This window comes from Bos indicus, chromosome 10 (genome assembly GCF_029378745.1).
Source record: "Bos indicus isolate NIAB-ARS_2022 breed Sahiwal x Tharparkar chromosome 10, NIAB-ARS_B.indTharparkar_mat_pri_1.0, whole genome shotgun sequence".
Classification (NCBI taxonomy): domain Eukaryota; kingdom Metazoa; phylum Chordata; class Mammalia; order Artiodactyla; family Bovidae; genus Bos; species Bos indicus.
Genome location: NC_091769.1, coordinates 26,691,784 through 26,799,939, shown reverse-complemented (window position 1 = coordinate 26,799,939; position 108,156 = coordinate 26,691,784). Strand labels below are relative to the sequence as shown.

General features: G+C 39.2%; 6 protein-coding genes, 1 non-coding gene and 1 pseudogene across 14 annotated transcripts; 3 read left to right on the top strand and 5 right to left on the bottom strand.

Annotated features, from left to right (window-relative positions):
- Window positions 1–4,426: 4,426 nt before the first annotated feature.
- On the bottom strand, window positions 4,427–5,678 carry LOC139185138 (polypeptide N-acetylgalactosaminyltransferase 1 pseudogene; annotated as a pseudogene).
- A 1,121-nt stretch (window positions 5,679–6,799) lies between these two features.
- LOC139185137 (olfactory receptor 11H6-like) lies at window positions 6,800–7,750 on the bottom strand. The gene has a single exon (XM_070796782.1). The coding sequence runs from the start codon at window positions 7,742–7,744 to the stop codon at window positions 6,800–6,802; it is 945 nt and encodes a 314-aa protein (XP_070652883.1). The 5' UTR covers window positions 7,745–7,750.
- Window positions 7,751–22,731: 14,981 nt separating this feature from the next.
- On the top strand, window positions 22,732–23,697 carry LOC109564486 (olfactory receptor 11H4). Its single transcript, XM_019967920.2, has one exon. The coding sequence runs from the start codon at window positions 22,753–22,755 to the stop codon at window positions 23,695–23,697; it is 945 nt and encodes a 314-aa protein (XP_019823479.2). The 5' UTR covers window positions 22,732–22,752.
- Window positions 23,698–43,113: 19,416 nt separating this feature from the next.
- On the bottom strand, window positions 43,114–62,128 carry TTC5 (tetratricopeptide repeat domain 5). Its single transcript, XM_019968455.2, has 10 exons — window positions 62,055–62,128; window positions 58,774–58,906; window positions 57,643–57,854; window positions 57,134–57,284; window positions 55,671–55,762; window positions 53,563–53,619; window positions 52,828–52,974; window positions 52,452–52,666; window positions 49,096–49,240; window positions 43,114–46,361 (listed from the first exon to the last, which is right to left on the bottom strand). The coding sequence occupies exons 1-10, from the start codon at window positions 62,103–62,105 to the stop codon at window positions 46,242–46,244; spliced, it is 1,323 nt and encodes a 440-aa protein (XP_019824014.2). The 5' UTR covers window positions 62,106–62,128; the 3' UTR covers window positions 43,114–46,241.
- Window positions 62,129–65,390: 3,262 nt separating this feature from the next.
- CCNB1IP1 (cyclin B1 interacting protein 1) lies at window positions 65,391–88,433 on the bottom strand. 8 transcript variants are annotated; one of them, XM_070797193.1, is made up of 8 exons: window positions 88,302–88,433; window positions 87,418–87,484; window positions 83,434–83,606; window positions 79,893–79,965; window positions 78,589–78,699; window positions 70,810–77,348; window positions 68,344–68,677; window positions 65,391–66,390 (listed from the first exon to the last, which is right to left on the bottom strand). In XM_070797193.1, the coding sequence occupies exons 6-8, from the start codon at window positions 71,104–71,106 to the stop codon at window positions 66,188–66,190; spliced, it is 834 nt and encodes a 277-aa protein (XP_070653294.1). In that variant the 5' UTR covers window positions 71,107–77,348; window positions 78,589–78,699; window positions 79,893–79,965; window positions 83,434–83,606; window positions 87,418–87,484; window positions 88,302–88,433; the 3' UTR covers window positions 65,391–66,187. The 8 variants fall into 8 exon arrangements, with proteins under 8 accessions (XP_070653294.1, XP_070653295.1, XP_019824013.1 ...); XM_070797194.1 differs by lacking the exon at window positions 87,418–87,484 and adding an exon at window positions 87,357–87,417 and having other exon boundaries at window positions 88,302–88,424; XM_019968454.2 differs by lacking the exons at window positions 87,418–87,484; window positions 88,302–88,433 and adding an exon at window positions 87,006–87,053 and having other exon boundaries at window positions 70,810–71,142; window positions 72,681–77,348.
- On the bottom strand, window positions 77,627–77,774 carry LOC139185513 (small nucleolar RNA SNORA79). Its single transcript, XR_011569093.1, has one exon. It is a non-coding gene; the product is annotated as a small nucleolar RNA SNORA79 (small nucleolar RNA).
- On the top strand, window positions 88,300–88,595 carry LOC109564885 (small ribosomal subunit protein uS14-like). Its single transcript, XM_070797201.1, has one exon. It carries the CDS (start codon window positions 88,325–88,327, stop codon window positions 88,493–88,495), a length of 171 nt encoding a protein of 56 aa, XP_070653302.1. The 5' UTR covers window positions 88,300–88,324; the 3' UTR covers window positions 88,496–88,595.
- A 671-nt stretch (window positions 88,596–89,266) lies between these two features.
- PARP2 (poly(ADP-ribose) polymerase 2) lies at window positions 89,267–103,619 on the top strand. Its single transcript, XM_019968453.2, has 16 exons — window positions 89,267–89,405; window positions 90,277–90,411; window positions 90,740–90,810; window positions 91,366–91,416; window positions 98,190–98,286; window positions 98,705–98,780; window positions 99,573–99,675; window positions 100,226–100,388; window positions 100,646–100,784; window positions 101,542–101,605; window positions 101,687–101,821; window positions 102,073–102,200; window positions 102,363–102,462; window positions 102,781–102,879; window positions 103,102–103,226; window positions 103,345–103,619. Exons 1-16 carry the CDS (start codon window positions 89,363–89,365, stop codon window positions 103,502–103,504), a joined length of 1,689 nt encoding a protein of 562 aa, XP_019824012.2. The 5' UTR covers window positions 89,267–89,362; the 3' UTR covers window positions 103,505–103,619.
- Window positions 103,620–108,156: the final 4,537 nt, after the last annotated feature.

The following is a 108,156-nucleotide window of genomic DNA, read 5'->3' as shown; positions in this document are numbered from 1 at the left end:
GGAATTACAGACACAAATGATAGGAATTGGAAGAGAGAGTAAAAGGTAACATAAGACATTGAAATATTAATGCATTTCATTTTTATTTTGGATCAGTGTTGCAACTGTAAGTGTTGACATCTTAACACAATCTGATAACCAAGACAAAAAAAAGTCAAATGTGCTATCCTTTCTTCAGTATTCATCATTGTTTGTAGTTCAAGAAAAGTTTGAAGTCCAGATACCTACATAAAGACTTCCATCTGGTCTCATCTTTTACCTATTGAATTAAAATATTACTTTAAAACTTTGGTCTAAGTTAAAACTCTATTTACAACTTTTTTTTTTTTTAACATGAGCAATGTATCTGGTATATCATTTAAGGATTTCTGAGGTTTTTGCCTGAGGTGTCAGAATTGCTAGAAATTCCCCTATTCTGGTTTAGGGACAGTTTCAGAAAATAACAAATACTTACAATGCTATTGTCAGTAATTTGGGCATATTCATTTGTTTTCTGAATCCCCTCTGTTAGTGAGGGTCAGTTATTATTTGCGCCAAAATGACCAGAAGTGACATGACTGAATCATGATGCTTATTCAGAAAAATATACAGACAGAATACAGACCCAGACACTTTTAATAAAAGTTTTCCAGCTAAGAATGTTTATTAATGTATTAGAAGGCAATGACACCCCACTCCAGTACTCTTGCCTGGAAAATCCTAGGGATGGAGGAGCCTGGTAGGCTGCAGTCCATGGGGTCGCTAAGAGTCGGACACGAGTGAGCGACTTCACTTTCACTTTTCACTTTCATGCATTGGAGAAGGAAATGGCAACCTACTCCAGTGTTCTTGCCTGGAGAATCCCAGGAACGGGGGAGCCTAGTGGGCTGCCGTCTATGGGGTCGCCCATAGTCAGACACGACTGAAGTGACTTAGCATTAGCATTAGCATTAGTTATAACATTGATTACTTTCCATATCACATAAAGTTAGAGCTTTAAGAATAATCTTGATGATTGCAATTAGTGACACAGTGCATCAGAGAAATTCAGAATTTTTCATATCACACCACAAGGCTCCTCTTCAGTCTGTGAATAGATCATATATGGCAGAGCAATGCTGTGAAGCAGGAATTGAGAGTTACCCAGAAGCCAAAGTAACCTTGAGAAAAGGGTGGAAATAGCAAGAAGTATTTGGTGCTAATGTGTAGGAGGATTCCAATGGCTTTAGAAACCATGTGGGAGTGAACTCACCAATCTGGGTTGCTCAATCATCGCCTTGCTCTTCCTCCTTGCAGCAGAGACCATAGGCTCTGTGGCAGAGCCAAACACAGCTAAAAACAGGGAGGGCTTCAGTACAGGGAGGGCTTCTCCTTACTGCTTTGCCAGTTATTTCCAGATGTCACTTTGCTAACAACTTTTTTCCCCTCAAAGGTTCTGACTGGGTACAACTCCTTGATTAATAAGGACAAAATTTACATATGGTTGAGGTCCCTTCCTCATCTTCAGCTCTCTCATTTCCCTTTTTCCCAGCCCTCTTAGTTGTAAGGATGAGTCTCTTTACATTAATTCATATATCTTGAGGTGTCACTATTTTTACGGTCACACAAAAGAAGGCAGAGCTAAAAAGCACACCTAGAATTGTCTTATACTTGTACCTCTTCTGAACCCATCTCCTCATAGAATTCATGAGTTTGACTTCTCGTCTTTGGTTTTTGCTGCAGCAAAAGGCAGGCAAGATGAAGGGCATGCCATGCTTGGGAGCAAACAGCCCAGAGAGGGAGTTAACCTTGCTGGACACTGATACTGGTTTGGAGAGAAATTGGCATATTTGCTGCACAAGAAAGACTTGTCTACGTTGCTCTGAAACCTACTATATTCCTCCAAAGGCTTATAGTCTTCTGTGAATTCCAAAAGTGATAATTTATGAGGAAAGATCGTCAATAATATTCCAAATACTCCCTTCCCTCAGGAGTCCGTTAACTGGGGCCTTTGAGACCCAGTTACTCCAGTGGTGAGGGATCATCTCATGCTATTTTTAGAGCAGATGTTTATTTTGTCCTAAGGACAGGTTACTCTCATCATGGTGCAAACACTGCAGCAACACTAGCTTAAACACAAGGTTTGTGTTTATCTTATTCCTTTACATTTCTTTATTTCATTTTGAAGCTGTTTGAAAGTTTGGAATTCTTATTTGCAATATCAGAGTTAAGTCATCCGAGTTCTTGTTCTCTTTCCTATTGACTTACTCAATAGTTTGAAAAGGATTATTCCCTTTTTTTTGGTAAAAGGTTTTCTCTCCTGGGCCACCTTTGCGCTTCTAGCATGATCAGATCAGATCAGTCACTCAGTCGTGTCCGACTCTTTGTGACCCCATGAAGTGCAGAACGCCAGGCCTCCCTGTCCATCACCAACTCCCAGAGTTCACCCAGACTCATGTCCGTCAAGTCAGTGATGCCATCCAGCCATCTCATCCTCTGTCCTCCCCTTCTCCTCTTGCCCCCAATCCCTCCCAGCATCAGAGTCTTTTCCAAGGAGTCAACTCTTCACATGAGGTGGCCAAAGTATTGGAGTTTCAGCTTTAGCATCATTCCTTCCAAAGAAATCCCAGGGCTGATCTCCTTCAGAATGGACTGGTTGGATCTCCTTGCAGTCCAACGGACTCTCAAGAGTCTTCTCCAACACCATAGTTCAAAAGCATAATTCTTAGGCACTCAGCCTTCTTTACAGTCCAACTCTCATATCCATACATGACCACTGGAAAAACCATAGCCTTGACTAGACGAACCTTTGTTGGCAAAGTAATGTCTCTGCTTTTGAATATACTGTCTAGGTTGGTCATAACTTTCCTTCCAAGGAGTAAGCGTCTTTTAATTTCATGGCTGCAGTCACCATCTGCAGTGATTTTGGAGCCCAGAAAAATAAAGTCTGACACTGTTTCCACTGTTTCCCCATCTATTTCCCATGAACTGATGGGAACAGATGCCATGATCTTCGTTTTCTGAATGTTGAGCTTTAAGCCAACTTTTTCACTCTCCACTTTCACTTTCATCAAGAGGCTTTTGAGTTCCTCTTCACTTTCTGCCATAAGGGTGGTGTCATCTGCATATCTGAGGTTATTGATATTTCTCCTGGCAATCTTGATTCCAGCTTGTGTTTCTTCCAGTCCAGCGTTTCTCATGATGTACTCTGCATAGAAGTTAAATAAGCAGGGTGACAATATACAGCCTTGAAGAACTCCTTTTCCTATTTGGAACCAGTGCACATAAGAAGGTAAATAATTGTCTTTAAATGAATGAATGAAATGTATCAACCCCAGATGCCAAGTGATTGGTTTTTTTTAATCTTTTCAGTCAGATTTTGTTGGGAAAAAAAAAAAAAAAAAGCAGCAGATCAGCATTACAATTCAAGAGCCTAATCTAAATATGCACTTGACAATGAAGCACATCTGCACATGGAGTGAAAAATGTTTTCTAAAAAACCATCAAACATACCATCTCCAAATACCCAAATTACAGATCACTTCTGCAGGCCTTTTGTTGAGTGGAATCATAAACAAAGAACAGAAGATTTATTGCTGTGAAAACAAATCTGTAATACAGTAGTATGAATCTTGGGTGTAAAGCATAATCAGTTGAATCAAGTCAGGAAGTTGAAACCCTAATAAGAAATTTGTGTGTGTGTGAGGAAAGCCTGTAAGCTGGTTGACCCAAGAACAGCTGAGATATCGAACTTGTTCAGTAAGATCAGTCACAACTTTAAATCTCCATTTTTTGAAGGCAATTAAAAACTACAATTCCAATGACAACAGAATGAATGTCGAGGGAATCTGTTATTTTTCCCCACTGAGATATGAAATCTATATAGAAATTTGATACTATACTATAACAAATTGTACTTCTCGTAGTTCTGTTTTAATTTCCTTTAAATCCTGTTTAATACAGTTTGTTTCTTAAATCTTAAAAATGTTTTCATGCTTCTGAATCTGGCTCCAGTTCTTTTTCATTTATTTTTATATCAGTATTTAATATACCGGCTACCAGTTCTAATCAGAAAAAAATTCTTAGACGTCTCTTCATTAGGACAGCACATTCAGCAGAGATCACTGATGTGCAAGCAAACCATAAAAGGTGCAGCTCTCTGGAAAGCACAGTGCATAGACTGTTTCAGTCTGAGTATTCTTTATGATGATTCTTGATGAACCACTCTTGCAATCTTGTAAACATCAGTGTGCACAGTCTCGCTACTATGTAGTTGCATGTCCTTGGACAGGAAGACCTTCAGAGTTAGGGAAGGTGAGGGCAGTCTAAAGTTTTAATGGCTGAAAAACCTTACATCCTGTAGGAGGAAAGCACTTCTCCTTTTTTTGCTACTTAAGAATGTGGCAGAAATGTATGCTGAGGTAGCCCAGTCAATCCTTATGTTTTCCTTTTTTTTGAAAATGTGGTCTCAGAATATTTCTGGAAGGGTGACATTTCAAAGAAGCCACTGCTGGAACCGGCTTCCATTGCAGTCTCTGATGCTGGGCACAAGGCTGTCCTCATCTGTGGCTTTATCCAGGCACTGGTTACTATTCAGATGCTACAAGGTCAATTTCACTGGGTCATACTCCCAAAGCTGGTTGCCTTTTAGGTGGTGGCATTTGAGCATTGTGACTGGGTCATTAAGTTTGGACACATCCAAGCAAAGGTCATCTGTTCTAATTTCTTTGTTGGCAGTGTAAGAGAAAACCTGATTACCTCCCATACCATGACACTTAAATCCCAGCTTTTTCAATCTCTTTTCTAGCCATGTTATCTAGGCTCTGATTTGTTTCCACATTTCGTATCTCTCCCAAAGAGAAATAGTGATGTGAAATCTGAGAATCAGGATAAATATTCTCTAGGTACAAAGTGAATGGTCTGCATTCGAGTTTGTGCCTTAGACCAAGTCTTGATGATATAGCTCCATAACCTACCTTTGTAACACCTGGGGAAATTATATAGAAGAAATTCTTGAATTCATCCATCCATACTTCTGCAAGTAGTCTCTTATTTTTATTGATACTCTGCCTCCTGGAAATGTGTAGGGTATAGCTTTCCAAAACACATGTCCAACACGTGAGCAAGTAACAATCGCCAAAGTTCTTCCACACTGCCAAATCCTAAAGGAAATTTCTAGGTTTCGTCCTCCCCAAATATCCGTTCCATCATTTTATGTTCCAATTTCCTGAAACTAATCTCTGTCTATAGAAAAAAGACTCCCTGCTATTGTACGTGTTCTCACAGGAAATCTGATCACCTTTCCTTCTGTCCATTTCTCTTTGGGGAATGGGATACCATCGAAAGTGGAGCTTCCAGCTGAATCCACCATAGGTCATGTCAGAACCTGCCATGTACTCAAAAGTATCATCACTGATCACATCTGTGATAGGACAGACCACTGTCTTCCTGTCATGTTTGATCCTGGCTAAGAGAGGCTCCAGCCACCCCACTGTGCACTCACAGTGCACATCTAAAAAGGTGATCACTTTGCCTTGAGACACAGTAGCACCTCTTAACTTAGCTCTGATCAATCCAGAACATTGCTCCATTCGAATGACGTTAACAGGTACTTTTAATTTTTTCACATAACTCTCTAGAGGTCTTTTCAAAAAGTCTCTTTCACGGGCATCATCTACTAGAACAATTTCTTCTAGCATGTGTCTGGGTAAGCGATTAATGATGCTACTCTCGGGCAGCTGTCCGCCGTACCGCCTTCTCAGCCACGCAAGTCATTTTTGACCAAATGGTCAGGTCAAATTACCTGGCCCTGTCATCAATTTCCTCCTCATCTGTCTTGTTTCAGCATCTTAAATATCACACTGTCTTTTGCTCTCTGTCTGCCTTTACCTTTTTTGGGTGGTGCACTCAGCATCTTCCTTCATGTGAAACTAACCCAATTTGTATAGCCACTAATCTTTTTTAAATGTAAGCCTATTTCCAGGTATATTAATTATCTTGCACAGTTAGAAAAGGTAAGAAAATGTACTCTATTTCTTATTTTTAAATGGAGGGTTTAAAAAGAGGCAGGAAAAGTAACTTCTACTGCTACTGTCATGAGTGTTTGAGTCATCTGTAATATGCACCATAAATTTTACACTTTTCCCAGCCAACATAAGATTTTTTTTTCCCCATTAGGTATTTATTTTAAATAGTGGCTCTATAAGATTAGTCTGTGAACTGGTGATGATTTAGGTGTACCAGAATTTCTTGAGTAACATTAAAATAAGGATTTCCAGGGTCCACTTTAAAGATTCTGATTTAAGAAATTTGGCAAAAGGTTTGCAAATCTATTCTTTTAAAAAGCTCCCAAATCTACTCTTTTATTAATCTTTTAGATGTCAATTAAGTAAAAATTTTGGCTCAGTTTTTCTATTTCCACCTTTCTGGATAAAAAGGTGTAAATGCGCTACCCTTCGTCAGGAGTAGAACAGAGAGAACAGACATCTTTAGGTCAGAAAAATCAAGTGTAAAAATGGATACACTTAACAGAGGTCAAAAGAGCATGAGGTCAGGAACCAGGTAGGTCGTCACCAATGAAAGCACAAGTGCTTCCTGGAGACCAGGTTAGAAGAGTCTAATGTCCAGACATCCAGGACATTTAATTCATATTACCATCCACTAAATCTGAGTTGGCAACAAGGTCTGATTTAGTTTAGTGTACTAATTTTATTACTGAATAGGCAGCAATAGATCATTTTAAGTCTGCATCTTTAGGTACAAATGAATAAAGACCTATTTTTAAATGGGGAATAGAAATGAGTAAAAATAAGCATTCTGATCTTGATCCACTCATGGTCTCTCACTCACTTTGACTAATTTTTGTGCACTTCTGAATTTTTCTCAATGCAGCCTTCATGTCCTTGTTCCGGAGACCGTAGATGAGTGGATTTACAAGTGGAGTCAAGGAGGAGTAGAACAAGGTTACAATCTTCTGTATCCCAGCTGGCTTTCCAGAGGTTGGGCTGATGTACATCATCATGATGGTTCCATAGAACAGAGATACCACAGCCAGGTGGGAACCACAGGTGGAGAAGGCCTTATGTCTGCCAGCAGCTGAAGGGACATGCAACACTGCTCTGAGAACCAGGGTGTAGGACCAAAGGATAAAGAAGAAGGTGATAAAAATAATAAGAGAGCTCAATATAGAACAGGAAAGCTCAATTCCAGGGGCAGGGATGCAGGATAGAGCCAGTAAAGGACCAGGATCACAGACAAAATGGTCAATGGTATTGGGGCCACAAAAGGGGAGTTGTGTGATGAAATAGATAGGGACTGGATAGCAGAGGAAGGCTGTTACCCAGCAGAGGCCCACCAAGTTCATGCAGAGATGGCTGCTCATGATGGTAGGATAGTGGAGAGGTCGGCAGATGGCCAAGTATCGATCAAAAGCCATGAGGGGTAGTAAGAAGGTCTCAGTGGTGCCCATGGAGAAGAAGAAGTAGAACTGGAGGAAGCAGGCAGTGAAAGAGATGGTTTTGGTCTCAGACAGAAAGTTCCTTAACATATTGGGGACAGTGGTATTGATGTAACACATCTCCAGGAATGAGAAGTTGGCGAACAGAGTGTACATGGGAGTGTGGAGTCTGTGATCCAGCTTCACTGCAAAGACAATGGCTCCATTCCCCATCAGTGTCAGGATGTAGGACACAGAGAAGAGCACAAACAGGAGGACTTGAACCTCTCTAGAGCAGGGAAAACTCAGGAGTATGAATTCAGTCACCGTGTTGACTCCTGACACATTCATGGCTTTCTAAAGGGTGAAGAGAAAAAAATTACAATCACAAAGATGACTTTATTCTTCAATCCTCAGGAATATTTCCTCTTAATAAGGTTCTAAAGCCCTCAAGATCCTATTATTTTATTATATAAATAATAACCTAACTATACTACTGAAGACTGTCAAACTTTAAGAATGCTTGATATGATCTGACTTTGAATTTTGGACTTTCTCATTCCCCTTTCAGTATTTTCTCAGATACAGCAATGACAGGATCTTATGCAATAAGCAGCTTTCAGGTTAGTGACAATACTTACAAATGTAATTAAGTATGGTAACCATGTATTTTTAACTATAGAATAAAATATGAACGTGAAGTTGCTCAGTCATGTCTGACTCTTTGCGACCCCATGGACTGTAGCCTACCAGGCTCCTCTGTTCATGGGATTTTCCAGGCAATAGTACTGGAGTGTATTGCCATTTCCTTCTCCAAGGAATCTTCCCAACCCAGGGATTGAACCCGGGTCTCCCGCATCGTAGACAGACGCTTTACCATCTGAGCCACCAGGGAAGTCCAGAATAAAATATAAAAGATTCTTAATATTAGACACAGAATTTCAATTACTCAGATCTTTGGAATTACAGACACAAATGATAGGAATTGGAAGAGAGAGTAAAAGGTAACATAAGACATTGAAATATTAATGCATTTCATTTTTATTTTGGATCAATGTTGCAACTGTAAGTGTTGACATCTTAACACAATCTGATAACCAAGACAAAAAAAAGTCAAATGTGCTATCCTTTCTTCAGTATTCATCATTGTTTGTAGTTCAAGAAAAGTTTGAAGTCCAGATACCTACATAAAGACTTCCATCTGGTCTCATCTTTTACCTATTGAATTAAAATATTACTTTAAAACTTTGGTCTAAGTTAAAACTCTTATTTACAACTTTTTTTTTTTTTAACATGAGCAATGTATCTGGTATATCACTTAAGGATTTTTGAGGTTTTTGCCTGAGGTGTCAGAATTCCTAGAAATTCCCCTATTCTGGTTTAGGGACTGTTTCAGAAAATAACAAACACTTACAATGCTATTGTCAGTAATTTGGGCATATTCATTTGTTTTCTGAATCCCCTCTGTTAGTGAGGGTCAGTTATTATTTGCGCCAAAATGACCAGAAGTGACATGACTGAATCATGATGCTTATTCAGAAAAATATACAGACAGAATACAGACCCAGACACTTTTAATAAAAGTTTTCCAGCTAAGAATGTTTATTAATGTATTAGAAGGCAATGGCACCCCACTCCAGTACTCTTGCCTGGAAAATCCCATGGATGGAGGAGCCTGGTAGGCTGCAGTCCATGGGGTCGATAAGAGTTGGACACGACTGAGCGACTTCACTTTCACTTTTCACTTTCATGCATTGGAGAAGGAAATGGCAACCCACTCCAGTGTTCTTGCCTGGAGAATCCCAGGAACGGGGGAGCCTAGTGGGCTGCCGTCTATGGGGTCGCCCATAGTCAGACACGACTGAAGTGACTTAGCATTAGCATTAGCATTAGTTATAACATTGATTACTTTCCATATCACATAAAGTTAGAGCTTTAAGAATAATCTTGATGACTGCAATTAGTGACACAGTGCATCAGAGAAATTCAGAATTTTTCATATCACACCACAAGGCTCCTCTTCAGTCTGTGAATAGATCATATATGGCAGAGCAATGCTGTGAAGCAGGAATTGAGAGTTACCCAGAAGCCAAAGTAACCTTGAGAAAAGGGTGGAAATAGCAAGAAGTATTTGGTGCTAATGTGTAGGAGGATTCCAATGGCTTTAGAAACCATGTGGGAGTGAACTCACCAATCTGGGTTGCTCAATCATCGCCTTGCTCTTCCTCCTTGCAGCAGAGACCATAGGCTCTGTGGCAGAGCCAAACACAGCTAAAAACAGGGAGGGCTTCAGTACAGGGAGGGCTTCTCCTTACTGCTTTGCCAGTTATTTCCAGATGTCACTTTGCTAACAACTTTTTTCCCCTCAAAGGTTCTGACTGGGTACAACTCCTTGATTAATAAGGACAAAATTTACATATGGTTGAGGTCCCTTCCTCATCTTCAGCTCTCTCATTTCCCTTTTTCCCAGCCCTCTTAGTTGTAAGGATGAGTCTCTTTACATTAATTCATATATCTTGAGGTGTCACTATTTTTACGGTCACACAAAAGAAGGCAGAGCTAAAAAGCACACCTAGAATTGTCTTATACTTGTACCTCTTCTGAACCCATCTCCTCATAGAATTCATGAGTTTGACTTCTCGTCTTTGGTTTTTGCTGCAGCAAAAGGCAGGCAAGATGAAGGGCATGCCATGCTTGGGAGCAAACAGCCCAGAGAGGGAGTTAACCTTGCTGGACACTGATACTGGTTTGGAGAGAAATTGGCATATTTGCTGCACAAGAAAGACTTGTCTACGTTGCTCTGAAACCTACTATATTCCTCCAAAGGCTTATAGTCTTCTATGAATTCCAAAAGTGATAATTTATGAGGAAAGATTGTCAATAATATTCCAAATACTCCCTTCCCTCAGGAGTCCGTTAATTGGGGCCTTTGAGACCCAGTTTCTCCAGTGCTGAGGGATCATCTCATGCTATTTTTAGAGCAGATGTTTATTTTATCCTAAGGACAGGTTACTCTCATGATGGTGCAAACACTGCAGCAACACTAGCTTAAACACAAGCTTTGTGTTTATCTTATTCCTTTACATTTCTTTATTTCATTTTGAAGCTGTTTGAAAGTTTGGAATTCTTATTTGTCAATATCAGTTATGTCATCTGAGTTCTTGTTCTCTTTCCCATTGACTTACTCAATAGTTTGAAAAGGATTATTCCCTTTTTTTGGTAAAAGGTTTTCTCTCCTGGGCACCTTTGTGCTTCTAGCATGATCAGATCAGATCAGATCAGATCAGTCACTCAGTCGTGTCCGACTCTTTGTGACCCCATGAAGTGCAGAACGCCAGGCCTCCCTGTCCATCACCAACTCCCGGAGTTCACCCAGACTCACGTCCATCGAGTCAGCGATGCCATCAAGTCATCTCATCCTCAGTCGTCCCCTTGTCCTCTTGCCCCCAATCCCTCCCAGCATCAGAGTCTTTTCCAAGGAGTCAACTCTTCACATGAGGTGGCCAAAGTACTGGAGTTTCAGCTTTAGCATCAGTCCTTCCAAAGAAATCCCAGGGCTGATCTCCTTCAGAATGGACTGGCTGGATCTCCTTGCAGTCCAAGGGACTCTCAAGAGTCTTCTCCAACACCACAGTTCAAAAGCATCAATTCTTCGGCACTCAGCCTTCTTCACAGTCCAACTCTCACATCCATACATGACCACAGGAAAAACCATAGCCTTGACTAGACGAACCTTTGTTGGCAAAGTAATGTCTCTGCTTTTGAATATGCTATCTAGGTTGGTCATAACTTTCCTTCCAAGGAGTAAGCGTCTTCTAATTTCATAGCTGCAGTCACCATCTGCAGTGATTTTGGAGCCCAGAAAAATAAAGTCTGACACTGTTTCCACTGTTTCCCCATCTATCTCCCATAAAGTGATGCAACCGGATGCCATGATCTTCATTTTCTGAATGTTGAGCTTTAAGTCAACTTTTTCACTCTCCACTTTCACTTTCATCAAGAGGCTTTTGAGTTCCTCTTCACTTTCTGCCATAAGGGTGGTGTCCTCTGCATATCTGAGGTTATTGATATTTCTCCTGGCAATCTTGATTCCAGCTTGTGTTTCTTCCAGTCCAGCATTTCTCATGATGTACTCTGCATATAAGTTAAATAAGTAGGGTGACAATATACAGCCTTGACGTACTCCTTTTCCTATTTGGAACCAGTTTGTTGTTCCATGTCCATTTCTAACTGTTGCTTCCTGACCTGCATACAGATTTCTCAAGAGGCAGGTCAGGTGGTCTGGTATTCCCATCTCTTTCAGAATTTTCCACAGTTTATTGTGATCCACACAGTCAAAGGCTTTGGCATAGTCAATAAAGCAGAAATAGATGTTTTTCTGGAACTCTCTTGCTTTTTCCATGATCCAGCGGATGTTGGCAATTTGATCTCTGGTTCCTCTGCCTTTTCTAAAACCAGCTTGAACATCTGGAAGTTCACGGTTCATGTATTGCTGAAGCCTGGCTTGGAGAATTTTGAGCATTATTTTACTAGCATGTGAGATGAGTGCAATTGTGCGGTAGTTTGAGCATTCTTTGGCATTGCCTTTCTTTGGGACTGGAATGAAAACTGACCTTTTCCAGTCCTGTGGCCACTGCTGAGTTTTCCAAATTTGCTGGCATATTGAGGGCAGCACTTTCACAGCATCATCTTTCCGGATTTGAAATAGCTCAACTGGAATTCCATCACTTCCACTAGCTTTGTTCGTAGTAATGCTTTCTAAGGCCCACTTGACTTCACACTCCAGGATGTCTGGCTCTAGATGAGTGATTACACCATTGTGATTATCTGGGTCGTGAAGATCTTTTTTGTACAGTTCTTCTGTGTATTCTTGCCACCTCTTCTTAATATCTTCTTGCTCAGTGCCTAAAAGAGATTTGCTCTCAAACCATGAAAAGACAGGTGGAATCTTAAATGCATATTCCTAAGTGAAATAAGCCCATCTAAAAAACCTAGAAACTATATGATTGCAACTCTGACATCCTGGAAAGAGCAAAACTATGGAGACAATCAACCATTCACTCAGGGAAAGGCTCAAAAATAGCCACACAGCGGCCTTTACACAGAGTTTCTCAAGATTCAAACCATTCCACTCAGGGTTTGTAACTTTCCCCTCAGGAAAACATGAGTGACAGCGAAAGGCGGAAACGTTAAAAGTGCTCAAACCGTAAGATTAAAAGTCAAAACACCGAAATGATGCGGATGTTCACGCCTCAGTACCTCGGGGTTGACCAGCTTCTCTCCACATATTCCCACAGGAAAATGTCAACTAGGTTCTGCTCTCCCGCCACAGACTCCCAGGCGCCCTCTGGCGGCGGAGACGCGTGTGCCTGGCAAGCGCGTGGAGGCCACCTTGCGTCACCGGTGCCCTGCTGTAGGGGCGTAGATTGCAGTACTGGACCCCAGCTGCCTGTTAGCATCTCCCTTCTGCGGTCAGGCTGATGCCTTGCATCCCTGTTTACTGCGCCAGCACCGCGGTTTATAGCCGAGAAGAATCTACTTTTCTTCCCCCTCTTCATTCTTTCCCTGTAGTAATAAATCCCACTATGGAGCCCCAAAAAAGAAAAAAAAATTGTTTGCCAGGACTGGATATGGTCTAAAAACCATAGAATGTACAATACCAAGAATGAGTCCAAAGGCAAACTATGTATTTTGGGGTGATTATGATGTGTCAGTGCAGCCCATTCTAGTGAGTGATATCAGTAATACAGCGGAAGGTTATGTACGTGTGTGGGTAGGAGGTATAAGGGAAATCTCTATGCCTTCCTCTCAATCTTGTAAACATAAAAGTGCTCTAAAAAATAGCCTTTGAAAAAAGGGCTTATGTCAGAAATATAGTAGATATGCATGAATTCCCCAATAAAGAACTAAAAAGCATAATAAAATATATACTACATCAGACCACTCATGATACCTAAGAAACAAGGTATTGAATGAGACAACATAAATAACAAACCGATGAGACCAAAAAAAAAAACCTTTCAGTTTCAGAATAAAACAGCTGGTGGCTCAGAAGGTAAAGAATCCACCTGCAATGTGGGAGACCTGGGTTTGATCCCTGGGTTGGGAAGATCCCTGGAGGAGGGCGTGGCAACCCACTCCAGTATTCCTGCTTGGAGAATCCCCATGGACAGAGGAGCCTGGCGGGCTACAGTCCATGGGGTCGCAAAGAGTCGGACACGACTGAGCGACGCAGTTCAGTTCAGTTCAGTTCAGTCCTCAGTCGTGTGTGACTCTGTGACCCCATGGACTGCAGCATGCCAGGCCTCCCTGTCCATCACCAACTTCCAGTGTTATATAATGAGAAAATATAAGGCAGAGAAGCAGAATTTTACATAGCATGATACTTCAAAAAGAACTTATTCAATTAAGTTCCCCATGGTTTTATCTAAAAAACTAATTTTTTTACAGTTTTCTTGTAAAATACAAGACAGAAAATACATAAAACATTTATGCTAAATACAATGAGTATAAAGAATAATTAAATGACAAATATCCCATAGCCACTACAGAAGTCAATAAAGAGGGCATTGTAAGAACTCTGGAAGTCTTATTATCATACTTTTTTCTCCCACTAATTTCTATTGTATATTTCTTTGCTTTATAATTTTTATTTATCTACTAAAAATAGTTTAGATATACTTGTTTTAAAATTTCATTTAAAAGGAATCTTTCACTTAACATAGGCTATTTTAAATGTTTTATATACAGTAAAATTCAGTCCTTAAATTGATTTCATTTTGACCAGTTTTTGCTGATGTATTTTGGAAATTTGTTGTCAGGTATGTCATACATTTGGGATTGTTATACCTTCCTGGAGAAGTGACCCCTTGTGAATCATGCTGTATCTTTAATCCCATAGACAGGAGACTGGTGGGCTAGTCCATAGGGTCGCACACAACTGAGCGACTGAGCAAGCACAGGTATCCTACTTTATTCTTGGTAATGTTCCTCATTCTGAAGTCTACTTTGATATTAATACAGCTACTCCACCTTTCTTTTGATTAATGTCCATTTGGTACACTTTTTCTAATATTTTACTTTTAATTTGTTTTTTTAATTTAAAATGGATTTCTTGTAGAAAACATATTATCTTGCTTTTTTCCCCCAATTTACATTATCACTCTTAACTGGTTTCTTAAGATCATTTGTATTTAGTCTAATGGGCTTCACTGGTGACTCAGTGGTAATGAATCCACCTGCAAAGAAAGAGACACAGTTTCAATTCCTGGGTCAGGAAGATCCTCTGGAGATGGAAATGGCAACATTCCAGTATTCTTGTTGAGAAATCCTATGGACAGAGAAATCTGACAGGCTACAGTCCGCAGGGTCACAAAAGAGTTGGACAGGACTTAGCAACTAAACAACAAGAACAACAATTTAATCTAATACCTGAAATGGTTAGATTAAAATCTACCATTTGGGGACATCCCTGGTGGTCCAGTGGTTAAGACTTTGCCTTCCAATGCAGGGGGTGTGGGTTCAGTCACTAGTTGAGGAGTTAAGATCCGACATACCTCGTGGCCAAAAAAACAAAACATGAAACAGAAGCAGTATTGTAAAAAAAAATTCAGTAAAGACTTTAAAAATGGTTCACATCAAAAACAAATAAATAAATAAAATCTACCATTTTGCTAACTGTATTCTATATTTAACTATTCGGTTCTTTTTTTCCTCTTTTTCTGCAGTCTTTGGCTTATTTTTTATGAATATGTTTAATTCCATTATGCCTTATGACTTGTTTCTCTTAAGTTTTTAAATGGTTGTCCTATGGTCTATAATATACATACTTCAAATAATATTATACTATTTCATATGTTGTATAAAGGATTTATATAACTTTCCCAATTCCTCACTCTCACCCTTTGGGCTATTTTTTTGTCATGGATTTTACTTTTATTCTATAAAAAACACACAAAATATTGGTATTATATGTATTTATTTTATTTCATATCCAGTAGTTTTCATTTCCTTGGTGAAACCATGTATCTGGTAACAAATTCCTTCTGCCTGAAAAAACTAAACATTATTCCTAGTACAGATGTACTGGCAATAAATTCTCCAGTTTGTATAAGAAAGTATAAACTTCTTCATTTTTTTTTAACAATAAAGTTAAAGAGTTATATAAAGAGTTAAGATGATAAATATAAATTGTACTTTGGGATATACAACATGGTGAGTTATTAATGATATATGCATATATTATGAAATGATTACCACCTCAAGTTAGTTAACACATTGATTGCCTCAGATAGTTACCTTTTTTTAGTGGTGAGAACTCTTAAGCTTTCTCTTAACAAATTTCAAGTATAATACAATATTTTAAGTATAGTCACCATGCTGTACTTTAGATCCCTGGAACTTATTTATTTTACAACTGACAGTTTATATCCTTTGACCAACATGACCAGCATCTCCTGAACTCTCCCACTCCCTAGCATTCACTATTCAGAGAGCTGGTTTGGTGAGTTCACTATTTTAGACTTCATATGTAAGTAAAATTATTCAGTATTTATCTTTCTGGGTTTCACTTAGCACAATGTCCTCCACATTCATCCATGTTGTTGGAACTGGCAGAATTTCCTTCTTTTTTTGTGGCTGAACAGTATTATGTAGCTTTGGATATTTGAGTCTTTTGTGGTTTCATAAAAAATTTAGGATTGTTTTCTCTCTGTGGAAAGTGTTCTTGGAATTTTGGTGGGGTTTGCAGTGAATCTGTAGATGCTTTGCAGCAGTATATACTTTTTAACAATATTAATTCTTTTAATCCATGGACACAGGCTAGATTTCCATTAATTTGTGTCTTCTTCAATTTCTTTCATCAGTATCTTATAGTTTTCAATGTACAGATCTTTCACTCCTTGGTTAAATTTATTTAACCTAAGTATTTTTACTTTTTGATGCCTGGTGGCAGGAGTATTTATCACCTATGGCTAAGAGAGGCTAGAGTTAAGTTAAAAGGGTGTTTCAGGATTTGTAGTTGGACCAAGGTTAGAGGGCCTGCCTCAGAGACAGTCTTTTCTGCTACTCAGTCCTTGGACAGGCACAACTGAAGGCTAAAAAGAGCTTGAACGGGGTCACAAATTACTTCAGGATTCACAGGCAAACAGCTTGGTGGGACTGTTACCTGGGCAGAGGTGAGCATGACTCCTGCTGGATTTCTTGGAGGAATGGCACTGGTGGAGACCAAGGACAAAAATGACTGAGCTGAGCCGACAGGAAGATGAGACTATTCCCAAATCTGCACCCAAGACCTAAGTCAGTGAGTCTGCATCTGTGTGTCAGCCTGCCTTCTTAAAATGGCATTTGTTGGTCATGGGCTTCCCTGAGGATTCATAATCTCTTACCTGGATCCCACAACTCCCACCGAGGCACTTTTGTACTTGTATTGCTGCCAAAGTATTGTTGCTGATGGGGGAATATAAGGCCAGCATTATCCTGATATGAAAGCCAGATAAGGATACCACAGGAAAAGAAAAGTACTGCCAGTATCCCTGATGGATATACATGGAAAAAGTCTCAGCAAAATATTAGCAAACCAAATTCAACAACACATTGAAAGGATCATACATCATGACCAAGCGGAATTTATTTCTGGGATACAAGGATGGGTGAACATAAGCAAATGTGATACACCACATTATCAAATAGAAGAACAAAAATCATATGATCATCTCAATAGATACAGAAAATGCACTTGACAAAATAAAACATCCTTTCATGATTAAAAAGGAAAAAACTGTTAACAAATTGAATATGGAAGGAATATACCTCAACACAATAAAGGCCATATTATGACGAGTAAACAGCTAACATCATACTCAAATGTAAAAGCTTAAAAGCTTTTCTTCTAAGCTCAAAAACAAAACAAAGGTGTCCACACTCACCATTTCTATTCAGCATGTACTGGAAGTCCTAGCCAGAGCAACCAGTCAAGAAAAAGAAATAAAAGTCTTCCAAATCAGAAAATAAGGTAAATTTTCTTTGTTTGCAGATGACATAATCTTATATATAGGAAATCCTAAAGACTCCAGCAAAAATAAAAAAAGAATTGTTAGAATTATTGATAAATTCAGCAAAGTTGCAGGATGCAAAATCTGCATACAGAAATCAGTTTCATTCATATACACCAACTATGAAATATCTAAAAAAAGAAATAAAACAATCCCATTCACAGTAACATCAAAAACAATGAACTAATAAGAATAAATTTAACCAAGAAGATGAAAGATCCATGCACTGAAAACAGAATGACATTGATGAAAGTAATTGACGAAGACCCAAATAAACAGAAAACTAGCCTTTCATGGATTGGGAAGAATTAATACTGTTAAAATAGCTTCTCTGGTGGCTCAAACAGTAAAGAATCTGCCTGCAATGCAGGAGACCCAGGCTCAATCCCTGGATTGGAAAGATCCCCTGAGAAGGACATGGCTACCCACTCCAGTATTCTTGCTGGTGAATTCCAGGGACAGAGGAGCCTGGTGGACTACGGTCCTTGGGGTCACAAAGAGTCAGGCACAACTGAGCAACTAACACACACACCCAAAGCATCAGGTAGATTCAATACAAGTCCTATCAAAACGTCAATGGATTGTTCACAGAAATAGAAAAAACAACCCTAGTATTTGTCTGGAACCACAGAAAACCCCAAATGGCCAAAGCAATCCTCAGAAAGAAGAACAAAGCTGGAGGCATCACACTTCTTGATTTCAAACTATACTGCAAAGCTATAGGAATCAAAACAGCATGGTATTGGTATAAAAATAGACACATAGACCAATGGGACAAAATTGAGAGCCCAAAAATAAACCCTCATATATATAAGTACAACTAATAATTTGACAAGGAAGTCAAGAATACTCAATGGAGAAATGTCATTGAGTGCCAACGAAGTGTCAAATTCACTTATAAGCTGTCCTGGTAACCATCAGTGAAGATTTTCTCACTGATTGTCATTCACCTTTCCCTAGGAGTAATATTTACAGAAGTGGTTTAAGGGGATCCTAGAAAGAAGCCCCAATTCTTTTAGAAGAAAAACAAAAGACCAATGATAAAAAATCTCATCACATTTACACTGGTTTCAAATTCCCCATTCATAGAAAGTGAAATCAGAGTAGAAATTGACAATTTAACTAGATAAGTAAATCACTTCTGCCATCTTGGATTTCCCTCCACAGCAAGTAAGGTCATTCCACATCATGATTAGGTCATTCAAGGCAGTTCCTACCTAGTACCAATCACCTGATTATTACAGTGAAAGACTCCAGGATATTTTAATGGATTTAATTATAAAGTGGCCAACAGACTACAGTTTCCTATATCTCTATGTTGTAGTGCTTCATTCAAGCTAGAGGGGAAATATTTGTTCACAAGCATGTCTCAGTTTCAGAATTAGAGTCATGGGAAAGAAAACTTCCATTTATTGCACTGACCCCCACAGAAGGTGATTCCTCAATGGAATTCAATCCCTGCAGTGAAAAGCCTCCTGAAATTTACTCAATATTTCCCTTGGATTCTCTGTTTTCTTGACTCTAGCCACCTCATAGGAGCTAATCTACTAAAACCTGGATGAGTCCCAAAAATTGAAAAGAGGAGGCACTCCAGGGGAAGCAAGGAAGCCACTGAGACCACTTGGTGAGAGACATAGATTTTTAGAGTAACCTCTGAGAGGAAACATGGATTAACACTGTTTCATATGTTAAATGTCTCCGCAAGCTTAGAAAATAAACCTCTGGAGGCTCCAGGAAGGAAGTAAGGCCAATCATCCACATAAAATGCTCTCACCTGGAGTTTTCCTCATCAGAGTCAATGAGGAGGACACGCTTTTATGTTTAGCTCTACCATACCCATGCTGCTGCTGCTGCTGCTAAGTCGCTTCAGTCGTGTCCGGCTCTATGAAACCCCAGAGATGGCAGCCCACCAGGCTCCCCCGTCCCTGGGATTCTCCAGGCAAGAACACTGGAGTGGGTTGCCATTTCCTTCTCCAAGGCATGAAAGTGAAAAGTGAAAGTGAAGTCGCTCAGTCATGTCCGACTCTTAGCGACCCCACGGACTGCAGCCTTCCAGGCTCCTCCATCCATGGGATTCTCCAAGCAAGAGTACTGCATTTGGGTGCCATTGCCTTCTCCAGACCATACCCATGTATCTCTTCAAACTGAGCCAGGAAATCCAACAGTGTATGTAAGAAAAAAAAGGACTAACTGTTCATGTTACAACCACTGATGTGATATACTATAGAGTGCCTTTTACTTTATAAATCTGGTTAGTCATTATTCCTCTGTATCAGTATAGTGTAAACGTTCTGTATGTGAACATAGAACATTTTTGTTCATTGGATAAACAGCCATGGACCCTTTATGAAGCCTATTTGTGAAATGAACAGTTAGCATAGATCATCTGCACCATTTTTTCCTATTGTATGATTTTTATGATTATTAGAGACTGTCTTTCTGAAAGCAATCTCACTTTCCAGGTAGTATACTCTTCCTTCAGACTACCTGAGAGGACAGAATACCAAGTGAAGAGCATACAGAAGGAGGCTGTTTAATCAAGCTACTGTTCTTGAAGTGGGTGGACTGGTGAGTTGACTGGTCGCCTGGCTGGTCGGTTTCTTGAATTGGAAAGAAGGGTATGAAAAAACTGGCCCCTAAGTTTGTCCTCATGTAATGATTTATGAATCCCCAAAGCATAAGAAACAGTGTGTGTACGGCATAAATTTGTGATAGTCCATTCTAATACTCTAACTATTCCCAGCAAGTAATTTTGGAGAATTTGGAGGGAGGAGTTATGAAGAACTTAATTGAGTCAGTTTATTCCATCAATGGTAAAAATAAAAATTGACAACTCTAGACTTTTTTATTAAACTTCCCACTTTTTGACCATCCCACTGCTTATCTACATTTTCATCAAAAGCTGCAGGAAAAATAATGTCGCTGCTAATAAATCTTATAGGGCACTGTGGCAGAAAAGACGAAGTGAGATGTGAAATTGTCAAACCTAGAGTGTTCCAAACTGTTGTTCACATTAAGCAGATGTATTTCGTTTTTTCATAAAGGAAAACAGGAAGCACAGATCTCATGATTCTGGTTTAAATCTGTGAACTTGGGTTTATTTCTTACCTATTACAGAGAAAGTGATTTATTTATGCTTTGTAAATAACAGTCTGGGAATCTTCTATCAAGCACCTTATTCAGTGAAGATGGTAAACAAATATCTTTTGAATTCAACACTGATTGGAAAACTGGACAGCTTTAGACTTGGATGCTCAAACTTCGTTTTTATACTTCCTTAAAAACCACTGATGGGAATATTCCAAATCTTGATTCATAAGTATCATACATGATCCTCCTTTCAATTTCTCTGTTCTTTTTTGCCTTTCAAATTTCTTTATTTCCTATTCCTAACAAAGTTAAGCCTGGTGACTTCTAATATACAAGGCAGGAGATCTGAATTTAATAAGAAAACTGAATGTTGAAACTATTATTTTTAGGTCTCTTGTTCACTTGCCAAGTTGTTGCTGTTGTTCAGCTGTTCAGTCACCAAGTCGTGTCAGACTCTTCACAGCCCCATGGTCTGCAGCACGCCAGGCTTTCTTGTCCCTCACCATCTCCCAGAGTTTGCCCAAGTTCATGTCCATTGCATTGGTGAGGCCATCCAACCATCTCATCCTCTGTCGCCCTTAGGCCTCTTGAAGTGTTTTCTTAATATTAATCAATTACAAGATTACTCTGTTGTTTGAAATATATAAAGATTTATACATTTTTGTACAATTTTTAAATGCTGCACAATTTTTAAATGTACAAATTCTAAATGCATGTACTGAAAAGTACATGTCTGTCCAAATATTTGAAAATGTCCTCACTTTCTTTTCAGAGAACAAAATTAATTCTACCAGATAAAATTGCAGATAAAACCCTGTTTGACTGTAGATTTCTTTAGTTGTTTTTATCATCCAAAAATACTAACTAAATGAACTAAACTTTTGTATTAAAAACACCATTTTCTTTATCTAGGTAGGATCTGAATATAAAAAGCAAGATGGTTTATTTTTTATAGTATGTGTAAAAATGTAAAATTAAACACACAAGAGGGATATTTTTTAAATAATAACAAATATTTATGATATACTAGATCTCTTGTACTTTTTTAGGCATCACTCAAGTGGTTAGAGTGATATTTTAAAGGAATTTAGGAATAGCCTCGAGTCTTGAGTGTCATGATATCTGTCACAAATAACTCAATTGATTAGGTTATTCTGAAAAGACAGTGTTCTGGAGTAATTTTTATCTCCATGTGTAAATCAGCTAATTCTGGTCTGTTGCCAAAGGCTTAGATCAACTTCACGCTGCTGCTGCTACTGCTGCTAAGTCACTTCAGTCGTGTCTGACTCTGTGCGACTCCACAGAAGGCAGCCCACCAGGCTCCCCCGTCCCTGGGAATCTCCAGGCAAGAACACTGGAGTGGGCTGCCATTTCCTTCTCCAAAGCATGAAAGTGAAAAGTGAAAGTGAAGTCGCTCAGTCATGTCCGACCCTTTGCGACCCCATGGACTGCAGCCTACCAGGCTCCTCCGTCCATAGGATTTTCCAGGCAAGAGTACTAGAGTGGGGTGCCATTGCCCTCTCCAAACTTCACACTAGCTGTCCTCAAAATATGACATTGTTGTTTTGTAACAAGGTACGCAGAATAAGGGAGAAGGCAATGGCACCCCACTCTAGTACTCTTGCCTGGAAAATCCCATGGACAGAGGAGCCTGGTGGGCTGCAGTCCATGGGGTCGCTAAGAGTAGGACACGACTGAGCGACTTCACTTTCACTTTTCACTTTCATGCCTTGAGAAGGAAATGGCAACCCACTCCAGTATTTTTGCCTGGAGAATCCCAGGGACGAGGGAGCCTGGTGGGCTGCCGTCTATAGGGTCGCACAGAGTCGGACACAACTGAAGCGACTTAGCAGCAGCAGCAGCATGCAAAATAAAAGAAAGTGGAAGAGTTTGTGCATGAAAATCTATAGTCAACTTCAGAAAAAGACCAAAATTAGAAAGCATCTTCTTAAGGATCAAAATTAAAAAGAAAGAAATTTTCACCCCTGGTTGTACAAGCTGATGTGGATCTTTCTGCATTGGATTCTAACAAAATAATACTGAGATTTAGATCCATAGTCAATTCAAATAAGGTGAGATTTATTCCCACTTCATTTCAAAATACCTCATTTATTTTAGGGTAGTGTTTAAGTTCCCTTCAATAAAATCCTTAGGATATGTAGGAAGCAAAGTAACTTGGGTTCTCTCACATCTTTCTTCTTTGTAGATTTAAAACCCATGAACAGGTCAGCAACACACATTGTGACGGAGTTTGTTCTCCTGGGATTCCCTGGTTGCTGGGAGGTACAGATTTTTCTCTTCTCACTATTTTTGGTGGTTTATGCCTTGACTTTGGTGGGGAATGGAGCCATTATCTGTGCAGTGAAATGGGACCCACGACTGTACACCCCCATGTACTTTCTGTTGGGAAACTTTGCCTTCCTTGAAATCTGGTATGTTTCCTCCAGTGTTCCTAACATGCTAGTCAACATTCTCTCCAAAACGAAGGCCATCTCATTTTCTGGCTGCTTCCTCCAGTTCTATTTCTTCTTTTCCCTGGGCACAGCTGAATGTCTCTTCTTAGCAGTAATGGCTTATGATCGGTACCAGGCCATCTGTCACCCACTGCACTACCCCATCATCATGACTTGGAGGCTCTGTGGAACACTGGTATCTCTCTGCTGGCTCATTGGATTCCTTGGCTACCCAAACCCCATTTTTTTCATCTCCCAACTTCCCTTCTGTGGACCCAATATCATTGATCACTTCCTGTGTGATATGGATTCACTGATGGCTCTGTCCTGTGCTCCAGCCCCCATTACTGAATTTATTTTCTATACTCAGAGCTCCCTTGTCCTCTTTTTCACTATTATGTATATTCTTCGATCCTACACCCTGCTGCTCAGAGCTGTTCTTCAGATCCCTTCTACAGCTGGCCGGAGAAAGGCCTTTTCAACCTGTGGTTCTCATTTAACTGTGGTGTCTCTTTTCTATGGGACAGTCATGGTAATGTATGTGAGTCCTACATATGGCATCTCAGCTTTGATGCAGAAAATCCTCACATTGGTATATTCAATAATGACTCCTTTCCTTAATCCCCTGATTTATAGTCTTCGCAATAAGGACATGAAACTTGCCCTGAGAAATGTCCTGTTTGGAAGGAGAATTAGTCAAAATTCATGAGCCAAAAATGTGTCATACTTCCAAGTTCTAATGAAGAATAAGGTGGAAATGTGTAAGTTCTTTCAGTGGTCTTATAGGCTTTACTCTGAGTAGTTCGAGGCCATTTTTTTTTTTCCTGGAAATGTGCCTAGCTTAAATAACTATGCTGCCTACTAAAACCTTATAATTCACTGGACTTCGATATGCAGTAAAAAATTTTTAAAGACTGTCCTTATTGGAATTGTTTAAATGGGATTGTTATACGAGGGAAAGTAGACTGCTGAAAGATTTATCATAAGTTTTAGGACAAGTCTAATGACCTTTACCAAATGGTTAAAGGTACAGTGACTTTTTTAACATTTTTATTTAGCTATAGTTGATATACAAAAAGACAGCACATACTTAATATATTTTAAAGGTTAATTTTTTTCCTTTTGGAAAGAGTATCCTTTTTTTAATTAATCCTTTTTTAATTTAATCCTTTTGAAATATAGTTGATTAACAATGTTGTGTTATTTTCTGGTGTACAGCACAGTGATTCAGTTTTCATATTCTTTTCCATATGGCTTATTACAGGATTGCTAGAGTTCCTGTACTATTCAGTAGGACTTTATTGTTTGTGTATTTTATATATAGTAGTTTGTATCAAGGGACAGTGAGTTTTAACAAAAAAATCTTTCTATAATCTTTAAGAGACACTTCTTTCTTATACCTAGTCTAACAATCTTATCTAAACACACTTTCTCTCTATTGAAAGAGAGAAAAAAAAATTCTCTCAGCCAGAAGAAACTCTTTCTTAGAGATATAGTTCCTTTGTGGTAAGTTTGAAATAAAATTTGAATATCTGCTAAATAATAATTTGCTGAATTTGCTTTTAACATTTCTGTTATTACACATACTACACTGTGGTGTAGTTTATTTGCACACACTTCCCCTTAGGGAGCTCCTTGAGGACAGGAACTGCCTTTTTCAAACACAGTGTCAGAGCCAAAAAAAGTCCCTGGAATCCGGGAGCTGGCCTGGCACCGTGAGCAGGTCTGGGTGCTGCTGGGAGCTGGCCTGGCTCTCTCAGCCAGGCCATAGTGTAATCCTGTTGAACACAAACAAGTTCCAGACCACTCTAGAATCATGTTGGAGCACAGACAAAATCAAGAATAGTCACAACCACAAAAAAATGGCCACATATCCTTTTCTTTAGGCTAACATGAATGGCTACTGTCTCTTTACCAGGTAAAGCTTTAGCCCAAGTGCCTTCTAGATAGCCCTTAAGATATTCAATCATAGAATGTTCTTCTACTTTCTGACAGAACCCAGAGAAAATCTCTGTTCCCTTCAGTTCTCCCCAAAGTCAATAACAAAACCCCAAATCATATAATAAATCCTTTCTAATGTCTTTCTACAGAGATGTTCCATGTTCCTCATGGCATGTGTTCTCTCTCTTTGCAAAAAAACAATAAACCCATCTTTGTTCAACTACAGTTGTGTTCATGAGGGCCATTGTTATTGGGAATCAACAGTAGTATAATACTTAGCATAGAAGAAGAGCTCAAATATTTATCTCATTCTATTTAACAGGAATATTGTGTCCCATTATACAAACATGTCACAATTTATTTACCCAACACTCAATTAAGATACTTTATTATAGCCAATATTTTACAACTTAAACAATGCTGCAATAAATGTCCTTGAATAAAAGTCTCTATATAATCACATAAGTATTCCATAAATTAGAAGAAGGATTTCTGGGATATAAATTATTTAATTTTTTAATTATATAAAATACTGTTAAACTCTGCTGCTAAGTCACTTCAGTCATGTCCAACTCTGTGCGACCCTGTACATGGCAGCCTACCAGGATCTCCCGTCCCTGGGATTCTCCAGGCAAGAACACTGGAGTGGGTTGCCATTTCCTTCTCCAATGCATGAAAGTGAGAAGTGAAAGTGAAGTCACTCAGTCATGTCCGACTCTTAGCAACCCCATGGACTGCAGCCTACCAGGTTCCTCCGCCCATGGGATTTTCCAGGCAAGAGTACTGGAGTAGGTTGCCATTGCCTTCCCCGTGTTAAACTCTAGATACTTCTAAATAGTGTATTACTTTTCAAAAAATGGTTCTGGGACAACTTGATATACACATGGAGAAGAATGAGGTTGGACACCTACCTCACACCACCAACAAAAATTAACTCAAAATGGATCAAAGATCTAAATGTAAAAGATAAAACTACAAAACTCTTAGAATAAAACATAGACTTAAACCTTAGTGTCCTTAGTTTATACAGAATTATATATTTTTAAGATATAATAAATACAAGCAATAAAATTAAAAATAGATAAATTGAACTTCATCAAAGTTTTAAAATTTTATGCTACAAGGATACTATCTATCAAGAGAGTAATGTCACAGAATGGGAAAAAAATACCTAACAAGAGTCCAGTATCCAGAATAGATATTTTTTTAAAAATACACTCGAGTTCAGTTCAGTCACTCAGTCGTGTCCAACTCTTTGTGACCCCATGAATCGCAGCATGCCAGGCCTCCCTGTCCATCACCAACTCCCGGAGTTCACTCAAACTCATGTCCATCGAGTTGGTGATGCCATCCAGCTATCTCATCTTCTGTCATCCCCTTCTCCTCCTGCCCCCAATCCCTCCCAGCATCAGAGTCTTTTCCAATGAGTCAACTCTTTGCATGAGGTGGCCAAAGTACTGGAGTTTCAGCTTTAGCATCAGTCCTTCCAATGAATATCCAGGACTGATCTCCTTTAGAATGGACTGGTTGGATTCCTTGCAGTCCAAGGGACTCTCAAGAGTCTTCTCCAACACCACAGTTCAAAAGCATCAATTCTTAAGCACTCAGCTTTCTTCACAGTCCAACTCTCACATCTATGCATGACCACTGGAAAAACCATAGCCTTGACTAGACAGACCTTTATTGGCAAAGTAGTATCTCTGCTTTTGAATATGATATCTAGGTTGGTCATAACTTTCCTTCCAAGGAGTAAGCGTCTTTTAATTTCATGGCTGAAGTCACAATCTGCAGTGATTTTGGAGCCCCCAAAAATAAAGTCTGACACTGTTTCCACTGTTTCCCCATCTATTTGCCATGAAGTGATGGGACCAGATGCCATGATCTTCATTTTCTGAATGTTGAGCTTTAAGCCAACTTTTTCACTCTCCTCTTTCACTTTCATCAAGAGGCTTTTGAGTTCCTCTTCACTTTCTGCCATAAGATGACTCTTACAACTCAACAATAAGAACACAAATAATTCAGTTTTTTAAATGTGCAAAATATTTGAGTAGGCATTTCTTAGAAAAGGATGCACAAATGGCTTGTAAGCAAATGAAAAGACACTCGGTTAATCTCTAGGCAAAAATATATTAAAATCACAATAAGGTACCTCTTCATACCCACTAGCATGGCTAAAATAAAATAGACAGACAATGCCAAGTGGATTTGAAAAAAATCCTGGCCAGGATTTGAAAAAATTTGAACACGCACATGTTGCTGGCAGAAATATAAAATGGTGCAGCTGCTCTAGAAAACCATTGGCAGTTTCTCAAATAGTTAAACACAGAGTAGCAACAAGTTCATTCATAAGTATAAACCCAAGAGAATTAAAAACATATTCATACAAAACATGTATATGAATGTTCATGGTAGTATTATTCATAATAGCCAAGAAGTAAAACAATCTAAACCTCCGTCATCTGATGAATGGACAACAAAATGTGGTATACACAAAATGGAATATTATTCACCCATTGTTACATGAACTTTGAAAATATTATACTAAGTAAAATAACCCAAACACAGAAGGCCATATATTATAGGATTTAATTTATATAAAATATCCAGAATGGGCAAATCTATAAAGACAGAAAGTAGATTAGTAGCTTCTAAAGACTAGGCAGAGGGAAGAATGGGAAATGACTGCTAACGGATACTCAGTTTCTTTGGGGCTGACGAAGATGTTCTATAATCAGTGGTGGTGGTTGCACAACATTGTGGATATACTAAAAATTACTTATACTTTAAAAGGATGATTTTTATGCTATGTGAATTGTGTCTTGCTAAAACATTTGTTTGAGAGTGCTCATTTTCCCACAGCCTCCCCAACACTGATTTTTATCATGGTTTCTCATTTGTTTGACAATATGAGAGGTGAAATTAGTATTGTGTTCATTTTCCTTCCTTGAATTTTACATTTAGTGCCCCAAGAGCTTAGGGAAATAAGTATATAAGTATCAGTATATGCTGTAGCCAGAAATTCAAAAAGAAGTTGCAGTTGACTGGTGGTTTGAAGATAGGAAGGAGAGGGGAACAAACATGTGCTGAGAATCTTATGAAGGGTGTTGAATACCAGACAGGAAAAATATGTGAACATGGAGGAGCAGAGAAAAGGGCTGATAGAAAGGAAGAGGAAATCAGAACCCTAGATATCCTTCATGACCTAGGTATCCATGCCATCCAAATCTGCCACCTCCTCTATTTCAACAAATCTCAACACCTCCATCTCCACACCACCTCTCAATTGTTCCCAAGAAAAGGAGTGACTGATGTAAAATTACTGTTGAAACTTTTGAAGGATGAATTTATGGAACATTAATATTTTTCACCCTTACTTTTGTGTTGTCTTGGAGATACTTCTTAGATGCTGGATGTACAATTTTTGAGGATGGAAAATTGTGGGAAAAGATAAAACCTGTCACAGTGAGAATTCTCGTTGACTTATTTCTCCTTTGTCATTTCTCCACTTTAGCTTTCTAAATTCTCTAAAACCTTAGCCCTACAAAATTTCCTTTTTCCATGGTCTTTTTGTGACTTCTTTTCCATAGCCATTTGTGTTTTGCTACCTTCTGGTGGTCATTGTACTTCCATTGTATGCCTAAGTATAAAACAAAAAACTTCAACCCACCCAAGCATTATATGTGAAGGAGGATAATGGTTAATTCAATCTTCTAGTTAATCAGACGGAGAAGGCAATGGCACCCCACTCCAGTACTCTTGCCTGGAAAATCCCATGGGCAGAGGAGCCTGGTGGGCTGCAGTCCATGGGGTCGCTTAGAGTCGGACACGACTGAGCGACTTCACTTTCACTGTTCATTTTCATGCATTGGAGGAGGAAATGGCAACCCACTCCAGTGTTCTTCCCTGGAGAATCCCAGGGACAGCGGGGCCTGGCAGGCTGCCATCTATGGGGTCGCACAGAGTCGAACACGACTGAAGCGACTTAGCAGCAGCAGCAGCAGTTGATCAGAAAAATCCTTTTGATACTGAGTATTAAAATCTTTCTAAAATGTGTTTGCCCATTCTTTTTTTTTTTATTGTTCAATCTTTAATTTTTTTTTAATCTTTGTTTTTTTAATATAAATTTATTTTAATTGGAGGTCAATTACTTTACAATATTGTATTGGTTTTGCCATACAACCACCTTGGTATGTTAAAAATTATTTAATCTTTCACCATACAAGAACACAGCAAGTGTAATAGGTTGGGACAGGCAGTGAACAGGCAGACCATAGGCAATCCAATCCCATTCTATCACCAACTAGCTATGTGTGCTTATGTAAATCAGTTCACCTCTCTGGCCTCAGCTCCTCTATCTATAAGAAAGCTAAGGTGAGTGAACCTAGGATGGCCTACACTGATTTTTCTCTCGATATATGACAAGTCTCATAGTACTTACTCTGTAGGAAGACACAGATACATGAACAGTTTGCTTTAATTTAGTGTGTGTGAAGCTCTATCCTGGAGTAAACACAGGGCGCTATCAGAGCATATGGGAGGAGCACTGAATCTAAGGGTATATGGGAGGTGGCAGGAAAATAAAAATTGAAGAGAGGGGACTGGTTATAAGGGTACTGTAATAATCTGTAGAAGATATGATGACCTGATCTAGGACAGTGCTTCTCAGAGTATGGTTCACAACAAGGAAACAACAGAAACTATCACAGATTATGTCCTTGTATCTGAGCAATTAGACATCCCTGGAGAAGACAATAGCACCCCACTCCAGTACTCTTGCCTAGAAAGTCCCATGGACAGAGGAGCCTGGTGGGCTGTAGTCTATGGGGTCACTAAGAGTCAGACTCAACTGGGCAACTTCACTTTCAATTTCATGCATTGGAGAGGGAAATGGCAACCCACTCCAGTGTTCTTGCCTGAAGCATCCCAGGGACGGGGGAGCCTGGTGGGAGACCATCTATGGGGTCGCACAGAGTCAGACACGACTGAAGTGACTTAGTAGCAGTAGCAGCTGCAGAAGTACTTTATTTGGATTAATGGATTAATACAGTTTTATCCTTAATTATAAATTTTTCGATAAAACAGGCAAGTACAAACATTAAGTATGTGAAAAACCACAATTAAAAATTAAATCTAAGTGCCTAAGGAGAACGGGCACTGTACAAACTAATCTTAACTATTAGAATTTTAGTCTTTCCTGCATTCTCTTCATGGGTTTAATTAAAAACACATAATTCCTTTCGCTTTCTTACTTTGATATAAGAACCCCACAAAACAGCCTGGTTTAGTGTCAAAAGCATCAGTGTGTACTCAGTCATGTCTGACTCTGTGGCCCCATTGACTGCAGCACACCAGACTCCTCTGTCCATGGAATTTTCCAGGCAAAATACTGGACTGGGTTGCCATTTCCTCCTGCAAGGGATCTTCCTGACCCAGGGATCGAACCTGTATCGCCTGCATTGGCGGGTGGACTCTTTACCACTAGTGCCACTTGGGAGTAGACCCAGATTAAGCTTGGATTTACCACCTATTATGTATGATTTATTATGTATTTTGTATGAATTATGTATGACCTTATTCATCTTAAATCTCTCATATTGCTATATCCAATGTGATATATATTCAACAGTTATGAATTTAATCAGGAACTGAGTCTAGGAGGAACCAATAAGGTAGTAAAAGAGATCTCCTCTTTGCTTGCCAACTTATGAATTGGGCTACAGCAGTAGGCAAGTAAATAAAAGAAAAATTATAGTCCTCCCTCCTAACTGTTCAACCACCTGGCAGAGCAAAGGAAATGGCCTGCACCAAGAAAGGAGCACAAACGAGACGCAGTGCTGGACAGGGTGAAAAGACTGGTAGGCTGACACCCTAAGATTCCTTATCTCTTGGGAAGCATGGTTTTCCTGACCACACTGGTAAACCATGTACTCTGCCATCTAGTGGGGCCTCAGATTCCAGCACTCTGGATCTCCTGCATTCACCTGATGGGATTCTGGTCAACACCCTCTATAGCCGTCAGGCCCTGACTGTGTAGCCATTTTATTTACTTTCTCTATCCACATAAACATGTAAATACATGAAAAAACATGTGACAAACTGATTTCTAAATATAAGCAAGAATAAAAGTGTTCAGAGAATTGTAATCAACAATGGAATAATGTTTGCTTATTCAACATTTATTGAATGTGTACTATAAATAAACACCATGGTAGGGTTAGGGACACATTCTAGAAAGACACTAGAAGAGATCTCTCTAGAAGATATCACAATCTCTTGGGAGATATATATATAATAATTTACACATCACATATATAGTGATATAATTATATACATATGTTTGCTTTATCTAGAATGCAGTTCTCAATGAACACTGATGAAACTATAGACAGATTTCTGTGTCTTTCTTGGTCTTGTCTTAAGATGTAGCCTTGTAAGCAAGTGTATCTGTAGGATAACAGCTACCCCTTCATTCAGTAAAAAAAAAGTCGCAATTCAGCCCTCAACGAAGTGTTTTCTATCCTGGATGATGACTGTGGCCTAGCCAAAGAATGTTGGCAATAAAGCATTCAAAGTCAAGTCTACTACTATTGCATTGCTTCTCCAGAGGTAAGTTGGTACAAGGACAGTTTCCTTTAGCAGTATCCATTTGTTCAAAAAGAAGTCACACAAATGTGCTTATGTTTGCACAGATATATGTATTCTCCATATCTTTAAAACCATACTAAAAATAATTTTTAGATGTCATTTAAAACCATAACGCATGAAGCCAACCTGAAAAGGCTACATATTCTTATGACTCCAAGTATATGACTTTCTAGAAAGGGCAAAACTATGGGGACAGTAAAAAAGATCAGTGGTCATCAGGGGCTAGGCAAGCAGGGAAGGATGAACAGGTGGAGCACACAGGATTTTTAGGGCAGTAAAACTATTCTGTATGATACTATAATGGTAGATACAAGTCACTACACATTTGTCAAAACCCATAGAATGTACAACATCAAAAGTGAACCCTAATGTAATCTGTGGACTTTGGGTGATAATGATATGTCAGAGTCCACAGACTGTAACAAATACACCCTTGTGATGCAGAATGTTGATGGTGGGGAAGCACGTGTGTGTGTGTGTGTGTGTGTGTCTGTGTGTCTGTGTCTGTGTCTGTGTGAGGGCAAAAGGTATATGGGAACTTTCTGTACTCTCCACTCAGTTTTGCTGAGAACCTAAACTGCTCTAAAAAAATAAAGTCTATTTGAAAATACTTATTAAAAATGTAACCCAATCATGATTATTGTCAAAAACTGTGCAACTACTGTTCGTTTAGGCAGTGACAAACAGAAGCAGACAAAGTTTCCCACAAGGCTTTTTGCTACAGAGAAGGAATCTGTGAACCAAAATGGACTCACACTCCTCAAATGATCAATTTTTTCATCGACTCCCATCACTCCCCAGACCTATTTTGGACACCTCAACTAGAAATCTTCTCCCTCTCTGCCAGCAAGAACAAAAAACTTGAAGTCAAACACAGTAGTTGGCAAAATCTAGAAGAGTTTGGCACTGTGTAAGCTGCTTTGGTGAAAGGACTCCCCCAAGGAACCCTATACCCCCAGGCCTAATCCAAAGTTATTTTAACAGATTAGAAAAGAAACTTGGAGAGTCATAACAGAAAAACCTAGAGTCCCCAAGGTCCTAGTTTTAGACTCTCTGCAGAAGCTATGCTTTGGTTGATTAAGCAGGAGCTGGAGGCCCCTGAGAGCCAATTAGAAAAGGAAGTTAGGATGAGGGAGGGAGAAATGATTCTAGCAACTACCAATTAAAAGTGAATGGATCCCACAGTACCAAGGGACCATGATTCAAACTGTTGCATCATCCAAGTTCTAGCACCAACTCCCTGAACATGAAGAGAGAGCAAAGAGGAGGGGTAAGGGAGGCAAGCAGGGGTGTCCTGCACTTTGGCAAGCTTCCACTTCTCATCTCAAGTGAATACACACCTGACAATTAAGGTGCAGGTAGAATCTCCTGATTAGCCATGCAGAAAACCCCAATACCATGCCATAAGAGGGACAGGACCCATAGGCAGGGAAACATGCCCAGAAAAGTTCAGCAGGATGCTGCTGATACAACAGACCTGCTACCAATTCAGAATTGCTCCTGTTAAATCAGATCACACATGATTCATCGTCCTTGTATAGACCAGTACCACTTCCATCACTACTCTCCCCTCCATCCTGTACTTGTAAAATACAAGATGATTTTCAAGTATGTTCACAAATATTTTCAAGTATGTTCATTACTTCATTGACGGTCACAAAATCCCTGTGGATTCTGTTGGCTATGTATTAGTATTTCCATCTAAGAATTTTTAAAAGTTGATGCTAAAATTCAAGAGGTCTGCCTAAAAGCATAAAGGCAGTATTATTTTTATACTTTTAAATGACATGCCACTAAGTTTATATACACATAGAATATCCCCAGGAAAAATGTAAGAAAATGGAGTGGTTACTACAGCAGAGGGAGTAAGGGGTCAGGAGTGGAAATGAAGCTTTCTTTTCTCTATTTTTTGGTAATTTTACACTATTGTATATACAATTTCCTAAAATTAAAAGAAAATAAAGTTACAATTAGGGAGCAGAAAACCACGATCCAATTCTCTTTCCCACTGTATAGTGCTGTCTCCCACATTGGGTAAAGAGAGAGGACAGTTCTCTTTCCTTTATATCTTCCCACTTATTCCCCATTCCATCATCACCATCCACATGTACATGTACATATACATAACACAACTTTCTAAGAAGAATTTTCCCATGATTGCCTGTTCTGTGCAAATCTGCCAGGAGCTGAGAGTATGCTGAAAACCAACCAAATGATAAAAAAATTGAATTCCAGCACACTTGAGTGATCTTGCTTAAAGTGATTCTAACCATATATTTTATTTGGGGGAAAAAATAGCATTTTTGTTCAAATAGTTTGAGAGAATAGAAAAATAAGCTAGCACTTCAGTATGAAGTATCAGTTTTAAAAAGAATGAAGGCCATAATATCTGCCAGTTTTGGGAATACAATTCCCTAATACTCAACAGCCTGGCAAGTCACTGACAAAAAGGAGGAAAACTTCCTTTCCTGAATATCAAGAGATATGACACAATGAGAAATGCAGCTACACACATTTAAAGATAATATATATATTGATAGAGTATTGGAAGAAATTGACTCTCGGGTCACTTTCAACAATGAAACACTGACTCTACAATTCACAGATTTATGTAGATCAGTAAATAGACAAGGAAAATGTTAGCAGAATCCTGGCACCAAGGGGCAGTCATTAACACAGACTAAAATAGGAGACCATCAAGGAAACAGCATAAACGCTCGCTTATTAATTGATTTCATGTAAATTTATCAAGCACTTGTGTCAGGTACTGAGCCAGGACTTACGACTGCTAAGATGACTACCTTCAGAAAGCTCACAGCCTGTAGGAAATGCAAATAATTAAAACACAAAAGTGCTCTGAGAGTATAGCAACAAACACATCAAAATTGAATATGCTCAGGAAGACTTTAGAAAAGAGGTAATGTTTGAACTGAATTTCAGAGGACAATTAGGAACTCTCCAGAAGAGATGACAGAAAGAATCACACGTGCAAAAGTACTGAGGTATGAAAGAGCATGGAAACAAACAGATACTAAACATATGCTGGGGTTGCCATGCAGTAGAATTATAAGTGGGCAGAAATGAGGTAATGTAGATAAGCACACTGAAACATGAAGGCTGTGGCCCATGCGAAGGGAGTATCGTATTGGAATTAAAGAATTGCTGAGGGCTTTCTTGAGTTTTTTTTGTGTGTGTGTGGACCATTTTTAAAGTCTTTATTGAATTTGTTACAATATTGCTTCTGTTTTATGTTTTTTGGTCACCAGGCATCTGGGATCTTAGATCCCCAGATTGAACATGCATTCCCTGCATTGGAGGGAGAAATCTTAACCACTGAACTGCCAGGAAAGTCCTTTGCTGAGTTTTTTAAAAAGGAAATTAAATAATCAGGTTTGTCTTGAGAAAGATGAAACTGTTGGCAACATTTCCCACTTCAGAAATAGCAGAAGAACATGTCAGCATAAGGGCAGAGTATAAATTTTACACTCGGGAGAACTGGGTTCAAATCCCAGCTCTAATACAGCTGGAATTGTAGCATAAATGAGCCCTGCTTGTCTCTGTACCTCTGTATGAGGATTAGTTCATTAATCCTCATAATAATCCTACAAGGTAGGTAGTAATATTACCTCCATTTTACAGATGGAGACACTGAATCTCAGAGAGCTAAGAAACTCTCCCACAGTCTTAGAGCAGAATAACAGTTAAAATTTCAAACAATAGCTCTGTTAATTACAAGCTTATAAACTTGGGACAATACTACTATTATGATCACTATCATTAAATTAATAATAGATAAGCAAAAATAACATCTATTCTTGACTCCAAGATGGCAGAGTAGAAGGACATGTGCTCACCTTCTCCTGCGAGAACTCCACAACTTGCTGCTGAACAACCACTGACAGGAGGATGTTGGATCCCACCAAAAAAAAGATACCCCACATCCAAGGGCGAAGGAGAAGCCCCAGAAAGAAGGTAAGAGGGGGAAAATTGCATTTAGAATCAAACCCCATACCTGCCAGAGATGCTCGGAGGGCTCAAACAAACCTTGTGCACACCAGGACCCAGAGACCCCACAGAGACTGAACCAGAACTGTGTTTGAGTGTCTCCTGTGGAGGTACAGGTCAGAAGTGGACTGCTGCAGGGGCAGGAGCTCTGAGTGCAGTAGATCTGGGTATGGCATAAGCCCTCTTGGAGGAGGTTGCCATTAACCCCCTCCATAGAGCTACCAGAACTTACACAGGACTGGGGAAACAGACTCTTGGAGGGCACAAACAAAAGCTTGTGCACATGAGGACCCAGGAGAAAGGAGTAGAGACCCCACAAGAGACTGACCCCAACTTGCCCATGAGTGTCCAGGAGTCTCCGGGGGAGGTGTGGGTTGGCAGCGGCCTGCTGCAGGGTTGGGGGCAGTGAATGCAGCAGTGCATGCATGGGGCCTCTTGAAGGAGGTCGCCAATATCATCATTACCTCCACCATAGTTTGGCAGAGGTCACACAACAGGGAGGGAACACAGCCTCCTCCATCAACAGAAAATTGGATTAAAGATTTACTGAGCATGCCCCGCCCATCAGAACAGACCTAGTTTCCTCCACAGTCAGTCTCTGCCATCAGGAAGCTTCCATAAGCCTCTTATCCTTCTCCACCAGAGGACAGACAGAACAAAAACGACAATCACAGAAAACTAACCAATCTGATCATATGGACCACAGCCTTGTCTAATTCAATGAAACTATGAGCCATGCTGTGTAGGGCCACCCAAGATGGATGGGTCATGGTGGAGAGTTCTGACAAAATGTGGTCCACAGGAGAAGGGAATGGCAAACCACTTCAGTATTCTTGCCTTGAGAACCCCATGAACGGCATGAAAAGGCAAAAAGATGGGACACTGAAAGATGAACTCCCCACGTCAATAGGTGCCCAATATGCTACTGGAGATCAGTGGAGAAATAACTCCAGAAAAAATGAAGAGACAGAGCCAAAGCAAAACAACACCCAGTTGTGGATGTGACTGGTTATGGAAGTAAACTCCAAAGCTGTAAAGAGCAATTGCATAGGAACCTGGAATGTTAGGTCCATGAATCAAGGCAAATTGGAAGTGGTCAAATAGGAGATGGCAAGAGTGAACATAGACATTTTAGGAATGAGTAAACAAAAATGGACTGGAATGGGTGAATTTAACTCAGATGACCATTATATCTACTACTGTGGGCAAGAATCCCTTAGAGAAATGGAGTAGCCATCATAGTCAACAAAAGAGTCCGAAATACAGTACTTGGATGCAATCTCAAAAATGACAGAATGATCTCCATTCATTTCCAAGGCAAACCATTCAATATCACAGTAATCCAAGTCTATGTTCCAATCAGTAATGCTAAAGAAGCTGAACATGAATGGTTCTATGAAGACCTACAAAACCTAGAACTAACACCCAAAGAGATATCCTTTTCATTATGGGGGACTGGAATGCAAAAGTGGGAAGTCAAGGAACAGGCAAATTTGGCCTTGAAGTACAAAACAAAACAGGGTAGAGGCTAATAGTTTTGCCAAGAGAACGCACTGGTCATAGCAAACACCCTCTTCCAACAACACAAGAGACAACTATACGTGGACATCACCAGATGGTCAATACTGAAATCAGGCTGATTATATTCTTTGCACCCAAAGATAGAGAAGCTCTATACAGTCAGCAAAAACAAGACCAGGAGCTGACTGTGGCTCAGATCCTGAACTCCTTATTGCTGAATTCAGATTAAAATTGAAAAATGTAGGGAAAACCACTAGACCATTCAGGTACGACCTAAATCAAATCCCTTATGATTATACAATAGAAGTGACAAATAGATTTAAGGGATTATATCTGACAGAATGCCTGAAGAACTATGGACGGAGGTTCATGACATTGTACAGGAGGCGGAGATCAAGACCATTCTCAAGACAAAGAAATGCAAAAAGGCAAAATGGTTGTCTTAGGAGGCCTTACAAATAGCTGAGAAAAGAAAAGATGCAAAAGGCGAAGGAGAAAAGGAAAGATATGCCCATTTGAATGTAGAGTCCAAAGAATAGCAAGGAGAGATAATAAAGCCTTCCTCAGTGATCAACGCAAAGAAATAGAAGGAAACAATAGAATGGGAAAGACTAGAGATCTCTTCAAGAAACTTAGAGATACCAAGGGAACATTTCATGCAAAGATGGGCTTGATAAAGGACAGAAATGGTATGGATCTAACAGAAGCAGAAAATATTAACAAGAGGTGGCAAGAATACACCAAAGAACTGTACAAAAAAAGATCTTCATGAGCCAGATAACCACGATGGTGTGATCATTAGAGCCAGACATCCAGAATGAGAAGTCAAGTGGGCTTTGGGAAGCATCACTATGAACAAAGGTAGTGGAGGTGATGGAATTCCAGTTGAGCTACTTCAAATCCTAAAAGATGATGCTATGAAAGTGCTGCACTAAAAATGAGAGCAAATTTGGAAGACTCAGCAGTGGCCATAGGACTGAAAAATGTCAGTTTTCATTGCAATCCCAAAGAATGCTCAAACTATTGCACAACTGCACTCATCTCACACACTAGCAAAGAAATGCTCAAAATTCTCCAAGCCAGGCTTCAACAGTACGTGAATTGTGAACTTCCAGATGTTCAAGCTGGATTTAGAAAAGGCAGAGGAACCAGAGATCAAATTGCCAACATCCGCTGGATCATCAAAAAAGCAAGAGAGTTACAGAAAAACATCTACTTCTGCTTTATTGACTACACCAAAGCCTTTGACTGTGTGGATCAAAACAAATTAGAAAAGTCTTAAAGAGATGGGAATACCATACCTGACCTGCCTCTTGAGAAATCTGTATGCAGGTCAAGAAGCAAGTTAGAACTGGATATGGGAAACTGGAGCCTATTATACAGAGTGAAGTAAGCCAGAAGGAAAAATACCAATACAGTATACTAACGCACATATATGGAATTTAGAAAGATGATAACAATAACCCTGTGTATGAGATAGCAAAAGAGACACTGATGTATGGAACAGTCTTATGGACTCTGTGGGAGAGGGAGAGGGTGAGAAGATTTGGGAGAATGGCATTGAAACATGTAAAATATCACGTATGAAATGAGATGCCAGTCCAGGTTCAATGCACGATACTGGATGGGGCTAGTGCACTGGGACGACCCAGAGGGAGGGTATGGGGAGGGAGGAGGGAGGAGGGTTCAGGATGGGGAGCACATGTATACCTGTGGCGGATTCATTTTGATATTTGGCAAAACTAATACAATTATGTAAAGTTTAAAAATAAAATAAAGTTTAAAAAAAAATTAAAAAAAAGAACTGGATATGGAACAACAGACTGGTTCCAAATCAGGAAAGGAGTACGTCAAGGCTGTATATTGTCACCCTGCTTATTTAACTTATATGCAGAGTGCATCATGCGAAATGCCAGGCTAGATGAAGCACAAGGTGGAATCAAGATTGCCAAGAGAAATATCAATAACCTCAGATACACAGATAACACCACCCTTACGGCAGACAGTGAAGAACTAAAGAGCCTCTTGATGAAAATGAAGAGGAGAGTGAAAAAGTTGGCTTAAAACTCAACATTCAGAAAACGAAGATCATGGCATCTGGTCCCATCACTTCATGGCAAATAGATGGGGAAACAGTGTAAACAGTGACAGACTTTATTTTGGGGGGCTCCAAAATCACTCCAGATGGGGACTGCAGCCTTGCAATTAAATGATGCTTGCTCCTTGGAAGAAAAGCTATGAGCTATCTAGACAGCATATTAAAAAGCAGAGACATTACTTTGCCAACAAAGGTCCATCTATTCAACGCTATGGTTTTTCCAGTAGTCATATATGGATGTGAGAGTTGGACTATAAAGAAAGCTGAGTGCTGAAGAATTGATGCTTTTGAACTGTGGTGTTGGAGAAGACTCTTGAGAGTCCCTTGGACTGCAAGGAGATCCAACCAGTCCATCCTAAAGAAAATCAGTCTTGAATATTCATTGGAAGGACTGACGTTGAAGCTGAAACTCCAATATTGGGCCACCTGACGCGAAGAACTGACTCTTTGGAAAAGACCCTGATGCTGGGAAAGACTGAAGGCAGAGAAGGGGGCAACAGAGGATGAGATGGTTAGATGGCATCACTGACTCGATGGACATGAGTTTGAGTAAGTTCTGGGAATTGATTATGGACAGGGAAGCCTGGTGTGCTGCAGTCCATGAGGTCGCAGAGTTGGAAACAACTGAGTGACTGAATTGATTTTTAAAATGTGAAAAAAATTAGAGAAAGCAACATTTCAACTATAGGAAAAAAAAACTACTGCCACAGTCAAGCAAGAAATGCAGAATTACTGAACTAAGACAATATGAATAGAAAGAAAATAAAGACATGTTAAAGAGATATGATCAACACAGTAGCCATATGACAGACTGGAAATTAGAAACAAAGAATCAGAAGTGACTTCCCAAGTTTCTGGCCTGGATAATTGAATACATGGCGATGTCAGCTGCTCACATAGAGACAACAGGTGGCTGCTAGAGACAATGAGTTCTACGTTAGATATGTTGGATTTTAAACGTCTGTGGCACATATTGCCTAGTAATCTGATGTAAATTGATCACTAGTTCTAAGGAAAGAGATCTGGAAATACAGATTTAGGAAAATTAGTAGTTTAGTAAGTGAACAACACATGGGTATGAGCGAAATGGTTCAGTGAAAATCTTTTGAGGGTGGTGAGCAGCAGGCCATTAAGTAGAACTCTTAAGGCCAGCATCATTTAAAGAGAAGATGAGAAGAAGTGTCCCTAGTAGGTCTCAGTAAGATTTTGACTTCACCAGGGCTATGCTCATCGTATCCACAGATAGAAACAGTTTGTGCTTTGGCACTTACCTGGATTCACCATGTTAACAGTTACCTTCTCAGATTCAACACTCTGGGTTTTTTTCCCTCCAGTTCTTCCCCTAATCACTGTAATTAGGCCTCTTTTCCTCCCCTGTAGAAACTAGTTATTCATCTTCAACTTCTGCTCTACTCTTGGAGTATCCTCCTCCAAGTCCTACATGCTGGTTTGTACTTTGCCAACCTGCTAAGCTGGAACCGCACAAGGTCTTTTTTATATAATAAACATATTATTACATTTGTTGTTCAGTTGCCCAGTAATGTCCAAATCTCTGCGACCCAGTGGACTGCAGCACTCCAGGCCTTCCTGTCCCTCACCATCTCCCGAAGTTTACCCAAGTTCATGTTCATTGCATCGGAGATGCCACCCAACCATCTCATTCTCTGACGCCCTCTTCTTCTACCCTCAATCTTTCCCAACATCAGAAATTTCTCGAGTCAGCTTTTCGCATCAGGTGACCAAAATACTGGCGCTTCAGTTTCAGCATCAGTCCTTCCAGTGAGTATTCAGGGTTTATTACTACATAAAACTTACATAAAATATTGTTACATAAGACTTTGCATAAGGTCTAATTTATATATTAAATCCTTTGTCCCATAACTCATAAAGGTTCTGCTCCCCTGACTGAACCATAACTGATACATTCCATCCTCCTATTTCCTAATTCTGACCTCCATACCCCTCATTTTCTGATAAAGAATAGCACAATTTCCACTATCTCTCTGAATGGCTAGAGACCTACTGGAACTACAAGAAGACAATTACCAGAACAGGAACCCTGTTTCAAAGGCTCTTCAAGCCAAAAGAATAGTTTCAAAATCATTATTATTCTGATACAAGGTGTTAACACCCTCTATATTAATCTTATTTGCCTAACCCACCATCTGTCCAGTCAGCCAGCCATTTGTTAATGAGTCAGGCAATGTCTAACACTCAGAGATGTATATAGTAATGTCTAGAACTTAAAGGTAAGTGTAAGTTAGTGGCTTTCCTTTTAAAAGTTCAAATCATATAATCAAGAAATCATAATACAATAAAACGTGCCATATAATTATAGACTGTACAAAGTGCTATATCGTTTCCTAAACATACCTCCCTAAAAATTTCTTAATACATTTTCTTCAGTCTTGGATGCTCTCTTTTACATTTTACATCAAATTTATAAGTAGCTAACAAGTATTTTATTAAAAGATGCTTAACATCACAAATAAAGGAATGCAAATTTAAAACAATGAAATGTCATGTTGCCTGCTGAATATAAAAACTATATCCCAGCTCATGAATAGGCACTCTTAGGAGAAAAAAGGATATTATGAAGATAAAAATAAAAACTAACAAAACAGAAAAAATATACAAAAAATGGCAATAAACAAAGTCAAGTTCTTTGAAGACCTGTAAGAGACAAAAGGCTGAAGGAGAAATAAGTTACAAATAAACAATACCAGTAGAGAAAAGGGAAACAAAATGACAGATACCATGGAGAATAAACAAATAGGGAACATATCATAAATATTTAGAAGAGTAGATTTGGAAACTTAAATAAAATAAACTACTAAAAAATATATCAAGACTAAATCAAGAGAAAGTTTGAATAATTCAAAAAACATTAAAAAATTTAAATAAGAAGTTAATCTTTCCATGAAGAAAATGCCAGGTGCTGTTGTCTTTACAGGCAAATTCTACAAAGAAAAAGACAAACTGATTTTATATAAACTTCTCACATACAGGAGAAATATACTCTTTACTCATTACATGAGGCTAGCGTAACTTTCATACCAAAACTAGACTAGAACAGATTAAGAAATAGTGTACTTATAAACTAATAGCACTTGAGACCCTAAATATTACCCATGTGAATCCAGCAATGTTAAAAAAAAAAAAAAAAAACATATCATTACCAACTAAGGTTTGTACCAAGAAGGCAAGTTTGGTTTGTTAATCAAAAGCAGAGAACGCTAATCCACCACACTAAGGGATTAAAAGAAAAAAAATCATCTGCTATCTCAATAAATGCAGAAAAAGCATTAGATAAAATATAATCTGGCATGCTGCAGTCCATGGGGTTGCAGTCAGACACAACTTAGCAACCAAACAACAGTAATAAAAATATAATACTTTTTCATGATAAAAACTCAAATAGGCTTGAAATCTCAGATCAAGTGTATGTAAAAACCATAAAACAAACATTTAACATTGAAATTCTGAAAATATTCCCGTTAAGTATAAGACTGCTTGTAATCATCACTTGTATTCAACATACTAGATCCTAACTACTGCAGAAAATGGAACAAAAGGTAAAGGGACTGAAAAGGAAGACACAAAACAGTTGTTATTTATAGGAAAACCAAAGGAATCAACAAATTATTAGAATGAGAGAGTTCAAAAAAAGTCACAGCCACAAATATATATATATATATAATATATATATAAAATAGTCAATTGTATATCTCAAGTACAGTTAGAAAATGTCATTTTACAAATTATACCATTTATAATAGCATAAAAAACTATGAAGTATCTAGGAAAAAAATTCTAATAAAAGATATACAGGGCTTTCCCAGAGAAAGTATACAATTATATTGAAAGACACTGAAGAAGACTTAAATAAATAAAGAAAATCATGGAAAAGCAGAGTCAGTGTTATAAACATGTTTATTCTTCCTAAATTGATCTATAAATTCAATGCAATCCAAGCAAAATGCCAGAGGAATTTTTCATGAAAATTTAGATACTAAAATATAAATGGGCTCACTGGTTACGGACAACATGGCTCACTGTTACTCTGATTGGATACTGACTTTTCATAAAACTTTAACACAATATGGTACTGGTATAGAAATAAAGAAATAGATCAGAAAAGATCAGAAAGAGAAAGCTCAGAAACAGACCTACATACTATATATGAAAATTTAAGACAGACTGGGCTTTAAAGATCAGTGGTAAAAGGTGCTGGACCAATCAATTACTCATTGGGAAAAAAATTATATATTTACATCACAACATAAGGAAAGGTCCTAATAAAAGAAAGAGACAAAATGTTAAAAATTCATAAAAACAATAGAGAGGAAATGTTTTGATGACTTCAGGATAGGGAAGGACTTATTAAAACACAAATAGCATTAATCACAAAAGAAAATATTGATAAATTCAATAATGCTGAAATTAAGAATTCTGTTCAACAAAAGATCCAATATAGACTTAAAAAAAAAAAAAAGCTAAAAACTCTTAGATGTTTGCAGCACATAAAATGACCAAAGATCAGTACAGGAGATAAGTAAATCCTACAAATCCATTTGAAATCCAATGCACAAGTGGGCAAAGACACAAATAGGCATTTTACCATGAAAAAGTATATGAAAGGATGCTCAAAGCCATTAATAGAGAGAGAAATGCACATTAAGGCCACAGGAAAATATTCAAATTTCCTATATTTGTGAACCCTAAAACATAATGAGGGAACCAAACAGAAATGGGGATGCAGAAGACTCATTAAGAAGACTCATCCACTGACAGCAGAGATAAACTGGTATAACCACTTTTAAAACATTTGATATTTCTCAAAAAAAGCTGAGTGTATGTAACTCCATGACCCAGCAATTCTACCCTTGTGCCAGTACTCTGAAACAATGGTTCTCACATATTGGTATGCATCACAACTCTTTGAGAACCATTGCTATAAAAGAAATTCTTATTCTTACTCATCAGGACACATAAAGAATACTAATAATGTACTGCCTTAATAGCAAAAAAAAAAAAGAAATCCAATATTCTTTAACAATAGAATGAATGCATTGTGGCATAATCAAACAATGAGATATTTATCTGTAAAAACAAGATGAGATCATAAGTGGACATTTCTAATTACTCTTTAAACTATACATGTATATTTTGTATACTCAACTGTACATACATTTTGTCATTAAATCTTTTAAGTTCCACTTCTGTCACCTACTGGCCATCTTTCTATTGTCTGGCCCAACACAGATATGTCACCTTGTCTCAGGACCTGAATAAAAGGCGTAGTTATTGGACCTCCTCTCTTCCCAGATGGCTCAGCAGGTAAAGAATACACCTGCAATGCAATGCATGAGATGCAGGAGACACAGGTTCGACCCTTGGGTCCGGAAGATCCCCTGGAGAAGGAAATGGAAACCCACTCCAGTGTTCTTGCCTGGAAGATACCACAGACAGAGGAGCAGAGTGGCTACAGTCCATGGGATCGCAGAGGAGTCAGACACAACTTGGCAACTAAACAACAATTGGATCTCCTCTACTGACTTTAATATACACATCTTACCACCCTCCTCCTTCCCAATCGTTCAACCATTTGTCAAGATATTTTACATTCCCTTAAGTTCCTGATCACTGTTTCATGACTATATACCTCACAATCAACAATCAAAACCGGATACAAGGCTCCACATGCGGTCTGCCAGACAATGTATTAAAAACTCTCCCTGGCTAGCAGAGAATGTACACTATATTCTCATTGGTATAACCTTAAAAAAAAGTGTTTTGCAACTATATCATACTAGTTACTTCTACTGACTTTATCTTATCTATTAAAATTCTGAGTAATTTTTCGTACATGATGTCGAAGATATACCTTAGAAAATTGCCCTTTTTAGACCAAAAGAATGGACTTCAATTTTTATTTTAGATTCAGCCCTTATAACTTCTTAAGATAGACTGACGTTTATTCTATCATCCATTCTCTAAGGACTTCTCCATATTTTACATTCTTCATAAACTGAATGGGTCATCAATGATATTCAAGGAGCAAGGACAAAGACCTGAGGCACAGCACTAGAAGTCTTCCAAATTAATCTGTATCCATTAATGAACTCTCTGGATGTAACCATTCAGCTGGTTAATAATCCTCCCTCCTATTTCCCTATTTTCCTGCAAGAATATTAAGCAAAACTATTACAAAATATATCACTAGAGCCTAAAGGTACTGAGTATCTAACTCTGACTTGTCTTTCAGCCTAATGCCACTGTTAGAACAGTACTGCTGTCATGTTGGACATGATAAGGACCACTCCTGAGGATGACAGAAAAGGGAAACGGAAGAAAGTTGGTTCACAGTGACTTCATGGAACTGCCATTCCTGCCCCGAGCTGCCTATTGTCAGATTTCTTTTAACTGAAAGAAAAATAAACTATTTTGAATAAAGAAAAAAGTGGGGGAGGGGTATTGCGCCAATGGATTGAAGTGATCCTAAAACCAAGAATTCAAGCCTGGAGAGAATGAAACAAGCCAAACTACACGGTATTTTTTTTTCCAAACAAATTTAATTTTGTTCCAGCCCCAAAGAAGGGGAAGAACCTAAATTTTAAAATAAAAATAAAATAAAAATTGCTTAAAAACTAAGTCATTAAAAAATTAAGCCCCCTCCCTTAGCAATAAATACAGAAATGATATATACACATGAGGCTCAGGAAGGAGGCAAGAAGGGGAACCTTGGGGACTCTATCCTGTGACAAGGTCCCAACCCTTCTACCAATTCCACACTCTTTGCCAAAACACAGAAGAGCAAGCAAAGAGGCAGGAGAGATATCCCATGAACATGTGTGGCCCCAGAGAGAGCTGAAACGTAATACAAGACACAAGTGTCTTACAGGGCAAAGGAAGGAAAGTTGTCATCTAAAACATCCCCCCAATTCCAGCTGTGTAACTAGAAGTGGCTGATGGAGCTGCCGAGTGCCCTTGAGCTTATCTCCTTGCCTCCACTCTCTCTTCAGCATGCAATCCAAGGAGGGTCATTCACACTGTGGCCTCGATGCCACCGTGGCAGCAGCCTGGCTGCTGGAGCCCTGAGGCTTCCCATTCACCACCAGCAGGAGAGGTGTCTCCACACGAACACTGGAAAAGGAATAGTCCTGGAAAAGACAAATATACAGAAACTAATTACAGATCCTAGGATGGAAGAAACTCCTGCACAGGGATATACCATATTGACTTTCTTCCCCTCCTTTCTACCTTCTTCAGTAGATACACCCCTTACCTCCATCTCACATTAAACAAACCTGAGCTTACATAGGGAATGCAATTTTCCCAAAGTTTTCAATCTTCACAAGGAATATCTGGGGCAGGTAGACTGCCAGTACTGTTATTACAAGAAAGGGACAAGTGGATGTATGTACATATATAACTGATAACACTTTGCTGTACACCCAAAACTAACAAAACATTGTAAATCAACTATACTCCAATAAAAATTAAAAAAAAAAGGGGGGGGGGACAATTCTCTAATTCAAAAAGGACAGGATCCTGGCAATGCCCAACAAAGAGTCCCACTGGCTCTACAAAATCTGCCCTTCCCGCAGTGTTTATCAACAATTATAACTAAATACACACAGTGGGCAATCCAGAGCCAATGGAAAGTCTGAGGAACTCTTAGATCAAGTGTTTGTTAGGCTATAAATTAATCTGCCAAATATAGATTGACTTCTCCTTTTTTATAAGGAGGAATTAACAGAAGGTAGATTTTAAACATTCTCCTAATAACAGAAGATATCAGCTCACTTTATCAGTTCAAATGTACTTTGAGTTGTAAACATGTTGCTAAAAATTCTTTATACAAAATACACTGTTCCACTTGGAATGTAAAGGAGGTTCTTTTTAAGTCAAAGTAAAGAGATTCTCATAAAACAATTTTTTGAAACATCCTAACAGCAACATGAGTAAGTGACCCCCCCAAAAAAAATTTATAAAGGATTATAGTCAATAAACATATTAATATAATTTTCAACCTCACCAATAATCAAGAAACCAAAGCCAAAGAATACTGATACTATCCTTTTCACAAAAAATCAGCAAATAGTTCAAAGATTTCTACAGAGAATTGCAAAGAAATACAACTACATTCACTGTTGGTATTAACTGGTAGAACCTTCCAAAAACTAGTTTGGCAGTATATATCAAAAGTCATAGACTGCATAAGCTTTGAAACTAAGATTTTACCTTAGAAACTCACTTTATTTCTTTAGTCAATTAATTAAACTTATGTAATAATCATGGATATGGGCAGATAAAAATATTTACTACGGTACTTTTAGAATTAAAAAAAAAAAAAAAAACTCTAAATAATCTAGATCTGGGATCAGCAAATTTTTTTGTAAAAAGTCAAAAAGTAAATATTTTAGGCTTTGTGGGTCATATGGTCTCTGTCCCAAAACCGTTCAACATTGACACTATAGTGTAAAAGCAGCCACATGCATGCCCAGTCATGTCTGACTCTGTGACCCCATGGACTGTAGCCCACCAGGCTCCTCTGTCCATGGGATTTCCCTGGCAAGTATACTGGAGTGGGTTGCCATGCCCTCCTCAAGGGACTCTTCCAAACTCAGGGATCAAACTGAAACTCCTCCACCTCCTGCATTGGCAGGCAGGTTCTTTACCACTGAGCCACTTGGGAAAACCCCAAAGTAGCCACAGATAACAGTAAACAAATGAGCATACTTTGTTTTAAAAGAATTTAATTACAAACACACTGAAATTTTAATTTCCTGTAATTTTCACATACCATAAATTATTATTCTTTCCGTTGTTTTTATTTAAACATATAGAAACCATTTTGGGCTCACAAGTCATATAGAAACAGGCAATGAGCCAGATTTGGTCAATCAGTCATAACTTGCTGACCCTAGATCTAAATGGTTTGAAAAAGTGGTTAAACACCTGCTCTGAGGATTAAATGAGCCAGTGCAGGCAGTAAAACTCTAAACACAGTGTCTAGAGTCAGTTAAGTGTTCAGTAAATTTTTACTATCCTCATCAGCTCCTCTGTCTTAACTCAAAGCAAAGTTGTAGAATATGGAAAACCAAAGGAAATGTTCACAAACATCTGCATATAATATGCCACTCATAATTTAAAATATACATACAATGTGTGTATATTTTTATGAAAAGAAGAGACTATAGGTTTACATACCAAACTGTTAACAGCAATAGCATGTGAATGAGAGTATTTCAGTCTATTCTTAAAATTTTATTTTTATTGAAATAATTGGCATATAACATTATATAAGTTGAAGGTATACAATACAATGTGTTAATTTGATATATTTATATACTGCAATGTGATTACCACCACTGTATTAGCTAACACTTCTATCACATCTCATAATTACCATTTCTTTTTTATGGTGGGAACAATTAAGATCTAGTCTCTTGGCAACTTTGAAGTTTATAATTCCATATTGTTGTCTATAATCACTATGCTGTGCATTAGGTCTCCAGGACTTATTTATCTACTGGTTGCAAGTTTGTATCCTTAAACAAAACCTCCCCAATTCCACCATCTACTGTTTTCACACGTTCAGTTTTTTTAGATTCCACATGTGATATCATATGTATTTTTCTTTGCTCTGTTCAGTCCATTTTTTAAATTCTCTTTGTTTACCAGCAGTTTTTAATAAAGAAAAACCAAAAAAATAATAATAATCTAGCTTTTAGTAAAAAATAATTATATATGTGTGTGTAGATATAGGATATCATACAACACATACACACATATATATGCATTACCTTACATATATATTTTTTATAAGAGGTAAACTTGGTCCCACTTTGAGAGCCTATGAGCTGAGAAAGAATCCTAGCCATCACTTACCTTTCCCTTGTGCTGAATTCGGTGAAGACGAAGGTTAGGCTCAGGGATGGCTACAGAGTCCCCAATGAGTACTCCCCAGCTCTGCACCATATTATACACCATAACTGCATAGCAAGGTCCATCTGAATCTACCAGGCCAAATGTACTGCCAGGTTAAGATGGGTTAAGAGAGACAAGGGGAAAAAAAAAGAAGTGAGCAGCAAAGAAAATCAGAAACAGTGATTTTAATAATACCAGCAAAATAAACAATGCTTTCATAGTTACTTCCTTAGAAATCCTATGGCAGGTACCATCATTCACTGTGTACGCCTGAGGGCTCATTTGTCTTAGATATGTATCTTTAAAAAACGTCCGTAAGACTCATCAATCTCTCACTTTCCCAAGAACCTGGGAAACGTGCACACTGAAGCCTTCAACAAATATTAATAATGAATTAGCTCAAAATGTTACAGCAGAACAGTATTCCTGCTCTACCAATTTAACTGTCACAATATCAAACTCTCTAACCATCACTGTCAATTTACTTAATTCCACAAACTTTCACTGATTACCTATCAGGTGTCAGCCACTGTGCTTAGCAGTACGACATCAATCCAGCTATGAGTGACTTTATTAGTCTAGTGGATGTCCGAAAATTAAACCATCACTTACAATACAACTGCAAAAGGTTCCAGAATAGCTCTTTCCTTGTGCTGAATTCAGTGAAGCCAAAGGTTGGGCTGTGGGGGCCCAGAGGAGAATGTCTAAATCAATGGAAAGCCAGGAAGGCTTCCGTTTAGATGAGACCCTCAAACTGAATCTTAAGAAATGAAAAACTACTTGGGTTAAAACAGGAAAATTAATCCTCAGTGGAAATAAAAAACCTCTACAGGGAAGGGAATAGGGCTTGATAAGAAACGGACATGAGAAAACTTCCTGAGGTGGTGGTATTGTTCTCTATAGGCATCTGGGTTATATGAGAATATCCATTTGTCAAAACTTAGGAATGTACACTAAGATTTTCACATTTCATTGTATGTAAATTTTACATAAAAAAGAAGAAAACTATAAACAAATACTGAACTCTAGTTAATGACTGCATGCTGAATACATACTAATGTCTGTAATTACTTTGAAATGCACCAAAAATAAGAGATCAACAGACGAATAAGGGAATAGACAGATATGTGATAAACTAAGTATAATAAAATATGAATAGTAGAATATAAGTACACAAATATTCACTGTAAAATTCTTTCAATTTTGCTGTATGTTTGAAAATTTTATAATAGAATTTTGGGGGGAAAAATGTAATCTATATCAAGAAGCAGCAAAAAGATTATCCAGGTACAATAACTGTGTGTAAAGACACAGAGGCATGAAAATAGCTGTTCTGAAACCTACAAAATAATCCTAAGGTTGGAATAAAATGTACAAGAGGAAAAATGACGGAAGACAGTAGACAGGGAAAAAATCATTAAGGGTTTTGTGTATTAAACTAAGGAGTTAAAACTTCATCCCAAAAGTTACATAATCAGTAAGAGATTTTAAATAAGAAACAGCAATGGTCAAATCTGTATCTGGGGCAAATTTCTTCACACTGTGGAATACTGGAGGAAAAACAGGGAATAAGGAGACTTGTCTGGAGAAGTGCTGGGGCTGAATTAAATTAGTAGACACAAAGAAGTAGGGACTAAAAGGTATATCTATTGATCTTGGCGAATGCTTCAAGGCAAGAGAAGGGAGAAGTTAGAACTCAGAAGTCTTAAGTGACTGACTAGAGGTGATACCATTGATTGACAAAGAATTCAGGGAGGTGAAGCAAATTGACAGAGAAAGATGACATAAGTAATTTTGAACACAATGAGTTAGAGATTTTATCAAAGCCCAGAGGCAGCTGAATATAGGAATCCAAAACTTGGAATTGAGGCTTGGGCTGGAGCTAGACCTGTGAGCATAGAGGAGGCAGCCAAAGCCTTGGGTTTACATGACATCACCAAAAGAGATGACCTACAAATGAGATGGTGAGGCATCAGTGCTCACGCCCACTTGGCACACTCGAACTCACAGCAGACACTGCAATCAAGCACAGCATCCTCTCCTGGTGAAAAAGCCTCAGAATCCTCTAAACAGTTAAGTCATGCAGCCACTGCCAGGTGATCAAAGGTGGCATCTATTTGCCATCCTGTACCCACTCCAGTGTTCTTGCCTGGAGAATCCCAGGGACTGGGGAGCCTGGTGGGCTGCCGTCTATGGGGTCGCACAGAGTTGGACACGACTGAAGTTACTTAGCAGCAGAGAAAGGAAAGAAACAAAAACAGAGTCCACCTCGAACTTAACATTTAGAAATTAGGCAGAAAAAGAGAAACCAAAGAGTAGCAAAATATTTGTTCTGGGGCCCCTAAACCTACCTTTGTTTATACTTCTTCCTCATTCCTCTTAACTCTAAGGTCTGCTCTAGTAACTAAACTTTTCTCAACTATCTTCCTGTTCTTCAATTCTTCAAACACATACACCACAAAAATGCCATGGAGGAAAATCAGGTATACAGTAGGAACTGTATTATAGTTTGATTGAAGCAGAAGGAATTTGAAAGGCAATAGTAACAGAGAAGTCAGAATGCTGTGGAGCCATGTAATAGAAGCTACTGGATCAAACACTAGTGATTCCAGAAACAAAAAAGTTTCAGCAGAAAACAGAAAAAGGAAACCAGTCAATCAGGGATTGGGAATTGAGCAAAGGACCAAGGAATGATGGCACTGACTGAACCCTCATTTTTCAAAAGTTAAAATTTTCTAAATGAATATTCTTAACTCATTTCCTCTGCTCAGCTATAAGAACCGTTCACTTGGATGTGTTACATTTTTTTTTAACTCCCTACAACACATATAGCAGATGCTCAATGAATATTTGTTGAATAATATCTGAGAGAATCTCTCCAACAGTCCTTAAACTCAAACTCAAAGCTCACCTTCCAGAAGTGCTTAGGCATACCTAAGTCCAAACAGGATTTAGAATTCTTTCTCCTTCTATTTCTATGATCATGAAAACACAAAGAGGTAGGAGAATTTTAAGGTTTCCATCTTATAAAAAGATTTCCTATCTTATAAAAAAAATGTAGCTGTCAAATTTCAGCTTCAGATATAAGAGTCGACAGAACACCAAACTCAGGGAAAAACTGGGTGGTAACAGAATCTACAGAGAGACTGTCAGACATTACTTAGACAATACAATGTCTCTTGGGACAGTCACAGAAGGGAAAGAGAACTCACTGATCTCTGACCACTAACAATTATCTTCAAGTTTCAGAGAAAGGCCAAGAAATGAGAGCAACTAGTTTAAAAGGATGAAAAAGAGAAAAGGCGAGAGAAACTCACAAGGGGACTTTCTCCTCCGTGGTAAGGCTGAACACCACCTTTCCCAGGACCACAGCTCCACTATTTACACCAGGCTGCAGAGCACTCAGGGGCTTGCGCTCCAGAGTCACCTTCTGCCCCGAGGCTGACTGATAGCGCCCATCACCACAAGGGCCCAGGTGGGCTGGGCGCAAGTTTCCCAGCATGCTCTGTAACTTTTTGGTCTTCACCTTTCCCTGCAAAGGAAAAGGAAACAGGTAAGAAGCTGGAAACTAATCACTCTCCTTGAGAGTCCAGTCCTCCCCACCACCTACCCACTTCTGCAGGGTCAGTACTACCGAGGCCTACTATTTTATTGACCGTATAAAAGTAGGATTCAGTCTTCAGACATCTTTACCTTGCTCTCAAGGAAGCTGGTTAATCTAGTCAGGAAATCCAGGAGCTGTTGCTCTCGTTGCCAGGGCTCTGGCCAGGCAGGGTCCAGTGCTGCAGCCCGAGAGAAGCCCTCCAGGGCCTCACCATAATTCTCCTCATATTTATGTAACTGCACAAGAAGTAACAAATCCTCCCAATTAAAGTATGTTTAACACAAACTATGCAGAAGTGGGCTAGCACAGTGGGCTAGGAATTTTGAGAAATAAACTGTTCTCCTGTTCCCAACTGTTTTCCTACTCTACAAACATTCCCGGTTTTTTTCCTGTTCTACAAATAAACTGCATGAAGAGCTGGTTAATACCTTATATCCTTTTTTCCTGGCCAAGGTGATCACAACCTCAAAGGTGAAATCATTTCAAAGAAGCTAACTTCCAAACTCTAAAACAGTTAAGTTGCATATATTGGGTGATTCTATTTTTATTTTTATAATGAACATTTTAGGAAAGTCTTGTAAACTGCGCCCCTCATCCTCTATTCACCCTCCCACCAACTCAGCCCCCTTTCCTTTCCCTCCAGATACTTTAGTCAAACTAAGCAAGTTTTTCCCAGAAATAATTTAGCTTTCCTCTAGCAGTTAGTACCCAACTTTGTCCCTACGAATACTGTTATCCTCACAGGCTAAGACCTAGATAGCTTATGTATTTGACTTTCAGATGACCACTCCCCAGTATAAATGATAATTTCTTTTTATTTTTACCGTTGCCCTGTTCAGATGAAGATCAGGATTGCTGGAAGCTGTCCTGTCAACTTTCTCCTATAGTGGAATAAGAAGACCATCAGTGGCTCTTGTCTCAGTCTTAAGACGGCCATACACAACATGTCCTAAACCTTGTCTCCTTTTTAAGTTTCTGCTTGTCAAATTGTTTCCTATACCCACACTATAATACAGTAAATGCTTGTGTAGAACATATTACACAGTCCCTGAAACCTCAAGGATGTAAGGGCTTTGTATGTGCATGGAACTTTAAAACAGATTATAATTTACCCACGTAATAGTATAAAGATAGAAGTAATATGTGACTAATATCTGATAAAAAATTTTAATTAATGAGATGCTAATACAAATGAAGAAAATCTAGAAAACAAATGATGCTGATTTAACACATTTCCTCTGCCCATGAGTCCAGCTTCAGACACAAATGGAATCACGTTGCTACATCTAAACCCCCTTAAAACACACAGAGAAAGCCAAATTCTGATTTGCTAATTTAAATAGATAGCCAGAAACCACACAGCAGTATAGACAAACGTATCTGCAGCTATCTTCGTGGCTATGATTACTTTATTTTTTTTAATTCTATTCACTGCCGGGCACACTGCAAAAGCACAAACAATAGGAATTAAAACTATTTAAATGACTGGTTCAAATATGTTTAAAAAAATGCAGGTCTGATGAAGAAATTAAGAGTTAAAAGCAATTATTTAGCAGAAGCCAAATATAAAATTTTAAAGGAGTACATCACATTATACCTTAAAATGTAAGCAGTTACCAGATTAAGAAATCAGAGTAAAACAAAATACTTCTGCCTAGAAAGTTCCCTGATTGAGTAAAACCAAACCTGCTGACTACACAGGTTGGGTTGAGTTAAATGCCACTGTTAAGGCTACAGTGAGAAGCACAGTGTGTGAGGAAGTCGTCTCTGTCATTTTTTAAAAAGCCATCTTATTACTGCATGTTCCTCTGTCACGGGTGCAAGTCCTACCGGGTGAGCTGCAGTCATCAGCACAGAGCAACAGAAGAGCACAGTACACACATCCGTCCCCACGGCTTCTCGGCATGGCTGCACCAGAGTGCACCAGGGTCGGGTAAATCCAAACAAACAGTATGAGAAGTGTACTTTTTAAGAAACTAACTTATTTGAGTTAGATATTTTTGAAATACAAAAATTGGTTGTGTATTTTAAAGCTATAATTCTTGGAGACATTCTGTGATTAAAAATTTGACTGTGCTTATTAAAAATGGTTATCTATGTTTCAGAATTCAGTTTTGTGAAAAATAAAGTTTCTGTGGGATGGTAAAAAAAAGAAAGAAAAAAGAACAGTCCCTAAACTGCAAACATGAATATAATGTAGCTATATTCCTTATTCTGCCACTCAGAGCAAAATAAATAAGTTAAAAAGTGAGTCTCTATGTCAAGAGAAAACAAAAGCAGGTGAATACGAAGTCTAAATAAAAAGTACTCAGGAGGCCAATGTAAACTTTGTTAACAATGAGCAGTCATGCACTCAAAGCCTGAAGGAAACCGCCCTACAAGTGGATATTAATATAAACAGCCTGAAAGCCTAAGGCAAAGCATAAGCTCCAGTGAATTAATCCCTAGGATATAATATAGAATGGACTCCCTGCTATTTTCTATTTTAGCCTGTGGGAAATCCAGATTCATACTATTTAATGGTTAACCTGGGGATACTGCTTAATTTATACTTAAGTAGCAGAGTTTTAATCTTTTTAATGTGTATATATATATTAATAAACATTATTTTTAACATACACATTTTCCCCATTCAAAAAGATGAACATATTGGGATGGGCTCTGTGATCTGGTTGCACACGCCTACATAAGAACTCTAGACAGCTCAAACAGCTACCTCGCACTGAGGCACACACTGCAAACGATGGCTAATACTCAAGTTATAGGAAGAAATACCTCACCTCTGCAGGACTGGCTCCACAAAACCATACCCATCAGATGCCAGCAAACACTCCCCATGCTGCTCGCTAAAATGCCACAAAGAAGACTGAACAACATTTTTGCTCCTGTTGCTGCCTCTACATATCCAGCCTGGGTGAACATAAATACTTACTGCTTGGGCATAAGCACTGAGGGCTTGCTGGGAGATCTTAGGGTTCTGGCCAGTATTGAAGTAAAGAGAAAGGTAGGCATTCCCCAGAATATCTAAAAGAGAAACACAGGTTTCTGGTTATGCATGTAAGGAGCTTAAAGTCACCACTCCATCCTAACAAGTAAAAAGCTGAACAGACTAAAAGATCCACAACTCCTCTGCTGCTAAGTAGCTTCAGTCGTGTCCGACTCTGTGAGACCCCATAGACGGCAGCCCACCAGGCTCCCCCGTTCCCGGGATTCTCCAGGCAAGAACACTGGAGTGGGCTGCCATTTCCTTCTCCAACTCCTCTTGGGTGCATAATAAAGGAGACAATAGGGGTAAACCACTGCTCCAAAATTAGACAGACAGAGCTGAATACAGGGAGTTATCACTTAGCAGAAACTCAGGAGCTACCACAGCAACAGTGCTGGGGTAGGAAAACCTAAACTGAAATTGATGAATTCTGGAGCCTCACCGTGGACAAACCTGGGAGTTAAAAACTCCAGGGGTGCCAGTCATAAGGGACCCCCAACAATATTGTAAGATTTCCCTCCAAGAACTCAACCAGATTCCCATAGCAAATATCGAAGAATACCCTCATACTTCTAGCAGAGGGAGGAGACAAAGAAACTTTTTTGAAATATGCCAAAGCACACCATTCTTGTTTTTGTTGTTTGCGTGGGGTTTTTTGGCCACACTACATGGCTTGAGGGATCTCAATTCCCCAACTAGGGACTGAACCTGGGCTACAGCAGTAAAAACCTGGGATCCTAACCACTAGGCCACCAGGGAACTCCTGAACACTCCATTCTTAACAAGTACCCCCAGGAGAAACTAGTTAACCAGAGCTTAACCTGCTAAGGTATTATCAGAAGGTAACTGACCTAAGGAAGGGAAATAACCAACTCCAGCTAACTCTAGCCTTCCATATGCAAGAAGGGAAATATCCAACTCCAACCAACTCTAGCCATCCTGTGCCTCCTAAGTTGGGGTGGAAGGGCAGAGAAAAAAACTGAGAAACACAGTGATGGATCATCTCAGAGCCCAAGAGCTAAGTATAACTATTTTGGTCACCCTCAAAAGTCTATATGAAAGGCCCCACATCTGAAACAAACCAGTGAGGACACTATACTCAGGGTATACCCAAAATTCCTCTGGGATAAAGAGGCAAAAACGAACCCAAAGGAAACAACAGGAGACTGCACAAAAGCCCCACTTTGCTTACAGGGAAACATAAGCCTCCTCTCTTCAATGAAAAGGTCCAAGAGGTACTAGAATAGTGGTTCATCAAAATACCTTCTGGGCTCCTTCAAAGCAAAGATGCCCTGGCTTCACACTTAAGAGTCAGACTCAACAGATGGGCTCCAGATGATCCTGGTGTGCAGCCACAGTTGAGAACCACTGCTCTAGAAACCTGCTGGAGATCTTTTGAAAGCACTCACACCAGGAGCGGCCATCAAGGATGTCCATCTGCACAGCCAACTTAGCCTGTCGGACACTGTCCATGACGTGGCGAGAATGTTCATCTCCGGAGTCAGTCCGCAGCTGGCGAAGCACCATTGACAGGTTTTGAAGGGAGACTTTGTTCTTGCACTGCAAATGGAGAAGCCATATACTTAACCTGCATGGTTCTATTTCTCCTTTGCAGATCTATTTTATTCCAGGCTTCTAATTTTTCATCTTAATTCTTACTGCCATCTGTATCTAAGATGCCCATCTACAAGGATCAACTTGGTTACTTTTCTACACTTCTCATCTACCTCTGAACCTGGTCCCATCATCTTCTTCCTCATCCAAGTCTGCTCCCCTATCCTTTCTCCCCTCTTCTGATTCTGTTCTCCTAGTTCCCATGCAGTTCTACTCTGGTATTCATGGCCTAGGGAAACTCACAAAACCAGAGAAATCCCATCCTCCCCATCTGTGTTTTCTGAGGGTACAGTGGGCAGCTCACATGGGTGAGAGCTCCTGAGAAGCAGGTGTGGGCAGCTGCAACATCCCCTTTCTTCCAGTACACCTCACCCAGCTGGTTCCAGGCTTCTACCAGCTTGGGCTCCAGCTTCACAGCCTTAGACAGAAGCTCCTCAGCCTTGGGGCTATAGTCAGGAGTCACATTCAGTGCTTTCCCAGTCAGCATCAGAACCTGTGCATTGCCCTGGACAGAACCTAGGACGAAGGGAAAAGATAAAGGAAATCCAGACAGTTTTACAGGTGAGACCAGGGTACAGAATCACCCTATGCCAGTTCTAGCAATCAAATAATTAAGGAAAATCTTCATGAACAAATAATTTATTGAAAACCTACCACATGCAGACTATTATGTTAGAAAACAAGGTAACAAAGAAAGCATTATCCCTACCTTTGAGGGGCTTACAATCTAGTGGAGAGGACAATGTCTGTCCATGGAAAATTAAAACACAATGAAAAAGAGCATACGACATACACCCAATGAATGGACTTTACAAAGTGAAAAGGAGAAAAGACAAGACATTCCAGGAAGAAAAATGATGTAAACAAAGACAAAGAAGCAGAAAGGAGAAATACATGTGGCATGTCCATGGGAGGATGGATGGTTCAACCTGAATGAAACAAAAGGCTCCTCTGTGAGTAGGTAGTCAGAGATAAGGGTAGGGGGGAAAAAGTCAGACAATGAAGACTTGAATAACAAAGGACTGGTTTAGACCTCAACCAGTCAAGAGTAGGAATCTTTGAAGATACTTGAGCAAAGAGGCAGACAAGAGATGAGATTAAATTCATGAAGCAATTATTTAGAAAGATTATGGCCATGGTCGTTATTTAAGTAGATTTGAAAGTAAAAGAAATTAAGAGGCAGAAAGGTCAGTTAAGAAGATTACTGAAACAGTAATCAAGCAATAAGTATGGTCTTTTTCATTTCACAGCATTTGGAAATGGAGTTTAGGGAACGGAAAGGCTGCCATCCTACACAGGCACCCTTAGAAGAAATGTTCTGTTGTACTAACTTGTAGCAACCACAAACAGGATACCAAAGAGTCTACAGAGAGAGCAAAGCTCCATCACATTTCAATAAGGAACAGCGGGTTGTGTGTTCTTTTGGGACTCATACCCACTACTTCCTCCATCTGCTGCAGGGTCTTCTCCATCTCTTCCCGCACATCTTGTTGCTTCCTCCCAGCATCGTCAACACTATGTGTCTCGAAATAGCACTCTCGAAATGAATACAGCTGATCCACCAGTTCCTAGGAATATAAGAATGAGACCATTATAAGAATAGTTTCCGTTCAGTGGAGAGGATACCAGACAAGTAAACTTTGAGACTGGCTAGCCATACCAACTTTTGGCCTGGAAATGCTGATCCTCTACCTCACCCAGGAATGACACAAGAGGCAGGTTGCAGATAGGGAAGGAAAGTTGTTCAGCCCACTCTCACACTGTCCCAAGTCAACCTGTACCATGATTGACAATCTCTCCTCTTAGACCCAGCAGAGCTTCCAATATGATTAAGCACTTCATATACCTTAGTCAGGAGAGAGGAAATGCTTTGCACCTTGAGATAAAACAAAGTTAATAAGATCATCCTATCTAGTACTGGTTCCTAAAGTATAAAATTTTGAAATTTACCCTTAAAACGGGACTTCCTAACAATAAAAATCCCTTACTTCTGATTTTTCCTATGCCGATATCTGAAAATATGTGACATTTGTGAGTATGACAAACATGGGAGAGCCATTCTCTATGACAAACAGGCCAATTTAAGCTTGATAAATTTTGTATTTTTGCAGTTTTGTTTCTTTAGATATTTGTGGGTTTTGTTTGTTGTTTTTGTCAAGTCATCCTTTGGCTTGCTTGCATTCTTTCCAAGTAAATTTTCTCCTTCCTCTTTAAATATCTCTGTTTGAGTCTTCCTGGGACATCAATCAAAGCTTTTCCATTATCTATTCTTTCCTAAAACAAAACAGCAGTAGAAAGGTATAATCCAATCCCACCAAGTCTTACCAACTACCTCTGCCTCACACCCCAAATCCATCCACCAGTCTCCATGTCACTATGAGTACCCTCAACTAAATCAGCATCATTACTTGCCTGAACTATTCCAACAGCTTCTTAACGGGTCGTTCTGCTTCTACTCTTTCCCATTCTCCTCACTATAGCTGGATGGCCTTACAAAAATGTAGGTCATGTCACAAACACTCAGATAGTTTCCCACTGCAGACAGAATAAAATTCAGGTCATTATGACCTAGAAGACTGTGAGATCTGACCTCCCACCATTCATCCTGCCACAAACTTCACTTCTTATCACTCTCCTACACTATTCAAGCCACACTGGCTTTCATCCAGGTCCTCAAATCCACTCTCAATCCTGCCTACACACATGCTGTTCCCTCTGCCTGGACATTCTTTCTCCAGACCTTTGCGTGGCTCATTCCTCTTCATTATTTAGGTCTCAGTTCAAACACCAATTTCTCAGAGAGGCTTTCCCTGACTACCCAAACTAAAGTAACTCCTTCCTCCTCCACCCTACTGTTAAATCACACTCCTACTTTTCTTCACAGTACTTATTTGAAGTTAAAATTCTACCCAGAATGATGAAATTAGATTATCTCCTTCTGTAACAGTGCTTTTCAAGTTTTATTGTATTATTTCCAGGACCCAGCCCACAGAGATTCTGATGTTAGTGGTTTTAGCAGAACTCAAAATTCTGCATTTTAACAACCACCCTGCATGACTTTAATAAAAATGACCTGTAAAATACACTTTGAGAAAAATCCTTAATATATTCCTTCTAATCTAAAATATCTATAACAATGAAATAAAGTTTACCACCATTCCCATGAATAGCAACATCACCATCCTTTTCCTCTCTCTACTCCATTCTCCCATTCCATCCTTGCACCTTCCCCACCCACCCCCAAGATACCCCAGTATCCTCTACTTCGCTGCTTAGGGCATCTACCACAAATAAGAGCAGGAAAAGACAGATCTCAGCAAATATTACAACCCATTTCCTTTCATCATGCAGTCAGCAATAGCCACATATTAAGAATTACAGAGAAGGTCTTGGAGAAGGCAGTGGTACCCCACTCCATCACTCTTGCCTGGAAAATCCCATGGACGGAGGAGCCTGGTGGGCTGCCGTCTATGGGGTCGCACAGAGTCGGACATGACTGAAGCGACTTAGCAGCAGAGAAGGTCTTATTGTTTGCTTCTATTTGTAATAGAAAACATACAAGAAATTGTTTGGCTTTGTTGGTTTGTTTTGCTACAGTGAACATTTTTAGTAACTTTTGTCCTGGCAAAAATCAATATATATATGTTGTTAAAATTCAAATAGGTACATGTAAAATAAGCAGAGTAAAAAATTCCTCATGACCATCCCAATAACCCCAGAGATAACCATGGCTTAGTTTACCTTTTCAGGTTTTTTCTATACATATACAAACATACATACACAATGTTTGTAATACAGTGCTAGCTTTGAGAATCTCTGATTTCAGACAGTCACACTAGGGAAAAGAACTACATCCAAGACAACTGGATGTGAGGTCAAGCTCACACTCTAAAAAGTGTTATTAGTCTAATCTACTAAAGAAACAAAGAAATCTCATCAATGTTTAAACTTTTGCTGTAGAAGCCTTTAAGAAAGTTACAAACCTGTCATAAGTCCAACATTTACATTTTAGGCTGCCTTAGAATACAAAAAACTCAGTTTCTGAGATTTAAGAAAAATCTTGGATTATTAAAAGAAAAGAGTCAAGCAATTAATTAGCTCCTATCTACCAAGTACAAGACTGTCCCAGTTACTACAGTCAACTGTGAACTGAGTGCAGTCTGGAGCCTTCTGCATTAGACCCCAAACTGGAATTGTGGAGTACACAAAAAAATCAAAACTGTTAAATTCTAAGGAGAGTAACCAGAATTCACGCGGTGCAAGCCATTACTGTGATTGTTGCCAATTTGAAAGCATGAAAGTACTGAAGAAATGGTCTTATCAAAACTACAAGCAATAGGTAATAGCGCCTGCAGATCTGCCAAACACACGTGTATACTATTTGTTATGGGTGAATGAGGGGAGGGGGGAATACAACCTCGCAACAATGTACAGGAATAAAGTTAGGAGCAATAAATCGTCTTCCCTACAGAACTGAAATTGACTGCAGTCGGGTCAGCACCACGGGATCCCAACAAACTGGCTGCGCCTGTCGCTTGGCCCCGGGGGGCTCCTCTAGCCCGTGGCGGCTGCACCTTCGGGAGTTGTTATAGTAACCACGGGGACACAAGTAGCGTCGGGTATGTGTCAAGAAATTCGCAGGCAGTGCATAAACTGGGCTCTCTACTTCTTCCCAAGTAACAAAAGCAGATATGTATTTTAATCTATGACCCCCACCTGCAATTTCTGCAAGACCTCCTTGACTTCTTCCTCTTCAACAGCCATCATTTCCCAGCTTCTCCGCCCCCAACTTAAAACCATAGAGACGCATACCCGTCCCCACGATAGAGCCACAGCGGCATCTAGAGCTCTGGAGGCTTACGGCACCTGAGTGAAAGCTGGTTTTCTAGGAAGCGCGCCGCTCCAAACTTAACTATGCTAAGTGGATTTCCCTGGTGGCGCTCAGACGGTAAAGAATCCGCCTGCAATGCCTATAGCCCAGAGGAAATGGTCTGCAATCACTTTCAAATTCATAAATTTGTCTTTTCCAAATCCTGCAAACAAAATGTTCTCAGATTAAGTACCTGCGTATTGTTGTTTCGTATATTCCTATTTGTTTATACCAAAATTATAATACCCCAGGGAAAAAACAGACTAAGAAAGTGGGTGCCTGTGTTATAAGCTTAAAATTTTGAAGGAAATGTAGTACAGTGGTAAGGTAACTTGCCTGAATGTCTTCCAAACTTTACAGTGATTTTCTTTATAGGAGGAATTTTATAATTTTTAAAACACTATCCTAATAAATCGACTACACTTGGAATGGTATTAAGAAAGCCATCACTAATACACTAATAGTGTGTGTGTGGTATGTGCGGGCACGCTGGATCCCTGGGTAGTGTGTGTGTGTGTGTGTGTGTGTGTGTGTGTGTGTATGCACACGCTGGATCCCTGGGTAGTGTGGGTGTGTGTCTGTGTATGCACACGCTGGATCCCTGGGTAGTGTGTGTGTGTGTGTGTGTGTGTTTATGTGCACACTGGATCCCTGGGTAATGTGTGTGTGTGTGTGCACATGTGTGTGTGAAAAGCCTGGTAGGCTAGTCCATGGAGTCACAGAGTTGGACACAGCACACACACATATGTATCAGTACACTAATAATGTTTATATAAACTATATCCCAAAGGGTATTTAAGAAACAATTGACTGTGTCTGAAGAGGGAAATAGGGGGACTGAGAGCTGTCTAGGAAAAGAAGATTCTTCTCATTGTGTACACTTTTGAATGTTTGTCATGTAAATGTATTACCTATTCAAAAACAAACATAATTTAAAAAAAAAAAAGGATTTGCTTCCACCTAGATAGACTATCTCTATTGGAGAAGGAAAGGGCACCCACTCCAGTGTTCTTGCCTGGAGAACCCCAGGGAGGGGGAGCCTGGTAGGCTGCCGTCTATCGGGTTGCACAGTCGGACACCACTGAAGCAACTTAACAGCAGCAGACTATCTCTGCATGAGACACAAGACACTACAAGACTAACTGCTTCCAGAAATGAAAAGTGAGTAGTTCAGGAACAGGAGTGAAAGGCAAGAGTTTTCACTCTGAATTTTTTGTACCTTTGGAATTTGTTCCATGTGAATGTATTAAACTCTTACATTTTTTTAAAGTAGAATGCAGTTTTTAAAAAGTAGCATGTAATAGTCCACCAGACTTTTTCTTTAGTTTTAATTATAGCTTACTTATACTTCAAATTGATTCTGTGAACCTAACAAAGGAAGCAAAGGTTCAGGACAGAAATCATGAATGTACAAAAATTATTTCTTCAAATCACTTTTCAACAAATTTTAAAACTTCATAGGGAAGAAAAAACTCTTCAACCTATAAAAATCTGTGTAATTAGCAATGAAATAGAAAGGGGTGTTTTGAGCTTTTAAGTAAAGATTTTTTCATCCTCTTTCTCGGATACCATTTTAACTTTGGGGTACTATAATTGGCAATGGACAGAGACCTGGCGTGCTGCAATTCATGGGGTCGCAGAGTCAGACACGACTGAGTGACTGAACTATAAAAATTATTTTTTAAGAGATTTGATATTCTATATCCTTAAAGAAGAAAATGTTACTTGGTTGCTATTAAATTAGGTAAAGCAAGGGTATTTACTTGCCTTAGAGATGGGAATACCAGACCACCTGATCTGCCTCTTGAGAAACCTATATGCAGGTCAGGAAGCAACAGTTAGAACTGAACATGGAACAACAGACTGGTTCCAAATAGGAAAAGGAGTACATCAAGGCTGTATACTGTCACCCTGCTTATTTAACTTATATGCAGAGTACATCATGAGAAACGCTGGACTGGAAGAAACACAAGCTGGAATCAAGATTTCTGGGAGAAATATCAATAACCTCAGATATGCAGATGACACCACCCTTATGGCAGAAAGTGAAGAGGAACTCAAAAGCCTCTTGATGAAAGTGAAAGAGGAGACTGAAAAAGTTGGCTTAAAGCTCAACATTCAGAAAACGAAGATCATGGCATCCGGTCCCATCACTTCATGGGAAATAGATGGGGAAACAGTGGAAACAGTGTCAGACTTTATGCTGTGGGGTTCCAAAATCACTGCAGATGGTGACTGCAGCCATGAAATTAAAAGACGCTTATTCCTTGGAAGGAAATTTATGACCAACCTAGATAGCATATTCAAAAGCAGAGACATTACTTTGCCAACAAAGGTCCATCTAGTCAAGGCTATGGTTTTTCCAGTGGTCATGTATGGATGTGAGAGTTGGACTGTGAAGAAGGCTGATCGCTGAAGAATTGCTGCTTTTGAACTGTGGTGTTGGAGAAGACTCTTGAGAGTCCCTTGGACTGCAAGGAGATCCAACCAGTCCATTCTAGAGATCAATCCTGGGTGTTCTTTGGAAGAAATGATGCTAAAGCTGAAACTCCAGTACTTTGGCCACCTGATGCGAAGAGTTGACTCACTGGAAAAGACTCTGATGCTGGGAAGGATTGGGGGCAGGAGGAGAAGGGGATGACAGAGGATTCGATGGACGTGAGTTTGAGTGAGCTCCGGGAGATGGTGATGGACAGGGAGGCCTGATGTGCTGCGATTCATGGCATCGCAAAGAGTTGGACACGACTGAGCGACTGAACTGAACTACAATGACTAAATATAAAATACACTCAAATGATTTCAGTATGACTTTTACTACCTAAAAAACAATGGAACTTGGAATTTAGGTAATTCCATGGCAGTTCTTCCCAAGCCAGTAACAATAAATCACAAAATTTAAGAGTTAGAAAAGGCTGTAAGGATAATTTAATTCAACCCCTTATATCACAGACATAGAAACAAAGGCCCCAAAAGTTTAAACTTAAACTTGTACAACTAATATATGGGGGAAAAAATAACTAGAACCTTGATGTTCTGCCTCCTCAACCAGTATGATTTCAAGTCTTGCCTCTAATATGATGTAAAGTTACTGAAAGTATCCTTCAAATTTCTTTATTGGTTCTATATTATACTGTGATAATAGTCAGAAATGACCACTATTTAATAAAGAAAAACAAGGAATAAATCATTAAAAGTATTTTAATTACTATAATCTTGAGATCAACAACATATTGGCAAGTTTTCTGCAGTAGAAGTACATTCCTAAATAAGTAGATCCAGGGCAACAGCTAGCAAAAAAGAAGTAATTTTATCTCAAATGCCAAAAAGTCAACTTTCAACATAACTTTATCAATGTGAATTACTCTTAAATAGAAATAGGAACTAAACATACATGCATCAAATTGTACCTTCATTCAATGATATGACACCTCCAATCAAGTTCATACATGGGCAAATACATTAAGTATATACAAATAAATGTATGTTTCCAAATAACAAGCTACAGGCTCACTCATTCCTGAAACCAAAATGTTCACATAAACATACTGTCAAATATGGCAACAAAAAAAAAATGTAAAGAAACATATGTACACCAGAACCCAAACTGACATGTAGACATAAAACAGAGGTGCTTATGCAGTATACTTAAACATATTGCTCAGCCAGAAATAGCTCAAACATAAACAAACGGTGATCTACAAACACCAAAAATTATTGTAAGCTTTTTGCTACCACTGAAAACTCAACAGTTTACCCTAAAGTTGAGTTTAAAATGCTTATGCCTCAAATAAAAGAAACTGAAAAGGAAACCTGAAGCCACCCCCCACCCACTGCCACTTAATCTCTTATAAGTTGGAAACGTAAAGACAATTTTGAAGACTCAGTACAAACACAAAAGGCTGGTGACTCCTATATAAAACAAAGATTATTTACTAAATGAAATCACTGAAAGAGAACAGAGAAAATTCTGTGAGGTCAACTAAATTCTTTTTACTTTAAAAGCCCTGCTAGAGACTGGCTGCTGCTCTAATTCATTATTTGGGGAGGCAAAACTGAAAAAACTGTTGGCAGGTTCAGGTGCTGTGGGAGAACCCACAAAAAATGGTCTGAACTGAAAATCTCCATCTCCACCACCCCGATTTCGAACTGGTGTTCCGTCCAAAGGAAACTTGGAGTTGTTCCCTAGAAGAAAAATAAGGGAAGAACTTAAGTATCTATTTCCTTACAGATCTTCTGGATCAAAAAACAAAGTCATTCAATAATATTTTAACAGAACTCAACACTTATGACCTGCGTAAAACATACACCTTGGATAAAGAAAAGATGGCCTCCTCCCCTTACCACAGTATAGATATCTTACCTGCTTCTGTGTGCAGTTTCCAGTGATACCCATTACCTCATCACCAAAAGTAATTTAACACAGTGAAATACTTTTGTAGAGCTAGAATTTACAGTATCATAATTTTATTATCTATTAATCTACATCCAAGGAATATCATATATATTCATGTGTGTGTGTCTTTTGTCCCAGGTTCTTTAAGAACAAATTTCTTTTTTACAATTTCCGTAAGTGCTCTGGAAAATATATGACTACCATGAAAACCAGGCACATATTCACGTCCCAAGATCAATTAGCACACCCTTAAGAAAAATTATACAATAGATCTGATAAACATTTAACAGCTTCCAATGGGGCTTCCCTTGAGGCTTAGCTGGTAAAGAATCCACCCGCAATGCGGGAAACCTGGGTTCAATCCCTGGGTTGGGAAGATCCCCTGGAGAAGGTTACCCACTCCAATATTCTAGCCTAGATAATTCCATGAACTGTATAGTCCATGGAGTTGCCAAGAGTCAGACACAACTGAGTGACTTTCACTGAACCCATCCTTGGCTTTAGTTATATAACTAAAGGAGAATGTTGACTATATCTACTTCAAGCCAACAATGGTAGCAAGAGGTGAAAGGAAAAAGATAAGTGTGTGCAAAAAAAGGAATAGGTAAGCACTGGCAAAAATGGAAGAAATTGAAATAAATGTGGATAGTCACAAGGAAAAAATAAGAATACCTATAATGCCCATACACAATAATACTTTGACTAAATCATATGATTAACTGAAAGCTAAGTTGAAACTTGTTTCAATTCTCCTATGATATTCTTCATCTCATTACTTCATGCCTTTTCTAGGATATCATCTTCTCAACAATAAAATTCAAAAAAAGAGGTTTTATAAAAATCCAGCTCAAATAAAAGTTCATCTCAAGAATTTTCACTTTTTTGTGTGTCAAAAAAGCATATTAATAGCATAGTAAAAACTATTAGATTCTGTTATATCAAGAGTGGTATAAAGGAGAGAACTCAGGAAGAGATTCTCTGCCATCTGACAAGTAGAAAAAAGCTAGACTGTGTATTTCCAGGAGGCAGAAATCTTATCTGGATAATCCTTACATCCCCATTGCCCAAATTTTTTTCCAGCAGTCTGGCACATGAAACATGCTTAATAAATATTTGATAAATTTATGAATGAATAAACAGAAGAACAACCAATAATAACTTAAGAACTGTGCAATCAGTATTGTCATGTGAAAGAAACTAAAACATGGTCTTCTCACAGGACCTCAAATAGTTAAGAGTATGGGCTCTGAAGACAGCTCTGTGACCTTGACTAATTTACTTAACCTCTCTGTTCCTCAGCTTTCTCATCTGTAATATAGGCATGATAATAAACACCTACCTCATAAAGTTTTATAAATGACACAAATTTATAAATTTCACAAATACATGTGAAATTATAAGTTTCTAATACTTAGTAAGGAATTAATAAATGGAAGCTAATATTATTATTATTACTGCAACTAAATAGCTTTTCATTTGAAGTGGAAATTTGCCAGCTTTAATTTTGGAATTATTTACTCTATTCAAATAAATTGAAGATGTAGTTAAAAATGTAAGCAAATAAAACAGATAAAAGTAAGGATGTGCTGACTGAGACATAGATGAAGAACCTAGAGCCTACCACTAATACTACCACTCTAGGCCTCTGGAGTCTCCACTAACTGCATGGAACTATGCAGGGTACAGTGTGAAACATCACTAATTTAAAGAACTGATACTGGATATTACATGTCCTTTCTTACCTAATGGGAAGCCAAAAACACCAGACTGTGCAATCATAGATGGTTCAAGAGTACTATCTTGGTTAGCAATAGTGATATTTCGTAGCCTAAGGCTATCATAGAGACCTTGGAGCTTTTGATACTGGCGATTTCGCTCCATAAGTTTCTCAGAAATGTCACTGAACTTTTTCTTATACTCTTCTAGCACTTTCTTCATGGAGGTGACCTCCCCTTTCATAGAGGTCAATTCTACATCCTTGCTCTGTATTTGCTGAGTATATATCTTCTCCATCTGTTTCAGATGGCCCTCTGCCTTGCTGAAATTGTATTCTTGATAGAGACGCTCCTGGTGTACCTGTCCCAAGAGAGAAAAGATTTAAGGTAATAAATGCAAAGTTGCTTATTTTAACTTTATACAAACACAGAAAGAAAAGAAAGACACACGTACTGGAATGTTATTACTTTATTTTTTTTATTTGTTATTACTTTAAATTTTAGAACCAGATTAAGAAGAAATTAGGATGTACAAAAGAATAATTATTATAGAAAATAATACACTATGTCACTAAATGCATAGAAAAAAATGGAGGAATACTCTCAAAGAATGACCATTACACCAACAAAAAATGTGAATATTTGTTTAACCTCAACAAGTGACATGTAGACCAAAGGTTCCAAGAAATCTAACACTAATATTTCAAGTAATCCATAGTGTGGAGAACATTTTATAAAACAGTTCCCAATTATCCCTGCCTTCTAACACTTATATCCTCCCCTTGATCTAGACAGGACCTGTGACTAGATTACAGGAAAAATGACAGGATATCGCTTCATCAGTACATTACATAAGAATACAGTTTCTCTTACTAGCATACTCTCTCTCTTGCTGGATTTGTGGAAGTAAGAGGCCAAGTTGGAAAGGCCAACAGGCAAGTGACTAAGAGCAGTCTCTGGGAAATAGCCAGCAAAATACTAAGGTCACAATGACTTTAAGGATAGACTTTATAACAATACCACATGTTCATGTTCAATCAATACTACCCCCCAAACTGGGATCTACTTTAAGACAGAGTGTCTATTCATTTCAGTCAATAAGTATTACTGAGACTTAAGACCAGTAACTATGATGGCCACTGAGGACCCAAAGATACACAGGAATCAAAACATGACCTAAAGAACTCTCCTAACTAGAAAAGATAAGCAAATATATAAGTAACTACGATATAGTGTAAATAATACAACAAAGTAAGCATAAGAAGATATAGGAGCATAGAAGAGGAACATTTTACCTAGAAAAATATAATGAAAATATTTATGTGACAGATGACAAACAGACCTTTTAGAAGCATTATTATAATTGCATATATAAGATATAACACTATTATACTCAAGGACCTGATTAAAGTTTTCCACAGATAAGCCTTTCTAAAAAGAAGCCAAAGGCAGAAATCAAAAAAGGAAATAAGGATATGAATTTGAAGATAAGAATGCTCATTATAGCATTTTTTAAATAACTTACAATTTATGATACAATTCAATCATTAAAATTATGATTTTATGATTTCATCAAACACACAAAAATTTTAAACCTCTGTATGTCAAAAAAATCAAGGAAGACTAACAAAAGTGAAAAAAATTTCTTGCAACATCTGAGTTAAGTATATGTATAGAGAGAATTCTTAAAAATCAGTGGGGGGAAATCTACAGCAAATGAAATAAAATAAAACAGATAACTAATAAAAGAAAAATATACTTAAAATACAGGAAAATGTATTCATCTAAAGGCCATCCAACAAATGCATATTTAGAGAGCAATGAGATTCTACTGTAATCATATCTAATTGGTGAGCAGAAAGTATGGTGAACAAGCACCTGCCTACATTTCTTAAGGGAACACAAACTGACAAGATCTAACTGGAGGGCAACTTTTAGTACTACAATTTTTTAAACTTTGAAATGTTTCACTTTCAGGTATTTAAAGTTAGCAAAAAATTAAGGATATGAATTTAATGATAACAGTACTCATCCCAGCATTTTAATAACTTGGAAATAAATTATGATACATTATAACCATTAAAATTATGATTATAGAATGGCTAATTTTTAAATATTTAATAAAATACTCATAACAGGCATAATCTATTGTCAATTTACCTGGCCACAAAAATGGTATCTGTGGTATTATTCTAGGTTTGTATAGACAAAATATATATAAATATATATTTATACCCAGGAAAATCTAGTAATATACAAACATAAGTATCAAGACTGGTTATCTCTGAGTGATGGAATTATGGATTATTTTTATTTTCTTCCTTTTGGATTTTCAACACTAAACATATTACTTTTGCAAAAAAGAAAATTAAAAAGAACATTTTTCCATACATTTATTAAAAAACAAATACAAACACAGTGAAGGAAAAACTTTAGAAGCATTCACATACGCCTCAAAGCATACTCTCCAAAGAAACTAGCCTAAGCACTAACCTGGTATGTCCAGAAGGCCAACGCTCGGGAGCTGATGTCCAACACAATCTCTGGTCTAAGTCCCGCCAATACCATGGCTTTATATTCCTCTGATGGACTGAGTTCTGTGCGGACAATATCTAGCTTTCCAGAAAGAGTACTGTTGCAGGCAGGGCAGATAGCTGGTGAACGACTAAACTCACCACTACCATGCTGATCACAGAATATATGAGAGCAGGCAGTGACCCATGCATAACCAGAGAGTTTGACACGACACTTGCGATAATTACAAAGCAGCATGTCTTCACACAAAGACATAATAGATAATAAAGTCTCCAGATGCTGAAAAGAATCCTAAAAAGGGATAAATGAAAGTCAATTTGCAGTAAAATTAAATAAATAAATAAAAATAAATTGAAACATGTTATTTTACTAAGACAAAATAATATACCTTTTATTATGCTTTTGTATTACAATCAATACATAATATTGATTTCAGCCACCCAACAATATTGTGCTCCTTCTTTGTGCAAACCACTGCTAAGGCCATGAAAAATTTTTTTAACGAAAAAGTTAAAGACACAGGTAGTTCCATATCTCACTTATAAGTTAAAAATAATATGTTCATGCAAAAAAAAAAAGTTTAGGAACATTTACAAAGTACAGATAAAAATTAAATTAGTGCCTTTTGCCATTTCTCAATACCTAAACAAAAATCCAAATGTATTACCCATTCATAGTTTGCTAGAATATTTTAGTATCACTTCTCACACCTGGCAGATATAAAAAGTCCAGGCACTAATTTTAGCCATTCTTTAATGCAAAGTATTTTAAGTTACATTTTTAGGTTTTCATATATGCTGATTCCTCAGATTGTTTAACTGTGTTGCCTTAACTAGTAACCTATACTATTAAATAGAAACTAACCTAATTCATTCAAGTAGTTGACATGATGAAGCCTGAAAATCTATATAAAAGCAAACTTTATCACCAATTAAACAACTCACCTATTAATGTAAATACTATTCAATGCTATGCTTCTATTCCATTATTTTTCAACTAGGCAGCAATATCCTGAACATATCAAAATTAGCCATTATTGTATAAAATAGGTCTTCTCTTGTGCCTCAGACAGTAAAGAATCTGCCTGCAATGCAGGAGACCCGCGTTTGACCCCTGGGTCGGGAAGATCCCCTGGAGAAGGGAATGGCTATCCACTCCAGTATTCTTGCCTGGGGAATTCCACAGACACAGGAGCTTGGTGGGCCTACTGTCCAAGGGGTTGCAGAGTCAGACACGACTGAGCGGCTAACACTTTGTATAAAATAATAGTGACACACCAATTATACACCAAGGGAAGATGGTCACATTTAGAAACGGATAAATTCTGTCAAGACAATTGCCTGGGTCACAGGGGTAGGACAAGGACGCTCCGACATGTTTTACCCCAAATGTCCCTGCTGAAGGAGTCTCCACAGGTACCTGGCGGCCGCAGTTAAAGGCCTTCGTCGCTCCAGCAGGGTAGAGTGCAGACGGGAAGAAGAAGAGCTCGGAACAGTTTGGAACCTGAGTCCCTTACCAGGCAGAGCCAGTGTTAGTTGCTCAGTCTTGACTCTTTGCAACCGCCAAGCTCCTCTGTCCATGGGATTTCCCAGGCAAGAATACTGGAGTGGGTGGCCATTCCCTTCTCCAGGGGATCTGCACCAGGCAGAGCGAGAGGTGCAGCTAGTTCAAAATTTTCCACAAGGTCGGGGAACGAGTCAATTTAGTGAGCCGTCCAATTTAGCGAGGACCAAGTTTTGAAGATTAGACTCACGGAAACTTCAAACTCGCAGCGCTCTCAAAAGAAAATACTAACAAGATTAATTAAAAAATTGTTCTTAAAATCTAACCTGAGACTCCCAAGAAAAGCGCGGGAAAACACCGTTGCTGCCTTAACTCCACGACGACGACGACGACGACAAGCGAGGATTCTCCACTGGCGACGCCACTACGTCTTAGGGCGCATGCGCGGGGTCGCAAAGCCTTACGGGTGGTGGGCGCCAAGTCACGCAGCTCAGGATCCTGGGACCCGAGGCCTCTGGCTCCTAGACTATGGGCGTTGCACCCCCAGGCGCGCGTGTCTTTGAGTGAATCTGACTGAGGCTGGTCTAGGTGTCCCACTTGGGAGCCTCGCAGATACTGTCCTTGTGTGCGGTTTTCAGCCCTCGACTGGCACAAGCTGTTATTTAGTCGCTAGTCGTGTCTCTTTGTGACTCGCATGGACTGTAGCCCACCAAGCCCCTCTCTCCTAGCTGTCCTCAGCCTATCATTTGAGGTCAGAGTAGAGTGGGGACAGTTGAGAAGCTAACAGCAGGAGTGAGTACACGCAGGTGTTTGTTCTGGGAAATTTTAGGGAGTACCGGCTGGGCAACAAGGCTTTGTATTTCAGGAAAGTCTCCCAAATTGTGTGATATCTATAATTTGACACCTACCACCTCTGTTGTATTTTCTGCCGTTTTTTAATCCATCTTGAGATAGACATCTTTCCAGTTTTTCACATCCTCTATATAAAGAACTTACTCCTTGGAAGGAAAGTTATGACCAACCTAGATAGCATATTCAAAAGCAGAGACATTACTTTGCCAACAAAGGTCCATCTAGTCAAGGCTATGGTTTTTCCAGTGGTCATGTATGGATGTGAGAGTTGGACTGTGAAGAAGGCTGAGTGCCGAAGAATTGATGCTTTTGAACTGTGGTGTTGGAGAAGACTCTTGAGAGTCCCTTGGACTGCAAGGAGATCCAACGAGTCCATTCTGAAGGAGATCAGCCCTGATTTCTTTGGAAGGAATGATGCTAAAGCTGAAACTCCAGTACTTTGGCCACCTGATGCAAAGAGTTGACTCATTGGAAAAGACTCTGATGCTGGGAGGGATTGGGGGCAGGAGGAGAAGGGGACGACAGAGGATGAGATGGCTGGATGGCATCACTGACTCGATGGATGTCACAGTGAACTCCGGGAGTTGGTGATAGACAGGGAGGCCTGGCGGGCTGCGATTCATGGGGTCGCAAAGAGTTGGACAGGACTGAGCGACTGATCTGATCTGATCTGATCTAAAGAACTTGATTTAGAATCTGCAATATGAACGTTCATACAGCTCTTAAGCAATAGGGTTAGGTTTCACAGCTTTTCTGAGATCATCCACGTGTGTACATTCCTGGGCCTGCTTGGATTAATAATTGTTTAAATGTTTGCACCCATTTTATCCTAATACTTTTACCTATTACATTTTCTCTTCTGTACTTACTGTATGACTTTCTGCTCAATCTATGAATCTATTAGAATTCATATTAGAAATTAAGCTGAGAGCTCCAGGGGTCTTAAGAATATAAGCCTAATGCTGACTTTTGTAGCCACCTTTCCTGAAGATGTGACACTAGTATGAATTAGTAACAGAAACAATCCAATAAATCAGCAACACAACGGGGACACTAAGCCCTGCAAACCCCCTTATAGGTTGTGAATCTATATATTAAACCTTTCTCCTTCAGACAAAAACCTACTCTGATTGAACAGCTTTCTCTAGTTTTTTGTCTATCTGTAACTGGTTCACAGTAATCAAGGTCATCTTGGCCTTTGTATACTTTTCCTAAAATGTCTTCTGAGAGTTCAAAATAGAAATTCAATCTAGAGTTACAAAACGGGTTTGAAGAAAATCATGGTTTCCATATGTAAACCATGTAATCCCCAACATGTTTTGGTTATCTGAGCCTTTTGTGCATTTTCTGGTTTTAACTATGCCAAATGTAGAAATATTGAAGTACAATAAAAAGGTACACTCTCATGTCAAGTTATAAAACACAAAGCATTCACATTTGACCTAACTTTGAGTCTAGCCAAGTTACCTTTGTGCTACAATATGATCCCTTCCTGCTTCTTCAATTTCATTGTTTCCCCAAAGCTTGGTGTAACCCACACCATTTTTAAAGTCAGTTTCCAATTTCCAACCTATTTGGCTAAAAGCCTATATGAATCGTGTGTGTGTGTGTGTGTGTGTGTGTATGTACACAGATAGATATACCTACACACATATACACACATTTGGTGGGGGGGAACGACGGGGATGTTTTGCCAGATAGGAAAAAGTGGGGGGAGCTACAAACTCTTAATATAATATCCCACTAGTCTGGAATACCAGGAAATAGACTTAACCTGTTTTTTGGTGGCATGTGTCCTGTTCTCTCATGGCACAGAAAAACCCTTCTGTGGCTCATTTCTAAGGTGCTCCTGAGGATGAAACCACTGAAATCAGTTAAGGCTGGGATACAGAGACCTGACCACCAAAAAGAGCATTTTAAAATATTGGTTTTTCAAACTTATGGTTCCTGGGAGGAAGGGATAGTTATGGACTTTAGGAAGGTCATGTACACAGTGCTACAGTTTAAATGGATAACCAACAAAGACCTATCGTATAGCACATGGAACTCTGTTCGATGTTATGTGCCAGTCTGTGTGGGAGGCAGTTGGGGGGATACATGTATATTTATGGCTGAGTCCCTTCACTGTTCACCTGAAACTACCACACATTGGTAATCGGCTATACCCCAATACAAAATGTTTTTGATGTTAAATGAATAAATAAAGTACTAAAAATAGATGGGCTTTTATTATTAAATATTAAGCATATAAAAAATATGTGGAGAATGACCATTATTCAATCTAATAAACCCAAACTCTTCTCAAGTTTGATGTTTTTTAATGAGGTAACAAGTTAACAGCTATTCAATCCATTTTCCTTTTACCTCTCCAGAGGTAAACAAGCCAGATTTGGGGGGTTATCATTCTCATACAGGTTTTTAATATGTACATACATCAAACTTTGTTTTCATGTTCTCAAACTACTAAATCTCACACAATACATATCAGTTGGCCATTTTTAAGTCTTTTTTTTTGAAGTGTAAAGTTAATACACATACCTTATATTAATTCATTTTAACAGCCGAATTCTACAAACCACAATTTATTTACTTATTCTTCTAATGGACATTGGTTCCAGGCTTTTACAACTAAAAATATTTTACTGCAATAAACTTTCTGTGCCCATTTCTTTGAGTACACACGTCAAGAACTCCTTAAGAATACCCAAAGATTGGGTATAATCATCTTCAAAAAAAATGATGTTGCCAAACCTTCTCCAAAGTAATAAATTAATTTCACTGCTACCAGCAACTCCAACCTTGACAACATGTTTAAGTGTCAGAGTTCATTTGTTCTGTTTCAATTTTTGCCCACCTGATGGCAGTGAAATGGAATCTCAGTGTTGTTTTAATGTAAAGTTATTTTATTAGTAGTTAGATTAAGCATCTTTTCATGTGACTACTCAGGGATCCTCATCTATGAATTGTTCATTCATATCCTTTGATCATTTTCTTGATTTAAATGGAGCCTTTGTCAGTTACATGGCATGCAAACTTAAGTTTGAATTTTAGTGTATACAAATTTATCAGTCTTTTCTTTTGTCTTATGGCTAATCCAATGTCACAGTGCCATATTCTTTGCTTTTATATAGGCTTGAAGTTTTGCTTTCAATTTACAGATCTTTAATCCATTCTTTGGAGAAGGCAATGGCACCCCACTCCAGTACTCTTGCCTGGAAAATCCATGGATGGAGGAGCCAGGTGGGCTGCAGTCCATGGGATTGCTGAGTCGGACACGACTGAGCGACTTCTCTTTCACCTTTCACTTTCATGCATTAGAGAAGGAAATGGCAACCCACTCCAGTGTTCTTGCCTGGAGAATCCCAGGGACGGGGCAGCCTGGTGGGCTGCCGTCTATGGGGTTGCACAGAGTCGGACACGACTGAAGTGACTTAGCAGTAGCAGTAGCAATCCATTCTTCCTAACATAAAAAGTCTGGATAAACTCTGACAGCACAATTTGTGCATTCATTATCATATACCATTTAACTGGTATTTTACCATGAAGTTTGATATTGATCTTGTTTAGATATTATAAGTACTTACTGGCTATATTATGTACCACATTTCTCTAAGAGCTTCAGAAATAATAATCTTCCTATTATGTTTGAATCTCAGGTAGTCAGCATCATCTACTCTAAATCTAATTTGATATTTATATTTGCTTTAACAGAAGAATAGGTTTCATATTATAGGTTTCTAAAGAATAGGTTTCATATTATAACAGAAGTTATTATTAAGACTCATTGCTATCCACATAGTTTATCAAGTCAAAATTTAAGTCCCAAGTATTCCATGTAATCTTGTTGAAATGCCATTAAAATGGTTATCATTTCCAGAGATTAAAAAAAAAAAATTCTATGGAAATTTTAATTAACTTCAAGTATTTCTTGAGTATCTATTCTGGGTCAGGCATTGCAGATAAGCAAGTTATCCTGCTTTCATGGAGCTTACAATCTAGCAAAGAATCAAACAATGATAGAAGAAAATATTTTACTCTTTCTTTTATTGCCTCTAAATTTTTGCAAGTTGATTTCTTATAAACCATTTCTGGTGAGAAAAGTCAGTGTCCACCTTTAATTTGAAGAATCATCCACCTTCATACTGCAGAGAAAAAGATATTTTTAATAGAAAGGTGAATAACTACTCAATAGAAAATTGAGTAAACCATTTAAAATTTAAACATGAATGATTTCAGAGTATGTTTCAATAACTCCTAGAATCAAATGACTAGAGTGCTTCCTTTCATAGTCCTAGATCAGTGCTATTCAAATCTGTTGCAATCAGGCGGTTCTCTATATATTAGATCCTCATGTTTTCGAATTAATGGAGTTTTTTAATCCCAAGTATAATTCTTAATCTAGAGTCACCACCTGCTTCACAATTGTTTGACTCCGCAAAAATCAGAAGGCACTAACGGACAGCCAACCCGTCCCCATGGTGCCCTGAGTGAAGACAAGTCAGTTTAGATATATGATGGACTAAAATCCCACTACTTAAGGCTCCAAGCAGTGAGAGGAACAGCCATCAAAGATTATCTCCAATCACTTCAATAAATGTTTTAAGAAACATCACTATCATTTCTAAATTTTTAAAGGGTTAGTCGAGAACTAGAAGAACCATTAAGTATCAACTGGTCCAGCTAGCAGACAGACAAAAAAAGGAATTAGATGATAAATAAATTAGTGTCAAAAAAAAGATTAATTAAAAAAATGTTATTGAAACAATGATATTGGGATATACACTATAGGCCTTATTACCATACTTTGCCTAACACTAGAACTAAATTAGACTCTGTACTAAGGGTAAAGATAATGAGGCATAGCCCAACTGCCAGAAAGATGCACATAAGCAATAAAAACAAGGAATTTCTCATAACTATTATGCATATGTCAGAAATTGCTAGGTAGTACAAAGTCTAAGATAAATATACACATGGACTCCAGTAATAAAATAGCTAACATATATTGAGCACTTACCATATGTTAATAATGTTCTAAGCCCCACACATTTATTATCTAATTTAATCTTCTAAGTCAAGTATTATTCCTTTGAGTCAGGTACTATTATTATCACCTTTTAAGATATAAAGACCCTACGACATTGAGATATTAAGAAACTTGCCAGGGTTACATAGCTGCTTAAGTGATAGAGAGTGGGTTTGAACCAAGTCTGACTTCAGAAGCCATGTATAGCTACTATGCTATGCCACCTTTCAACATCTTCAGTTGACTTTTTAAAAAATAAAATTTGTAGCACCTTAAAAGCTAGCTATGAAGTCACTAAGCTGTTTCCACAGATTCATATGTATATCAAAGCTTTTCAATTTCAACATAAGCCTTACCATAAAACAAAAACGCTATTATTATCTACTGTATATCCAGGATTACAGCTCCCAAGAGTTCCGGTCTGGGAAAGAAGTGAGACTCCAGTCTAGTTTCCTGAAATTTCATTTCTGCAAAAGATAGAACTGAAAGCTAAAAAATTATTTCAAGTGCTGATGTTACTTTAACACTGCTTTTAAATATTTGTATTTCCTATATTTCACACTCATATGTTGCCCCATTCTCTGCTGAAATTTGCAAGTACAAGAATACAAGCCTGTCCTATCTAGACTGCTTTAAATAACTTTAAATTATAGATGAATGTAACAAAGTCAGAAAATACTGGTTAACAAGATCATCCATAGAACCCAATACTAAAGACAATAATCCCTAGTATTGGAATATATCCTTTCAAATGATTTCTCAAGTAAACATAAGCACATAAAACTGTTTAAGCAGAAAAAGGATTATACATATTGCTCTGTAACTTCTTTTAGATTAATATATCATAAATACTCTTCCATTTCAAGAAAGATAAACTGGTACCATAATTTTTGGTGATTACATAGTATTGCATTTTATCATCTTGATTTTAAAATTGATTTAACCAACTCTGGGGTTCTCTTAATCTTGTGTATAAACGAACAAAATAGTGACTCGTTTAATACTGTCAAGTTAAGTGGTTAACAGAATTATACCAGTTATCAGCGTTTTCTCTGTAGTGTTTGAATTTTTGGGTTAAGGATTCTTGACCCAAGTTCTATCTCAAAGAGATACAACAAAAGATCAAAGCTCAACCAAGCATTGTAGTAGCAAACTCATAGTTCAAAGATTTAAGAATTACCTAACATCATGGGCTAGATCCCACTAAGAATTTCAAGAAATAGAATTCAATTCCAAGTGCTTGTGCTAGCTATAGTCTGCTTAGAGCATGCGTTCAATCAGGGCAGTCAGGACTTCTCTGGCAGTCCAATGGTTAAGACTCCACTCTACCAATGCAGGCAGCATGGGTTCAACCCCTGGTCTGGGACCTAAGATCCCCCATGCCACATGTGCAGTCAAATAAAAAATAAATAAAACAATCAGGGCAGTCAGCTGAAACATAGGCTCAGCCTGTATTTCGTCACGGCAAACTGCAAATGACTGACTGCTGAAGAACAAGTCACCACCAGGTCCTTATCCTCAAACCAGGCAAACTCTCTCGAGGTTAGCACTGAGCCCCTTCAACTACCAAATTTCAACCACTAAGAAAACTCAATCTCCAAACTTGCGAGGTGGTTAGAAACTCAAATGAGGTAAAAATGAAGGTTTTCTTTACACTTACTTCTGATATCATATGAACAGCTTCTCTCTAGGAATCAAGTTGAACTACAGGATCTATCAAGCATCTGACATCTCTGGAAAATAAAAAATTAAATAATAAACAAATATACAAAGGTTATGACTACAAGACTTGAATGCACACCAGCCTACTCCACACCAAGTCACACCCATAAAGCCTCAAGGAAAATTAACTCAAAGAAAACTATTCATTCTTTATTTGAATCTCCATTCAGCAATATAAATGGACCCATCTATTTTGGAGAACGTCATCAAATGCCCAAACTCATTATCAGACTAGGGCAAGACTTCTGTACAAGCTCTGCTATTTGTATAAATTTAAAAGTTTGGGTAAAACTATACAGTAAGTCTAACCAATCTCTGAAAGGTTACATTAATAAAAGTCAACAGTCAAAAAGAGAATAGGTATGCAAATAGAAGAAGCCCCGTGATGGCTGCAACCAAAGTATGGCAGCCAAGGGAACAAATTCAGGGAGATGGGGCATAAATGGTATGAGTTACTGCCAGTCTCTCCAAGTTCACAGGGTATGTGATTACAGAAAACACTTGTAACCACAGGGTGACCACAATCATTAAGTTCACAAAATCCTTTAAAGAAAAAATAAATTAAAAAATGGAAGGAGCTAAGAACCGGTAGGGCTTCCCTGATAGCTCAGTTCATAAAGAATCCACCTGCAATGCAGGAGACCTGGGTTTGATCCCTGGGTTGGGAAGATCCCCTGGAGAAGGGAAAGGCTACCCATTCCAATATTCTGGCCTGGAAAATTCACAGTCCATGGGGTCGCAAAGAGTCAGACAGAACTGACCGATTTTCACTTTCAAGAACTGCTAAGTATCAGATAAATGAGAAGGCAATCTAAAATAGTTTGTTTTTTTTTTTTTTTCAAAGTATCTTTCAATTTCATTTGAGCCAGTGTCAATTATATTTAACCTCTACTTCTGTTAAAGTATTTATCACAATAAACTAAAGAAAACCTTCCCTTGACATAGCAAAATTGAATAAGCATCACTTGGAGCACAAGTTGGCCAAGAGATGGCAGTATAAGAAAGAAGCCTCAATTTGTTCTTCCAGAGGTTGAGTGTAATCTGAATTTTTAGGTGAAACAGACTAGACACAAAGCTCATCCGGAAACCAACCTTTATATTATTCCCTACTCTTCACTTAATTACTAGTTAAAATTTCTTTCTATTATATTTAATGATCATATAAAATCATTAACTACAATATTACAATTATATTTTTTTCATGTTCCTTTTCATGAGGCAATGGGGAAATTTAAAACTCCATAATCTCAAATACAACCTAGCTAGAAAGACAACACACGAAAAAATTAATGTCCATGGTAAGTACCAAACAAGTCGGAGAAAGAGCCAAGTTATATTTAGAAGAATCATTGGTCAAGGAAGGCTTCATGAATAAAAAATAGTAGGTCTTGAATGAGTCTCAAAATTGCACTTAGAAGAGTATTTGCTATGTATCTGAAAGTTGCTAAGAGAGTAATCTTGAAAGTTCTCATCATAAGAGGAAAAAATTTTTAACTAGATGTGGTGATGGATCTTAACTAGATGTATTGTAGCAATCATGTCCTAATATCAGTATATACAAATACTGAATCATTATGTTGTACACCTGAAACTAACATAACGTAACACATGAACTATATCTCTAAAAGAGTAACTGCACTGTCCAATAGTTAACACCTATTACAGCCTAAATTTAAATTAAACTAAACTAAAAGTTAAATTCCTCAGTTACATTTTAATTGCTCAGTAACCTCATATGGCTGGCTATCAAACTGGACAGTACGAATATAGAACATTCAAGTTCTGTTGAAGAGCAGTGCCTTAAACTGTGGGTATGAATAAATGTAAGCTGACAAAAAAGGAAGTAGCAGTTATCATTCTTAAAGTCCTACCTATAATCTGTCAAGAACTACTGAAATCATTTCAAACTTTACAAGAGAAGTTTTTTTCCCATATTTATAAGGAAATTTTGTGGCTCAGAGAAGTTAAATAAATTTCCTAAGTCCACGTAGCTATTAAGACCTGAGATATGAGCCCAATTCTGTCAAAATTCCATATTTTCACTTCACTAAGGATGCTTTTGAACTGTGGTATTGGAGAAGACTCTTGAGAGTCCCTTGGACTGCAAGGAGATCCAACCAGTCCATTCTAAAGGAGATAGTCCTCGGTGTTCTTTGGAAGGACTGATGCTAAAGCTGAAACTCCAATTCTTTGGCCACCTCATGCGAAGAATTGACTCATTGGAAAAGACCCTGATGCTGGGAGGGATTGGGGGCAGGAGGAGAAGGGGACGACAGAGGATGAGATGGCTGGATGGTATCACCAACTTAATGGACGTGAGTTTGGGTGAACTCCGGGAGTTGGTGATGGACAGGGAGGCCTGGTGTGCTGCAGTTTATGGGGTCGCAAAGAGTCGGACACGACTGAGTGACTGAACTGAACTGAACTGATGCCCCTTACTACCTGAACTAAGAAGCAGAACTGCAAACGACAATTTGCTTTAAAATGTATTAAGAATGGCATAGTGGGGGAATAAAAAGAATGGCATACTGGCTCAGTAGGTCAGAAAGAAACAGACCCACTCATTTTGTTTCCTGTGGCAATAACTTCTTCAAAGGACAAAAGGTACATTTTATACGTGAACAGATGATTCATAAGGCTTGATATAAACTACAAATTTTTAAGTAACTCAGAGATATAATCAAAGTGTTATTTTACTTGTTCTTATCCTATACTTGAATAGTGCTTTAATTATTCCAAATGTTTTGGATATCAGCAAAATGTGAGATTAACTAAGGGAACATAGGAAGCATTCAGACACTGCAAAATTTCACCATTTCTTATTGTAAGAGTTTTAACATTGTCCACCTCAAAAGTCTGCATCTAAGTACTTCTTATGGGAAAAATAATTATAGATTTAAAGGTATACCTTGCCTATTTGTCTCATCTCACAAAACAAAACCCAGATTGCAAAGGGCCTGGTCTTTGTTTCCGTGGCACATAGCACAAAGCCTGCCTGGTAGCACATGATGCCTTTCCCAATGTGTGATACTCCGTGCAGGATTTTAGTTATGCTTCATAAAGTGTCATTCCACCACATGAAGACTATTGTACATTTACTGAGTTACTTAGGGAGCTAAAGTAAACATTTTGTAAATATCCCACAGGCAATCAATGACCCACTCATTTTGCTTCTTGTGGAAATAAGTTCTTCAAAGGACAAAAGGTACATTTTACGTGTGAACAGATGATTCATGAGGCTGGATACAAAACACAGATTGATCATGCTGAATGAGCTGATGCTTCCATTTTAAGATCATACTATCACTCAGTTTTGCTCAGTCCCATTCCAATTTACTCAGTGCCTACTGTGTATCCTACAGTATGGGATACAATGATAATTCAAGGAACCTCCTGTCTTTTTAGATAGAAAAGACACTTGCACATGTAAAACAGAACACTTCAAGGCATCATATCTTAGTCAAAGTTCAAGTACTTGCCTCTATGGTCCCATTAGCCTTTAACCATTCCTACTGAGAATGTCCAAATCAAAGTCTCCTTAATTTTTAGGGGACTCCAGATGTTATAGAGGTTTTCACACTGCTGCTTCTGGGCTGGCACATGTGGTGCTGAAGACCTAGGCTTTCCTTCCTCAGTAGATTCCATCTTCAACCTGAAGCAAAAGGAAAACAATACAAATATGAAGTAAATGCTAAACTAATTGCTTGGCAGAGTCATCTTTTAGCAACAGCTCTCTAAGGCTGTACTACCAGAACAGATTCTCAAGTTTTATTTCCCACTTACTGTCAGTTATTTTAGCTAAAAATTCCGATTGTTTTAACCTCTCAGTGGAGAAGGAATCTCTAATTTTCTTGAAGAGATCTCTAGTCTTTCCCATTCTATTGTTTTCCTCTATTTCTCTGCATTCATCACTGAGGAAGGCTTTCTTATCTCTCCTTGCTATTCTTTGAACTCTGCATTCAGATGCTTATATCTTTCCTTTTCTCCTTTGCCTTTGAACTATTTCAAAACCTAAAAGGTGATGCTGTTAAAGTGCTGCACTCCATATGCCAGCAAATTTGGAAAACTCAGCAGTGGCCACAGAACTGGAAAAGGTCAGTTTTCATTCCAATCCCAAAGAAAGGCAATACCAAAGAATGCTCAAACTATTGTACAATTGCACTCATCTCACACACTAGCAAAGTAATGCTCAAAATTCTCCAAGCCAGGCTTCAACAGTACGTGAACTGTGAGCTTCCAGATGTTCAAGCTGGATTTAGAAAAGGCAGAGGAACCAGAGATCAAATTGCCAACATCCATTGGATCATCAAAAAAGCAAGAGAGTTACAGAAAAAACATCTACTTCTGCTTTATTGACTATGCCAAAGCCTTTGACTGTGTGGATCACAACAAACTGTGGAAAATTCTTAAAGAGATTGGAATACCAGACCACTTGATCTGCCTCCTGACAAATCTGTATGCAGGTCAAGAAGCAACAGTTAGAACTGGACATGGAACAAAAGACTGGTTCCAAATAGGAAAAGGAGTATGTCAAGGCTGTATATTGTCACCCTGCTTATTTAACTTATATGCAGAGTACATCATGTGAAATGCTGGGCTGGATGAAGCACAAGCTGGAATCAAGATTGCCGGGAGAAATATCTATAGCCTCAGATGTGCAGATGACACCTTATGGCAGAAAGTGAAGAAGAACTAAAGGGCCTCTTGATGAAAGTAAAAGAGGAGAGTGAAAAAGTTGGCTTAAAGCTCAACATTCAGAAAACGAAGATCATGGCATCTGGTCCCATCACTTCATGGCAAATAGATGGGGAAACAATGGAAATTGTTAGAGACTTTATTATTTGGGACTCCAAAATCACTGCAGAAAGTAACTGCAGCCATGAAATTAAAAGATGCTTGCTCCTTGGAAGAAAAGCTATGACCAACCTAGACAGCATATTAAAAAGCATAGATATTACTTTGCTGACCAAGGTCCATCCAGTCAAAGCTATGGTTTTTCCAGTGTCATGTATGGATGTGGTAGTTGGACTATAAAGAAAGCTGAGTGCTGAAGAATTGATGCTTTTGAACTGCGGTGTTGGAGGAGACTCTTGAGAGTCCCTTGGACTTCATGGAGATCCAACCAGTCCATCCTAAAGGAAATCAGTCCTGAATATTCATTGGAAGGGCTGATGCTGAAGCTGAAGCTCCAATACTTCGGCCACCTGATGGGAAGAACTGACTCATTAGAAAAGACCCTGATGCTGGGCAAGATTGAAGGCAGGAGAAGGGGACGACAGAGGATGATATGGTTGGATGGCATCTCCAATTCGATGGACAAGAGTTTGAGCAAGCTCTGGGAGTTGGTGATGGACAGGGAAACCTGGCATGCTGCAATCCAGGGGGTCACAAAGAGTAGGACACAACTGAGTGACTGAACTGAACTCCAGGAGGAATCCACTCAGAGCATATATGAAATAAAAGTAGGAAGATCAGAAACACTGAATAATCATGCAGTTCATCCCAAGAGAACACTATTTCACCCAATCCTAGTCCCATTGCTGGTGGAGCAAAATAAAAATGAAAAAAAAAAAAAATATAGTACCTGAGGGCTTTGGGTCAAAACAGCAGTAAGGAATAACTTCATATTTTACCTATTAAGAATTTATAAAGCACTGTCCTTATAGTAACTCATTTTGCAAGTACTATGTTATCTTTTCCATTTTATAGGTATACAAGCAAGGTTTTAATAATAAGTTGGCAGGCAACTTAGCTTAATGGTTAAGATAATGAAGTTGGACAGAGCTAGATTTGACTCCTAGCTCCATTTGTTGTGACCTGGGGCAAGTTATGCAACTTCTCTAAGCCTCAGATTTCCTTTCCTTAAAATGAGGACAAACACCACCTACCTCTTAGAACTCTGTGAAGATTAACTTATGTAAAATAGATATAAAATAAGATAAAGCATATCTCCACTGAAAACTAATTTTTCTCCCACTCAACAAAACCTCTAACTGAAAAACTAGTTGTTTCACAAGACATGATCTGAGACTTTTAAGACTTTTTAAAATAAATAGCTTTGGAGGAATTCAGTCTTCCTCTTTTATTTTGCATGTTTACAGTCCCCAATACATTTCCAACAATGCTAAAATACGAGTTTACTTGCTCAACACCCTCTACCTGTAAGGATAACTCATATATTATATTAATGTATATCACTCAAGGTCACTGGGCAAAACTTTGTAGGAGAAAAATAATACCCAGAATATATTTATTGCTTATTTCTAGAAGGTGTATAACATTTATTATACATCCACTAGTGCTTGGACTTCATATACTTTGATCTTCAAAAGCTAAGCCTCAGAATGGTCCACTGACTCACCTAACATCACTGGAGGAGTAAACTGTGGTGTTGGAATTTCATTTAGGCTTGCACTAAGCTAAGGCCCTCATCTTTTTCAGTACATCCTAAGCTGTTGAGGGCACCATCACCACAGTGCTGACATTAAAATTGGGAGCTCCTCCTGAAGCTCGTTAAAATCATTTGACTTCAGAGTTTGCAGCGTCCTCCCAACAAGATGAACTGCTCTGAGCGAAGACCAGGGCAAAAACAACATCCAATGCAGCTCCCACAAACCCAGTAAAAACCTGAGCCCTGCAGACACAGGAGAATTAAAGCTGACTGGTCTAAACTCCTCTTCCAAGATCTACCCTCTCACTAAAAGACAGAAGTCAAAACAGCAATGAGAAAATAACAGTACCTTTTCCCCCAAGCAAAATGAATCCAGGCATTTTGCAGAAACACTATGTACGTAAAGCAGAGTCTAGTGTTCCTAGGTCACCCTGTCTCAGAAAAAGAAGGCAGACCGGATCCTGAAGAGGCCCACGTGGAAACAACCCAGGCAGATCATTTCACTGCCTTCCTCCAATTTCCACACAGCCGAAATTAATCGCTTAGTAGCTCACATACACTCCAAGGCTAGCTGGAAATTAAGGCTGTCACAAGGATACAGTGGTTCAAACTGACGAGAAATTCAAAACAATTAGGAATCAGGATTAAATGCACACTCACCAGCCCAGCACCAAAATGAAGAGAGAAAGTGGAGAGACAGGAAGTGACTTTGAGAAGTGACCTCAGAGCCTGATTGGCTAATGATGATTCCCTCCCTCCTTTACCTTAAAAGGCTGGAAAGATGCAACCTGCCCCACCCGCACACCCCCTCAGGTACCTGTCTCTTTAAGGACCAAAGATGCTACTTGCACAGTTCTTAGATTAAACTTTTTAAACCAAGCTTCCTTTTGAGTTAATATACTTTAGCACGGACTAATTCAAGGTATTTACACACATTCTAGTTTAGATGGACTACTGCAATTTTCATTCTTTTGGGTTAGTTAGTCTAGATCTACTCAAGGTAGAACTTACCATCAGGGAAATATTCAAGTTAACAAGCTTAGTAAGAAAGATACCGGAAAAAGACAGTCACCTGCAATCCAAGAAGAAAGGCCTTAGAGAAATCCATGCTGCCATCACCTTCATCTTGGGCTTCTAGCCTTCAAAATTTTGAGGAAATAAAATTTTCTTGTTTGAGCAATCCAGTCTGTAGTTTTTAGTAATGGTAGCCCTAGCAAACCAATACACTGCGACTTTGAATAAATTACTCACATTTTTCTAGAGTTCAATTTTCTCAACTGTAAAATACAGACAATAATACCTGCCTAACATCAGGGTTGTTGTGAGAATTAAATATGTGTAAAGCTCATAGCACTGTTGATGTTGTTTGGTAGCTAACTAGTGTCTGACTCTTTTGCGACCCTCCCCGCCACCATGGACTGTAGCCTACCAGGCTCCTCTTGGCTTTCTGCCATTAGAGTGGTATCATCTGCGTATCTGAGGTTGTTGATATTTCTCCCAGCAATCTTGATTCCAGGTTGTGAATCATCTAGCCCGACATTTCCCATGATGTACTCTGCATATAAGTTAAATAAGCAAGGTGACAATATACAGCCCTGAAGTACTACTTTCCCATGGGTTCAACCGCTGGGTGAGGAAGATTCCTTGGAGAAGAGAATTGCAACCCAGTCCAGTATTCTTGCCTGGAAAAATCCCATGGACAGAGGAGCCTGGAGGGCTATAGTCCATGGGATAGCAAAGAGTCAGACAGGACTGAGCGACCAACAGTTCACACAACTTCCGTAAATACTGTATACTTCTTATAGTAGTGTTGCTGCTTTTGCTTGTGTAATTACTTGATTAACGTCTGTCCCCAAAACATGAACCATGTGTATTTTGGCTGAACTACCATATCCCCAAAACTCGCCAAGGTGCCCAATAAATATGTGGATTAAAAAAGGGGGGATAGCCTTTTACCTCGTTGCAGCCAAGAAAGCAACATGGGTCACCAGCAGCTCTACTGGAGCCATCCGAGAAAATTCGGCCAGGGTTCTCGCTCTTGCCGGGTCTGCTCAAACCGGCACCGTCTGATCCGGAAATACGGCCTCAATATGTGCCGCCAGTGTTTCCGCCAGTATGCGAAGGACATCGGCTTCATTAAGTTGGACTAACCGAACTTCCTTAGATGGCTCATCCAGCACATCAACCTTAGGCGGAAATACTACTAGCTCTTTGTATATAAAATAAAAGTTTTCAAAACTTCAAAAAAAAGGGGGGGGGGTGGATAAAAATCTGTATGAAAGTCACCAATACTTGGTTGTTGTTAAAAACGCAGAAAATGAGTTTTAATTCAGTGTCTGAAATGGAGCTTCTGGGATATCCCGCGCGCCTCCACCCATCTAAAAAATTACCCGTTCTAAAATTCACTTGGCCTCCATAGTTCATTACCATTCTCATAGCTTCAGCATTTCATTAAAAAAGGACGGGCGGGAGAGTAGTCTGAATTGGGTTATGAGGCCCCCAGGCGGGGTACCTCACCTCAGCCATTGAACTCACTTCGCCGGCCGTGAGTCTATTCCAAGCTCCGGCTAAGGAGGCATCCGCCAGGCCCCTCCGCGAGGGCGGGGTCCATAGCATCTCCTGCCCAGTCTGCCCTCGCGCGGAGCCCCGTTCTCTGGGAACTCACCTCCCCGAAGCTCAGGGAGGGCCCTGTTAGGGCCGCCCTATGGCCCTAGTCTCAGACCTTCCCAAGGGACAATGGACAGAGTGACTAAGCGCACTCAGCTCGTAGCCCCACTGATGAGCTTCCCTCCGCCCTACGGCAAACACCGCACGCAAATAGCACTTATAATGTGCTCATACCTAGAGCCACTTTTCGGTTACGGTGACTTCTCAAAAAGACAGTGGAACATGCAAATATTACAGTGCGTCCCGCCCCTGGTAGGTCTACGCTAGGACGCACGCGCACTACGGTTCCCGCCTATAGACTGCGCTGGCGATTCCTGGGAGCGGACTGATGACGTCAGCGTTCGGGATCCATGGCAGCTCGGCGGCGGGGGACTGCGGGGGGCAGAGCGCGAGGTTCGGAGTGAACTATGGGGGCCAGAATACTGGGGGCGGGAATTCAGAAAAGAAACTGTGCCCTCTACTACAGCCCTTCCTATTTGCATCGCTCCCTGAACCAGCACTTGTTTTGATGCCGAACTTTGAAAATTTCTGTTGTCATAGCTTTTGGGGGTTACAAAATTGTCTGACAGCCTGTTGACCTGTTATAACTTAGTGCCACCACGGTTTTAAATACCTAATACAAAACAGTTAAAAAAATTAAGTGTAAGGTGCACCATTATTTTATGTACCATTGAGCAAGGAAAAACGCTTCCAGGTAAAACGTGATTCGCAGCTTATAAGTCATCCCTTGTAAAATGCATCCCAGTTTCAGAGATTATAAAATGCAGCTCTTAAAATTGACTTATGACGTATCATACTCTGTGTATTGTGTTCTTAAATGTGTTGTCTTCCTCTAGATTTTTCAATTAGGGCAACTGAAGTACAAAGAGATGAAATAACTTCTACACTGATTCTCCAGTTAGAAGAGACAGGGCACAGACTCCAGAGCACTCTATTAACCTATTTAATACCACCTTTAGTAGTTTGAGGATAGGTATTTGGAGGGTATCGGGGCACAAGTAAACAGAAAAGATAAGCAATTTGAGACTGATGCCTGAGGCTATGAACTCACATGATCTGTGAGTTGCTTTTGTTTTATCTAGAATAGCAGTTCAGGAACTCAGTTTTCTGAGTGGTATGGCAGTTATTATTCCTTTGTAAATTTACAAAACCATCTCAATCTATTTCTTTAAAAAGATGTTTTTGCATAGTAGCATCATATTCAGTGTGTACTCATTCTTTCTTTTGCTTCTTTGCCCATTCTTCTTGCCTATTCTGAATGAAGCTGAAAGAGTTAATAATGGCAAAACAGTTGCAGAAGACCCTCCTCCTGCAAAGAAAATTCGAAAATGTCACAGGCTGAAAAAGGAGCCTGTGGCTGAAGGAAAGACAGATAGTGACAGGACTGAAGACAAGCAAGGTCAGCCCCCCACATACACCAAGGAGAATGTGGACCAGCAAGAGGGTCCCTGGGAGGGCTGAGGGTGGGAGAGTATTTTGTTCTTTCAACTCTTATTTTTTCTTTCCTTGAAAATATAATTAACTTTCTATCTTTGGGGCATACCATAAGACTAACCTAGTTTCTCAAAAGCTTTAGTTTCACATATTTTATTACAATAAACTGAGACTTGAGCAGATCAAGCTTGCTTGGGAAGGGCAGAGTGAATTATGACAGGTTTCTCTCTAACCATGGCAGCTATTTTTGTTTCCCAATCGAGTAGATGTAGGACTTATCTGTCTTCCCTCAGAGTCTGTGAAGACCTTGCTGTTAAAGGGCAAAGCTCCAGTGGACCCAGAGTGCACAACCAAGGTGGGGAAGGTAAGAGACTCCCACTAATTTCTCAAAGAACCATTGTTCTTATTGGGATTCTTGTCTGGAACATTGCTATTATCTATTTTAGGAATCCTCTCCAAAATTTTCTCCAAGGCTAAGGGATGAACAGCATGGGGTTTGGGAGTACTAATCATGGTGTTTTCTAGCATGGTTAACTTATGGAGTTGTCATCAGCTTTCCACACCTCTTTCTCAATTAGAAAATTGTATCATTATCAGTGTTCTAATGAGAAACTGTGCACTGGTATGTATGGCATGGGAAAAGGATTTGAAGGATACAGAAGAAAGGCTTCCTCTGGAGTAGGTTTCCTTTACTGAGTTAGACTCATCCCTGTTTCTGTAATTACATAAAAGCAACATGTTTTCATTATAGGATTGACAGGTTATGTTTAGAAGAACATATTTTTGCATTTTTTTCCCTGGAAGATGCATGTTGGTAATGTGGGAAGGTGATAGTTTGGGGCATAAAAAATTTAGAACCTCACTTATGATCTCATCAGGGCTGGGAATGTACAAATGTCAGTTTTTTCTTTCTCTCTAGGCCCATGTGTACTGTGAAGGAAATGATGTCTATGATGTCATGCTAAATCAGGTAAGGGAAGAAACTATGAGAATTTCTTCTTGATAATTATTGATGACAGTGTCCCAAAGCCCAGATCTTTAATTCTGAAGTCCCTTATATTAAGCCCCATAATCCCAAATACTCAACTCTAGTGCACTCTGCCTAATAGTGGAGTCTCTATAAGAAGCAGATCCTTAAGCAGATTTTATGTCTCTATTGAACCTATGAACCCACTGTTCATATGATTTTGCACATTTCCTGGTAAGTTGTTGGTCTTTTTTCTTATGGGCCTTGAGGAACTTTATATAACGTGGAGGATAGTCCTTCATCTGTCATATAAATTGCTTATATATTTTCTAAAATTTTCATTTTCATTTTGATTTTCTTTATAGTATATTTTATGCCCATACTGAAGTTTTAAATTTTTATGTAGTTAAATTTATTTTTTTCTTGTTTAAATTTATTTTGATTGAGGTAACATTGATTTATTACATTCTATAAGTTTCACATGTACAACATTAGATTTCTACTGTGTAGAAATACCTACTACAGGATGCTCACCACCAAAACTTTGGTTCCCATCCATCATCATACAGTTCTCCATGCTCATCAGAGAAATGGGCCCCTAATTTCCTTTTTTTGTGTTGTCCTTGTCTGGTTGTGGTATCAGGATAATATGGGCCTTGTAAAATGAGTTAGGAAGTATTCTCTCCTCTTCAATTTTTTGGAAGACTTTGAGAAGTATTGAATCCTCTTTGATGGCTTAATAGAATTCACCTGGGAAGCTGTCTTGCCCTGGACTTTTGTTTGGGGGAGGTTTTTTATTACTGTTTCAATCTCTTTACTAGAGTTTGGTCTATTCACATTTTCTATTTCTTCATGATTTAGTCTTGGAACATTGTATGATTCTAAGATTTGTCCATTTCTTCTAGGTTGTCCAGTTATTGGAATACAGATAATTATAGTATTCTTTTATAATTCTTTGTGTTTCTGTGGTACCCATTCTTATTTCTCCTCTTTCGTCTCTGCCTTTATCAGAGTCTTACCTCTTTTTTTCTGAGGCTAGCTAAAAGTTTGTCAATTTTATTTATCTTTTCAAACAGCTCTTAGTTTCATTGATCTTTACTATTATATTTTTAGTCTATTTCATTTATTTCTACTCTGATCTTTGTTATTTCCTTCCTGTTACTGACTTTGGGCTGCATTTATTCTTTCCTGGTTCCTTTAGGTGTGAGGTTGGATTATTTATTTGGATTTGTCTTGTTTCTTGAGGTAAGCCTGTATTGTTTAAACTTCCCTCTTAGTGCCTCTTTTGCTGCATCCCATAGGTTTTGGCATGTTGTATTTTCATCTTTAGTATTTTTAATTTCTCCTCTGATTTCTGTGTTGACCTCATAGTTATTCAGTTGCATATTGTTTAGTAGCACATTGTTCAGTTTCCACATATTTGTGATTTTTCCAGTTTTCTTCTTGTTGATTTCTACATCGTTGTAGAAGTTTCATTCCATGTTATCAGAAAAGACTTTCGATAAGATTTCACTCTTCTTAAGTGTATGAGACTTGTTTGTATCTCAACATATTTTTTGAGAAAATTCCATATGCACTTGAGAAGAATGTTTATTCTGCTGCACTTGGATGAGATGTTCTGTACAAATCTATGAAACATCTAATCTAATGTTTCATTTAAGGCTGCTGTTTCCTTGCTGACTTTTTATCTGAATGATCTATCCATTGATGGAATTTGGGTGTTAAAAGTCCCCAGCTATTATTGTGTTGCTATCAGTTTCTTCCTTTAGGTCTGTTAATAATTGTTTTATATATTTTGGTGCTCCAAAGTTGCATGTACATATATTGAAAAATGTCTTCTTAATGATTGTTCCTTTTATCATTATATAATGTCCATCTTTGTCTCTTGTTACCTTTGTTTTTCTTTTTTTTTTTTTTTTTGGTTTATTTGGCTGCACCAGGTCTTGGTTGCAGCACGTGGGCTTTTAGTTGTGATACGTGGGATCTAGTTCCCTGACAAGGGATCAAACCCAAGCCTCCTGCATTGAGATCTCGGAGTCTTGGCCACTGGACCACCAGGAAAGTCCCACTGTTACCTTTTTTTCTTTTATCTATTTTGTCTGATAGATAAAATAGGCCTTTTAGGGCTTCCCTGATAGCTCAGTTGGTGAAGAATTTCCCTGCAATGCAGGAGACCACGGTTCGATTCCTGGGTCGGGAAGATCCACTGGAGAAAGGATAAGCTACCCACTCCAGTATTCTTGGGCTTCCTTTGTGGCGAAAGGATAAGCTACCCACTCCAGTATTCTTGGGCTTCCTTTGTGGCTCAGCTGGTAAAGAATCTGTGCGAAATGCTGGAGACCTGGCTTCAATCTCTGGGTTGGGAAGATCCCTCGAAGAAGGAAAAGGCTACCGACTCCAATATTCTGGCCTGGAGAATTCCATGGATTGTATAGTCTATGGAATCGCAAAGAGTCGGACGCAACTGAGCGCCTTTCGCTTTCACTTTGTCTGATACAAGTGATTACACTCACTTTCTTTTGGCTGCCATTTGCTTGGAGTATCATCTTTCATCCCTTCACTCTGAGCCTGTTTTTCTTTAGAGCTGAGGTAAGTCTCCTGGAGGCAGCATATAGTTAGATCTTATTTTTTAATCCATCCAGCCACTCTATGTCTTTTGATTGGTGAACCATTTACATTTAGGATGATTATTGATAGATGAAGACTTATTGTTGCCATTTCATCTCTTATTTTCTGGTTGTTTGATCTCGCCATTGTTTCTTTTTCCTTGTGTTTCTGTTTTCCAGTTTTTGGTGGTTTCTGTGACATTTTTCTCAGTTTCCTTTTTTTTTTTTTAACTGTTTAGTATCTCTGCTCTAGATTTATGTTTTGTGGTTACCATGAGGTTTGTATAAACATCTCTTAGATAAAATAGTCCTTTTTCTGCCTTCATTTGAGCATACAGGTTCCATCCTCTTCTCCTTTTATGTTTTTGTTGTCTCAAATTATTCCTTTTTATGTTGTGAGTTTCTTTTTTTTTTAATTAATTGATTTTTTAAGAGAGGGATAATCACTTTACAGAATTTTGTTTGTTTCTGCCAGACATTATGTTGTGAGTTTCTTACCAAATTGAAGTAGTTATAGTTGTTTTTTCTATTTTTTCCCCTTTAACCTTTATGCTATAATAAACTGTTTAAAATCTATTCTGATAGGGTTGCAGTTTTCTGATTCTGTTTATCACCTTACTCAAAGATTTGTGTACCTTTGCTTTTTTGTTAAAGATAGAAGAGCTCCTTTCAACATTTCTTGTAAGGCAGGTGTAGTGGTGATGAACTCTCTCAACTTTTGTCTGGGAAAGCTTTTTTCCTCCTTCATCTCTGAATGATGACTTTGGTGGATAGAGTATTCTTGGCTGATAGCTTTTATTTTTCAGTATTTTGAGTGGCATTCCAGTCGTTCTTGACCTGTAGAGTTTCTTCTGAGAAATCTGCATATAGCCTAATGGGGATTTCTTTGTAGGTGAGCATCCGTTTTTTCCCTGGCAGTCTTTAAAATTCCTATTTTATCATTGACTTTTGACAGTTTTAATATAATGTGTTCTGGAGAAGATCTTTTTGTATTGAGGCAATTAGGTGTTCTGTTAGCTTCATAGAGTGGTACACCAATTTTCTTCTCTAGGTTTGGGAAGTTATCAGCTATTATTTCTTTAGATAAACTCTCTGCTCCCTTCTCCCTCTCTTCTTCTGAAATACCATTACCTAATGTTGCCCTTCCTAGAAGAGTCAGATAGTTCTTATAGAATTTCCTCCTTCTTTTTTACATCTTAATTCTCTTTCCTAACCTATCTGTGTCTCTTCTAGATTTGCGTATTTGGGCTCACTTATTCTGTCTTTCATATGGTCTTCCCTATTTCCAGTGCTTTCTAACATATTATCTTGTTTATTGAGTTCTTCAGCTCCAAAATTTCTGCTTGGTTTTTTATAGAGTTTTAATCTCTTCAGTAAAGTATTCCTTCAGGTCATTAATTTTATTCCTGAACTCACTAAACTGCCTTTCTGAGTTTTCTTGTAGCTCATTGAGTTTCTTCATGACAGCTATTTTGTATTCTGTATCAGTTAGATCACAATATTCTGTGACTTTGTTTCGTTTCTGGAAATTTTGTCATTTTCGAGATACAGTGTAACTATGGTTATTCCTAGTGTTTGATGCGGAGAAGGCAATGGCACCCAACTCCAGTACTCTTGCCTGGAAAATCCCATGGATGGAGGAGCCTGGTGGGCTGCAGTCCATGGGGTTGCTAGGAGTCGGACTCGACTGAGCGACTTCACTTTCACTTTTTGCTTTCATGTATTGGAGAAGGAAATGGCAACCCACTCCAGTGTTCTTGCCTGGAGAGTCCCGGGGACGGCGGAGCCTGGTGGGCTGCTGTCTCTGGGATCACACACAGTCGGACACGACGGAAGTGACTTAGCAGCAGCAGTGTTTGATGAGGTGTTCTTCTGCCAGCACATTTGAAGTAATGAACACCTTTGTTCCTTAAGCGCTTTTTTTTAATCTTAATTTTTAAGAATTCAATAGGTTAGAAATTCGGAGAAGGCACTGGCACCCCACTCCAGTACTCTTGCCTAGAAAATCCCATGGACGGAGGAGCCTGGTAGGCTGCAGTCCATGGGGTCGCTAAGAGTCGGACACGACTGAGCGATTTCCCTTTCACTTTTCACTTTCATGCATTGGAGAAGGAAATGGCAACCCACTCCAGTGTTCTTGCCTGGAGAATCCCAGGGACGGGGGAGCCTGGTGAGCTGCCGTCTATGGGGTCGCACAGAGTCCGACACTACTGAAGCAACTTAGCAGCAGCAGCAGGTGGTTAGAAATTAGAGGGCTTTCCTTTGTTTTCCAGTAGGTGGCGCCCTAGCACAAGTTTTGGTTTCTGTTATCTGATCTGCCCCTAGTTAAGTTTGAGCGCACATTCCACCCTCTGCCACCTCTGTGAGAGGGATCACCTGGCGCCCGCCTTATCACAGTTGTGCCTCCAAGGCTGTTGGTGCTTTGCTGCTGCTACTGTCACTGGCATCACCGCCTGGAGCACCAGGGTGGTAGGAGCTTCCATGCATCTGGAATCTCCTAAATCATAGGCTCCACCTCAGGAGGAAGGGGAACAAGAAGCCAGGTTGCCTCACCACTGCCTCTGAGATCTCTGGTATTGCTTCTTTCAGCCAGGAGCTGCCAGTGAGGGTGAAGGTGAAGGAGCCAGTCATGGGCCCTCCATGGCTCCCATCACTGCTGCCACTGCAGCCAAGAGGCCAGAGTCACGTGCACCGCATCACCGCTGCTGCCGGGTTCCCTGGCAGGACGGGATTGCAGGCAGCGCCTCCACTCTTCCCCTGGTTCCACTTCCTCTGTTCCAGTCCACCCGCCTTTAGATGTACAGATGTGTGGAATTTTCTGGTGTGTGGGCACCTTTGCTGAGCTGTGGATTTTTTACTTTCATAGACTGAAGGGGAGAGATGAAAGGAGCATTTTTTTCTCCATCATGCCACTGACCTCCAGTTTTTTTCTTTTCTATCTTTTCCTCTTTGCTTATTTTTGTTGTTTTGGATAGATACATGCTTGGTATTTCCTGAGTATGTCTTCATATTTGAATTTATTGATGTATCATATATACTTCTAACAGCTACGTTGAATTCCTCTGTTACCATTTTTTTCCTTAAAATATCATAAGCAGATAGAAAAGGTCTTAAGGCCTTTTTGTTCTACCATTCAGCGAATTTATAATGTGAGCAGGCAAGAGGTAGAACAGGTAACTGCTTAACAAAGAAGAGTGACTGGGTAGCCAGGGCTCAGCTTTACAGCACAAGCTGCTGTCCCCTATCATGGATTGCTCCCGCTCTTTACTGGAGTAGGTTACTCACAGGATACCTTTTTAGATACTGGTCATATTTTCTCTGAATGTCTCCTGGTCATGTTAGGTATGGGGTAGGGGTGGCAGTGGTTTCTGCCTATCCTTTTTCCCCTCCTAACATTGTCCTACTCTCTACTCATGGTCAGATTGTTGCAGGTGACAAGGCAAAATTGTAAATAGTACTATTAAAGAATAAGTTGTCAAAACAAACAAGCATAATGGTTACAGATCTTAGGGGCATCAAAATTGTTTTCATTTGGAAAATAATGACTGCAAGTGGATTGGGAGCTGGAAAACACATATGGCCTCGGTAATATCTATGGAGGGAGGTGAGGCAGGAAGAAACAGAAGGAGCCAATCAATACAGGATATCTGAGGTTGGGTAGAGGTTTTAGGTGGAGAAGGCAATGGCACCCCACTCCAGTACTCTTGCCTGGAAAATCCCATGGACAGAGGAGTCTGGTGGGCTGCAGTCCATGGGGTCGCAAAGAGTTGGACACGACTGAGTGATTTCACTTTCACTTTTCACTTTCATGCTGCATTGGAGAAGGAAATGGCAACCCACTCCAGTGTTCTTGCCTGGAGAATCACAGGGACGGGGGAGCCTGGTGGACTGCCTTCTATGGAGTCACACAGAGTCGGACACGACTGAAGCAACTTAGCAGCAGCAAAGGTTTTAGGAAGCTTCCAGCCTTTAATTCCTAGGAATTCAAAGTATAATATAGAAACCCTTTCCTTCTTTTATTATATCCTTACTCTTAACTGAACCTCATTTTCTTGTCCCTTGCTGTCCTTTCCTCATGGCAATTACTGTGACCTTTGACCAAGAGTCATTGGTTTATGTGGCTTTCATTTGCAAACTTGTCCTTTTATGTTCATATTTCTCGTATCATAGACCAATCTCCAGTTCAACAACAACAAGTATTACCTGATTCAGCTGTTAGAAGATGATGCCCAGAGAAACTTCAGTGTTTGGATGAGATGGGGCCGAGGTAATTGCTTTTATTGTGGGTTTTATGAGTTGTTATTTAGAAAGCCAGAAGCAGTTTAGTGAGTAGCCAGAGGTTTCTCTGGGTTTCAGTTGGTGTGGTGGAGTTTCTGTAACCTGAGAGAGGCTTAGGAATCAAATTGTGCTGCTTAAAATTGGGGCCTGGCAGGCATCCTCATTAGCACTGGAAGAACTAAGAGCAGCCTGTTAAGGCTGAGAACTCTACTGCGATTGGGCTGCAAGTGCTGCTCAGAGGCAACAGGGTCGGTTCCCTAAGCCCTTCATCTTTTCCTTCTTTCCTTCTTGCCCGTTTGTCAGATGCTAAGTGGAGAGACCTTAGAGCTCTGGCTTGTTACTACCAGAGAACTCCTCTTGGGTTGAGGGGGCAGGGAACCATCTTACATGTGGCATTTACTTTGCAGTTGGGAAGACAGGGCAGCACAGCTTGGTGGCTTGTTCCGGGGACCTCAACAAGGCCAAGGAAATCTTTCAAAAGAAGTGAGTGCTAAGAAATGAGTACAAAATAATATCTTTCATCTTCTTGGATATATCATGTTTAGGAATTTCATAATAAGTGTGGGTTGGCTTAAATGATAATGTCTTTCCACTGTAACATCTTTCCATTGGAACACCAAACTGATCTTTAGATAGTGATTAAATCACCTGGAACCAGAAATTGACTAAAATCAGAAGAAGCTAACATATTCAGCACATGACCAACAATTTAGGAAATTTGGGGAGAATAAGATGAGACTATTCAGCTCCAATTTTAAAACGTATGGGCCTTCCTTGGTGGTCCAGTGGCTACGACTCCATGCTCCCAGTGCAAGGCGCTGTAGTTTGATCCCTGGTCAGGGAACTAGATCCCACATGCCACAACTAAAAGTTCGCATGCCACAACTAAAGGTCCCACATGCGGCAACCCAGCACAGCCAAATAAATAAATAAATTTTTTTTAATTGTTTTACTATGATATGAAAAACTTCCTGGAGTCCCTGGGAATGTTTCTTTCAGAGAAAAGGATTGGATAGTAATCTTTTATCTTAAATCTCAATGACTTTAGTGATGACTGGAGCCTTTGGGAAAAGTTCAACAACCTTTTTTTACCACTTTTTGTTCCCTTTTTCTCTAGAGCTTTTCTGTCCATTCAGGGTCCTAATTTAGAATCCAGACTTATGGAATATTGATGGTGTAAGAAATAAAAAGTTTTAGAGATATTCTTAGGAAAAAGCCCATCCCTAGAAGTAGACCCTTATTTGTAAGATTTTCTCATCAACTTGAACTCTACAGATTCCTTGACAAAACAAAAAATAATTGGGAGGATCGTGAGAAGTTTGAGAAGGTGCCTGGAAAATATGATATGCTACAAATGGACTATGCCAGCAATACACAGGTAAACTCTGTATGTTTAGGGAAAAACTCTTTCCTCTTAACCAGAGTGAAGTCTAGTAGAGTGACTTGGATGAGGTCCTAGTCTCTATTATTTACTAAAATCCTTATAAAATCTTAGGTCCTAAAAAAAAAAAGTTTTGTTTTTTGTTTAATTTAATTTTGAATGCTGAGGTACAACCAAGATGCTTTCCTGAAAGGATCTTTCCTGAAAACTGTCACAAATTTTTCATATTTGAAAAATGGAAAAACCAATCTTTTTAAAGTAAGAAGATTTGAGATACAATAGCTGTCTTTACAAACTTAATGACATCATATTAGGAGGACCTTGTAGACGTATTCTGAGTGTTTATGGGAGGCAGAAGTAAGACTAGAAGGTGGAAGTCACACTGAGTACTCTAACTAGGTTTAGAATGGGATGGGCCTACTTTCAAGCAAAAGCTGGTGTTCATCTGCCAGGGATATTGTATAGCCAGTCCTTGCAAGGAACATATAATAAATCTTTTCAAAATCTATTATGATTTTTTTCCTTTTTTTTTTTTTTTGAGCTATAGAATGAAGAGGAAACAAAGAAAGAGGAATCTCTTAAATCCCCCTTGAAACTAGAGTCACAGCTAGATCTTCGTGTACAGGAGCTGATAAAGTTGATCTGTAATGTCCAGGCCATGGAAGAAATGATGGTAGAAATGAAATATGATACCAAGAAAGCTCCACTTGGTAGGACTTCAGATTCTATCCTACATGCTCACTTCATATTCCTAGTTCATTTAACAGGATATTTTATCACCATCATGATTTAAAGCTTGCTGATATTACTGAGTAAAGGAAGAGAGAATTGGGGTGAGAAGTTGTATGGGGGGAGGAAGAGCAGTTTTGAAAGTTGAAAGGTGAGAGTCTTTGTTGGGTAGGGTCATAAATACAGTTTCCAGGATGGGCCTGTAGTTGTGGAGTCTGATCTCTGTCTGGGTCTGCAGGGAAGCTGACAGTGGCACAAATCAAGGCAGGTTACCAGTCTCTTAAGAAGATTGAGGATTGTATTCGGGCTGGCCAGCATGGACGAGCTCTCATGGAAGCATGCAATGAATTCTACACCAGAATCCCACATGACTTTGGGTATGCCCTGTGCTGTTACTTCACTTTGGTATTCTGCTCAACAATATCCCCTACGTCACTCAGCAGGAACTATCATCTTTTTAATTTGTCATTTCCAAGGAAATGATCATCTTGAATAGATACAGAGCCAACATAATTTATAAATAACCTATTTAATCAATTTACAACTATGGGATGCAATCTCCTGCCTTGATCTACAACCATATTCTCTGACCAAGTGGAAGTTACCAACTCTAGGGAGAGTGGGTCTAGCCATCCAACCAGCATGTAAAACACCTTCAGGCATATCACCCAGTTCTATAAGGTGACTAACACACCAGCACCATTTCTGGAACTCAAATGATATTAGGTTTATAAAATATATTTTATCTTCATTGATTCTGCATTCTGTCGCTTACTTTATTTTTATTCCTCTATTGCTTTATAGAGGCCTGTGACCTAGATAACCCTGAGTGGTCAACAGGTGCATTTCTGCCTGTGTATTTCTAGATAGGACTTCATCCAAACTGTTCCTTACTGATGTTGGTACATCTCACAGGTCAAAGTCTGTGTAGTTTGTTTTATCCTACTCAGAATATATACATAATATCTCTTTATGTATTTGAAAGTTAAAAATCTCATACAGACCTCTTTCAAATGGAAAACCGCTGTTCTTATACCTATTTTCTAAAGGACCTATATTTAGTCTGTGTTTTTGGTCATAGGCCTTTTGGCCACGCATCAGAGAATTAATTATTGGCTGTATCTCTGCCCTTAGACTCCGTACCCCTCCATTAATCCGGACAGAGAAAGAACTGTCAGATAAAGTACAACTACTGGAGGTGAGATATGTGTGGATTGGGCAGTATTAAATCCCTTGTCCCAGGTTTCTCCCACATTGATTCTCTGTCTCATCTTGTCAGGCTTTGGGAGACATTGAAATTGCAATTAAGCTGGTGAAGACAGAACTGCAAAGCCCGGAACACCCATTGGACCAACAGTATAGAAAACTACGGTGTGCCTTGCACCCTTTACACCATGAGAGTTATGAGTTCAAAGTAAGAAAAATGATCGTTTATTTTCACCATTAAGATCCACCCTCCCCATGCCACTGTTCCCTGAGTGCATCTGGTTAAGAGAAAACTTGAGGGCAGAATTTCTATTTACTAAGAATTGGGAAGGTAATGCTCTTTCTGGCTGCCCTTGTGAGACTGCTTAGGCCAATTTATACAAGAAGCCCAAGGTTCTTCAGTTCAGCCTGGTCTCTTATAGAGTCCATGTCAACCTTGTCTTTCATTCTTCTTCGCAGGTGATTTCCCAGTACCTACAGTCTACCCATGCTCCCACACACAGTGACTATACCATGACCTTGCTGGATGTCTTTGAAGTTGAGAAGGAGGGTGAAAAAGAAGCCTTCAGAGAGGACCTTCATAACAGGTCTCCATTTAACTTTCGGTTTGGGAAGACAGTCCCTTGCCTGAAGTGCAGTTAGGGAACTCATAAAGAAAGATAACCCAGACAGCTCTTGGCTTTTTGATGCTTATGGCTTATGTTTGGAGGAGAGAAAGAGAGAGTACAATAATACCAGCTTTTCCTTAGGATGCTACTCTGGCATGGCTCCAGGCTGAGTAACTGGGTAGGAATCCTAAGCCATGGGCTTCGAATCGCCCCACCTGAGGCTCCCATCACAGGTTACATGGTGAGTAGAAATTGGAACCCTTTTTTTTTTTTTCTAGATTAGGATTAAGTGGTGACATTCCTGAGAATTAAACCAGCTCACTCATAATCCTGGCATTTACTGTGACTCTCCTTTCTTAAATTCCTAAAGATATCTCACCTTCCCCCCAGAAAGCAGAGATTTATCAGTGCTTCTGCCTCCTCTTGGAACAGAATTGTGAGAGGAAATGGAAAAGGGTCTTTATTGTGTTTAAGATAGTAGAGCCCAGGGTGGTGCTGAGCCTTTCTTGTAACACACTGGGTTAGGCAGCTGACTTTGTTGTTTATTTATATATTTCAGTTCGGAAAAGGAATCTATTTTGCTGACATGTCTTCCAAGAGTGCCAATTACTGCTTTGCCACTCGCCTAAAGGATACTGGGCTGCTGCTCTTATCAGAGGTAAGGTAGGAACACATCTATGATCTCTAATTATTCCTATTTTTCTAAAGAGAAAGGACTGGCCACAGAACCAAGGGGTTCACCCTAGAGAACTTGAGAGGGAAGTTGAACGCAGTTTGCATTGCATTCGATTCTTCTGCTGGAATAGGAGAAGAAAATACTGATGGGGTTTTCTGTTTCGCTTTAGAGGATGTGGTCATTTAAAGATGTTTCACTGTGCAGGTAGCTCTGGGTCAGTGTAATGAGCTGCTCGGGGCCAATCCAGAGGCAGAGGGATTACTTCAAGGCAAACACAGCACCAAGGGGCTGGGCAAGATGGCTCCCAGTCCTGCGTGCGCCATCACCTTGTAAGTACACAGAGGCTGGAGGGCCAGAAAACTCCTTTTGGCCAGATAAGACTCCACTTTCTCTATTCTGGCTTTTGAACCAGAGGCATATGTTGACACACTGTCTTCCATTTGGCAGGAATGGGAGTACAGTGCCATTAGGACCAGCAAGTGACACAGGAATTCTGAATCCGGAGGGCTATACCCTCAACTACAATGAATTTATCGTCTATAACCCTAACCAGGTCCGTATGCGATACCTTCTAAAGGTTCAGTTTAATTTCCTGCAGCTGTGGTGACTGTTGATGTTAGGATATGATAAACCAGAGAAGATATGACCTTCAAGCAAGAAAGAGGCAATGTTGTACTTTTGATTTTTCTCATATTTTCTGTAATAAAGATAGTACAAATCTATCACTGGCTTCTTGGGGCTTTACTTCTGCAAGCACATGTTTCTTCTGATGTTAGCAGACAGAAAGTATAGCTTCTCTACATATCCTGCAGCTAGCTGCAGGTTACACAGGATTCTGTTCTTTCACAGAATAGCCTCCTCTGCAATGAGGGAGTGCTGGGAGCCAGCACGGGAGTCCCCAGCCATGACAAGGCCATGTGAGAGAGTTCTGGTGGGCAAGGCGAGCCAGAACTCAAGGGCTGCCCCCTGGGCCTGCCTGAGCATCTACCCCAAAACCAGAGTCTGTTTTACTATTTCACGACTTTCACCAACTCCTCTGACATTAACGGGGGGCTATCCCCGTACCTTTCTCTGTAAGAAAATCAACTTAAAACTCTAGTTAATAAGTCTCCTGGGCATAATAGGAGTGTTTCCATTCAAACCCCTCTGATGACTTTCTAGCTTGCCTGACAGGTTTGTTCAGATTCACAGCCTCCCAACCACAAGAGGCACAGGAAGCTTAGGATATTCTAACAATGCAGAGCTTCTCAGAGAGTTAAAGTTGTTAAATAGAACTAGTAGAGGATTTCTTTCTTGAGCTAATGCTTGCTGCCAAGTTTCCATATGCCTTACCTACTGTGTCCCTGGGAGTGTATTGATTAATATAGTTGGTGTATAGAAATGGAAGTAGTAGCTTTAATGTTTGTAACCTTAGACCCTTGAGTTAATTCTTTTCTTGTTATAGCCCACCACTTTTGCCCTATAGGTATGCAACTTTATCTAATGCTTTTGGAGGGTGACGCCTAACTTGAGAATAATCACCTTTAGAGAAAAATAAGTTTTCTGAGGAAAAGGGTCATAAAATGTTAACAGGCTTCCTAGCCAGAAGATGATGTAAATCACCTAAAACTTTTGCATATGATAAGTTTGCAGGAAGAAAGCCTAGCTTCGATAAGGATCAAGGACTGCTGGACCTTGCATGACTCTACCCCTTCCCTCATTATTCTCTATGCACAACTTAAGGTATTGCAGGCCTTGTTCACTCGGTCTCCCCGTGTCATTCTTTCTTGTTTCCTTTTCCTCCTTTTCTCTTCTGTTCTTCCTTTACACCAAAATAATTGGAGCGCGGGGGTCCTCTGCGACCACTTACTTCCCTGGGCTTCTAAGACCCACTCGAGAAGGTGCCTAAGGTGGGGCACCTGGCCTCCGTGGTCAGAGCTAACCTGGTGTCACAAGTTATATTGATTTTCTGCGTAAACCAGTTATTGCTGCTGCTGCTAAGTCGATTCAGTCGTGTCTGACTCTGTGCAACCCCATAGAAAGCAGCCCACGAGGCTCCCGTCCCTGGGATTCTCCAGGCTAGAACACTGGAGTGGGTTGCCATTTCCTTCTCCAATGCATGAAAGTGGAAAGTGAAAGTGAAGTCGCTCAGTCGTGTCTGACTCTTATCGACCCCATGGACTGAAGCCCACCAGGCTCCTCTGCCCATGGGATTTTCCAGGCAAGAGTACTGGAGTGGGTTGCCAGTGCCTTCTCCAGTTATTATTGAGCATCTAATAAATCTCTGCTTTGCTATTCTAATCACCAACGCAGTCCTGAGGGAATCCCTGGATCCAACCGGGGCTGGACCCCGGTAAGTGGCACCCTAACAGGGACTCCCAGTCAGGTAAGCCCCTAATTCTACAGTTCTTGGACGGCTAGGACCCCACTCAGGGTGTCACGGACCCCCCTACATAAGATAGATAGGGTAAAAAAGGGTGAAAAGTAGTGAAATCTTTTCCAAGAAAAAAATTTTTTAAATAATAAATTTTCTGACATGGGTAATACTAAAACTAAAAAACGGCAACTTTTTATAAAAGTAATCTTAAAACTGTTAAAAAAAAAAAGGTTAAAAAAAGTAATATTCAATCCTTTTTTACATTTGTACAAGAACAATGCCCCTGGTTTCCACAAGAGGGCACTGTTAACCTAGATATCTGGGAAAAAATAGAAAAACAACTAAGATTATGATGCTTAACACGGCCCAGAAAAAATTCCTACTAACACCTTTTCTCTGTAAAATATGATTAGAGATGCTTTAGATCCTGCCGTTAAATCTGAAAAGAGATTTGCTTAAAAAAGAAAAAAAAGAAAAAATACCAGCTAAAAAAAAAAGTGAGCCTGAAAAGTTACCTGTAAAAAAAGACAACAAAAATAAAATGGTACCTGATTAAAAAAATAAAAATAAAGAGCCCATACATACCTGTCAAGAGCTAAGGGCTATATTAGCTGCTATAAAAACCAGTAGTTATAAAGATAAAAAAAAAAGATCAGCTTTCCCCTCAAGACAAAACAGACGAGGCAGCAGCTCAGTAGCATTCTGATGAAGATCAGCCTCTCCTAACAGAAAACACCCCTAAAAAAGTAAGAGATATATCTCCAGTCAGGCCATCTGCCCCTAAGAGCTTCGGAGATAATTTCCCAAATAGACCATCTATAAGACCTAAATATCAAGCAGTCAAGAGATTTCCAGAACAGGAGAGGACAAATATGGGGTGCTCTCCCATTCCGCCCCCCCTTATGGGGATAAAAAACCCCTATCAATGGTCCCTCAAAAGAGGGTCATCTCAAGCCCTGATGATGAAATTGATCCCCACATTAAAGCCCGTTTTCCTATAATATATGATGAAAATAGTACGAGACGTCCCCCTGCTGGGAGCCCATTCCAATAAAATTGATAAAAAAAAAACTTAAGCTTGTGCCTTATATGGGCCTGCTGCTGCTACTGCTAAGTCACTTCAGTTGTGTCCAACTCTGTATGACCCCATAGACGTCAGCCCACCAGGCTCCCCTGTCCCTGGGATTCTCCAGGCAAGAACACGAGTGGGTTGCCATTTCCTTCTCCAATGCATGAAAAAGTGTAGTCGCTCAGTGGTGTCCGACTCAGCGACCCCATGGACTGCAGCCCACCAGGCTCCTCCATCCATGGGATTTTCCAGGCAAGAGTACTGGAGTGGGGTGGCATTGCCTACAGCCCCTTATACTATAACACTGTTAGAGACTATAGGGGCCAGATAGATGATACCTCATGATTGGAAATCAGTTGCTAAAGCTTGTCTATCTGGAGAACAATATGTGCTCTGGAGGGCTAAATGTTCTGATGCTGCCCAACAACAGGCTGATGTCAACCGCAGTCGTGGCCTGAGACGTATTACCAAAACTACGCTACTAAAAATTGATGACTATAAAACAGTAGGAGATCAACTAAATCTAGACAAAAGGACTCTAGATCAAGTGACAGGTTGCGCCATTAAGGCCTGGCGATCATTGTCTCAAGAAAAAAAATCAACATCTTCCTTTTCAAACATTAAACAAAAACCAGAGGAACCCTATGAAGATTTTATGGCATGGCTTATAGAGGGAGTTAACAGAGTAATTTCTAACGAAGAGGCAGCTGATATACTGATAAGACAATTAGCCTTTGAAAATGCTATCTCTACTTGCCAGGCTGTCCTACGTTCTATAAAAAAGAATGGACACATATCAGATTTCATCAGACAATGTGCAGACATAGGGCCAGCAATGATGCAGGTTTATAGCAGCGGCCATAAAAGGAGATTCTTATCAGCAAACAGTTCAAACTTTTCTTGTAGGCAGGAATTCCAACAATCAAGGCCGAAATGCTGGCTCGTCCAGAGCCTGCTTTTCTTGTGGCCAGGAGGGGCACTTTACGCACGCCTGCCCCCAAAGAACAGCTAACTCTTCTCAGCCAAATCCTGCCTCCACGGCTATGACTCCCAATCTCCCTAAATCACTTTGTTCTCGTTGCCAGAAGGGATATCACTGGGCTAAAGACTGCAGATCGAGATTCCATAAAAACGAAACCTCGCTGAGTCCTGACCAACAGTCAGGAAATGGGTTGAGGGGCAGCCCCAGGCCCCAACAACGAATGGGGCAACAACAATTACAACAACAATGAACCCATTCATACCCTTCGTCCCATCACAGAGCTCATCAGAGCAACTCCAGGCAGCGAGGGACTGGACCTCAGTTCCACCACCTCAACAATACTAACACTAGATAGTCCCACTATAAAAATCCCTACAGGGATTAAAGGCCCATTACCAACAGGCTTGGTGGGAATTATATTAGGCAGAAGCTCTTTAGCTATGCAAGGACTTACTATTATTCCTGGAGTAATTGATTCAGACTATACAGGAGAAATTCAAATAATGATTTCTCCCCCAACTAAAACTATACAAATTCATAAAGGACAAAGAATAGCTCAGCTTTTGCTTCTGCCCTATCATACTGCCATAGGGCATACTGCTACTCAAAGTGAGAGACTAGGAAGAGGGTTTCCGTCTAGTGATATGGTCTTTTGGGTAACAGAGATTACTCAAAAACACCCTATGAAAACTATCTTGGTTTCTGGCAAGTCTATTGTAGGACTGTTAGATACAGGGGCAGGTGTTTCCTGCATTGCTGGGAAAGATTGGCCTAGTTCCTGGCCAACACATACAACTGAAAATGACTTGGTGGGAATAGGGAGAGCCCAGGCAGTAGCTAAAAGTGCAAAAA

What these genes read in the sequence shown, in the direction of transcription:
- LOC109564486 (XM_019967920.2), top strand. Translation starts at nt 22,753, where the DNA reads ATGAACAGGTCAGCAACACACATTGTGACGGAGTTTGTTCTCCTGGGA.
- PARP2 (XM_019968453.2), top strand. Translation starts at nt 89,363, where the DNA reads ATGGCAGCTCGGCGGCGGGGGACTGCGGGGGGCAGAGCGCGAG. An exon ending in TACCAAGAAAGCTCCACTTG is followed by an intron (nt 100,389 to 100,645) that starts GTAGGACTTCAG and finishes CTGGGTCTGCAG; the next exon opens with GGAAGCTGACAGTGGCACAA. An exon ending in CCTGCGTGCGCCATCACCTT is followed by an intron (nt 103,227 to 103,344) that starts GTAAGTACACAG and finishes TCCATTTGGCAG; the next exon opens with GAATGGGAGTACAGTGCCAT.
- CCNB1IP1 (XM_070797193.1), bottom strand. Translation starts at nt 71,106, where the DNA reads ATGTCTTTGTGTGAAGACATGCTGCTTTGTAATTATCGCAAGTGTCGT. An exon ending in TGGCCTTCTGGACATACCAG is followed by an intron (nt 68,678 to 70,809) that starts GTTAGTGCTTAG and finishes CTCTTGGGACAG; the next exon opens with GTACACCAGGAGCGTCTCTA. An exon ending in TGTTTTTGGCTTCCCATTAG is followed by an intron (nt 66,391 to 68,343) that starts GTAAGAAAGGAC and finishes TTTTTCTTCTAG; the next exon opens with GGAACAACTCCAAGTTTCCT.
- TTC5 (XM_019968455.2), bottom strand. Translation starts at nt 62,105, where the DNA reads ATGATGGCTGTTGAAGAGGAAGAAGTCAAGGAGGTCTTGCAGAAATTG. An exon ending in TCAGTGCTTATGCCCAAGCA is followed by an intron (nt 53,620 to 55,670) that starts GTAAGTATTTAT and finishes ATTCCACTATAG; the next exon opens with GAGAAAGTTGACAGGACAGC. An exon ending in CCAGCTTCCTTGAGAGCAAG is followed by an intron (nt 52,667 to 52,827) that starts GTAAAGATGTCT and finishes TTTCCTTTGCAG; the next exon opens with GGAAAGGTGAAGACCAAAAA.
- LOC139185137 (XM_070796782.1), bottom strand. Translation starts at nt 7,744, where the DNA reads ATGAATGTGTCAGGAGTCAACACGGTGACTGAATTCATACTCCTGAGT.
- LOC109564885 (XM_070797201.1), top strand. Translation starts at nt 88,325, where the DNA reads ATGGGTCACCAGCAGCTCTACTGGAGCCATCCGAGAAAATTCGGCCAG.